This window comes from Cupressus sempervirens, chromosome 5 (genome assembly GCF_028749045.1).
Source record: "Cupressus sempervirens isolate cs-2001-9-10 chromosome 5, ASM2874904v1, whole genome shotgun sequence".
In the NCBI taxonomy this organism is placed as follows: Eukaryota; Viridiplantae; Streptophyta; class Pinopsida; order Cupressales; family Cupressaceae; genus Cupressus; species Cupressus sempervirens.
In genome coordinates, this window is record NC_143122.1 from 683080833 (window position 1) to 683225011 (window position 144179).

Below are 144179 nucleotides of genomic sequence, written 5' to 3' on the forward strand. Positions count from 1 at the left end.
CAGCTACCAAACAGACCCTAAGTGGTGAGAGTAGCTATGATGGATCATTATCTTATTTTCTTTGTTTGTTGTTTGTAGAATGTTTCAATGAAGTTCTAGGACAAGTATGTATGGGGTGTGTGATAATTATATTACCATATCTATCAAATATCTAATTGCAACATATATTGCAACAAATATATTTCATTGTCATATGTTGCACATTGCTTAACCTCAAGCATATGAACCTTAGGAGGAGTTTTACCATTCCTTGTTTTCTATTGGCTTATTTAATCAAAGATCGTAGCAATATCTAGATGGTCAATATTTGCGTACGTACGCGTCTTTCTTTTAAAATAAGGTATGATGATAAAATCAATGGAAAAAAACTAATGACTCATTACATCATCGAAGTTGATAGCATAACTTCATCAATTCTAACTAATCATTACTCCTAATTCATTATTCCTACCAGTCTAGGTTCAAACAAACTAGTCCTAAGTTTTATCCTAATAGTGTTCAAACATGTCACCATAGGTCTTGCATACATTATAAATATATTTGGATAGAAAAATACAAAAAAAAAACATAGGAATGCATACATCACATATAGAAATTATCTCATCAATTGCATATAAGAAACCATCATGAAGTAACATGCATACTTCATCAATGCATAGTAGGAATCACTTCATTTGTGCATAAATCATAATCGTATAAGCAATGCACAAGTCATCAAAGAGTCCCAACAAACATTGAATCACCTATACTCGCCCAAAAATGGTCGTGCTTGGGAGCACACATTAAATCACTAATCATTCATCTATTAATTAAAGGTTCTTCGATTATTCAATTAACCACCTTCATTCTTCCATAATAGCCCAACCCCTTTGATCAATTAATCATCCCTCTCAAATTAGTTAAGTAGATAATATTGCTTAGTTAATTAGTCTTTACTAAATAATTAAGTTCAATTTCTAAAGTCCTATTGTTTGAATTTAACTATTTAAAATATCTTTTAAAATCCTCTAAATTAAATTAATATAATTTTATATCACTTTCCAACTAATTTCATTTTGAACCAATTTCCAGCTGATTTCAATAAATTCTATATTAATTCAGAGCTTATCAAAAAAAATCAATTCTCAAAAATAAAAATAAAATGAGGTAACTATAATTTCTAGAACTCAAAAAATATTGCATATACCAAAAAAAAATATTTTGAAATTCTATAATCCTTCATAATAAAAAATTGAATTCTTTTACCAATTTTACATTTTCAAAACTTAATTCGTGAATCCACAATATCTTCCCAATCTTATCTCATCTTCACTTTTTGAGTTCAAATGGGAAATTAAATTCTCGATTTTAGAAGGTTACCCAAATCCATCCTTCCTCCTAGTTATCTTTTAATTTCATCTTGCTTTTCTCGAATCAATCTCAATTGCTCATCAAGTTTCAGAAATCATAAGCCCTCATTTTCTCTTGTTATTTAATCAATCAATTTCATAGTAGACTTCTGCTATCATTTTGTTTTCAAATTACTCTCACATTTCTCGATGTTTTGAGCCAAGGTGCTACCAAAATCACCTATGAGTGCCAATTAGTGATACCTCAACAAAGTACAGAGATGCAAGAAAAGCTAATGAGCATCAGATGGTTTGCATCTAATAAGTTTATTTGTAATTTGATCATCATACTTAATTTATGTTGTTATATAAGGATCTCAGCTATGTTTGGTAGTTTAGATTGAATTCTTTATTACTAATGCTCTTACTCATAGCTGTGCAGAATCCCCTACAACATCTCTGGGATCCTCCACAGAGTCACTCCCATCATTGCCTTCAACTTTGTCCAAAGCCATCACCACAACTGCCATAGTAATCCTAGATGCAAAGGAAGAAGCAAATCAATAAAGGAATGCAAGCCCTTGCAAGCAACAACCACTATCAACAGAGAATTTGCATGTTTAACCTTGACCGCATCATCTTCTCTATCCTCTAATACACCATCACCATCCTCTAAGTTGTCTCCCTTGCCTATGCCAACTACAGGTTTCACACTCATCCACGAGCTTATCTATGCATAGCATTTTTGTGTGATTGCTTCTTGTATGTTCAAGGCTAAAAATTTTATATTTTTTATAAATTTGTTACTTATGGTGTAAGACAATTTTTTACTTTGGGAGAGCCTGTAAATCTATTCGACAATTTCTACATATCTTTTGGTTGGTATCTCCAATACAAGAATTATCATTTAGCCTTGATCCCTAGGGTGGTTCTTCAAGAGAATGATTTCCCCAAGAAATTTTGATAACGTTTTTTATAATAGCACATTGCTCAATGGGAATGAACTGTAAAACAGAGATAATGTTCTTGATTCTCAAAAAGGAACTTACTTTATTCTTTCAAAGGCTTCGGATGGACTATGCAGAATTTTCATATGCTTTTTTATACAAAAATCATGTAACATATCATGTGATTCAATGGTACAAAATTGCCCAAGACCTCTAGTTTGATGTATGAACGACAAATTACATGGTGTCATTTACTTACCTCAATCTTAAACGGAAAGCAGATTTAAAAGAGTCCAAATAGAACAGAGTTTGCCAAATCATTTGGTCTGCCTTCTCAGAACCACAAAAGCTTGCTTAGGTGGACTCCAACCCTGTGAAAACTAGTTGTTGGCACGTCTTAATGATTGTCATCATCACATGATTTGTACAACATCATTGAGCTTTACAAATACATCTTTTTATTGTTCTTACTTTAAAAAGATATCTAAATTTAGGTTTTAGGGACTAGGAAGTTAAATAAAACAAAAAACTGTTGTTTCAGAAGATATTTTTCGGTTATAGAACACAATAGGAAATTAAATAGAATCTAGCTTGAAATATCCACTAAAATTCATAATCCAATTTGGATAGCTGGGAACATAAGAGTAAGAGTTTTCATGGAAGAGTAAGACTGCTTACCTCCTCACATGATGGTGCCCCCTTGTTGCTCCGCAAATGTCAATGCTTTCAGATATTACAAAAGAAGAGTTGTCCAATTTACCCACTTAATGGTAACCAAAAAATCAGTCTAATTTAGAAAACAATGAAATACAAAATGACTAATACCAAACATTTCCAATGACAATACTGAAGATGTTCCTGAATGGATTTGTAATGATCAGAGTGTTGCCAACGTAGAAGAATGGTTTCATAAGAACTTCATTGATCATCAAGTTGGTTTTACACTTGCTGAGCACTTGAAAATGGTCAAGAATGAGAAGAGTAGTCTTAACTCTATTTCCAAAACTATGTCTTAGACTAGTTTTCGTTGAATGAGAACCAAAATTGGCCATTACAAAGAAGACGATTATTATCAATGTTGCTTCCGATTCTGGTTTTTCATTAAATCTCAGTGGGATCAGAATCAAAAACAGATGAGATTCAAGAACCGTGTCTAAGAACACTTTTTCTTCTCATGCATGTTAATTGAAAATACTGGATGGAGATAAACCAACAAAAAGCACAATTAATAATTAAAGCATTTCAATGATTTTATATTTCTAACTACAACACCATTAAATAACAAGACCAGAAATATTATCTCCAACAATCCTATGTAAAACACGTCCAATTGAAAATGCATAATGCAGAGATTTTAGAACATGATCATTCAAGTTTGTCAACTGGAAGTCACTGTAAAATAACTACCAGATCACTTGATAACATCAAGAGAACATATAAGCTAACCAATAGAGTGACTCTTATATTTGAAATGGCACAAGGAAATTTACATAAGGATACTGTTATATCTGTTGTAAGTTATATCTGTTGTAAAAGGACCAAAAAGAGGGCTCTTCAGGGAAGCGAAAAAACTATTTCCTTCAATAAAAACATGTAGGACAATGTGTAACAACCATTATGCATGACAGTGAATCCTCTCACCCACCTCAAGCCAAAAAAAAGGCCAAGAGACTATCATTAGGCTCACCAGTCATATTGTTGAAAATAAAAAGAAAGGATAGCAGAGTCTCTATTCTGGTATTAATTCAACTACTAGGGAACTGAACAATGATTCAAGAGTAAGAAACAAAATCAGAAAATAATTTATTGTAGACTTTCGTGACAAACTGTGAGCCTGGTCAATGCACAAGCATCTGAACTCCACTCAACATAACAAGAATTACAAAATAATTGGCTGCTGATCTGCACAGGCAGAACATAACGATAAGTATTTCTGATAAACATGCACAATATGCAATAAAAAGAAGTAAAATATCTGAAACTTTTTAACAATTCCAAATTGTAAATACAAGAGATTTTGATTTAAGATATTACAGACCTTCACGGCACATGAATATGTTACACGTGTTCTGCACTCTCCAACTCTGTGATTGTAATTTACACCTATAAAACAAAATCTACAATTGCAAAACAAATGATCATTGGAAGCAATATCAAGTAGATATTGCATAAGTAAGCTCCAATCAGTAATCATCATCATCACTATCCTGCTCTTGTATGGCATATTCTCCATCACTGAGATCAGTGCCTCCTGGCTTGCTTTGTGTAGGATCATGTTCACCAATTTCACTGAAAGGAAATTTTCCCAACAACAATTGCAGGTAATTTCTGGGAATGTTATCCTGGAAATCCATGTCTGGTTTGAGTCAAGGAATTTCAATAAAATATCCGCAAAAAAATAGTTCATGTTAGAGCATCAGCAGGTTATAAGTCCAGATTTATTAAAGTGACCAAATAACCATCCAATCAAGCTGGAAGTCTCTGTTACCCTCCTCGAGCATATTTCGTACAATATCTGTTTCAAACAATTATTACTTTTTGGTTATTTCTTGTTAGGCCTTGGTGCCAAACGATAATTACTACAATTCAAACAATATCTGCTTCAACTACAATGCTCTCAACCCCTTCAATGATAATTTACTGCCAAAACTGTTATTGATTAAATCAGACAGATTCTTAGTGATTATATCAGGTGGACTTTATTTACAAGGATAACTGCATCAGTCTTGTTACAAGAAGTTTTCCTGTAGTTTACTTTGTTCTCACTTTCTTGGTACCGTCTTATCAGCAGTATTTTGTAACACCGCTCTTTTTTCAATTTACTAAACATTAAAAAAAAAATTAATATTGTTTTACAGGAATATATGACATCTCACAAAGCTGCTCAAAGAATAAAGATTTATAATTTAAGGGTTGACTAAATGCGTGTCTATTTAATAGTGGCTTACGAAAGCTAAAAAAAAAGAAATTTTAACAGTATTAGCTAAAAGTTACATCATTTTCCTTTAAAAAAGAGGTGCTAATAATATAGACTTACTTTCACTGAATGAACGAACAGATATCTATAACTCCATTACAATGATAGAACAAGGATACATGAATCTCTGTCTGGAGATGCACTTCCAAATATCTGTGTTGAAAGTTGAAACAAATAAATATACTATGTGTAATGCATTGGGTAAATGCTATACAATCACAAACAACTGTTTTGTTCATACTAAGAAGGAAAGCACCATAATCTTCTAACCTCAGGTGGTGCGTAGTCGTAATCATCCATTTCTTCCTCCTCCTCTTCCTCTTCCTCGCCTTCATCATCATCTCCTTCATCTTTCTCATCTTCATCATCCTCTTTAAATATATCAAATATTTTCCACATCTTAGATACTTTATAATTAATATAAATATATATTTATTTAATCCCTCCTAAAATTCGTTCATCTAGATTCTACACTAGCATCTAGCACAAACCATCTTTTGCATAACATTACATTAGTGTGCTGTCAAATTTTACCATGATGAGGATGTCGCTCATTATTTTCTTTGTGAGCAAGATTTGTCACATCTGCAGAGATTGAACTTCTCTCAACATGTTCTAGCCCATCTGAATCACTTTCATGTCTTGTTTCTTCCAAACCTGCCCTCCGTTTGTATCTTTCCAGGATCCTCGACTCGGAGAGAACTAGTGTCCTTGCAGCATCACTTGGAAGTAAGGATAGAAATCTTACACGAACATGCAAGCGCAATCTGTCAAAGGTACTCCGACTAAACCATCCAGTTGATTGCTTCATTGTATACAAATATGTTAGATTTGAACAATAATTGACATAGATACAAGGAAAAATGATCTATTAGTTTTTATAAAATTCAGACAGATTCAGTCAATCATAAGAAAATGAATGAAAAATGAACTACTAAGTTGCATACACAGTGCTCCCTTAAAGAAATAAAGCATATTAAATTTGATACAGCTTTCCAAGATTATAAAAAATGTAATTGAGTGCACATAAAACATAGATGTTGCCACACGCCATCTTATGGCATGGTAGCCAAAAATGGTGCTTGTGAGAGATGAGCACTTACCAAATGTTATACAGGCTTTGGGATTAAGTAGTTTTGAACTTTTGAGTATCTTCGAAAGAAAAAAAACTCAATGCAAAGACAACATACTGATGTTTTGTCTAGTACAAATTATTGCTAAGCTCATATTATTGCATGCTTTTTCCTTCTCATTCAATAATGATAAGAGAATTACCTTTTTCCATTATAGACTTCACTGCTGTTGATAAGTGTTCTGCAACACTTCTCAACATATAACAACAAACCAAATATTCTATCCTCTTGAAAAAGGAAACCTCAAATATTTAACAATATGATAATGTGTGATCAAATAAGGCAACCCCAAGGTTTACACCACAAACTAGAAACTTTGTATTTGATATAATTTAGTTGAATTTGGTATCATATTGCTAGTAACACAAAAAGGAACATGTGTAGATTTTCCTGGACTTAATCAATTATTTTCCTTCAAAGCATGAATAATCTTGCACAAAGCAACTGGAACTTGAACTAGACTAGTTTGAACTTCAAATAAAGATAAAAAGGTAAAATTAGAGAATCCTACGCTACTTCCGATGGACAATGTTTGGATATTAGAATTCCTTAAACCAAGTTTTGCTTCCTATTGATGTGAATTTTGTTCCACTTCAACATACCAAATTTCCAACTCTCTCTTGAATGAGGATGCTCATATGCTAAAAATGTAAATGAATCGTGTGATCAAATGAGAAAACCCCAAGGTTCTTTATTATCGTGGACTTTCACTTAGTTATAATAATGTGATATGTTGGTTATCACAAAGGGACTTACGCTATTTATTCAATGGATATCAACTTGACTTTAACTTCAACTACTTCCAATCAAATAAGTTGCAAAGAAAAGAGTTAAGAAATTCTAACTCTAAGAATGTAAGACAATGTTGATGATAGGGTGAGTTTCTAGCCAATCCTTGCTTCTCCATGATGACTAGGAATAGGAGAGTGCTAGCCTCTAAGGATGCAGGATGATTTTCACATTGTCAATATTCATCCAAATACCCTATGAAGGTGCAATCTAAATGAACATCTCTAATCGAAGTTAAACACTTGCACTCCAGGCCCAAATCTAACCATGCACAGTTACTTACGATCATTAAGTACCAAAAGGTACAGACACTAGCTCCACCACTATCACCTGATGGAATTATAAAGTTTCACAGGTATTTGTCATTGTTATCAAAGCTATGTAGTCGAGATTGTTGAAAATAATAACCTTCTGAACAAAAGCATTTATAATGGAGGATAATGCATATATAGTAGAATTGGTTAAGACATCAACCATATAGTTTAATATGAAGACTTGCAATCCTATCAACACACAAATGAAGTCATGATATTGGTAAAAATCAGTTCACATATATAAAGAAGAGTAGAACATTGCTCGAATATTGAAAAGAATATGGCATGTGTGGTGTTATCAAATTATGGCCATGTTACATAATAGGAAGCAACAATGGTCTTGACTATCAGGAAGAGAGAATACCACTACGTTTATAGAATATGAGTCATATATCAAATAATACACACAGTTCATATTAGAAAGTCTTCGGTGACAATATTAAAATAGATGGAAGATATTAATTGGTATTGAGAAAATAATATAAATATATACCGAAAGGTCCCATAAATCATAGTCAAGGAGCCCAATCTCTATTTAGTGTCAAGATAAGAAATTGATAAAGAATTGTCTTTGATAAAAGGATATTGATGAGCATGATAAAAGACAGAATCAGACGAGTTAAGTAAGCATATTGACTGTACAGAACTATGTACACAAAGAGCCTGATAAGTCAATAAAAGACAATGATGGAAGTGAAGTACTGAACAGAGATCTGCACTAAGTAAGATGGAGCCCAAATGAAAGATAGGGTTCAGACTAAGCACAACAACCATTCTTTGAGTACGTAGAAGGAGAAGTTTGAGTCAGCATTAGTAGCATAAATATTTAAAGACATCAATCATAGTTTTGAATGTATCTGCATAAGTAATTAACACAGGAGCAAGTTTGTGTTGATGCGAGTTTTGTATCACTTACATAACATATTAGCAATTGAACATTTGATACGGAGTATCAAACATATAATTCCTCTCTTGAAAAGTTATTACTCATGAAGACATAAGCAATAGCTCCAATGTTCCTTACACCGTTGGATACTCACTCAGTTTTATCGATGTGATTCGCTGATAATCACGTAGGCGGCCTTACGTAAATTGTTGAGGATGACTTGGACTTTGATGGGATGAAGGTAATGGTGGCTCGGTTTGTGAAATGTGCGGAGGCAGATAATGTTGATGGTGGCGATGATGGAGGATGTGTCTGCCAATGGTGATGTTGATGGTAAAGTGATGGTGGTGGAACGTGAGTGGATGTGTTCTGATATTTGACTAACTTCCCTAACTTCCTTCTCTCTAAACTTCAACTAACCAGCGACTCACTATTCTACTCCTACTCCTATGAATGGAAGGTTAGCAAATGGACGGGGATCGAACCTAATGAGAGCTGACCAACGGCCTCACTTCCACAGGTGCAATGATTCGAAGGAATAATAAACTAGCTTACCACACAAAGCTTCCCAACCAGCTGCTAGGATGCTAGTGGCCTAGTATTGATCCCTATCAAACATTTACCAATGCTACCATACAACTATCCATCTACTTTAACTTCATTTAAACAACTTCAAATGCAATTTGCTTCAACAACTTGAAAGAAATCTAACTATGTGGAAGTAGAAAACATGCAATAACACCCAATGTTCTTAATCCAATCGCAACAATGAAAAAGGGAGCAATTTTGGTATTATCTTCGCAACAATTTCTCCAACACTTTACAAATGAGAGCAAATGGCCTTTTATAGGGGCCAGAAATACAACGGACGGTAGAGATCAAAAGAAGATCAACGATCCAGATTGGATCCTCAAAACCCTAATTAGGGTTGTGTTGTGAGGTTTTCACACATCGCCCCAAAATCTTGGGGACCCCCTTTTTAATCGCCTTTAGGGCCAGTGGAGAAGGTTAGATGTATTTTTCACCCGGTTTCAACTTGATTTTCCAGAGCTATCAGTTCTATCCTTAGGCCGAATAAGTTCAAAATTGATTTCAACTTGGCAGGATAAGATTGTGAATTTTGTACTTAGACGATTTCTTTTGAAAATTTGGATTTAATTGTAAATTTGAATGATTTTCAAATAAGGAAATTTTTCGTTAGACTTAGGTTCTTGGAAAATCTTTTTTTTTTTTGGTGAAATAGAATTTAATTTTGTAAGATGAAGTTAAATTGCAAAATCGATTTTTACTCTAGAGGCAATTTTATTTTTTGTCATAAAATTTTAATTATTTAGCAAAATCGATTTAGAGGAAAATTGCAAAAATTGGCTTTAATAGATTAAATTTGCCTTGAAAGCTTTTGGTATTTAATGAAATTGGTAAATTAATATTAAGAAATGGCTTTTGGTTAGCCAAAATTCAACTTCAAGGATGTATTAATTAGCAAACCCTCATTAAATAGAAATTTTTAGCATCCCCAAGGCACCATTCAATTTCGTTTTGCAATTTGTGGTTAATTAGTAAATTAAAAGTGCAATTTTCATTTTAGAAAATTAAAATTTTGGCAAAGTATTTAAAGTGGACCACTAACTTAGCTTTAATTTTGGTTTTTTTTTCCTCTATAGGACCAAGTCGGCCAGCCTAGGAGGAAGGTGAAAGCTGCTATAAAGGGAGTCCCCTCCCATTTCATTTTCATCAATTCATTTGCTCCTCATGCTTGGGCGAATTTGAAGCAAGGGCAGATTTCCAGACTTGGGCGAAATTGGTGGAAGGCAGTTTTTTGGCGATTTTTGGGCAATTTCTCCATTGCCATTGTTGGGCGATTTGTCTAAGGGCCAAATTTTTTGCGGTTTTTGGGAATTTTTGCTCCACTTTGTGGGCTGCGATTTGTGCCCTAGGTGGCAGATTTTACAGATTTTGCTCCTTCTTTGCTTGGGCGAATTTTGTGGAAGGGCAGATTTTTTTTTCATGCTTAACCGAATTTTGTGGGAGCCGAATTTTGTGGGGGCCGAAATTTGTGGAAGACAAAATTCTGATTTTCTAGAGGGGCTGCAATTTTTTATATCAGATTTGGGCAATTTTGTTGGGAGAAGAGATACATATGAAAGTTTGATTTTTGCATAGAAGGCAAGTGTTGGATAAGCTTAGAGGCTTTGTTTTCTAATTTGCAAAGGGATTTGTAATTCTTTGATGTCATATCCCGGGTTCCGAAAAGTTGCTGTAAGATTATTAGTTAAGGTGAAAGTCATCATCTAGAGTTGCAAGGAGTGCTTAAGCTGACATCCATTCTTTCGCTCTTTTCTAAGAATTGCACTACTTGGTTCTTCTTGCCTTTTGGTCCACCACTCTACCATCCCGTAATAGGGCGACGAGCATGGAGGATGATAGTGCAAGTAAGAATCCCAAGCGGGCAAACGCTAAGAAAGACAAAGAGGATATGACGCCCAAAACTTCCTTCTTCTCGAAAATGAAGAAAATAACCGATACTAATATCGCTACAGTGGACATGATACGGATGAGGGACAAACTAAAGGAAGGACAATCCCCCTTGGCAAAGAGGATATACAAGAGCGGAATTGTACATGCAGCAGCTTTTCCTCCTACTTTGCCTTGTCCGGAATTGATTATGGAGTGTGCATCCAGATTTGATCTAGACAGTAAATCCATCATTTTTGGCGAAGGGAAGAGAGTGTTGGCCAACATTGGCGAACAAGCAATTGAAGAGACATTTAATATTCCTCAGAGCAAGGGCATGACAATTGTAATGGTGGATCAGGCAGCCAAATCATTTCAAGGTAACCAAGAGGCCTACTTCTCACATCTAAAGCGGAATTGGATACACGAAGGAAGGAAAGGAGTTAACAAATCAACGAGGCTTACAGTGGCAGATTTCAAGCCGGAATATGGCGATCTCATTGTTCTTCTCAGCCGGATCGTGGGCCTAGCTCAAGCTATGCAATTCGAAAACTGGATGTACTTCTTCATTGATGAAATTGAAAAGGGAAAAGGAAAATTTGATTGGGCTAGGATCATAAGTGAAAATTTAGAGTTGCAACTTAGAACAGTTCAAAACCAAAAGCAATTCTACATGGGATCCTATCTGTTTTACTTAATTGCTAGATTGTATGAGAGTCCGGGACTTAGGGCCTTAGGAGAGATTGGTAATGGGCCGGGGCAATATTTGGTGCATGAATGCTATCCGCAGCTTCATTTGCACAATAACAAGGATTACAAGATGTTTTGTGATGCATTCGCCATGAAGACAGTAAGGGTATTACAAGGGGCGCCTGCTAAGAGACTTTCATCGGAAGCAGAAGCAAGGATTAAGAAGTTTGGGAGTTGGTTCATCCAATTCCCGCAATTCACATACATTAGAGTGGCAGGAAGTACAGTTTGTCCCAAGAGGCTTCCAAGATACCCGCCCGACAAGGTAGTTTTGATGGAATTGGCTAGGCAGCTTGAGCACTATGATAGAGTAATGAGGAATGAGGGGAAAACAGGCGTTTCCTTCTCAATTATAATTGGCAATGATAGTTGCCCAAATCGGGCCGCCTTTGAGGCTGCGGAAAAGGAATTGGAGTGGTATCATCTAGGATGGTACAGAGCAAGGCAAGGATTCGACCCTGTTGGTCTTATCAAGGCATCTCATGGAAGCGAATTTAAGCATGTTCCCACTATAGAGGACTTTTGGGCCAATGCAAAGGATGATTTTCATGTGAGAAAGCTAGCTTTCTCGAGATTGTCGGTGAACATGATGAGAGATATCAGATGGAGAGGCCTTGATATTCCCGATCAATTGGAGGATGATCGTAGTGTGTTGAGAGAAGACTATGAGACAGTAGTTGGAACAGAGTTGAATCCAGTGGATTGGGACGATCATCAGGATCCTTCCTTGGAGGCAGTCACAAGGACAGTAGATTTGCATACCGAGTCGTGGTATAATGCCAAGTTGAGAAAGCTACAAAGACAAAAGGTTCTCCTTACTTATGAGATGATGAAACCGAAGGAAGGTCTAGTAGAATCAATCGGACAGAAGGGTGAAGGAAGTGGCCGGCAATCGGAGACAGTTAGAAATAGCAAGAAGAGGGCTTTGGAGGTAGAGAAAAGCCAAGAACGTTCGGAACCTCCAGCCAAGAGACAGCGGGCAGTGCCGGCAAGGGAGAGTATAACTAAGGCTAGAAGCCAAGAGGTCAATTCGAGTGATAAAGGGGCCGCAGTGGAGGTGAGCTCTGATTCGGAATCAAGTGGCTACAGTGAAAGTACGGAGTACTCCCCTCTCTCGGAGAACCAGCAAGGAAATATGGCAGAAACTAGTAAAGAAGAAGATGGGCCAATTGATATTGAAGAGATAAGTCAGGCGTCTAAGGCCGTTGGTGATGCTTTGTTGGTCGAACCGAATCCGGATTTGGGGAGATGCACTGCACCACTATGGTTAAGGCAAATGCTTATGCCGAGAGGCGAGGTGGTAATGGCTCACACAGTTGATGATATCCAAGGACTAATAGAAAAGGATGATAGCGAGAACCAAAAACAGATGGCAAATACGGTGGCAAGGGTAATCAGAAGCGACAGTGATGGTCACCGAAGGGTTCAGATTGCTATACCAACAGTCAATAAGGCAGCGGATGAGATTGCAGCCCAGGAGTACGAAATAGTAGAACATAATTTGGGAAGAAATACAGATGATATGGAATGTGAGGAGGTTCAGGAAGGCATAGCATCAATCAGAGAAAGATTGAGGAAGGCAAACGAAAGGATAGTAAAGTTGGAGGCCGAAAACAAATATTGGAGAGATTGCCAGCCAATCCAACAGCTGCATCAGGCAGCCCTTCCTCAAGACAGCGGGAGCAATTCAGAAGAGGTATCAGCTCAGTTACATGAAGTAAGGGGTTGGATCTATGATACAATCCAAGATGGGCGAAATTTCTTGCCCTCCTTCATCTCAACATTCCAGTCATTGGTGACTGTTAGAAACAAATTCAAATTATTTGAAGAGGAATGGAAGAATTTTCTTCCCACCAAGGATTTGGTTATTCCTAGGCTGCAGGCGTTCATTAGGCTACTGGAGGCATATTTGGAAAGAGCCCGGTTGGTTGATGAGAGAGGATTGAGCATAGTTGAATCTTGGTATGTCGCATTGACTACCAGATTCAGAACACTTGAAGAAATTCATGATGAGATTGCACAACACGGCCCAAGCGTCGACACTTCCATTTCGACCATGATGAGCGACGTTGGGGTGGCGCTTGATTTTGAGGGTATTAGAGAGGAGGATGTCAGTGAGACAGGATTTGAATCGAGATTGGATGAGTTAGGAAAGGCTGCCGTCAAAAGGAAACATCTGAACACCCTTTCCTCACTCAATGCTTTTATTGGGTTTGCAAAGGAATATGAGAAGGATCACGAAAGGATACTACAAGCAGCAAACAGCGTGGCAAAGTCAGCAGAACTCCGAGCGAAGCACACACCTTGTCCTCCTATGGAAGAAGTTAACGAAAGGCTAGCTAAGTTCATTGCCTTAGCTAAAAGAACAAAAGAAAAAGGAAGAATTATATTAGAAGATCATCTTATGTTAGCCCAAGTGGCAACTTTCTCTTTCTTCTAGAATAGGACAAGTGTTTGTTTCTGATTGGCCACCATTTTGGTGCCTTCTCATTGGTTGCCACTTTTGCACTTTTTTCATTGGTCCATTGATGAGGTGGCATCTTCTCATTGGCCGATGGGGTGGCAACCCTAATTAGGGTTTTTGGATCCAATCTGGATCGTCGATCTTGTTTTGATCTCTACCGTCCATTGTATTTTGGACCTCTATATAAGGCCATTGGCTCTCATTTGTAAAGGGGAGGGGTTGGAGAAATTGTTGCGAAAATAATACCAAAGTGCTCTCTTTTTCATTTCATGTTGACTAAGAACATTGGGTGTTATTGCATGTTTTCTACTTCCACATAGTTAAATTCTCTTTTCAAGATGAAGCAATTTCATTTCAAGTTGTTAAGAGTAAGAGTAAAATAAAATGGATTGTTGCATGGTAGCTTTGGTAGATGTTTGATAGGGGTCAACACTAGGCCACTAGCATCCTAGCGGCTGGTTGGGAGGCTTTGTGTGGTGATCTAGTTTACTTTCCTTTGAAGCGTTGCATCTATGGAGGTAGGGCCGCTGGTTAGCCTTCATTAGATTCGATCCCCGTCCATCTGCTAACCTTCCATTCTTAGGAGTAGGAGTAGTTGAGCAGCCAAATTTCATGCTTAGAAGAGGTTAGAGAAGTAAACCAAAATATCGGCATTCTCACCTTCCATCGCCATTCACCCTACATTGCCATCATCGCGCCATCAACATCATCTAGCATTCACACCGAACCACCATCTCCATTTTCTCACCAAGATCCAAATTTTTCTCAAACAAGAAAACGTAAGGCCGCCTACGTGATTACCAGCAAATCACATTGATAAAACTGAGCGAGTATCCAACGGTGTAAGGAACATTGGAGTTATACTCATGTCCCATGAGAGATAACTTTTCAAGAGAGGAATTGTGTATTTGATATTCTGTATCAAGCATCCAATTACTAATATGTTATGTAGTGACACAAAACTCACATCAACAGGTTGCCACCCCATCGGCCAATGAGAAGCTGCCACCTCATCAATGGACCAATGAAAAAAGTGTCAAAAGTGGCAACTAATGAGAAGGCACCAAAATGGTGGCCAATCAGAAATAGACACTTGTCCTATTCTAGAAGAAAGGGAAATTGCCACTTTGGCTTACATCAAATGATCTTCTAATATAAATCTTCCCTTTTCCTTCATCTTCTTAGCTAAGACAATGAACTTAGCTAGCCTTTCGTTAACTTCTTCCATAGGAGGACAAGGTGTGTGCTTCGCCTTGAGTTCCGCTGACTTCGCCACGTTGTTCGCTACTTGTAGTATCTTTTCGTGATCCTTCTCATATTCCTTTGCAAATCCAATAAAAGCGCTAAGAGAGGAAAGGGTGCCCAAATGTTTTTTCTTAATAGCAACCTTTCCTAACTCATCTACTCTTGATCCAAAATCTGTCTCATTGATATCTTCTTCTCTAATATCCTCAAAATCAAGTGCCACCCCAACGTCGCTCATCATGGTTGAAATAGAAGTGTCGACGCTTGGACTGTGTCGTGCAATCTCATTATGTATCTCTTCAAGTGTTCTAAATCTGGTAGTCAATGCAACAAACCAAGATTCAACTATACTCAATCCTCTCTCATCAACCAATCTGGCCCTTTGCAAATATGCCTCTGGTAGCCCAATGAACGCTTGTAGCCTAGGAATAGTCAAATCTTTGATGGGAAGGAAACCTTTCCACTCTTCTTCGAATAACCTGAATTTGTCTCTAATGGCCATTAATGACTGGAATGTCGAGATGAAGGCAAGAAATTTCGCCCATCTTGGATTGTATCATGGATCCAATCCCTGACTTCATGTAGCTGAGCTGATATCTCTCCTGAATTGCTCCAACTGTCTTGAGGAAGGGCTACCTGGTGCAGCTGTTGGATGGGCTGGCTATCTCTCCAATATTTGTTCTCAGCCTCCAACTTTACTATCCTTTCGTTTGCCTCCTTAACCTTTCTCTGATTGATGTTATACCTTCCTGGATCTCCTCACACTCCATATCATCTGTATTCCTTCCCAAGTTATGTTCTACTATCTCGTATTCTTGGGCCACAATCTCATTCACTGCCTTGTTGACTATTGGAATAGCAATCTGAACCTTTCGGTGATCATCATTATCGCTCTTGATTACCCTTGCCACTGTTTTTGCCATTTGTTTTTGGTTCCCGCTATCACCCTTTTCCATTAACCCTTGGATGTCTTCAGCTGTATGGGCCGTTACCACCACACCTCTTGGCATAAGCATTTGTCTTAACCATAGTGGTGCAGTGCATCTCCCCAAATCTAGATTTGGTTCGACTAACAAAGCATCACCAACGGCTTCGGGTTCCTGACTTATTGCCTCGATGTCGATTGGTCCATCTTCTTCTCTACTAGTTTCTTCCATATCATTTCCTTGCTGGTTCTTCGAGAGAGGGGAGTATTCGGTGCTTTCACTATAGCCACTTGATTCCGAATCAGAGCTCAACTCCACCGCGGCCCCTTTATCATTTGAATTGACCTCTTGGCTTCTAGCCTCAACTATACTCTCTCTTCATGGCGCTGCATGCTGTCTCTTGGCTGGAGGCTCTGGATGTTCTTTGCCCTTCTCTACCTCCAAAACTTTCTTCTTGCTATTTCTAATTATTTCCTGTTGCCGACTATTTCCTTCATTCCTTTGTCGGACTGATTCTGCTCGTCTCTCTTTTGGTTTCATCATCTCATAGGTAAGGGGAATCCTTTGTCTTTGTAGCTTCCTTAGTCCTTCATTATACCACGACTCGATATGTAAATCCACTACCCTTGTGATCGCTTCCAAGGAAGGATCTTGATGGTCATCTTAATCCACTGGATTCAATTCTGTTCCTTCTACTGTATCATAGTCTTCTCTCAACATATTTCCATCATCCTCCAGTTGATCCGGAATATCGAAGCCTCTCCATCTAATAGCCCTCATCATGTTCACCGTCAACCTTGAGAACGCTAGCTTTCTCACATGAAAGTCATCTTTGGCGTTGGCCCAAAAGTCTTCTATGGTGGGAACATGCCCAAATTGTTACAAATGTAAATGGCGAAAAATTTGAATGAATTAATCAGAGATCAAACTGATCTATATATACAAAGAGGAGAGTCGAATAGAATAGAAACATTCTATTCTAGACTATACTAAATATTAGAAACATTCTAATATTTACAGAGATATAATAAGATACAATAGTGAGCATTAAAAGGAAACATGAAGGTTATTTTAATACCCCCCCCTTAATGCTCAATCTATTTACTACACCAATAGATCCCCTGAATTTAACAAACTTGTCAGGACCAAGGGGTTTAGTGAAAATATCTGTTGATTGCTCTGAGGTAGGAACATAGCGTAACTGAATAGATCCATCTTCTACTAATTGTCGGATGTAATGGCAATGAAGCTCGATGTGCTTGGTTCGTTCATGAAACACTGGGTTCTTGGCAAGTTTGAGTACGCCCTGATTGTCTGAAAACAAAGAAGTCGGACCTACTTGAGGAATATGCATATCTGCAAGCATCTGCCAGAGCCAAACTGCTTCACAAGCTGCCTTGACAGCTCCTCTATATTCTACTTCTGTAGAGGAGAGTGCATGTGCCTGTTGCTTCTTACTGGTCCAAGTAACTGCTGCAAATCCGATACTAAACACATAGCCAGAAGTAGATTTCCTATCATCAACTGAGTCGGCCCAATCGGAATCAGTGAATCCACTGAGCTGAGGAGTAGTACTCCTTGTGTAAAGAAGACCATAATCTGAAGTACCATGTACATAGCGTAACACACGTTTCGCTGCAATCCAATGATCAGTCTTGGGGTTTGTCATGAACCGTGAGATGTAGCTGACTGCAAAACTGAGATCAGGTCTAGTAGTAGTAAGGTAGATGAGACTACCTACTAGCTGCCTGAAGAGTGTTTCATCTACAGGAGGAGAAACAGATTGTGCGGACAATTTCAGACCAGTCTCCATAGGAGTGGAGGCAGATTTGCAATCCTGCATTCGAAACCTATCAAGCAAACTTCTGGCATACTTGGACTGAGACAAAAAAATGCTGTTGTCAGTCTGCCAAACCTCAATACCTAAACAATAATGAAGCAATCCGAGATCTGTCATATCAAAAGTTCTGCATAGATCCTGTTTGATTTCTGAAGTCAAATGTTCTGAATTTCCAGTAATGATCAAATCATCCACATAGACAACAAGAAAAAGAATATCATTACCAGAGTGTTTAATATACAGATTACTGTCTGACAGACTACGCTGAAATCCTTGAGTAACCAAGTAATGATCAATCTTTATGTACCAAGCCCTAGGGGCCTGTTTAAGACCATAGAGGGCCTTCTGGAGTCTACATACTTTGTGTTTTGAACCAGCAACCTTAAAACCTGGGGGCTGCGTCATGTAGACTTCTTCCTGTAATTCACCATTGAGAAAGGCGCTCTTCACATCCATCTGATGAACTTTCCAACCATACTGAGCTGCAATTGCAAGAAGAATGCGAATAGTGCTCATTTTGGCTGTCGGTGCAAATGTCTCCTCATAATCAATGCCTTTGCGCTGGGTGAATCCTCGAGCAACAAGTCTAGCTTTGTATTTGTCCAAGGTACCATCTGCATGGTACTTGACCTTATAGACCCATTTACAGCTAATGGGTTTCTTCCCAGGAGGAAGATCTGAAAGAACCCAAGTGTGGTTCTTTTGAAGACTCTGAAGCTCAGAATCCATTGCTTGTTCCCATTCTGGAATTCCTTTGGCCTCTGCATATATCTGGGGCTCAGGGATATTGTGGATGTTGGCCATAAGAGCTATATTAACTGTGTTGTGCTGAAGACTCTTATTTCTGGAGGTTCTACCCTCAATGAGTTCATCAGGACGAAGATCACTAAGCGTTTGAGCCCACCATTTTGGCTAAAGAGTCAAGGAGCTAATATCAGATGTTGTCGGAATAGCTGGAGGAGAAGCAGGAGCAGGAGTTGTATTATCTGGAAGTGACTGAGGTGGTGTATCAGTAGCATCAGATGACTCATATAAAATAGAAGAACCTAAGTCAGAGATTGTTGAAGACTGAATCTCGGAATGTGGTGGGGAGTCAGAGAGCGGAAATGGTCCAAATTCCTCATCAAACACAACATCACGACTGAAGATTAAACGATCAGTATTTACATCAATCAGTCTGTAGGCCTTATGTGTGTGACTGTATCCTGTAAACATAAGTTTCTGGCTTTTGGAATCCAACTTAGTGCGTTTGGCATCAGGAATCCATACATATGCCAGAGAGCCAAAAACTTTCAAATGGTTGATCCTAGGTTTGCGACCAGACCAGGCTTCCTCAGGAGTCTTATGATTAACTGCAAGGGTGGGTGACCGGTTAAGAAGGTAGACAGCTGTGGATACTGCTTCTGCCCAATATTTTCTGGGAACATTTCTATGTTCTAGCATAGCCCTAGCCATTTCTGTGATGGTACGGTTTCGACGCTCTACAACACCATTTTGCTGAGGGGTGTGAGGTGTGGTGAACTGACGTCTAATGCCATGAGTAGTACAGAAGGCAGAGAAAGCAGAAGAACAGAATTCCCCCCCATTATCAGTCCTAAGAGTACGGATGGAGGAACTAGACTCTTTTTCTACTAGAGCTTTAAACTGCTGAAATACAAGAAAGGCATCTGATTTTTGCTTAAGAAAATATACCCACATTTTGCGACTGAAATCATCCACAAAGAGTAAAAAATACCTGTTCTCAGTAATAGAAGGAGTATTCATAGGACCACATACATCAGCATGGACTAGCTGGAGTACTCTGTATGCCCGCCATGTTTCACCATTCTTAAATGGTGTCCTATGTTGCTTCCCTACTTGGCAAGCTCCGCAAACGCAATGGTTCTGGGTCTGAATATTAGGTAGGCCATGGACTAAATTATCTCGAGCAAGTTGTGCTAGATATTGAATGTTTAGATGACCGTATCGTTGATGCCAGAGACTGCTGAGAGCGGATGATTCGGCGATGAAGGCATGCTTAAGGGAATTGCCTGAATCTACAAGCCTATAAATACCATGATCCTCAAGACCGGAAGCAAGGGTAGTGCGAGAAGCACGATCAATAATCGAACACTTATTTCCACTGAAAACGACATCCAACTGAGGAGAGTGCTTTATAATCTGACTAACAGACAGAAGATAATGTTTCATGCCAGGAACATAACATACATTGAGACACATGAGTTTTCTTCCTCCAGTCTGAATCTGAACATTGCCCTTGTCGACAATATTGTATTCTTCACCGCCTCCAAAGATTACTGAGTCAGAATAGGGAGTGAATTCAACAAACCAATCACGCCTATGAGTGAAATGTCGGGAGGCACCAGAATCGATGTACCAGGCAGAAGATTTCACATGATTTGCAGGTATGCTAGCCATAAAGGCATGGTAGATAGATTCTTTCTGCTCTGAGTGTTGGGTAGCATTGGCGTACTGTTTAATTGAGTCCGACTTCTGATGCTGTTGATACAAATGCTTATAATATGTGAATATTTCAAATGGCACAAACTTCGAGGTGAGAAAATGAAAGACCCAGAAAAATTGGAGTACCCAGAAAAGAGCTCAAAAAACCCAAAAATAAAGTGTTGTCGGAATTCGGATCCGCTGGCTCGAAAATTGAGGCACAAAAAACGAGGCACCCACAAAAATCTGATGAAGACCCATTTGAGATTTCAAAAAACCCACCAAGAATATGTGATCAAAAAATTTTTGGAGGTCAAAAAACTAGGGTTTCGAGCAAAAAACCTAGTCGGCAGCTTCGAAGGTCAGATTTGCAGGAAAAATGGCAGATATAGGCAGATTTTGGAACAAGCGGATTTGAGATAGACGGATCCAGGCAGATAAGGGCGGATTGAACACGTTTTCACTCACACAAAATGCCGAGTTGCAAAAAAACGGCAAGTTGCAGAAAAACGACGGTAGAAACCCGCGATTTGTAGAAGATCAGACGTGAGCCAAAGAAACCTGCGATTTAAAAAACGTGAACTCGGGATTTGCAGAATGAATTTCAGATTTCTCAGAATAGAAACCCTAGACGGGTTGTAGAGAAAATGGCAGAAATAATTTCGAAATTTAGAGCAGATAATTTTGAAAGAAATTATAAACTATTCAAAACCATTTGAAGCAATAGCTCTGATACCATGTTACAAATGTAAATGGCCGAAAAATTTGAATGAATTAATCAAAGATCAAACTGATCTATATATACAAAGAGGAGAGTCGAATAGAATAGAAACATTCTATTCTAGACTATACTAAATATTAGAAACATTCTAATATTTACAGAGATATAATAAGATACAATAGTGAGCATTAAAAGGAAACATGAAGGTTATTTTAATACAAATTCGTTTCCATGAGATGCCTTGATAAGACCATTAGGGTCAAACCCTTGCCTTGCTCTATACCATCCTAGATGATACCATTCCAATTCCTTTTCTGCGGCTTCAAAGGAGGCTCGATTTGGGCAACTATCATTGCCAATTATGATTGAGAATGAAATGCCTATTTTCTCTTCATTTCTCATTATTCTATCATAGTGCTCAAGTTGCCTAGCCAATTCTAACAAAACTACCTTGTCGGGTGGGTACCTTGGAAGCCTCTTGGGACAAATTGTACTTCCTACCACTCTAATATATATAAACTGCGGAAATTGGATGAACCAACTCCCAACTTCTTAATTCTTGCTTCTGCTTCCGATGAAAGTCTCTTAGCAAGTGTCCCTTGTAATACCCTTACGGTCTTCATGGCGAAGGCGTCGCAAAATATCTTGTAATCTTTGTTATTGTGCAAATGGAGCTGCGGATAGCATTCATGTACCAAATATTGTCCCGGTCCGCTACCAACTTCTCCTAAGGCCTTAAGTCCCGGACTCTTGTACAATCTAGCAATTAGGTAGAACAGATAGGAGTCCATGTAGAATTGCCTTTGGTTTTGCACAGTTCTGAGTTGCAATTCTAAGTTCTCGCTTATGATCTTGGCCCGATCAAACCTTCTTTTCCCTCTCTCAATCTCATCAATGAAGAAGTACATCCAGTTTTCAAATCTCATCACTTGAGCTAGGCCCATGATTCGACTAAGTAGAACAACGAGATCACCATATTCTGGTTTGAAATCTGCCATTGTGAGCCTCGATGATCTGTTAACTCCTTTCCTTCCCTCGCGTATCCAATTCTGCTTTAGATGCGTGTAATAGGCCTCTTGGTTATCTTGAAATGACTTAGTTGCTTGATCCATCATCACAATCGTCATGCCCTTGTACTAGGGAATGTTGAATGTTTCTTCGATTGCTTGTTCGCCAATGCTGGCCAACACTCTCTTCCCTTCATCAAAAATGATGGAATTACTGTTTAGATCAAATCTAGATGTACATTCCATAATCAATTCTGGACAGGGCAATGTGGAAGGAAAAGCCGCTGCGTGTACAATTCCACTCTTGTAAATCCTTTTTGCCAAGGGGGATTGTCCTTCCTTCAGTCTATCCCTCATCCGTATCATGTCCACTGTATCAATATTGGTGTCGTTTATTCTCTTCATTTTCGAGAAGAAGAAATTTTTGGGCGTCATATCCTCTTTGTCTTTCTTAGTGTTCGCCCGCTTGGGATTCTTACTTGCACTATCATCCTCCATGCTCGTCGCCCTATTACAGGATGGTAGAGTGGTGGACCAAAAGGCAAGAAGAACCAAGTGGAGCAATCCTTAGACTAGAACGAAAGATGGATGTCAGCTTAAGCACCCCTTGCAACTCTAGATGATGAAAATTCACCTTAACCAATAATCTTACAGCGACTTTTCGGAACCTAGGATATGACTTTCAAGAAGTTCAAATCCCTTTGCAAAATAGAAATTTACACTTCTAAAACTATCCAACACTTGCCTTCTATGCAAAAATCAAACCTTCATATGTATCTCTTCTCCCAACAAAATTGCCAAAATCTGGTATAAACATGCAGTCCTAAATAGGAAAAAAAATCAGACCTTCACCATGAATTGCCCAAAAATCAGAATCGGATCTGCCTCAATAAAATGCCAAGAATGGAAAATTTTGCCTTTGTCTCAAATTCGCCCAAGCATGAAGTCTGAAATCTGCCCAAAATGCCACCTAGGGCACAAATCGCAGCCCACAAATGGAGGAGAAAACCACCAAAATCTGCAAAAGGTCTGCCCCTTGAGAAATCACCAAGCATGAAAATGGAGAAATGCAAGCAAAAATCGCCCAAGCATGCAAAAAAATGCCTTCCACAAAGTCGCCTAAGTCTGGAAAAATCTGCCTTCAACGAAATTCGCCCAACATGGAGAGGAGAAAAATGATCTGTGAAAATGAAATGGGGAGGAGACTCCCTTTATAGCCAATTCCCTTCTCCTCAAAGCTGGTCGACCTGGTCTAGGAGAAAACAAAAAACAAAAATTAAATCCAAGTTAAGGCCCTCAATTAAATACTTAGCTCAAAAAAATTAATTTTGCCAAAAGAAAATTGCACTTTTAAATTTGCCAATTAGCTCCAAATTACAAAACGAAATTAAATAACCTTGAAGGTGTTAAATATTTCCATTTAATGAGGGTTTAATAATTAATACGTCATTAAATTTGGATTTTGGCTAACCAAAAGCCATTTTTTCAATATTAAATTACTAAATTTATTAAAAACTTAAAGTTTTCAAGGCAAATTAATCTAATTAAAGTCAATTTTTTGCAATTTTCTACCAAATTGATTTTGCCAAGCTAAATTTAAAAAAAAAAAATTAAAATTACATCTAGAACCAAAAATCAATTTTTTGCAATTTTCCTCATTTCGACAAAATTAAAATTTTCACCAGAGAAAAATTTGAGATTTTCCAAAGACTCAAGTCTAATTAAAATTTCCCTTTTGAAAATCATCCAAATTTACAAAATTAAAACCAAATTTTCAAAAAAAAACGTCTAAGTACAAAATTCACAATTTTATCCTGCCAAGTTGAAATTAACTTAGAAAATTATTCGGCCTAGGGATAAAATTGATAGCTCTGGAAAATCAAGTTGAAATGGGGTGAAAATAAGCTAAGCCTCCCCATATTTGTCCTGAAGGTGCCAAAGCGTGAAATTTTCTAAACTCAAAAATTTTGGGCAATCCAAAAATTTGCCAAGGCGATTAAAAAGAGGGGGGTCCCCAAGATTTGGGGCAATGTGTGAAAACCTCACAAGAGTTTGTAGAGTAATCAATATCATTCTTGAAAGCTCAATAAAAAGAACAAGGCGGGAATGGGTATAGAAAAAAACTCTAAAGCCCGGTAAGTATGAGAAAACTGAACAGTCAATATGGAGTCATTGGCGGCAACCATATGCATTTTGTCTCATTTGTTAAATTAACGAAGAAGACAGTGTATAAGTTTTGGCAGTGATACCGAAGAATAGAAAATGCAAAATCTGTAGTAGCAGTGATCATTTAATGAATACAATTCTTCTGATTCAAAACATGATTGCACAACCTAACAAATGGTATGCATAACGTGATGCCAAGAGCAAGGATGTGCACATACACATTCATATGCCAATTAAATACACAGGCCATTAAATATCAAAGACAACTCAGGAAACAAATACATCCAACGGGGATTGGTGAAGGCTCAGTTTGCAAGTTTAGACGACAACTGGAATGAACAACAAACTTTGATCTCAGACAGAATATAGGTTGTTAACAGGATGATAATATTGGTAGAAGATTAATAATGGTAGTCATCTGTCGATAACTAAAAGACTACATCCTTGACATCCGAGTCAATATCCCACTCTGCAAAATAAGACAAATCTAGTAATGAAGTGTTCAAAGACTGTAAACAAACACAGCACCGACAAGAAGCATAGACGGCATAAAGACAGTAATAATATTTTTGGAGGATTGATAAAATAAATATAAAAACAAAGTTTGATGTCTTTATTATGTAGCCCGATAAAGACAGAAGTCCAACAGCAGTGATCTGGAAGAACAGTGACAAGACAGTATATGGTAAGATAGTGAACACATATCATAGCGGTTCCAGTTATGAATGTAATATGTTGAGGCAGGGATATGATGTCAAAGACAACAACCTGCCATGATGATGAATGTGTGGCATCTAGTCAGCAACGAAAGTCAGCGATTGAATTGGAGTATGACCAAGACTCTCACGGGGATTACAGTCAAAGAAACGACAACATACATGTGCATCGAGAGTTCCAAGTCAGCGGCTTTGTTGGCTTTGCTAAGTCATATATTATGCAAAAACCATTTTAATATCCAAGTTAGTATGAGTCGAAGGCAACCACAGGAAGAATATTTATTTTTATGGGCAATCATAAGTAGCAGAAGATTTTACATATATCATACAGTGACTTCTAATATGTTAAGGCCCGAAAAAATAAGGAAAAGAATATAAAAACAATGGTGCAAGTAGAAGCCAAAAAGAACATATCAAAAGTGATGGTAATTTGATTGAATTAAACAAACCAAAAATAATGTAAATATAAGAAGGTGTACTTAAAAAAGGGAGGAGATGTATCTTCTTAAAAAGACGTGGCTGCTTTGAAGGATGTCTCTAATATATATGTGTATGAGAAAAAAATAGAGAGGAGCGAAAGATAAAAAGTATATGCAAGAAAAAAGAGTGGATCTGATGATAAAATCAAATATAAATAAAGTATAAAAAGCTGTTCTTATTTTACCCGAAGGTGTATTTCTCCTGAGATTAAGGGAAAAATAGGTGATCTATATTTTAAGAACTATCATCCCAATCAAAAAAATATTATAATAATAGGTCCTATTCCTAGTGAAAAATATAGTGAAATTGTGTTTCCCATCCTTTCACCAAATCCCACTACTACTAAAACAGCCCCTACAGACCCTTCGAGCTAAAATTGATTATTGTTATTATGCGGGGGGCTTTACTGGTGAAGACCAATGTAGAGGAGTTTGTGGATGGAGCCCATATCCATACTATCCTTTTATGCGGGAGGAGAAGGGCATATAAGGCGGGTGGGTCCCTTACAAAACAGATCTGTATAGGCAACCGAGAATGGAACTAATCCGAAAGAAAGATGAGTCTATAGAAGTAGAAGGGATATATATAATCAGTTTGAATATCTGATTTATATGAATATGGGTACGTGCAAATCAATATATATATACAAATCAAAAGCTGACTTCACGAAGAGAGAGAAGTCTATATATTCATATAGATAAGAAGAGAAAAGAAAAGCAATAAAAGTATCCATCGTTAGTTGAGAAAGCAACAGTATTAAGGAGGAAGAGAAATTTGTGTACAGTGGGTTGGTGCTCAGGAAGACAAATGCAGGAGTCGGTGCTTCCAATAGGTCAAACCCTGCGAAGTGCAGGAGTTGGAGCTTCCAGTGAGTCAATGCTCATAAAACAAGGGTTGGTGCCTCAAGTAGGTCATAGCCTACAAAACATTGTAAAAGATCAGTTTATATAAAAAGTAATTATTCTGTCATGGTTTTCTCCCGCGTTGAGTTTCCACGTGAAAATTGTGTTATTGTGTTCATGTGCATAATTGTTCATTTCACCATTTGAAGTTAATTATTTGGATAAAAGTTTTAAATTGGAAAAGTTGTTATTATCCCCACAAACCCTAATTAAAATTGCCACACTATCACCTTATTACATGAAGGCACCACCTAGTAAGCCAATAAGAAAATTGCAATGCTTTTGATAGCTAGTGAGAAACTATACACTAGGCATAATATGACTGAAGCATGTGTAACTGGAATTTTCTGATTGGCAGAAGACAAGTGGGCACCACCTCAGCTTCCTTACCTCATAGACTTGATCAATTCTTTGGTGATCAAAAAATATCTCTTGATACTCAACATTATCAAGCCTTCAATTGTGATGGCATATTCTCAAATTGCTTCATCTTCTCAAATTTTTTCCATCTTTGCAAATTTTCTCATTGCTGTGATTTTGAACTTGCTTGTACTTGAACCTTGAATATCTTGAAGTAATGGTATCTTCATACACTTGGGTCCTCCAAAATGAATATCGATTTCCAAAGGAAATTCAAGATGATAAAAATTCTCTAATTTTTTGTTCTCCTTGTTCTTTACTTTTTTGAACTCCATCTTTGTAATAACCTCTGCTAGTTCTGAACAATAAATTCAAGTCCGTACTTCAAGGTATATTGTCAAACAGTAGTCATGAAATCACAGTCCCTCAGCATTATTCACCTTATACTCATCGTACAACTTATTTACTGAGATAATGGCAATGGATTAATCATAGAAAAACACAACCACTCGAAAATATACTGAAATCAAAACTTAATAATTAGGACCATAAATTTATGACAGTATATCAATGGAACTTAAACCTTGCACAGAAAACAATATGACAGAATCTTCCATGTTAGCAATGTTCAGTAAGATTGACGCAAGGGAAGTGTGTGATGGACAGACCGTAACAATGGAGAATACCACTGCAGGAGATTGTGGACACTCCAAGTACTCAGCCGGTCACACTACCTGGTACCTGTCCAACTTGCCAACTGTCACTGTGTCTTCCTCTATCACTCGTACAGAGGGAAAGTTGCCAGCTCAACCCATGGAGGAAGTGAAAGACAATGCCGCTGCCAACTACAACTCCTGTGAAACACCCAGGCTCCCTTCCACATCACCATCCACTGTTATTCATGTATTCTGCCAGAGTCACATGTTACAGTTCGGATCCCCTTCTCAGCCCACGGTTAGACTATGTTACTCACGCATTAAGGGATTCCATATGGCCACGTTTTACCCATAACCTTGCAAATGTGGAGTGGGGAAGCTGTCCATGCTGAAAGAAAGGCTCTCGTCTGCAGCAACAATCCTCAGACTCAAGGCCCAAGGAAACTTATACGTTCAACTGGAAAGAAACCATCCATATCCCTGTCCTCTGATATTAAACTGATGTATGCTACTCAGCCGGCTACACACTAACCACCGTCATCTCCACAGTATACCAGATAAACTATATATTTCATATAAAAACTAAATGCACTTACTGTCAAACTGCCTGAACTGGAGCACTTGCCGATTTCTGCCTGAACTGGAGTTAACTTCTAAAGAGGAGATTGGGGTTACGTCCAACTTCCTCGGAAAGAACCAAACTCGAGGGATTTCATCCTCAGAGTTCTAACCAGTCACATTAAAGAAACCAGGATATGACAATGTATTGGATTCATAAATTCTTGTGTCTAAATCCCAAAGCAAGGTCCCTTATTTATAACCTCGAAGTGAGGGAAAGACATTGAAATAAGGGATGTGGGATAAAACAACAATTTTGTCCTGCAGTCACTTAAGTCACTTTATAAAGTAAATGAGTTTATAACATTAAGTAACTTTATCCACACACTTTAATATAATAATTGAAGTACTTAGGACAAAATTTCCGATGTGACTGGTAGGCATCCTGATAGTTAATGCCATTAATCTATCCAGATGTGGAGATAGATTAACCTGGCACCATAACACTAGTGCGGAGAAGGGGACATGACAATCTTGATCTCAATCTTGAATTAGCACTTTGAAGATCTTATTCTGAACCTCCTTTCCATTTGAAGTTTTTGAGCTTCCTCTTGCTTGAAGATTTGAGCTTGACCATCCATCATCTCCTTGCTCTCCCAGCTTCCCCCTTTTCAAAGTTTACCTTCCAAAATAAAGAAATTATTCTACTAAGCCCACAAAATTGATAGCAAGTAAACAAAACAAAGGAAGTATGAAATGAAATTGCATTTAAATCCCACCTTCTCCATCAAAACGAAAGGCATTTGCCAAAATTTCTCTCTAGTTTAAAAGAAAGCTTCTCTTTCTTCTTGCAAATTTTAAATGATATCATATCTGGAAAACAGAGAAGCTTTGTAATATAGTATACACAGAATTTATTATCTCACCACATTTTAATCTCAGATTTTTACTTTTATTTCGGAATAAGTCTACTCTTTGTTGTCTAGAATCACTGCTCTCTCAAGAAAGTTTATCTCTTCTTCGGATATTTTAGTCCCCCTTATGACAGATAGCTGTCTTCCCAAGAGAATTTTTCTACATTAGATGAAGAAAAAACATCGCTAAAAGGCAGAGGTAAGTTTGTTTTGAAAGATACTGAAATGGACTCACCTCTCCTCCCTCTCTTCGCAATTTTCAGGTTTTGATCACCATTTTGGGAAGCAAAATACCTCTTACCACTTTGCACAATTTAATTCATTATCTCAACCTTCTTTATAGAGGAGTGGAATTTAAACATGTGAGAAAAAATGGATTTCTCTAAGGGTGGCAGAATCCACCACACTTAGAGGTATTTTCCTCTTGTTTCCATTGTTCTTTCAATCTTCCAAGACATCTCAAAATCTCACTTCCATGTAAGTTAATCTTCATTTAATCCTCTTTTCTTCTTGTCCTATTACCCATCCTTTTGCAACCTTGAAGATGAAGGTTCAGATTTCAATAATAGTAATGTAGGACGGAAATTAACCCTATTAGAGGAATTTAACTTCCTCTAGTAGTTGCGGAATCAGCCACTTCTAGAGAACTTCCCTCTTCTCTTTGGTTATTGCCCAAACTCAATGTTTCATCAAATTCAACCACTAACCATCAATCTTTGGAGGCCCCAAATCATGTTTTCATGCGATAAAGGAAAGGAGGAAACCATGATGCTAAGAGGAATTTGGATTCCTCGCCTTGACTTAATCTCCTCTTCAAAAAACTTTGCTCAAATGTTATCGTTTCTTCTCTTCTAATCAGGTTGCCTTTAAATTATGCTTTGCTCAAGTCCAAGGGCCTCAAAAATCCAGTTTCTTCACTTCATATAGGGGTGGAATTTGAGCCCTAGAGAGGAATTTGGATTCCTCTAAGGTTGGCAGAATTAACAATTGCGTTTTGGTTTCAGCTTGTTACCTTTGATTTCAACTCTTGAATTCTTCATTCATTTATTGTTTCCCTTTGCAATGCAGTTTTAAGGAAATTGGTTGAGTATCACTGTGTTTCATGCAAGGTGGAAATGGGGGCATGGAGAGGAATTTTGAATCCTTTCACTTCAAATTTCTAAAATTTTGTAATGTCCCCTTGTATAGTTTCTTAAAGTTTGGATAAAATTCTTATAAATCAAATAAAAAGACACATTGTTCTATATAAGTTGTATACAACTCCTTTATTTTGAGTGTATTGAATGTAATCAAATATAGAAGTTTATATCAACCCAATTCGATATGTTTGTAAATTGAAATAAGTGTAACTAGAATCACTGAGATATCAATCTACAAGGTATAATGGTCACTGATCCTTGACCCTTGTTGGTCCAACCAATGTAATGTATTGCAGTTCTTGTTATCTGATTTATAAAATGTTCTGAGATGGTATTTTCTCACCAGAGATTCCAGATTATAAATATGAAATGTTGTTGTAGTAACTCCAGCTGGGTATAGCTTAATCAATCATCACTTCCTTTCACAATTCAATGGTTTGACATTTCGTCAAACACTTGATATGGTTTCCCATGCCAGCTAGTTCTACTGAATATATAAGTTAGTCACCAATAGTAATCAAATCATTTTCAATTAATTCCAATGCCTTTGCAAAAATCTGCTTGCTAAGTAGTAAGTTACGATACCAGTCTAGTGATGAACAACAAAACAACTTTTTCTACTATTCATTGTTTGCTCAAAAGCAATTACAAGTTACATTCCATTCATTAAAATAGAGAACATGGAACCTAGGAAATGATTTGCACAATAAACATTCAGCTTCACCAGAGCTCACAGCCCAGGAATGATATGCTACAGCAGTCAAGCATGGCACTTGTTTATAATGTTGAGATTGCAACACAAGAAGTGCACCTATAGCTTCACCTCATTCTTTCATCATACTCGGTAATACATTTTTTTTCACATACACACTTAAAAACATGTTTTAGGTGGTGCATCTTTCCAGTGCTTTCAAACAGAATACACTTCGCATGGTTCTTCCCTTAGCAACGTGTGTGTTTGCAAGGTAGGTACCCAGTTACAAATACTGCTTCATGCTTCACTCAGAATTTGTCTTCCATGAAGTGTGCACCTAAACACCTGCAAACAATACTTCATGTTCTCTTTATGAGGCATTTCCCTAACACTTACACATGCACTTTTGACAACAATATAGCCTTTAGTTTTGGGCCTTCTAACCTAGTGCACCCCTGATAGTGTAGTAGTCTAGACCTTGTTTTGAAAACAGTTTTCTTTTTATGAGACATGCCCATGGAACATACAAATGCACTCTTTGCCCACAGCTTAGGTTTGGACTTGCACCTATGATAAAATTTGCCCCTTATCACTAGGTACACTCATTTGTGTTGAGTTTTAAATAATTCTATTCTTAAGTCTCCATTTCAAGTTTTTTAAAGTAGTTATACATTGTTGGGAGATTGTTCCTAAAAAATAGGTTTCATTGTTTCATTTTTTGGCTCATATAATAAGCCATTCTACAATGTAATATTCATCGCCTCAAGATTGTAATAATAATAATAGTAATTCAAATGAACTGTGTCTCATATTAGACATGAATAGGGATTAAGGGAACATTTCATTGGAAATCAAAGAGAATGGCGGATGAATAACATGTTATGATACCAATATAAGGCTCAGGAATGTAAATGAAAAGATGAACAGGAATTAGACAAGAAGCAGGGTATTCAAAGAAATCCTTACCCTTCATCCCTTCATCAAAATGCGATGTACATATTTATAAATTTGAACATATATCAAGAACTATTTTCCAATTCAGGTCAATTTATGATCAGATATGATAGGTGAGTGAGAGGGCACCAATCGGAATCCATATAGAAACTGGCAAAACTTCAAAAGTGACAAGCAAATAAGAAATGTAGAGCTGATGAAACACAATATATACCTGATAGAATTATTATGAAAAACAGTAAGAAAACAAATAAACTTTTTAAATTTCGAAGTCCTCACTTATATTTTTGAATGCCAAAGTATATTCAATTCTTTATCTTTGTGTGTGTGTGTGCGTGCACACCTGCACCTGTGCACGCATGTGCATTTGTGTGTGCATGTGTGTATGGGTGTGGGTGTGAGTCTCTGTGTGTACGTGCCTCTGTGTGTGTGTGTGTGTGTGTGTGCTTGTGTGCGTGCGTGTGTGTGTGTATGTCCATTAATCAAAATGTGATATACATTTTGATCAATATGAAAATATATCAAAAGCTATTTTCCAATTCAGAGCAATTTGTGATCAGATATGATAGGTGAGTGAGAGATCAGAATCCATATAGAAACTGGCAAAACTTCAAAAGTGACATGCAAATAAGAAATGTAGAGCTAATGAAACACAATATATACCTGATAGAGTTATCGTGAAAAATAGTTAAAAAAATAAATAAACTTTTTAAATTTTAAATCCTTCTTACGTGTTTGAATGCCAAAGTAAATTTAATTCTTCATCTGTATGTTTCTTTAATGCAAATGTTTTAACAGTTAAAAATCTATGATTATTTACAAACGAGCCTCTATATGTGTGTGTGTGTGTGTGTGTGTGTGTGTATGCATGTGCATGTGTGTGGGTGTGTATTTCTTTCGTTTATTTCAAATTTGATCCAGTCAGAAATTTACTCTGCAAGTTGTCCGTTCCGGAGGCTTCCTAATTTGTTCTTGAATATAATCATCTTGCAAGTCATGAAGCTGAAGAGAAGAGAACTTTTTATGGGGAACAACTCTGAAGGCACAGATATCTTTCCATAAAACCTTTTCCCTATCATCCAGAACAAGTTTGAACCATCACTTATGCTCTTGACAAAGTATAAGCCAAATTTGACTTTAAATACTGTTTTATTTGGAAAGAGACTTCAGAAAAGAAAACTGGTGTTTAATTAATGAAAAAAATTCATGCACCCATTTGCCCTTATTCTAGAAACTACAAGAGATTAAAAATTGTTAGTTACAGAGATGTACAAAAATGATGCAGAGTCAAGAAGTACAAAGCCCAATGGAGCTTACCCATCTTTTGAATTTGCATTTATAGAGTCCCTTAAGGGCTTTGGGATACGAAAATCAATCCTCTGATATCTGCACAAGAATTCAGACAAATCAATCATATGAAACTAGCAGAAAATTGAATTCAATCAAAAGCTAGTGAGCGTAGAAACTATAGACCTTTAAAGCCTGATCTTCGTTCAAATTACCCCAATATATTATGGGCATTCAACATTAAAAAACTAAGATAGTAATAAACAAGCATGATTCCCAGCAAACAAGCTGCACAAAATTACTATTTAAGGCAAAACTGAAAAGCAACCAAAGTGTTGTAGCTCAACTGGTTGTGCACAATTGGTGAGAATGATGTTATGTTTCTTGACTAAGCCATCCACCAAGAAACAAATACCAAGCATTGTGACTGCTACAGGGTTCACACCTAGCTGACATTGACAGTCTAGATTCCCCTACTCATGGCAGCTTAGCTTAAGGATGACTTATACTTTAAATGCTTGCTTACTCTTCAAATTATCATCCTCTTAAGAAAGAGAAGACATACAAATATCTACAAAATGTTGCATTTCAACCCAAACAAATTTGAAAAGCGTACCCACTACATCACTGCTTTTACAGTTTGATTATCCATAAAGGAAAAAAATCCTTGTACAGGATTTTCACTTCTGTCATAAGACTTTGTGACCACAAGTATCCATTAAATCAGACTGCAAATATAACATATCATTAGTATTCTATAAATCAGTATGCATGTACATCATCTTTTCCACCAATAATCAATTACTTCACATGGCCAAATGAATGTAATGCTCTAACTTATTTTTCATTCAAAAAAATTGTTGGAAGTTATCATTGATGTCACAGCTGAAGTTGAAGTTGCCATCAATGTCGAAGTAATTTGTTTGTAGAAATGTTGTCATTGATGTCAACGGTATATGAAAACAATTGATAATGGCCAAAGGCCACTAATTGCAGTCCAAAGGCTAATCCAAATCAGTTTTAGATCTCATTCGATGCATGTTTATTAATGTCCCATTGGCATGGCTTTTAATTTTATGAAAAATGGCCAACCACCTTATGTTTTGCATAGAATCACCCAAGAAAAGATTAAAATTATTGCCCAAGTTACATAAGCGATATAGAGGAGGTAGAATCTAATTAATGGAGCACTTGTTAACTTTAAAGGCAGAAAATAGAATATCAAATTGAAAAAGAAGGCACAGATTAGTTAACAAAGGATGTCTCCCTTGAAGAATTGCATATTTACATGAATGGGACACCTCACTTGTAATTGTTTAAAAAGAAGGTGAACAAAAAACAAAAGATGTAAGTTTTGGAAAGAACATTATTTGAATTTAAGAAGATATAAAATCAGATTGATTTGAAGATATATGCAAGCATTTTTATAACACTCAAATATTTAACCAATCACATTGAATAAGATTCATCTTTATAAATTATAAAAAATTAAATTTGACAGATTGACTTTATAAAATTGGATTCTTTTTAAAACAAACCCAATTAATTGTGTAAATAAAGTCACCGCTTGTTTTATAAAATTGTAATTATTTGTTATGAATTGAGAGGTAGATTAAGTAGTTATATTAATTAATGCTGTTAAAATATGATAGTTACTTGATTGTTGCCTTTTTAAGAATCTAGTCCCTTTTATTAAATAATATTGCAATTTGGAGGAAAAACAGTGCTACAACTTTCAAAGTTAACAATTGCAGTTTGGAGTTATTTTTACTCAATTGCGTTTGTCAAAAAGCCCAAAAGAACTTAAAGAGCCCTCATTTCTAGGACAAATTAGATACTTAGGATGTTTTCATTTAAATTTTAAAATTTTGATTTTTTTTCACTTTTATTTGCAAGGCCCATGAGGCTACCTAGGTTTTCCCAAGCTCCAGCTTCGACACCATAAGTTTCCTATTGTTCATTCAGCTCTGAACAGGGAATGGAACTGGACCCATACAAGCAAACAGAAGAGCTCAGCAAAACTTGGCAACATAGATATATATACTTATGTATATGTTCAAAGTAAGTTGTACTTGATTAGTTTTTTCTGTCTTCAAAGATGATTTAGGGAGTAATGTCTAGATAAACCTTTGATTCATTAGAAATTCACCATATCTAACTACTTTTTATAACTGCCAAGTCAGATTTCAAGTTCACAACCAACCTGCCATGTATGTGCTGAGTCTGAATGTAGTAACTACGATAATATCTATCCTCATCACAAATCAACCCCTGATCACAGTACTATCCCCAAAAATCAAAAATTAATTTTTGTATGCCTTGGTGAGGTTCTTTTAGTTATAGAATTTGTGCTATTTATTTACGTTACCAAAACTGCCACTTATTTTGATTATATAACTAGAAATTGTTTTTTGAATGCCTTGGTGAGGCTATTTTAATTGTAGACTTTATATTGTTTCTTCTATATTAAAAGTCACCAATTATTTTGATTATTTCATTTTTATGTTATTACTTTTATATCTCGAGGTTCAATATCTTTACAACAAATAATGATACATTTATGGTATATCCCATTTTTTGGCTCAATTTAAAAATGTTCATATAGCCATTGAGGTTTCATGTGAAGTCAGTTGACAGGTAAAATTAGTTATGATCATGTGAAATGGTAGGGTGATTAATCGTTATAATTTCATATTAAGATGAACATGTTAGTTAATCGTTATGATGTTATTATATTGTTATCTCGATAACTTGGGAAATTTTATCCATCATAAATTCATAGGAAGTGAAATGGTGGTGAGTCGTTACAATGGTTTATGAATAATAATGTGTTGTGGTAAATGTGACTATATTGAGGAATTTGATATTATCGTGGAGAATTTCTTTTTCTTGCAGATGCACGTCAAAGGAGGGGGGTGGGCATTGCCAAAAAGGAATTGGGCACGGAGGCACAACCTATCACTAGGCAAATAGGTACGAGTCTTAACTACCATGGCCAAGGGTAAACAGCTAGACAAGCAAGAGTGTATGTTGGAGGACCATGAGCTAACCAGTTAAATTATATAACACTTAATAGTAAAAGAAATCACTAAGCATAAATTGAAATATGAACAAGTTGTTACCTTTATTTTAATTATTTGGTTGGAGCCTCCTGTTGTTTAAGGCATGTCCTAAACATATCGACACCATGATACCTAAATATCTATACATGAACATTCATGTATATATGTATATATGCAAACCAATTAAGATATATAAAAACGTATACGCATAATTGATATTTGACGTATACTTAAGAAATATAAGGTTGGGGTTTACGCATGTACATACATATATAGGTATTCATAGATACCATGGTGTTGTATATTAAGACTATATTTCTATTTCTTTCATCCTTGGCCAAAGTCTTATTTATTTTTAAAAAATCATGAGTGGCCACTTTGTTAATTATCTCATCGGGACTTTCATCAATGCAGTGGCCAAATTAAATATTATATGTTTACCACTTAAGCTGATGGCTCTTTATTTCCTTTGAAACTCTCTCCGCCACCTTTTTCTTGTTCTTGCCATAATCGAGCATGGGGAAGAAGCAAACGTATATGCGGTGAGTTCATTACCCAAGACACCCCTAATAACATATTTTCTTTACCAGGTATTGAAGCTCTTATTCTGCCATCATTTCCAGCCACAATAACTGTTATTTGCATTTAATCTCCAGCCACAATAATCTCTGTCATTGCATCCACATTCTAGCCACGATAGCTTCGTGATCTGCATAGTTATTGTGTGCAAGAACCTCTGATATTAGAAGCATAGTTACTACCTGCAAGTGTTGTAGGTCTCCAATGCTTGGAGTTCAAAGTCTGCAAGTGAAAGGGACTCTCTTGAAGGTGGTGATCATTGCCAGGCTGTGCATTAGCGTAAGTCTCAAAGATCAAGTACAGCCCGAATGAGTATGTTATACTTAAACTTTGATTTCATAATTGAATATTGATAACATATCAGACTGCTAATTCATAGCAGAATATCGATTGTTTATCAGAATGTTGAAGCCATAACAGATCATGGAAATCATAATAGAATACTGTTTTCATAGCAGAACGCTAATCTCATGTCTGAAGTATTAAATCTTATCATAATATAGACTTTATAACACAACTCTGTTTATAGGAATTCCATTCCAGTGCTAGCTTATACAGGAACATCCCTTCTCTGAGATAAGGGTAGCCCCCTCAAAGAGGATCAGTAGTTAAGATGCAAATAGCGTGAATCTTTTTGTTAAGCCTTAAGCCAAATTCGGCAGATGTAAATGGCTGTGGTAAACCAATGTTTAGAACTTCACCCCAGAGATTCATCCAGGATGACCAGTAAGGTCGAGATGAAGGGAGTGAATTGGTAATCACTAAAAGTGGGTCAACTCAGCAGGATAAAGAGAATGAAATCAGTAAACAATAAATGAATGTAATCAAACTAGATTAACTAAGTCAGCTTATGGTAGACAAATGTTTAGATCTTGTAGTCTAGTCAAGCGATTGATTGGTACTCTATCACTAGGTTGCCCAATAGCTGGATAGTGGTGTCCCGTACTTAATCCCAAGGTAGGGAACCTTTCTCAATTGAGATTTTGTGGGGATACTTAAGGGTCCGCAGTTGGGAGGTTAAGACCCTTACAATGCTTCTCCTCTCCACCAGGTACCAAGAGTTGCACAAGATAACAGTTAAGATCTACATCCACTATCTCCCAGTAATGGGTATTTTACTTTTATGAATTTGGAATTTCAAGAGTTAAAGGTATGTTGGATGGTTAATATCGTTTAATTAGTTATTCCCTTCAATTCTTAAAAATTGGTTTTCCTTTTCAATATATTAGGAAATTAGTTGATTTTTCAATTGAACATGAAATGCAACTACATGCATGAGATAGGCTTACTTGATGATTGTTATAACTGTCCTTCATTCATGTGAATATACATATGAACGTATCTTTATTTACAATTAATTGTCATAATTTGCAATGGGAAAAGGGGGATGTTACAGTGGTTTTGTTGCCTTGAATGGTATTGGTTATTACAATACAATGGTATAACTTTTTGTGCCCTAAGCAGCATATGTGGACTAACCTGCGTTTTGCAAATGTTGCCCTAGGCAGATTCCAGTTTCAGAATTTAGGGTATTGCAAACTTAAAATCCTCAATTTCGTTTTATTTGATTTTTCTTTAATTGTAATCAGGATTATTATTTAGTTATAAGGATCAAACTAAATTTTAAATAGCAATATGTTCATAGACATGGCAATATAATTACATAATGAAGATCTTGTTTACTTAAATTGATTATCAATGTTTAACCACTCGTTCTGATTGAATACTCCTTTAGTTGTTAGTTGCATAGTTCCGAGAATCACCATGAAATCGCCTGAACCGCCAGTTTGGCAATTCGATTCAAGTTGGGCGATTTTTTTGGAGTTGTGAATCAGCTCAGGCGATTTTTTGCCATGAATCACTTGAATCACCGATTCATGCAATTCATGGAAAAAATAGCCTAAATCGGCTCCATGAATCGGCTGCATGGCAGGCCATAAAGTGGACTTAATTTTTTAATAAAACAACTTCTTTTTTTTTTTTCTTTTTTGCCTTTCCTCTTTGTGTTAATCCTAAAGGGCCTTCTAATTGTTAAGCAAGAGTAGAAGAGAGGAAAAGTGAGAGAGAAGAAGAGAAAAGAAAAACCACAGGTTTCCAACCAGCAAGAAGGAAGAGCACCAAAGAGATCAAAAGTCCATCTGGGGAGGCCATAAATTGCATTGGGAGCATTAAGGACTCAATAGCAACACTCCTCAACTCATTTGCAAGAGGTTAAGTGCTGATTTTTTTTTTTTGCATGTTAGTGCATTATGCATTTTTTGTTAAAATTTTTTAGATTTCATTTGCAAATCTTGAATGTTTTTTTAATTTTACTAAACTGCAAACTAGGGTTTGTTGCTTTGTAGCTTTTGTTTATTAGTTTCAAACTTTGATATTTTATTTGAATTTTCTTATTGCAGCAGCCCTTTGCTTTCATTTTCCACAATGGGTAAAAAAGATGAATGTTGGAAATATACCGAAGAGTTTCCTAGAAAAAACAAATTTCAAAAGAAAATTATGTTTTGTAAAGAAATAAATTCTGGTGCTATTTATAGATTCAAATACAACATTGCTGCTATACCTGGACATGATATTACAATTTGCACTAAACAAACTGTTGAGGCAAAACGCACTTGTTTAGTGGCATTAAAAAAATATGAATAAGAGAAATTGAATAAGAAAATGCAACTTGAAGGGTTAAGGGCTATTGGCTCCCATGCTCCCGTAGCCACATCTGCATCTGCATCAGCTTCTGCATCTGTAGGTTGTGTTGGAGAGGGTTCTTCCAGGCCTCCATTTCTTCCTAATTCTAGTGCTCATGTGAGTGCTAGTGCTAGTAGGTCTTATACTGAAATTGAGTCCAACTCCAACCTATTGTGGCCTAAAGTGTGGAAAAACAGAATGGATAGTTACTTTGTGCCCCGCACTACTTTTGGCTCACAACCCACACTCGAGGGCATAGGTTTGAACAAGGAGATTCATGATGCTGTCAGAAAAAAGATTTGCAAATTTTGGTACTTTTGCAACATTCCATTTGTTGCAGCCAAGTAATTGATTCTTTTTTCTTTGTTTTCTTTAAGGTTAAACTTAAAAGTAAAACTTTAATTATATCTACTTGTTTTATGATTCATTGATTAATCATAAATTTTCTTTACAAGCTTACATAATGATTTGACATCTAAATTTCTAATCATATCTATTTGTGATAGGGCTCGTTATTGGCAAAACATGATAGATGCGGTTGTTATTTGTGGTCCGGGGTTTAAAACCCCAACTGAGGCTGAGTTGAGTGGATACCTCTTGGATGAAATGGTAGAGGATATGAAGGTTGAGCTTGAGGAGCACCGAAAGGAGTGGATCGAAAAGGGTTGCACCATCATGACTGATGGTTGGACAATGTTGGTACACATATGGACCTAGATTTTAAATTTTCAATTTTAGGTCTTGAACCTCTTCGAACTACTTCGAACTTGGTTCAAATTGGTTCAAAGCAGTTCAACAATTCAGAGTTCAGAATTCAGGTTCAAAATGGTTCGATGGTTCAAAAGGGTTCGAAATGCAGATTGGTTAGTTCAAGAAAGTTCAGAATTCTGTCTCAATTCATAATTCAAGTTCAAATTTTGTTAGTCCAATGATTTAATTCAGTAGTGCAGAGTATGATGGCATGCAAGCTTCATTTATAAGAATGTGGACATTGAGTCAGGAAACACAATGACAAGGCATCAGGCATCTGAAGGATGCAAAATCGGACACACACCAAATGTTTTCATTTGTCATAACCCATGCATATCAAACATAGAGTATGTTTGATAAAGGGCCCGCATACATAGGTAGAAGAGTGATGTGATGAGCATAGGTATTCCATTTCACTTGTCTCGTTCCTCACCTCTCATTGATTGCAAATCAAATGTTCAGCAAGGTTCTTAAGCTCTAATGGTCAATGGCTGGGAATTTTACTTCAGCAAATTGGATTTTCTGACAGTCATATAGACCCTCAAACAGTGACCTGTAACTTTTGACTCAAACATTATTTTTAAAATTGCTTCGTTGAGAATGTGAAGAACTAGGATTCTAATAACATATCCAAAATTCAGCAAGATCCAACGGTGGGATAATTAGTTATGCCTCCCGTACCGAGACCTATTTTTGCTGACAGAGTTATTTTAAATCCGCCCAACATCAAGAGTATTCTTATATTGGAATAATGTAATAATGTGCCACTTGTCCAAGTCTCATTTAATATGTCAAATTATTCTTATAAAAGATTTACATCAATGTTTGATAAGGTTATCAAAATATAAATGAGAGAACAAAAGAAGGAAGAGGGGAAGTCATAAGGCTTTTCAAGATTCAATTAGGGAAACTGAAAAGGTTTTTCACAGGAAATGAGAAGATAATAAAGAGGCCAGCAAAAGACAAAGAAGGGGTTCTAGTTTCTCTTCTGGGCTGAAGACTTTGAGCGGCAGAACAGAGGAGTTTTATCTGAACTTTTATTTTGTATTTGCTAAGAGAGAAAGGGCAGAGTTTTGTTTTGTTTTCCGAATTGTGTGTTGGAAAACAGGGGTTATTTTGAGTTTGAATGTATGCAGGGGGAGGGAATTCAAGTTTCCTTTTTAGTTAGTGATTTAGATGCAAAATGTAATGAGATCTTTGTTGTTTCTACATTTTTAGAGGAGGGAGACTCGGGAGATAGTTGCATACCAGAGCTTTGACTCTGAGTAATTTTCTTTCCACTGATCGTTATCTTTGTATGGCTTTCAATTTTCTCTAAATGCAATTATGTCATGACTTTCCGAATATATTTGATTTCAAAGTGTCCTTAAAGCTCTGATTCTTTGCTTTCTTAGACTTTATTCTCTTTGTAACACTGCATGCAAATGAACTTTGTGTCATTTGTTACCTATTTTCTTGTAGTCATTTAGCTTTCCACGTCTATTCTGTGTTTACGGATAGATGCTTGTAATCCTTTTGTGCTCTCTGGTTAAAAGCATCCACAATTAATTCATTGTATATCTTACACGGGGAGCTGTACCCGACAAATTCAAAGGAAGGTTATCAATCCAATGATAGCCTGTCCAACTGTTGGTGCCGATTAGTCCTTTCACTCGAGCATTCAGAGTTATATTTGCACACATTTTCTTGGAGGACAATCTGTTCACTAACAGACAGATAGGAGGAATAGAACACTCCCCAATTTTCTTGTATCCTGTGGAGGTGATTGATCATTCTACTTTCCTACATACATAATTGTGAATCGTGATTGAATATTTCAATTTTTGATTTGTTGATTGGTAATTTGTTGAAGATCCATTATAATTCATTGTTTTGTAGGATATACCATGTTCCTCAAATCCATTGATGCTTCCACTCATATAAAAAACGCAACAATCTTATGTGAGATTATTGATGAAGTCATAGCAGAGGTGGGGGAGCAACATGTGGTGCAGGTGGTGATAGATAATGCAGCAAGTTATGTTCCTGCAGGTAAACTTTTAACTTTTCAAGTTTTGAAAATAAATTTATTTGAATTTTGAACTTTTTTTAATTCTAAGTTTCCTAAGTTCTAACACGTTTGAATTTTTTATTCACTTACAATTGTTGTATATAAACTTTTGATGGAGAGGCACCCCACCATATTTTGGTCCCCTTGTGTGGCACATTGAATTGACCTCATGTTGGAGGAAATTGGCAAGCTTGAGTTGGTCAAATCATGTGATGAAAGGGCAAAAAATATATGCAAGTTTATTTATAATCATTCATTTGTCCTTAGCACAATCAGAAAGTACACTAAAGGCAAAAAGTTAGCTTGTCCAGGCATCACGAGGTTTGCCTCGAATTTCATCACACTGCACTCTTTGTTGACATCAAAGGACAATTTGAGGAGCATGTTTGTTGGGCAGGAGTGGATTTCATCTTCCTATGCTACGACCATTGCAAGGGTAGATGTGGTGAATTGCATATTTGATGATGATGGCTTTTGGAAACCTGCTAAAAAAATCCTTAAGGTAAATTTATTGCAATTTAACATTTAGTATTTTACAGTTTACTATTTCGTATTTAATATTTAATATTTAATTGTTTAATGATTAAGTTTTACTTTAAGTTATATTATTTTATATTTAGGTTTTGACTCAAATTTTCGTTTTACTTTATATGCAAGTCACTAAGCCCCTTGTATCTCTTCTACGAACTGCTGATGGGGAGAAGCCCTCTATGGGCTACATAAATGAGGGCATGGATAGGGCCAAGGAGACCATGAGAGCCCAATATGTAGGAGTGCAGGAGTGCAGGAGAAGTATGCCCCTATTTAGGATATCATTGATAGGAGATGGCAGAATCAGCTCCACCGACCCACCCATGCAGCAACTTACTTATTGAATCCGGCATTTCGTTCCCATCCTGACTTCAAGGCGCATGAGGAGGTTCTTACCGGCTTATATACAGTGACCCAGAGGTTGTGTAGTGGTGAGAATAGCGTAGATGCAATCATTGAGCTCGACAAGTTCAATAATAAAGAAGGGTCACTTTTCTCTGGCAGGATGGCCATAGATGCTCGGACAACAATACAGCCAGGTAAAAATTAAATAACATATTCATGAATCTAAAGTTTATAAGTTGTACATTTTAAATTTTAATTGTTGATTATGTAGTTTTAAAGTTGTAAATGAGACTAATTGTTTTTGTTTTCCCTTATTTCAGATAGATGGTAGCAAATGTTTGGGCCCACAACCCCAAAACTTCAAAAATTTGCCATCTGTATTCTGAGTCAGCCAAGCAGTGCTTCTGGATGTGAGCACAGTTGGTCCATGTTCGAGCACATGTGCAGATCACTGAGCCCCTTGTATCTCTCCTACGAACTGTTGATGGGGAGAAGCCCTCTATGGGCTACATATATGAGGGCATGGATAGGGCCAAGGAGACCATTAGAGCCCAGTATGCAAGAGTGCAGGTGAAGTATGCCCTTATTTGGGATATCATTGATAGGAGATGGCAGAATTAGCTCCACCGACCCATTCATACAACAGCTTACTTTTTGAATTCGGCATTTTGTTTCCATCCTGACTTCAAGGTGGATGAGGAGGTTCTCACCGGCTTATATACAGTGATCCAGAGATTGAGTAGTGATGAGGATAGCGCAGTTGCAATCAATGAGTTCGACAAGTTCAATAATAAAAAAAGGGCCACTTTTTTGTGATAGGATAGCCATAGATGCTCAAACAACAATACAGCAAAGTAAAAATTAAATAATATATTCATGAATCTAAAGTATATAACTTATAAGTTGTGCATTTTAAATTTTAATTGTTGAATATGTAATTTTAAAGTTGTAAATGAGACTAATTGTTTTTGTTTTCCCTTATTTCAGATAGATGGTGGCAAATGTTTGGGCCCACAACCCCAAAACTACAAAAAATTACCATTTGTATTCTAAGTCAGCCAAGCAACGCTTCTGGATGTGAGTGCAATTGGTCCATATTCGAGCACATCCACTCGAAGAGGAGAAATAAGTTGATTGTGTTGAGGTTGAATGATCTTGTCTTTGTTCATTACAACCTCCGTCTTAGGATCAGACAGATTTTGGGTGCTGACTCCTCTCCGATCATTCTGGAGGAGATTAATCCAAAATTAGAGTGGCTCATTGAGGCTATGGATCCAGTCTTCACTGAGGAAGACCATGAGTAGGTTGACCAAGTGCATATGGAGGCTAAGGTTGTGGCCATGGCAGAGGAGGCAACTAGAGCACGTTCGGGCACTGGTAGATGCACACGCGCACGCACAAACACAGGTCTTCGTGATGTTGTTCATGAGCCCATCTTACATGCGAGGGATATGGCTCGGCAGTTCTCTAGGACCTACCTTAGACCCCTTTCTAGTAGGCAGATTGGATACTCAGAGGCTAAGGCTAAGGCTAAGGCTGCGACTGAGCTTGAGGATGATGATGAGGCTTGAGCTGGAGCCTTGTTTTTTCATTTTGTTTACAAATATTGATACTGATAGACATACATTTCATGGATCTTCATCTTAGATCCTTACATACATTTATGATGTGATGTCTTATGGATCTTTATCTTACATACATTCTATATTTTGAACATTATGATCATATGATTTCTATTTACTTCAGTTAGCCTACAATTTACACTTTACATGTAACATAGTTACGTATGTGATGGATTTATCATTTATGTTCCATGTTTATGTATGTTAAGTTTTAACTTCTACTTGATGATGTTATAGTGTGTCTAAGTTATATTCAATAAAGGGTGCATGAAATAAGTTTTAAATTGTTAAAATCTTTAAATTTAAAGGGTTTTTTTAAATTTGCCGCTTCATAGTCGATTCATGGCCGATTCATGGCCGATTCACAATTCGATTCGACCTTGCTGATTCCGATTCTCATTACTTTGGTTAGTTGTGATATTTCAGTTAAACTGATTTTAACCGTTAATCTCTTTCATATGAACATGTAAGATAACTGTTTTTACTGCTTTCTCATGCTCATGAATATGGAAAAATAACTATATTTATTGATATAATAGTTGTTAGCTAAGACCCGGAAAAAGGGGTTGTTACAGTTTAGTAAAGGGAAACGATTCATCCATGACAGATGGGATATTGAGGAACCTAAATGGTTGCAGAAGATATTCCACTAAAACTGCAAGGCTAAGTTGTGTGATACAAAGTCTCCAAAAAATATTCTCTCAATTTCTTCTTATTCCATATCCTAGTTGATTGGACATACCAGATGCTTTCTGAAATATATTTTGTTAATGAGAAATCAAGGCTTTATCATTTCTACTTCCTAAATTTGTTTAACAAGATTGCTGAATAAAATCAGCAATTAGGAAAGAGCAATGGAGGCCATTACATGCGTGACTCTGGATCCTTTCTAGCATCATAACCATTCCTAATCCACAAAGTACGATATGGACCACACCCAAAGTAATATGCTGTTCTAAAAAGAAGCCTGCATGCAAAGAAAATATTGTGAGACCTCTGGAAGTATGAGTCCAAACAGAATGTAAAGCCACAAACCAAAATGGTGAGAAAATATTTTTTTTTAAATAAACATTAAATTGCCTCATATGTGAAAATGAATCAAATGATTTCTTTTCAAGTTCTGATTTATACATCAAGAGTATAAAGTATAAAAGATGAGCAATCAAATGCCTAATGCAAGATGCAAATGGAAGACCTTTTCAGATGATCATATGTAATCTTTAGTCCATCATCTGCCAAACGTTCCTGCAAGGTACGTTTTGGCCAAATTGGTCGCTCCTCAAAGAGCTTAGAAACAGCAGTTTGCAAAATCCAGTCATTTGAACCCTTCACTATTTTGTCCTCCCAGTTTATCTTTTGTGGAATTTGTGTGATTGTCAAATCAAACAACAAATTGAACTACAGCCTTGAGTTATTTTGTTAGCAAAAAAAAAATCTTGCATATTTGGGGAGTTTCACAGCAGAAAAATAAATAAATTTAAAATTTGAGCAGTCTTTTGGTATTCGTGCATCTGCATCCTATGCATTAACGTAAGCACCAATTCAATCACCTAGATAATTTTACCAGAAATGTAAGAAAACAAAAAAGGAAGTGAATAACAGTATCTTGGATATCTTCTATCTTGAAGTCAAGCCCAAAGCATGGAGTTATATCCATCTGCATAAGCAAGGTAAACAGAAATGGCTAATAAATTTCAAACAGATTTTGAGCTAATCAATTAGCAAAACATATTTCTGTTAGTATGCCTCTAACAATCATTCACTAATAAGATCCATGCATTCTACTATCAAACAATAAGTGAAACACAATTCTCTTCCATGAATTCAATTAAACAATTAAACTGTAAATAAATCGCAGCAGCAGCAATAAAAAACTTCAAGTGTGAAAACTCTTCCAACTTTCAAACTTCAAACCAATAGCATTTAAACCTGGTTGTCTACACTTTGGACTACACACAAAATATTGTTCAATATACAATAATGGAGCTCTATGTGGAGAAAAACTGTTCAATCATATAAGTTACAAGAACCCACACATGTCAATAGTGGCATGTTTTGTTGGTCAAGTTGTTGTGTTGCTGTTCTCACCATCAAGGTTCAAATCCCATCAATGGTGAGGTCCCCCATTTGTGGTCTCACCAGTTCATAGCTCCGGGTCAAAGCATTTACCCCTTTCAAAAAAACCAAAAGAAGCCAAACTTACACAGGGATTGCAAACACTAATAACTATTGATTGGATCCATGGAGTGGATTAGGTGGTCATATGCAGGTTTATACACAGTGATTCTTCATCAACCATCTACAGCTCCAGTCCATGTATTAGTTTGTATACAGTGAGTGATGGTTAGCTCTGTAAGTTTTTAACAAACCCTGCATTTTATAATGCTTTTGTCTATTTCTTAAGCTAGTACATACATTTTGTGTGCCTGGATTACCATATTTTTGTTGATTAATAAAGAAAATTGAAGAGCATTTGCAGATGTTAATATGGCGATTGTATTCCAATTCATAACTGTGCATTGATCTAACTAGCAGACCTCTCTGAGGAATGATAAAATGATATTAGACAGTGAACTTGTCGTCGGTAGAAATTGTGTCAGCCGACAGGACCCTTCGGAAGTTTTTGTATCAGCCGACGGGTACCTTCGGAAAGGTTTTGTTATGTAGCGGACATAATGTATCTGGCCGACGGATACCTTCGGGAAGGATCTTCGGAAAGTATTTATAACCCCTTCGGGAAGCATTGTATGCATCTTATCATCATATCTTACCATCGAAGTATAATGTACTGTGGGCATATGCGAATAATAATAAGAATTCTGCTGGTTGCTGTTCATGTTTGTATTCTTTGTCTGTGTGCATTTCTTAATTAATCCATACGGTAAACAGAACTATATCTATTTTTCTAGTATTGTTGCCAGTACATATATATCAACCTGCATATAGCAATTTTAAATTTAGCCCGTGACATCACAGTTAACAGTCCATGGATAAGTCACATATGCTGTAATAACTTGAATTTTTTTCAAGTCATGGTTTTTAGCAAAATCCATTTCAACTTGTGTTGTTTGAATCCATCGTTTGAAGTTAGGCATTTTGATTGATACGGGTTTGCAAATTGTATTGTTGTTGATCAGCCTTAGTTTCAGTACGGTATGGTACCTACATTTAAAATTGATTCACTATTTCAACTTGCAAATGTTTGAAATTTCATCTATTTCGTAAGGCTATCCATTTGTGGTCATCACAAATTGACTATCCACTAGTTCAGTTATGAATATATTACAATACATAGGTGGCTGACAGCAACAGCCACAGCCAATCTTTGAAACAAAAATGCATCATTTAGAAGAGTTTGGATAACTTATTTTTTGTGACAAATAACCCATATGCTCACAGGTGATAATTAACTTGAAAACTTTTTATTAGATTATAATAAATAATCTCATTTGTAAATTTTACAGGCTTAAATGTTAACATTGACTTTCAAGCTTCAACCAAAGAAAACAGTAGGCAGCACAAAAAGTGGCTTTTTATGCCAAAGGAAAACACTTGAGGATAATTTAAAAAGTTGAAAATGATTAATATTACAGTTATATGCACTCTAAGTGGCAATTTTCTTGTGCATTTAATTTTAGTCTGTTTAAATTTAAATTCAAAACCTACAATGTGTAGTTTTATGGGTTCAATGTATGCCCTAAGAGTGGTGAATACATGTTATGTCCAAAAGCTATTAACGGAATAAAAGCATACTGGTAAAGTACAAGAGAACATCAAACAACTGAACTTACCTCCCACTGTTGTTGCATAATTTTCTCTTGTTTCTGCTTTGCTTTTACAATGTTAGAAGGCTTTAGCCTGAAAAAGAATGAAAATTTCACCATTACCAATCAAGTAGCAGGAAAGAAATTTAACAAGTATTAAAAACAAATAACAAATCTTCTTGAGAGAATATATGCTTCTTCAAAAATTTACCTAACATCTCCCACTTTTTGTTTAATAAAGAAGAATGGTTACCGTATATCAAACTCAAAAAATGATCAAATCATGCTGCTAAGTTGCCGAATTCAGTAGGGGTATGTGGAATCAATATACCAGTATGGCAGTTATTTGGGTGGTTTGGTGATGCTTTCGGGACATTTATTAAAAAATAAAGTAACAAATATATCAAAAAACAGCAAATCCTTGTCACATGTTGCCTGGACTTCTAAAGGGGCCAAAAGAATTAAATTTTAAGTTTTTGCTTTCTTGAGCATGAAAATATATTAAAATCCTAACTTCCACACTCTCCAAGTCCCGAACCTCAACTTTCACGTGTTTGGAGTCTCAAACCTTAACTTTTTCCCATTCTTTAACTCCAAACACTAACTGTTACATGTTTTTTACCTCAAAACACAACTTTTGCGAGAATCTTTCTAAATAATTATCTTTTCCCCTATTCTAACCCCAAACTTCAACTCTTGCATTTTTTTGTTCAAAACTTTATCTTTCACGCAAGAACGGTCAAATCCTTAACTTTTTGCATTGTCTAACCCCAAATGTTAACACATGAAAGAGATAAATAACCATCTGGCAGTTTGAGATGATGTCGGCAAGTGTGCAAAACAGAGTTCATGGGGAGAAGATTATTAGATATTACAGCCAGAAACTTCATTCAACATTACACATGTAAAATTGCAGAGCAAAGCACATTAATTTTTGTTTGAATGCCTCAAAGACACAGTCCCTTGAAGCTCAATAATTGCAAGCATTGCATGAAAACAAAATTTCATTAAATGATTTTAGAAATTTTCCAGCAAATGAAATTGTAGATGTGAAACCAAATCCTGCAAATTTTATCAACAAACTCCCTAATCATTCTCTTGCAATGATGGCTCAATCTTCCCAAGAAGCCATAAGCATATGAGTGTTCACATTGACCCACATGTTTGATGTAGAAACAGAGGAAATAGATTTCAGATGATTTTGGTGAGATCAGAATTCGTCCTTTCTTCATCAACAAGAGTATTTAAAAATAGATAAATTTCTGAATCATTCAACGCCAACATCTGAACCCTTGCTGAAGCTGATGCATCGTTTTTATGGACAACGCTGAATGGATTTGTTTGATCAATGCAATCTTTGGTATCTGTCTTATGTTTAGGCTTTGAGAGATCATTTGATGTAATGCAGTTTCTGCTGAATGGAAGATCTTTATGTACACAATGTGACCCATCTTCACAAAAAGAGTTCGAAGATAACTTGCATCCAAGAAACGTTACCTCTCTCTCATCAAGAATCTGATTAGATAGTACATTAAGAAAGTTTTCAGAACTTACCTCCAATATGCTCTCTGATTTTGTGTATTCTTCACATGTTTGAAACAATTGCTGCTCATGGGATGACCTGAAAGATCTCACCTTTTGAATGCACAAGTTTTATCAACTTCAAATTTTGGCCTGTTTTCTTCGTCATTTTGCTGATGGATTTGATTGCACTGGAAGTCTTCTTCAAAAAATGGATTTGAGAATATAGTGAATTCAGATGTATCTTCTATCACTTCTTCGAACAATGGGTTGAAGAATATAGAAAATTGAGGCATACTATCATGAGAGCTCTCATTTGGATCATCAAGTGTGTCATCAACAAGACTAATGTCTTCATCAACATTATCTTCTAAAACTTCCCCATGTTCATACATCATATGATGTTCTCCTTCAACCTCACTATATGATTCCTTAGAATGATCATCTCTTTCATCCAATACCTCTTGAGAATGCACTGATCCATCACCTTGCTCACCATGGTGATTTGGGAAAAATTTTGAACGATTTCTTTCAATATGTTTCTGATATTTCAGATCTAACAAGGCTGAAATTTCTTCCACGCTTAGACAATCCTATTCCTCCTTTTCACATTCACTGTCATTTGAAGGCATATAAGTATCATCATAATTAGATTCCTCCTCAGACTATCCACACATTTCTTCCCCATGCAAGTCTAAAACATTATTTGATTCATATGTTACTTCAGTCCTACATTCATTTTCCTTTGCAACTAGTTCATTATCCATAAGTTTGAGAAAGTTAAGAAATTGATAATCATATAAGAGGCCTAATTCCCGCATCCTATTGAGAAGATCAGATGATGGAGGTTTGTATTCCAAAGGTATTTCTTGATAGGCATTTAACATCTTTATGAAGAATTGTGTTGTAGATTCACCTTCTTGCTTTTCTAAGATCAAAAATGCATCCAAAGGAGATATATAACTGGGACTTTCATCCAATATTTGGAAGAGAAGTATCAAATCAGGATCTTTTGGCGAGATTCCCAACTCACGAAACTTTCTTATCAATTCCTTGCATGGAGGCATGATGTCTGAGGGTACCTCCTGAAAAATATTCAAGATCCTTCTAAACAAATGTGTTGATGTCTCGCCTTCATATCTTTCTAGATTGAAAAAGGCATCAAGTGGGTGTATGTGTACTTCCTCCATGGTGTAACATAGATCCACTTCCTAATCATAGTACATATTCTCCATGTTAGATAATCAAATCACTTCCTTCTGAGTCCTTTCCTTCAGCAGCGCTACCAACTGAAACATTATTGAATAGAGTCGCCACCTCTTTTGAGGAATGTATTGATTTTTTATCTTCCTGGGTTTTTACTTCCAACAGAGTACACTTCCAAACAAAACTAATACAACTACTTTTCAATTATGGTCTACGAAATTTGAAACTCTGGGTAACTTCACAATATTTTTGTGAGCAACTCTCCACAGCAGAGTCACCAATCTGTTGGTTCCCAAAACCGCAGATTGGAAATCCAAGAGCTTGCCACTTCTCTAATAGGACTTCTCAAACAATTCTAGCCAACGAATGAGAATACTTATCGATTCCCCTGCACTTTAGGCTCTGCTACACCTAGGTGGGTAGACCTTCTCCTCGAACCTGATCACCTAATTCAGAGCTTTTCTAAAGTGAATTGAAGCTTTGGAGTTCTCCGACTGGCAAGGTTCTTGAACTCGATGAAACTGAAACTGGACGCTGAGTATAAATTGAATGAATTGTATAGAGTTTTAGTAATAGATCTGATGCTTGTAGAAGGAATATATAGATTTTCTGACTTCAATAATAGAAAGACCAGTGCCTTTGCTCATCCGAGCAATAGAGTCAACTTCAGTGAATTTTCACGTACAACTTTATAATGTTCCACGCGCTTATACTGTCAATAGTTAAATAATCAAGCTGCGACTGACCAAATAGTATGCAATCTTAAATTAGTCCAGATTGACTTTTAACTCCTCTGGTAGGGAGACAAACTAAACACAGATACGGAAACAATTTAATATTTCACACTATCTGTGATGATCGAATTTAAATGCTAAATGACCTTGTCCACTTATCTAACATTTAAATTGTATATAGAATTCCAAATAATAATTACAAAGGACGATTCATCTACAGTTTAAATCTCCACACCTTTAAAAATAAACAAAACACATTTTATTTTATTATAAAATAAAATACTAGAATTTACATTAGAAAAGCCATATTAAGCTCCTTATCCCTCCATACAAAATAATATAAATATTTCTTATTGAATATGGATGTGAATGTCCGAATATTGAATATGTTATATTTCCAAATATTAGACCCTTATTTATACTCTTATGCAAATAGGGGATTTGACTTCTCAAAAAGTCATATTTATTTAATAAAATATATTATCACCCTCTCTGATTAAAACCACACCACTTCATTACTAATAACTAATTGATACTTTCCCTTTATACATTATGTTTATTATTTTAGAACATTAAATTCCAATGGTAGCCGAGTATGAATTGGTTTATTACGATAAAGGGACATCTGGTCTATTCTTGTATCCATTCCTTCGAACTTCACTTTCAAAGTAGTCAAGCTGGCACACGGATTCTTCATGAATATCAAACTCCGAAGATACTCTTGATGTTGTATCATCATTGTGAACGTGTCTTTCACGGAGGCTCACCTTTTAGCTGCTTCGCTGATACAATACATGGTACGATTGTTGTCATGTAATTGTGATTTATTGTCTTAACTGTCACAACTTGTAATGAACATCGTTGTGTATTTGTATATTGTCTCCACGATAACATGGCAATGGCGTTTTAGTATTAACAGGGTCCATTTACGACATGCAATATATGTTCTATTTCGGGTCTTCAATATATTATATTCATTCTAACATCTTCCTTTGATACCATTTGTAATCGATGCTTCAAAAGTGGTTGTTGAAACATATATCTTGTGCCGTCGTCACCCATATGTTATGTACTTTTGTTGGATAATGGTCTCCTACCACACGCTTATTGTTATAGTGATCTCCAAAGCTTTGAGGCATATGAATGTTTGTATCCATAGTTTCCCATGTATTGTTGTCATGACACATTCTAACTTCAATTTTGATCCCCTGTAGTTCCGCATCTTTTCCATATTTCTTCTCGCTAGAACCATCACTCTTCTTTAGTTTCAAAACATCTGAAGATTCCTCAAAAAAGATTGGCTTCATTAAACTATTGTAGTTCACCTATCACTGATGATCATCATTTCATCTTTATATCCTTCTGCAGATACATACTGGTGAAGAAGACATCTATATATTCTGGTAAAAATTTGTCACTTATCCTCCTCAGTTCCTCCTGACATTGATGTCTCAACAGCATAGGGAAAAGATGGTATAATAGAATCATTCACATAAGCACCTTCCTAATGATTGCATGGCTCCACACAAATATGAGATCCCGGTGAATTGGAATGATTGTATTCTTGATGGTATTATGCTTCAAAATGTATATACTTCTGTTGCGATTTTTATATCTACCACTATTGCACTCCTGGTGTAGTCAATTACGTATAAATGTAGCAATCCCTCATATGCTACCCCTGATTAGTACCTCCACTCAGTTCATAAGACATCGATTGTCTTTGCATATGGTATTCCTGAGGAAGGTTACTATAGATATCTGAACTATCCATTCTTGCTGATGCTAATTAGTAAGTTCTCTTGTTTTTATTGTTGTTAATTTTTCTCAGATTTATATTTGTTTCTGGATTAGGAGAAACATCCTGTAAGTAGCAGAGATATGTGCTGCTATATAACTGTCAGCTATGGATGTTAAGAGATCATTCATGCCACTTCTATTTAATTTTTCTGAATAAGGAGTCTCTGGTTGTGGAGAACTGAATTGTTCTTGACAACACAAAAAGTTCCCATTTTGCAGAGCAAGAAGTTTGTTTACGAAACTGATCAAAGGTGCTTTAACAGCTTTCCACATTTGCAACAATATGGTGAATTTATTGGATCAGGGCTATTTGAGAATTCACATGTTCTTGATCAGCATCAACATCAACTCCCAAATTTTATTGCCCAAGCTTATTAAACTTATTGAAACTCCCTTTTATTGAGAATATATCAGTCTGTAGAAAATTTGCATATCTCTGAATCTTTATGCTGAACAAAATGTTCTGCCATTTGATTACCACAAACATAATTGCCTCTGGAATCCTTAGTACAAGACAAAGATGAACAAGCATTAATCCTTTCCTTTGTTTGCACTAATATGATTGTGATTACTGATGATAATGAAGGTAATACAAACTCTCGAAGGAAATTGGCATCCAAGCCAAGTAATTATATTTATTTGCAGATAAGAAATGTTATCACTTTTGATTACAAGAGTGTCAGACAAGAGTCCAATGATTACAAATTTATCTCCCAATGAAGGTGAACAAATCGGTGCACAATGTGAAATATCCGAGTGATACCTCCAACGGCAGGCTAGGGTGGCACGAAACCACTTAAATTGCAATAGGCAGAATAGGGAGGATCCTCCACCTCTGAAACTGCAGACAACAATCCCTCAGCCTTCAGCCTCCTAAAACATAAAGACGAATCAAATCCAAATCATGATGCATACAATGCCCAGTCATCTCCTTATAAAGGCCTCCAAGAAGCATATAGAGTTTTATAATAGGCTGACAATATTTATTATTTTTATTATTTTATTAATTTGGCACCATATAATTAATTAATTATATGTCCTTTATTATTTTATTTTATTCCTTAGACAAATTTATTAATTAATTATTAGATTAAAATTGGGGACATCACAACTAATTTGCATTAAGAGAATAATTTTAAGGGAGACACAAGATTGAGGGGGGTCTATTTCCCACAATGTTAGTATTGATGCTTGTCCACCTCTCGTCTCAACTATTCATAAGGACAACATTTTCTTCTTTTTAATTGTTAGTTATTTTTGCTAGCCCATTTTCAATATCTTGTACATGAGAGTAGGTTTGTTATTCTCTTTGTATTAGGGATCTTTTTTTTCCTATACATATTGTATTTAAGCCTGCTTGGGTGATTAGGAGGTAAATATGAGGATGTGTCAAAAAACTTAAGCTACATGCGTCACTCACTCCCACACAAAGATGATGAGTTACACTCCACTTTTTGGCTGCTTGTGCCACCTCTTATAGCCACTATATTGCCATTTCTTAAATGGGTTATATGTTAGTTGGGTTTCTCAATCTCTGTTGATTTCATTTGCCACCTTTCATGAATCCTTTTATATCTAGTAAGGAGGTCATGCCAAATGTTTTGACACTAACCGAGTAGGTTAAAACGCCCCACATTTATGGGGAATGTGAGTTAATGCACCTCTTGGATGTATATGCACCTTATTTATTGTATAATTAGCACTCTACTCTAACCTTCAAAAGTGATAGCTCAATGAAAGCATTGAGTCTTCTCAAAATTCTCTTTCTTATCTTTATTTTTTCTCACATAGATTTCCTGCAATCAGTTGCATTGATCCTTGATCCTTTTGTTGCTTGGAGTTGCATGTGATCTACAACCAACATCAAATACTGGCTCAGATCTCACTTATTGCAAATACTTCAGGCATTTGGAGAAATTTTGAACAAGGGAGCTTCTTTGCAGAAGGTTTCTTTAATGCTTATGCCAAGTCTTTCACAATACCATTAACAATGATAGTACCAATATCATTCAAGATTTATCATTATGCTTCTTTTAATTCCTATTCTAAGTGCTGGAGAAAAAAGGCTTTATTTTACTATGCTGGGAGGAATGATGATAAAACATTCCTCGCTAATATTTTATTTGATATGAGAATTATGTTGAAAAGTGTTAAATTTAAGGATCATTTTTCTGTAAGTGTAATAACACTACCATTTATTTCTATGTTTTCCAAATACAGATTTGAATGTCATATAACTATGAGAAGAGAAGACATGTCTCATGAAGAGACATGTCTCTATATGGTAAATTATAAGCTAATCATCATTAGACAATATGTTAACAATAATATATAAAATAATTAAATGTAACATATATATAGGAGAGTTTGACTAATTGATGATTAACCAATGACCATAGAAGGATTATCTCTAGGTCCATTCAATCCGACTGAAGCTACAACATTAACACTCCCTCTTAGCTAGGGAGGATTGTTATAGAAGACATTATTCTCTCAAGCACATAGAGAGATCATCTCAATATGATATTCTCGAAATGGCATATTTAAGGATATCAACATATATCCATCAACTTAGATGTTATCTTTCGATATCATCCGAACTATGATTCAACAAGAAATATCAATCACACATGTTCTCTTGGTATGTGCACTAGCATCGTGTTCATGATGCCTACCAAAAGAATATGTTATATCCTAGAAGGATACGAAATATCTGATTTTTGGCACAGTCTGGGACAGCAACTGAATGTAGTCTATCAGATAACAAGTAATCAAAATGTCATGTTCTCCATCATGATAAGTATCATGATCTTCGGCACTCCGGACAACAACTTAATGCAATCTACTATGATACATCCGTTATCATGATATTTGACACTCTGGGACAGCAACTTAATGTAGTCAATCAAGATAACAGGTCAAGCCATTGTTACGATTGTCACCTTATAATAGCAACCTTACAAATACGTCAATGAAAGATCGTCACCTTTCATGACATAATTCGCATATGAAAAATAGTAACTCTCGTGATATCCATCAGGAACCAAGTCAAAGGGTAGATCCACCATGGTTTCTCCTAGAGAGTGGTGTTGAAGTAACTGAGATCGTTTCTGCAAATGTACTTTCATTGCCATTGTAATTGATGATTTCCAAATGCAGATTTGGATCTCATATATGTATAATATGAGAGGAGGAGACATGTCTCTACAGTTAATCACCATTTAGTTTATAAATAACTATATGCATAACTCATCTTATATATATAATATTAATATATTAACCATATATGTAATATAAGATTATATTATTATATAATAATATATAATGCATAATATATATGATACATATTATATTACATATGTCATATATATATAAATGAGATATATAATGCATAATATATAATATATATTATATTACATATATAATATATATTATATATATAAGAATCACCAATAACAATTTATCTGAAAAACATAAACACAGATTAATATATCAAATAATCAATGTTTTACTTCTACTGACGCTAAAACATTAACACTCCCTCTTTAGCAGGGGAGAAGTAAAACATCATTAGATTAGAATCAGAATCATTATGTAATCAAACACAATGTATATTAAAATCTCTTAGCAACATAAAGTATTTCCTATGATCTCTAGTTGCACTTAAGCAATGTCTAGAGATGTCCATAGTGATTAAAATTTTCATGGTCTCTACTTGCACCTAAGCAATGTCTAGAGATGTTCATGACACACTCATGATCTCTACTTGCACTTAAGCAATGTCTAGAGATGCCATAACACATTCATGATCTCTACTTGCACTTAAGCAATGTCTAGAGATGTTCATGATACACATATGATCTCTACTTGCACTTAAGCAATGTCTAGAGATGCCCATAACACTCATGATCTCTACTTGCACTTGAACAATGTCTAGAGATGTCCATTATGACATAATAGATTTGTTACCCATGATCTCTAATTGTCCGAAAACAATATCTAGAGATGTCCATGATAACAGGACTATCATTTGTAAGATCGTCACCTTACAAAGATTACCTTTTGTTTGTTATCATGGTGTCTGGCAGATTCCGGCCCCAGGAACCATGATAACAGGCCTATCATATGTAAGATCATCACCTTACAATGATTACCTTCTATTTATATATGCCAATGAAAGATCGTCACCTTTCATTACATATCTGAAACAACAATTATATAACCAGATATAGATTGAAATCAACATATCAATTTTTTACCTTTGAAATATTTCAATTTAACATTTCCCTTAGAACTTCTCCTCATAGAGAAGATATCATCCATAAGGGATTGCATCTCAAAATTTCTCCCTCTGAATATTGATCATGGGATGTCAAGTCCTCTTGTTACTTCCTCAGAAACTCTCTTTTCCCAAGGATGCTTGTCAAACTCATCACTCCCTCATGATATACATAGGAGTAGGCCCATCAACATCGTGTAGTCACCCACATGGATTTCTAGACTCCCTCTGAGTATCAATCTTCTAAGCTCCAACATTGCCTTTGGAGAAGTGTCATACTTCCTCTTAATGTAGAAGAATCTCATAATCTCAATCATCAAAGATACTTGCATCAAGATCCATCTTGATCATCAGGGTCTTTGGAACTACTATCATTAGATTTAGTCTGCACAATATTTGGTAGCACATTTCAAGTACCAACCTTCTTTTATTGTAAGAATATCCTAAAACATAAAGGAAAAGATTAAAGCAAATAACCCTTAATAACTGAATAGATAAATGTAAAAGATACAAGTACTTATCTGCCCCAAGAGGGTCATGGAATATCTCCTTTTCTAAGGATGGTTCAAGTGGGAATGTAACATTGAATATTATTCCCCCCACAATGTAAAATTCACACTCATTCTTATATTGTTTTGTATCCAATATGATAACTTCTTTCTAAGTTCGAACTTGCTCTTTTTATCCAATGAAAATCCAAACATTCATTTAGAAGCAAACAAAAACTCATCCATAATACGCCAATATCTTGATTGAGTATGACTGTGCCACTTGAATGACTCTATAACTCATACATCAAGTATCATTTATCGTAGATGGTTCAAATTAAGTCACCACTTCCATATGATGTACACAAGGGTAGACCCATTAAGATAACAAGGTTGCATAAATTATAGTCCTCTTCACTGTTACAATTTATTGATCATTCAAGATTCTATCACAACATGGTTTACTCCCTCTAAATCAATATGATCGAGATCACTGAAGATTGATTGAATCACATCCCCTATCTACTCTCTCTCTTTTAAGGTTGTCTCTAATGAAATGTCAGACTCTATCATAATCTAATATCAATTCCCCTTTCCTGCAAGAACATACTCAAAGGAAAAGAAAAAGCCCTTATAATAAAAATACAATTAAGAGAGATTTACATCTTTAGGAATATAGTACTTAGAAATTTTGCTTTAAAAAATACTTATGTAGTCAAATGTTGATGCCCTTTAAACAATACATGATCCACTTTGACACTGCTAATAGATTAATGCTCTCGTAGATACTTGATTAATTACATTCCTTGTATCTTCCTTATCAAGAATGTCCAATAGAAATTATATTATCTAATTCTTCCATTTATACATATTTCATTATCAAAACAACTATGATATTGAAAGACATATATGTCCATTACTAGAGATCACATATTTAGGTTTATATTATCTCACCATACTATACAAATTAAAATGAATGATCATAATGATAATAATCAAAATTAATGTTATTATTCCAATAACAATTATATGTCCCTTTAACTAATCACATATATATAATTCTTCATCATATATATTCATAAAGGAATATGATAATGCTATGTTTCTAAATTAAATTAAATTAATATGATGATATATACCAAACAAGTATAATGATACCTGATTTTACCTCTCCATCCACGATGACGAAAATGGAACTAATTATATTTCTCCATATGTGGGTGTTTCAGAAGAAAACCCTTCACCATATTCTGTAGCATGTGTGATGACTAATTCTCTTAGAACTCAATGAAGATCATTTATTACGTTCTATCACACTACTCCCCTTCACAATTTCTCCTTGCTCTACAAGAGCCTCAAATGAAATGTCAAGCTCCCTCTCAATGTGATATCTATCTTGCTTTTCCTTCAATAGCATTCTCAGAGGAAAAAGATCAAGGCACATATCTCTTATAGTACATATTGAAATAAAAAAAATAAGAAGGAAACTACTATAATAATAAAAAACAATAATAACAATAGTATAGGGAATAATCAAGTATTTGTAATAATCATAGTAGTTTAAATATTATTCCTTTAGAATAAAACAATTCACTCTATGATATTATTATTCATTAATAATTATTTTCCTTGATTATAATATTATTTCATATTTCATTCAAAATAATAATATTAGTAACTCACAACAATAATACCAACAAGTCACTAATTATTAGCCACTCCCATCTAAATCATATATTATTTAATGATAGATGTTACTAATTATTTTATATATATATATATATATATATATATATATATATATATATTCATTTCTACGTACCTCCAATACTCTACCTACCTTGTGGGTATCGAAGTCCATATGGTCAATTGTTTGACTTGCACATGGTCCTTCCTTGGTATTTGCCTTGAAAGAGCCCTCCGCTTGAATTCTCCATGGTACCACCTTTCTTATTTGTTTCCAAGGTTAAGAGGCAAAGTTTGCATAAATCACGTCATTTCCCACTTGGAGGTATCCCTACGGTGCACACCTTGCAAGTGTATAACATCATCCTAAGCTCTTAATACTCGGTCCATGTCACTATTGTTTTCCCTCCTTATCACTCCTTCCACATCAGCTCCTTTAAAACACTTGTAATGTCCACACATGACTGTTATTATAGGCAACAAGGGTTCAATTTTGTGACTAATTTACCTTGTACTGTCCTCTCTCATTGGCCTTCCACCATGGACAATGTGTGTGGTATTGAACCTCAAGACTACATCAACTATATCTAGTCTCTGTGTATTTACATAGAAGAACAAATTTCTCGACTCCCCATTGCGTCATCTATGTACAACATGCTCAACGTTGCGTACAAGTTGGTTGTGTGAGACCCTTCTGGAGTGAAAATAAGCATTGAGCCTTGTCTAATGTTGTTCAAGATATTGAAACAACAGTTCAAGTATAATGTGACATTTGAAAATGTAGCACCTGAAACAGATTATAAACAAATACGTGGATAAATATTGATTCCTTCGAATGTCTGAAGATTATGTCATCATTTTAATGCATATAAATAGTAAGTTACAGCGATGGACCGCAGGCAACTTATAGATTAAGCAGTTGTCCTTTCCTTGTTTAAATCTCCCCTCACAAAGATTATTTCCTGTTAATAGCTATGAACTCCCTTATGTGGCGCTATTCACCACTCGGTATTATTTATCAGTGACCACATTGCGGGTTTGCTATGACATATTATCAAATACTCATTGGTTCCTATCCATGGATTGCATGCGCTCGATTTCACCATCAGTGTGTCATGCTTGATGAATTTGTTTCAATGCTGATCTCCACCAACGTTCAATCCTTGCGTAACCAAGACTCTGAGCTTCACCATTTTCTTCAAACACATATTATTTGATTCCTGTACACTTTGCACTAGGCAGGTGGTGATTTGATTCATGTTGTGCCAAAACAATTCTTATACTTTTCTATGATATTCCCATAAGACATTGTTAAAAACGATCCCCATGAGCTTTCATGCTTACCGAACCAAGATTCTCATCATTCAGCAAGTTCATAGGTTATCAACATTACAAAGCGCACAATCATGTTTCAAAATCTAACAAGACTAATGAATTCAGATTCGTTCCTTCCACGGGGATTTCGTCAAACATATCAGGTTACTTTTCATAAAATTGTATTCTCTACAACGATATTCCTTATGATACGTGAATCTTAAATAATTATCTTCCTCAAGCACCACACTTCACTCCTATGATATTGTACCGGTTTGAAAACAGTAGTTTATAATAGAGAATGATATTGTTCTATAAATCTTATGGCACTTCTTTCTCCCTATCTCTTATTTATTAGTGCATTTGCAGTTGGCTCTGATACCATGTTGAAGTAACTGAGATCATTTCAGCAAATGTACTTTCATTGCCATTGTAATTGATGATTTCCAAATGCACATTTGGATCTCATATACGTATAATATGAGAGGAGGAGACATGTCTCTTCAAGAGGCATGAAGAGACATGTCTCTACAGTTAATCACCATTTAGTTTATAAATAACTATATGCATAACTCATCTTCTATATATAATATTAATATATTAACCATATATGTAATATAAGATTATATTATTATATTATTATATAATAATATATAATGCATAATATATATAATACATATTATATTACATATATCATATATATATATATATATATATATAAGAATCACCAATAACAATTTATCTGAAAAACATAAACACAGATTAATATATCAAATAATCAATGTTTTACTTCTACTGACGCTAAAACATTAACAAGTGGAATAAGGGTTTTCACCTCAAGCTTTTGATTTGTTGACCTTTTTCAGTTCAAGGTTGGTTTTGATTGGAATATCAAACTCCCTTTAAATCTGATATCAACCTTCTAACCTCCTCTTACAAGGTTGCCTCTAATGAAGTGTTAGACTCCCTCTTTATATGGAAGCATACTCATAGTCTTAATCATCAAGGATAGTCACTTCAAGAGCCCCACTTTATCCAGATTGATCATCAAACGACTAATGAATTGTAGATCATAGCTTCTTTAGAGCTACTTTCATAAGATTGAGTTTGCATAATATTTGGTAGCATCTGTAAAGTACAAACCCTCTTTTCCTATAAAAACATCCTCAGACATAAAGCAAATGATCAAAGAAAATAACTCTTATAGTATGTATAGGATTACAAATAGGAGAGAGACTACAATGAGTAGATAAATGTAAGAGATAAAATTACTTATCTGCACATGAGGGTCAATAGACATTTGTGAATGGAACATCTCTTTCCTAAAGAAGGTTGACGTGAGAATTGAACATTTGTTATTATTCCCACTTATTCCATTGTTTAGAATTTCCAATCACTCACTCCTCTTCCCCTTTACTTATATTCTATGGTATTCCGTATGGGCTTGTAGATTCATCTAATATTATTTCCACTTAACACCATTGTTGATTGTCCAACTCTATCAGAGGTATGTTCAACTCTATTGTTGATGCCTACTTGTCAAAGAATAAACTAATGAGTCTATTCAGGATAATGCTAACCGCATGAGTCATTCTTGTTTTACTGCACATTTCTCAAATAAGGTGAATCCAATATGTCACTATGCAATATGTTTGAATATATTAGCTCATGTCTTTGTTCAATAGTTGTCTCCTATATTTAAATCCCATGGATGAGATCACTCCATATACAACATGGGTTTTATGAGCGATACTATATATACAAGAATTATGTCTTGTTGATCCTATCTCTTGTATTGCTAATACTTGTATGTGTCGACTTTAATGAATTGCATTCTAGTATTTGGATGTATATTTTGTATTCATTTGAGATTGTCCAATGTTGCTCCCAAGAGTCGAGCTTTTAGTTCCTTCTGTAATAATTACTTCCCTTTCAATGTATTCTACCATATTGCTCAACTTCTCTTTTATTTGATACCACTATAATGTAGCCTTCTCATTGGTGGCCTTGAAGGTTGTTATTTTAATTCTGGAACAATCGTATTTTCACTTCCATTGTACTATCAAAACTAGACAATCATCCACATGCGTGATGCCACAACAAACTACATGAAAATATGTTACATCCCAAATTTTGCCCTAATTTTTAATTTGATCATAATTGTTGGTTTAACGAATCATTTCTTTTCCTAATCATGTGAAATAAGTTGGTTATTTATATATGTTGTGTCAACTGTTAACAGATTATTTCTCTTCTTGATCATGTGAAAACGAGTTAGTTATTTATATACGTTGTACCAACTGATAACGAATTATTTCCTTTCATGATCATGTGAATTGAGTTAGTTAATATAGACGTTGATAAAATAACCAGTAACCTATAACTGTTATTAGATGATTAGCAGTTGTTGGATTTGAATTAACGAACAATATATTTTTGTATTAATGTGTTGGCGAGAATGTTTTGATTGGGTGATTGCAGGAGAACATCGAAGAGAGGGGAAGCATTGCTAAACAGTATCATCGGAATGGGATGGTCGTTTGGTTCAGTCATCAGGATCGGCAAGTATGAGCTAAGACTCCCTTGGAAAGGATACAAAGACTTGACCACAGGTTACATTATGGGACCGCATGAGCTATTAGGAAAACAATATAATAAAAGCATAAAATAATTTAAATTAAAATATAATTCATACCTTTAGAGATTTACTATTGAATTTTCTTATTTTATTATTATAATAAACACTTTAATACAAACACAAATATAAAAATGAAATGGCACCAATAAATTATAATAATATAATCTAATGATGTCACCTCATCAATATACATACGTGAACGTATATAAGAGCATAATATAATAATAAAATAAAGTTTATAACCCTTCAACTTCTTATTTCTTTTCCCTCCTTATTCCTCCTCTTTTCAAATCGAATTAAGTGTTCAATTCGATGGATTATCTTGGAAACCGATAGAAGCCGAAGAGTCTCAGCTGGCCTTTAATACAAGCCGTGAGCCAACCAAGACGGCATCACTCTCTCCTTGACTGATACATTTTCCTTCAAGCCGTGTATTCGTTTTCAGCCAAACCATTCATCCCGTCTGCACAACCAAAAGTATATTGTTCTTCCTTTACTCTACCAGCATTTTGCAATCTATGAATCAAGTCTCAAACCAGCAAGTGAGACAATTAGCCGACAGGAGTTGCGGCCAAGAACGAGAGAAGCCATATCCCAACAGATATCCGGCAAAATCATAGGTCATGTTTAAATGTTGCATTCCATATTATTGTGCCATTGTCCTTGAACATTAGACCGACTGTAGTCAGCATATGCAATGTTATGTGTGTGAAAGAAATCGATCATTGTCTTCTTTACTGGAGTGAAACTGTTCATATATCATTGGGACTGTGAAGAGAACCTTCATGTAATTTGTTTTCATAAGTTTATCTTCATTAAGTAATAAACCAAATGCACCAACATATAATCTACCCTGTCGGTGGTCTTTTGCAAGTCCTTGAATTTACTAAGATCATTAATTCTATCTCTATATTTTTGTAGTATTTTTTTTTAAATCGAATTCTAACTGTAAAGAATGTTGGAAACAGTTTCTCATAAACATGTTGTCATAATGATCAGAATCCTCATGGATTCAGAACACTAAGGAATTCACCAACAAGAAGCCATGAAATGGTGAAGAGGTGTATCAATAATATCATAATGATTATAATCTTCCGACACCTAGGATTCACTAGGCATAGAGGCCATAGAATGGTGAAGAGGTGGAATTTAACCTGCCAAACAAACAATAATGTAATTAGAATCAAATAATGAATAATAGCTCATGCATGCCCCAATAATGGAATCTGTTGACAAATTAAGTGGTGTCGATCGGGTTCACGAACCCAACTGAAATCCTTGGCCAAGGTAGTTATAGGCACATGTGCCAATCTTCAGATCATTTGTTTGTCCATAGACGTCAGTTATATAGGTATAACTGATGGGGCACTCAAACCACTGGGTAGCTTGGATGGCTGGACTAAAGAACATCCCAAGCCTGATCCCAAGGTAAGGAGGGTCGTTCTATTAAGTTAGGATGTGTGGGGATAAGTATGGTCTAAGGTTGGGAGGTTAAGCCTATGTCAATGCTTCTCCTCTCAACAAAGCTGAGGCTTGAACAACAAGATAAAGAGATTCCTCTACTATTTTTGTATGTTTCTTTTGCACTTTTACCTTTAATCCTTAGAAGAATAATTGGATATTTTAGTTTTCCAATAGCATAATTTGAATGAATATATTAGTTGATAACTTGATTTAGAAGTTAGTCGATAACTTGATATAGAAGTTAGTCGATAACTTGATTTTCAGCTGAATATGTTATCAGTTAGAAATGGTTAAAATGTTAGCAATGTATTTATTTATCTATCTCGTTATATCAGCTGCACATGAAATACAGTTAGAATAGAAAAACGATTATTTTATCATTGTTATATTTAGTTGATGGAAGTTTTTGTCATGTGAACTGGAATCAGTTACTTATTAAATCAGATTATTAGGTGTTTTAAATTGGTTATAAAAATTCGTTTGTTACAAAATATCTAATTGAGACTTTGTCTCTGTTCACTTTTCTTCTTCAATGCCCGTAGCTCCTCAGAACTTTCCTCATCTTCAACCAACATTGGATTGTGTATTCATGTTGGGGACAAACCCTACTCTTAATCCCTATGTCATAATGTTGCAGTTACATACTCCTGTTCAACCTTTCCCACTTGTGCCCTATTTTGCAAAGTGCTCATACCCAAAGAAATGACTCATCAATACATGTTATCATACCAACACTTGAGCCCATCTTCACTGTCATTGTTTCACAGTGCACATCTCCATGTGCAACCCAGAAAATATAACATGCTCCATTCTATTTCCTTACCGACCCCCGATCAATGTCAATCGTCCAATCTAGCCAATCCTTGATAATCCTCATGCATTCTATAGCATTCACGAAGCCTCATTAATATGAGCAGAGCCTGATCAATTTCAGGTCTCCATTTATTCTCACAGAGATCGATCGCAATGATACTTCATGATTCCTTCTTGTTCTTTATTTACAGGTCGCCTGCAACTTCAAGGATGATAGTTTCCCCAATGTTCTGTCCATTTCGAGGCCTTGACTGTCATGACACATTCTTAACAACTCCATATATTTAAAACCCAAAATCTTGGCAATCTACAAAGTTTGATTAGATCTTGATCTAAATGAAATGAAACCGAAAAGTACAAGAGCCGAGCACTATATCTACTCATGCCATATCAATAATTCTTTAAAACAACTCCTATATTTACTGAAACAATGAATCAATGTCATGACAGTCGGAGCACTTATACAAAAATGTTATTTCTATTGACATCGAAGTTCCATACATTCTAATCTCATCGTAATAATAACATTATAAAGACATCAGCTTGATAATTATTTTACGCACCCGATTTTCCCTATTGCCTGATCGCTGTTGTGCTGGAAGATTGTCCAATGACATTGTCACATTTACAAAACTTCTTTTGTGCTTCTGCCGATGTCTGCGGTCCCTTGTATTCTGGCAGACCCAACCTCCAAAATATGGGCATTTGTTCAAACTGACCCGTATTCATTCCAATGCCATCTGAAGCGGATTCCATTCAGTCAATCAATCCAAATAATTATATATTTTCTCTGAACCAGCACCCAATTGCATGATGTGTTGTTTGTTGAACTATATATGTGTGTATTTGTCGTCTTAACCTCTGATTCAACATCTTGTTATATGATGCATCCATCTGGGATATAACGTCTTCTACAATAATCATCTAGTGTGCTTCCTATCTCCGAACTTTCCTTATCAACGATGCCTTATAGAATTCTTCTTAACAATTATCTGGGTGCCCGTAACTTTATTGTTTTCTCAAGTATAGTTGCCACAATGTCCACTATTCTGTGACTAGCTTACCCATGATTGGCAGCATCTGTTATTTTCATCCCCTCCTTTGATTCTATTCTTACACTTGCAGTCTAGCTCTAATACCGTGTTAAATTTAAGGATCATTTTTCTGCAAGAGTAATAACACAACCATTTATTTCTATGCTTCCCAAATACAGATTTGAATGTCATATAAATATAAGAAGAGGAGATGTGTCTCGTGAAGAAACATGTCTCTATATGGTATATTATAAGTTAATCAGCATTAGAAAATGTCTTAACAATAATATATAAACATAATTAAATGTAACATATATATATATAGGAGAGTTTGACTAATTGATGATTAACCAATGACCATAGAAGGATTATCTCTAGGTCCATTCAATCCGACTGAAGCTACAACATTAACAAAAAGTTGGTGTTGCTAACCCTTCTAGCAGAGAAGTCATCAACATGATAGGCCTACAATTAACTTCCAAGGCTCCAAGTATTCATTATAAGTATTCATCAATCGTTTATGAAATAACAAGCTTTAATTTCTTCTCGTCCTTTTTTCATTTCATCATTCTTATTCTTGCACCTCTGCAAGCAAATACATTATACACATAAGTTAGTGTTTGACAAAAGCAATCATGTAATACAGATAAAGATGTTGAAATGGGTAACAAAATAGTTTGTAAGTTTCACCTAAGCAAGCAAATGCCTATCCTTAATACCAATCAAAATTTACAATGCAAATACATTCAATACCACAGCGAAAGCTGAGAATCTTTAAACTTACACTAGTTGTTCAGGCATGTCCTTCAACGAAAAAAGTGGTGGTACAAGCATCATCAGGTCATCTTGCTCCATGTCCATAAGAGTGCCTTTCTCTAAGACAGACAAATTAGCAAACTAAGCAACACAGTTGAACTAGTCGCCATATCACAACACTAGCGTTTGTGCTATTTCTATAAATGACTCATTCAATGTGTATATCTAGTGGTCTGAACTAAACTATCTGCATAAATAGAATTAAATTTGTAATATTAATCTTTGAGTTAATCTTAAGCCAATAACAAATCTAGAAACCTTACCAAAAACTGGATCAATAAGCCCTTTTTTCTTGTTTCTAGATGACTCGGCATGAACAGCCAGTACATATTGATAGTCTACCATGCCTGCCCAGGAAATGCAAACCATGAAATTAAGTTATTTTCCATACTTTCATCTAGAGCTGCTACAAATGACTACATAGCAAACCAGTTATCCATGAACAGAATGCAGAAATTTTAAATAAGTCTTTTAACTCCATTTTTCATGTAAACACACAAATGGGATATGACAGATACAAAATGTTATTTTAAAAAACTCTGTACTATCACAATCAAAACTATATATGCATCATCAACTCTTTGAACGAGCTATGAAAGAGAAAAGATAAAATTTGTTAATTAAGAAACACTGTACTCTCACCATCAAAACTATACGCATGATCTACTCTGGAAACTATATCAGCTCTTAGCTCTTCTTTTGTTTGGTCCTGTCCTTGTGAAGTATCAATATCATCATTATCTGAGGTATCCAGTTCATTTGAACTCCCTAGAACAAAATTTTCTGATCCAGGGATCTGGATATCATGATCTATACCAATAGACTGTAAAGAATTTTCATTCATTTCAGGTGGGAAGGTGGCTTGAGAAACAGAACTCTGTTCATCATGCATAGTTTTTCTTGTAATACGCAGCAAAAGACCATTACTTTGTCGGAGCTCCCCAAATGCAGGATGAGAATTTGGATCTTCTGGACGGAACCTAAGCTCGATGTAGTTGGTATCTGAAGATCTTGCCTGCATTTCAGGAGCCTTCAAAAGGTCAAAAGCACCATAATGCAGCTCAAGGGGAAAACAAATCATCAAGAACTAAGCAATAATATTCTAACCAGATATCATGTACAAGCCTGATAACATAGACAATCATTGAGAAATTTATTGTTGACATGCTAAATAAAGAAATGAATTTCAAACTTCAAGTAAATGAGATTTCAAATACAAGCAACTAAATATAGCTTCCTCAATCACACCATATGTTATAGGCAATTTATGCAGAATCGTCAAGCTAACAAGAAATCTTGCATCACCAAAAGAAATGATTTCCTTTTTATGTTCAACCTTTTCATTTTTGGTATAGTTTGGAGCTTCAAGGGCACATTTTCAAGTGTTAAACTTGAAAGATAAAATATTAATTTTATCAAACTTGGCTTCCATTTCAAAAATCAGAGTTAAACAAAGGTGATTAATGTGATTTTAAGAGCATTTGGTCAATTTTATAGTTTAAAGGGTTGAGAAGATCCACTCAAATATTATATAATTTAAAATTAATTATTATCTCAATTTTGAAGCCAACATAAACTTGTGTAATGTCGTAACTTTGCACCCCTATGTAGTTTACCATTACACCATACCTTTTAATGTTGTTCACTCCTGGAGGCCCCTTTTACTTTGATTGTGCTTGTAAACAAGTGGTTATCTATCATGCACCTTCTTTTATGTGTTGACTTATTCTTCTATTTGTCATAATTTGGTTTTTGACGTTTAAGGACAATGTTGAGGATTGGGAACATTTAGGCTACCCTTCCATTTTGACCCAAATTTTTATTTTTATTTGTCTTTGTGTGTTATTCTTCATATCCGAGCCATGATTGGCACTGACGAAATATCCCCTAGGACGATGTATATCACTCTTTTAGGTTCTGATGCCAATCCACCAGACCCCTCGTCTCTACTTGAATGTTGTGGAAACCATGTGTCACCTGTCAAGAAGTAGCATTTCATGGAAACATCTTATATGTTAGCATGCCACAATGTCTCTTCTAGTTCTCTCCTTAGAACGTCCCATGCTCCCCTTTGAGGAGAATAGTCCATAATTTGGGGGGGGGGGGGGCGGGTTGGGGGGTATTATCTAATTGTCTTTTTTCCTAAAAATCATGTTGTCTCTACATCATAGGTTTTCCTTGCAAAATTCAAAAACATTAATCTTTATGTCTACCAATCCACTATCTCATCAAATCTCTCCCTATTGTACATCTTTCTAGCTTTTGCTATGCATATCCCTAACACGTGCTTGTCTAGCTTTCACTAGGCATGTCTAAGCTGCCTTATCACATGCTTATCTAGTTTTTGCTACGCATGTTTGTGCATCGTCTAAAGTTGCCTTGTCATGTGACAATAAAGTTTTTGCTACTCGCATTTGTGCATTATCAAAATCACCCTATCGTATGGCTGTATGGCATAGCATAACTTGCCACCGATATTGATGTATCATCATGGTCTTTGTCTACAAGTTGTCTTTGTCATCTAGCTTGCTCATATGCAGCTTACATGATGGATGCAACTCAACAACAATTCAGAGCTTTCTAGCTAGGGGCAAACCTATATGAATGAAATCTCATTGGTAAGTTGAGTAAATTCTCTTTAGTTTACCTCGCATTTCTCTATCATGATATGTTTGTTAAAGTGGGGGCTAAATGTAATGTTGTAAATTCGTACCCCTATGTAATTTACCTTTAAGTCATGCCTCTATCTTGGCCTAAATAACACATAATACCTCTGCATCCATTCATCCCACTTTGTCACTACAACTTAAAATCCTAGCCACGTGGTATGTGTAATATCCCTTTCTACTAAAACCCTCGATAAAAACTTACAAATTTTAAATCCGAACAGTAAACCAGTATTTGATACAAATTTCAGAACTTCAATCAATTTGTAACCAGCAAATTTGTATACGAGAGAACTCAGAAAAGATTGTTTATTCCTCCAATATTCAGAAGTACAATACATAATCAGCAGATTACTACAAATAACTACCCAGTAACGTTACTATATTATACAACAGCAATACAATAACATGCTACAATCCCAATAATCCAATCTTATAAACATAAAAGACAGTCAGATTGGAAATAAAATTGACCCTGTTAGAAGGCTAGGTTTGCGTCCAACCTTCAAACGCTTCTCCAAGGGTTTGCGTCCTAGAAGAAGAAACAAGCAACTGTTTCCAGTTCCCAGATTAATATTCGCTTGAATACTATAATCTTCATATCCTCATGTGTGGAGCTTGTTGTCCTTTTATAACTTTTCCCAAAGTGATGCACGCGCTTTCAAGAAATGTGGGATAAAGCCCCTTTTTCGTCCTTTAGTCACTTAAGTGAACATAGTAACTTTTTAAAATAAAGTGACAATTAAATGACTTTAATAGTCACTTACTCAAGAAACCATATAATCATCAGGCATTAAAATAGCTAACCAAAAAAACTCAGATAATCACATGCAAGAGCTCGTTGGAAAGCTCTCGACGAGACGCTTCCAAACCAACACTAAGGTACTGAAAAATACTGCGCTCTGATTACTTACTAAAATAGTAAGTTTTCAGACAACTTGCCAAACTGCTCCGATGGGTCTAAAACTGGAAATGCCTAGGCCAAACCTCGAACTGAAACCTACAAAGAACCTTTTCGCCCCTGAAACCTAGGTGAAGCGAGCCAGCGCACAGAATTCTAATGTCCCAAAAAAAGGGGACATTACAAAGTGTCCCCTCTCAAAGATTGCTTGCCCTCAAGCAATCCGCTCATACCTACAAAAAACCAAATACCAGGATCCCATACTTGTCTTGAGAAAGAGATTATACTCCTTAGTCGATGTAGCCCGGCATGCATCATCCCAAATCCCGAATGGCTAAGCAGTACAATAGGAATCAATGTGCCAAATAACTGAATGCTAGGATCCCAAATCTCACCATCAGGGTACACCAACTACCATGTTCTGCTGCTCTGAGTGCCAAAATCCTCAGTTAGCATAAGGGCCTCACTCCATGAGTGACTCTACAAGTCTCGACTGTCAAGTGAAGATGGGAGCTCAACAATATACCAATATTTACCCCAAGATGATAACAACCAAACTCTCCTCCTAGCTCCTCGATGAAAAGCAATACCTAGGGGTACTCCATCTGGATCCCAAGTGAGCACTCGTGCGCTATCTGAGATACCACTGACCAGTTCCTGAAATATTTGTACCACTATATCCCTGTACCACTCCTGTAATATCTGTTCTGATGTCAACGATAGATCCGGCCAATTCGACTCCACCGCCATATCACTCTAGTGAAAGAGGAGTAGTCCTAATCTCTGGAACTTTGATATGTTAGAAAGCTGAAACACACAGATCATAATCATGTGTCTATGTAGCAACACAGCATAATCCGCTAGATGTGAGATACTAATAACACCTAGATCCCTGATCAACCAATACATCGTGTCAAACCTGTCACCACCTGAATCCCAAAACAATCGAACCCCACATCCATTCGCTATATAGAGGTAAAAATACCTAGTAGCATCTACAACAGAACATCTCTCTACAGCTCCCACTAAACTCCCATGGATGTGATAACTAACCAAACCATCATGCCAACTGACGCCATAGTCATCCTATAACCATGTACCCATAAGAGAACTCTGTGACATAGAAGTAGCAAACCATGTTGGATACATATCAGCATGATGTATAACCAACAGCTTTCCCTGCAAGTAATCCCCCACAAACAGCTGAGTTGGATGCTTACATCTACTAATCCCACCTTCTGAAGATGGCGAATACCCATCCCACAAAGGATGATATAATTCTGGAACCAACCCACACCGATGCATCATCAAGTCCTTCGTGCGTGGGTCAAAAGAAAAATGATGAGCACTCCTCATTGTGTCTTCGCAATAAAATGCTTCAACCTCTATCAATGGCTCATTACTAAAAACACTTGAATCAAGCAATTGATCCCTCTGACTATAAATCAGCAGGCCGACATCCAAAATCAGCTGCATGGAATGAAGTGACAGATTTGCTTCCAAAAGATGGAAACAAATCAACATGAGAGCTATACTCCCAACCGGATGACACTCTGCGAATGCGTTGTGTAGATGACGGAGTAACGTAGTGTACTACCACACAACTCTTAGGAGAATCCACCACTGTGAGACAAGAGCTACCAGTAAAGTGTCCTGTATCAACTGTCACGGCACTAACCCCAGGAGAACTCGATACAACTAGTGGTTCTCTACTGTTCTCCACCAAGGTACTCATCCCAGCTGAAATATCTGTGATAGATGTAACCACATTCCCCCTATACCCTGTGGATATAAGATCCTCATCAACTGCCTCTGTATGTAACTGTACTATATCTGCAGCTGGTGGAGACTGTGCCAAACTCAACTCCTTTGTAAGCTTCTCAATCTGTAATTGTGACTCTTGAAGGGCCAACTGGGCACTCTACAACGAGTCCAATGTCACATCAAGCTCATGAGTGAGCTTACCAATCTTCTCCTCATTTCCCTGCAATGCAACATAACATATGCAATCCCATTCGAGAAGAAAATTTCTATCTGCAAGTAGTTGTAGGTAATTTTGTTTCATCATTATAATCACTTCTCGAATTGCATGTATTTCTGCAAGGGAAAAAACACTATCATCCTGCTCATCTGCCAAAGGAGTACTCCAACCATAGGTGGCCAACATTTGAGGAGCAACATCAAAATGCTTAACAGTTGTGGCAACTATCCTATCATTAACCTTCAATTGGCTTGCTAAATGATGATCCCCTTGTGATGAAACATTTCCACACAAATCTTCCCATTTGTCCTCCACACTGTGATATGAAGTTGAATCAAAGTCACTCACCATATGATAAGCGGCGTGTATGCTATCATCTAGGCACACCTCAACATCTAGGGTTATGTTGCCATGCACCTTATAGGATGGCTCAACTGGCGAGGTAGACACTGCTGATATAACAGTACCTTCATGCACTTCTACTTCCAAGGTGACTGCGTGTCCATCCACATCATGATCTTGGAATTCATTGTCATCAAATGAATTTTTTGATTCGTTTTCCAAGATTTGATTTTTGCTCTCCATAAGGTCAGCTGTATGATGGTCACTAACTGCTGGGAATTCATCATAGAAGCTTCTAGATACTATAGGGACCTCTTGTTCCTCTTTCTCTTCGTTCTGTAATGGAGTCCTCTTAACAATGGAAACCATTCCTCGTGCGACTTTATCTAGTTTTGCAAGGTCTGAAATCAATTCATCCATCCTTTTCTGATTCTCGTCCAACTTTTATAAACTTTGTTTAAGCTTCTCCATACTCTTGTTCCACTGCTTCTAGTTACTTGTGGTAAACATGATTAATTAACTGATTCAAACGCTGCAATGATCTCCGACTGTTCTGAGTTTTAAATTCTAACACTATTGTAGGAAGAAGACGGCTTAAAAATGATCCTAGCCCTTTTCATGTGTCTGCAAAGTTCTACTACTGGAGTTTGAAACAACAGTGAACTGGTCCAATGCCGAACTTTCTCTCATACCACTGTACAATTCTGCATTTAATTTCTCTCAGAATTGCTGTAGGTATTAATTAAAAACAGCCTGTAAATAATGTGTTATAACCCCACTGAACTTCTGAATGCAAACTACTAATTTAGAAGTAATTTAGTCAAACAGTTCACTGCAGGAATAAATGATATTACACGGGTATCCTTGTGATGAGTTCCAGAATTTAACCAAATGGAAGAATGCCGGAATTTCATCAAACAGCTCATGAACAATCTGAACATATCACTGTTTACAGCATTAAGGAGATTACACCAGCCCAATCCACAGATTCAGAATTGTATTGATTCAGACTGATAGTACGTCTTCCCAGATAAGAGTTCTTTGTGGGCACATATTTTCCAGCACAACCTTAAACCTGATTCATTCTTTTTTCCCAACCCTCTCGAATAATTCTGGGCTTCGATTAACTCGTTGCAGGTGCAGGATCATCCACATGCTGTACATAGCTGCATATTCTTTCTGTTTGATGACATCTTCAAAAGTAGTGTCAGATTTATTTATCTTGCAAACCTCTATGCTATGTTGAATGCCTTCAACAATGTGCCTTACTGAACTGTCCCAGCACTCGCCCATAACCTGCATTCAATCTTAGAAAATGACCATAATTGCCTTATGCACCATGCACCATCGATAACTGTAATAATCTCTGCTATTTCTTAACAACAAATCCCAAACTGACCATGAAGTATTTGGTCAAACAGTTGATGTGAAAACTCAGTTCTCAGCATATAGTTCTGAATTTAATAGCAGAGTTCTGAGTTCTTGACTGAGTAATTTTATCAAACAGTTGTTAAGGAATCCAACTTGATACAAATGCTGAATCTTACTGTGAAAATTACTAGCAGAAACTGATGTACTTAGAATTGTTAATATCCAGAACATAGAATCTTCAAACCAGGTATCTAAATAGTTTTCAATACATTAAATTTTTACAACATCAGTAACTAAGTGACCACAGTTAACTAAATAATAACTTCTCGAGAGCAGTATCAACAATGTTAAATAATTCGGCTGGGTGTACATACAGTCAAGCTGATGAAGTTTCCGACTGGTGGCTTGGCCTATCTTATGTTCTTCATCTACTCTGACCCATCACCTATGACGACTCCAGTAATACCCGACTGTGCAATAACCGCCGAATAGGTTGTACCAAACTGCTTGTACTTTGTCGTGGCCCTTTAATCCCGTGTTGTGTAAACCAGTGTCTTCCACATGTTCAGAATATGAAACATTCATAGGCATCGATTTGTAAACTGGAATTCCATGAGTATAACATTAAAATTTTAAGAGAATATCTCCATGTATAGCAACTGGTATTTCACATTTACTTCCTCACATACGACAGTAGTTTTTTTTTTTATATAACTCCAAGCTTACAGCATTGTTAAGTCCGCATTCCCTCTACTTGACTGGGAATGTTCTCCTGCCATGGGTTTGTAAATATCCAAACTGAGATGTGCAAGTTCGATGACCTTCAGACTGGTGCTTCACGTTTCCCACTGTGAACTTCCTTCCTTTTCCCGCGCATCTGGAAATAACTCGGGTTTACCCGCAGCTATCCCTACTGCCGTCGCGTGTGAATCCCGTGCTTGTAACTCTTCCAAAAAAAATGGCGTTTATTGTGCTCGCGCCACTGGTCTTTGGAATTAAATGTTGCCTATTCCCATTCACTCGGTCCTTATTAAAAAAAACTCTTCGTGACTGTTATAAATCTGGCCCTAAGCTCGCGCTTTCAGTCCGCCATTAACCTCCCTTCCAAAGGTAGATTTCGTTTTACTACCAGCACCTTAGGTTTGCATTTTGACTTTCTACCATACTTGCGACCTTTCATGGAGTTAGCCGCTTTCCATCTCTCCCATCTTCATTTGATTTCTCCTGGATTTTTCTTACTCTTCACGTGAATACTGAAACCCGACTACAGGAAAAAAACCCAGCACTTAGGTATACTGCAAAACGTTCCCAGTAATCACTGTATTTGCCTTATCAGGCCCAGCGTCAAGATTCTCAGCTAAAACAATTCCAACGACTGGGCACTAACTGCAAATTAAATATGAGGAAAAATGTCCAACTAAAATAACTGATGAGATTGAGATTTTACCATTAATCTAATGTCTCCAATCACCTCTGATAACACGAGTTTAAACTTTAATTGAGACGACTGGGCTACGTCCAGCTTCTATCTCCCAAGGGTGTTTGTCCTTGAGATAACTCATTCACAATTAAGCAACCAGTATTCCAGATATTAAGTTCATAAAATTCTTGTGTTGCATGATTCCACAGGATGGCAAGATTCTTGGCTTTGATACCACTGTAATATCCCTTTCCGGATATTTACTAAAACCCTCGATATACTTACAAATTTTAAATCTGAACAATAAACCAATATTTGATACAGATTTCAGAACTTCAATCAATTTGTAACCAGCAAATTTGTATACAAGAGAACTCAGAAAAGATTGTTTATTCCTCCAATATTCAGAAGTACAATACATAATCAGCAGATTACTACAAATAATTACCCAGTAACTTTACTGTATTATACAACAGCAATACAATAACATGTTACAATCCCAATAATCCAATCTTATAAACATAAAAGACAGTCAGATTGGAAATAAAATTGACCCTGTTAGAAGGCTAGGTTTGCGTCCAACCTTCAAATGCTTCTCCAAGGGTTTGCGTCCTAGAAGAAGAAACCAGCAACTATTTCCAGTTCCCATATTAATATTCACTTGAATATTATAATCTTCATATCCTCATGTGTGGAGCTTGTTGTCCCTTTATAACTTTTCCCAAAGTGATGCACACTCTTTCAAGCAATGTGGGATAAAGTACCTTTTTCGTCCTTTAGTCACTTAAGTGAACATAGTAACTTTTTTAAATAAAGTGACAATTAAATGACTTTAATAGTCACTTAGTCAAGAAACCATATAATCATCAGGCATTAAAATAGCTGACCAAAAGAACTCAAATAATCACATGCAATAGCTCGTTGGAAAGCTCTCGGCGAGACGCTTCCAAACCAACACTGAGATACCGAAAAATACTGTGCTTTGATTACTTACTAAAATAGTAAGTATCCGAACAACCTACCAAACTGCTCCGATGGGTCTGAAACTGGAAATGCCTAGGCCAAACCTCGAACTAAAACCTGCAAAGAACCTTTCCGCCCCTGAAACCTAGGCGAAGTGAGCCAGCGCACAGAATTATAGTGTCCCAGAAAAAGGGGACATTACAGTATGGATGGCCCAAGACATGTACACACCGCAAAGTCGTCCACATGGCGCACACTCATTCATAAATTTCTAGATGTGCAAAGTGTCATTGAGGTGTTACACACTAGCAACCTACAGTGTAACACTCAATTCCTCTGTACGCCAACACTCAAATTCAATTCTCAAACATTATATTTCCATTTTTAACCTCATTTCGCTGTCCAAATTCTTCTTCATCCTCTCCACAATTTTGCATACCCTTCTTGATCTTCCTTCACCATTTACAACTTGTCTATTGCATCTTTAAGCTCCATACTGCAAGGAAGAGATTATTTTGTGATCTTTTGGCCATCCTTGTTTCCACTTCTTTGAGCCTTGACTTCGTTGCAATGGAGGTAAGTCTCTAACTCAATTCCATATTGTGTTTTGTTAGCATATCGCTACTCTTGATCTTTTATTGTATTATTATTGTCTTTATCCTTTATCCATCTTTACAGTTATCTATCAATGTTATTATTGGGTCTATATCAACTACTGTGGATCTAACTTAGGCGGGTCTCCAAATATCCACCCAACCTTTTCCTTTCCTTTTCGTGTATGCAAGTTTGTGAAAGAACAAGGGTGACCTATTAGATCCACCAATTTGAGGTTATAGAGGTAAGATCATCCTTTTTCTTCCTTGTGTTTTCATAGTATAATCGTGCTTTTTTTGCAATATGTTGTCATTCTTATTTTCCTGTCATTAGCCTAGTTTCATTTTATTTGTTTAAAATAGTTTCTCTAGTTTTCAGTCACTATTTCCATACTCTGCCTCTACGAGACAAATGCGTGCCACATCAGTGTTGTCATCCTTAACCCACGCAAGTATCTAAGGCAATGAGTTGACAGAGAAAGCCAAATTACTATGTTAATTTGCATTTCTAGTTTTTGTAATCAAAACATCATAAGTTATTGCTTGTTTTTAGTTATCTAAGTTTCTTTGCATTTAACACCTTAATTGTCTTAATCGTTTTTAGTCTATTATCACTTAGGTTGTCTTGAACCCCTAGTTCACCAAAGCATTCGTCAAGTGAAGTGGTGCAAGGGATGGTTCATCCTTCAAGACTTTAATCGGTCTTGAGGTCGGTGAACTTTTCCTTCTCCACAATTTGTCTAAGACAAATCGCTTTTAGCATTTTGTTCTTGTGTTATTCTTTCAATTTGGGTGCATTATATATGCTTTTGTTTTTGGGGCATCAATTTGGCTAAAGGAGTATTATATTAAGATTGTCGGCATTTTCATATTCTATTGAAGAAAGACCATCTGCATGAGTTTTTACAATTCTTGATATTGAGTACTATTACATCCCATATTTTTGTTTTAAATTTAAAACATTCTATATGGCCGTTGAGATTTCATGTGAATTGGAAATTGTTGGTTAATTTAATTATTCGTTATAATTTCTAGTGAATTGAAAATGGTTGGTTAAATTGGTTATTTGTTATGAGTTTGTTAGAATTGGAAATATTGGTTATTCGTTATGAATTCCTAACAATGGAAATGGTTGATTAATATGGTTATTGATATGATTACATTTGAATGATTTGGAAGTGTACTTTCACTCTGTTATTTCTCCTTGCAGGCGCGTAGCAAAGGGGAGGAAGCATTGACAAAGAGCGAATAGGGCATGAGCACCAACTTGCCACCGAGTTATCAAGTATTTGTCTAAACCACTTTGGCTATGAAAATGTAGACTGGGATAGACTAAATAATACCAAGTGTCCACTTATGAGCTGATTGGGTCAACTAATCAAAAGATAGACACACATGTATACATATATATATATATATGAACAATAAAAGAAATAAAATTGATACCTTTAAATTTAAACGTAGGTCTTTTGCACCATCTGATGTCAGATATGTTATATTATAAATAATACCCATGGTACCTAGGTATATTTGTATGTATTTCATATATATATATACACACACATATATATACACATGTACATATATGTATATATTCATACAAAGTTATAAACAATAAGACAAATAAAATTATTACCTTTAAATTTAAACCTGGGTGTTTTGCACCATCTAATGTCGGATATGTTATATTATAAATGTTACCCATGGTACCTAGGTGTATTTGTGTATATATATATATATATATCTGTGTGTGTGTGTGTATAGATGTATCTTGAAATAACCCATATGTATATAAATATGTATATGTATACTTAAATGTAACACATATGTAAATCCTCAAGGAGATATGACGGAGTGGGAGCGGCAGCGGCAGCGGCAGCGGCAGCGGCAGCAGCAGCGAGTTTTTGATCAGGCAAACCTACATAGGCAACATTGCTTTAGATGGCTCGAGGATTTAGCTTACAATGGGAAATCAGGCATGCAATAGCCCTTTAACAAGCGGAGGTTTTTTAGGCGCGTAGCGGGGCAGATAGAAGCACTTTCAGGAATGTCGACCCTATTGGACACGGCAAAAGGATTATAGTGGAATGAGAGTGGGGTTGGGTTTCAATTTTAAAAAGATCAACCAAAACTTTTAGAGGCTGAAAGCCACCTAACAAAATTGCCAGCCCAAGCCCATTGGTAAGCCTTGGCTACAACCATTTGTCGATTACTGTTTTAGGCATTGAGTCTATAGAATGAATGTAGTCAATCAGATTCCTCAAAGATTGCACATTTATAATTAAATGGGGTAGGCTATGGCTGGCATACCCTACACTTAAAAATGATGGTGTGAGAAAACCCTTGGCCAAGAATGCCAACTTAAAACTTTGGCGAATAGCTTTCACCTAATTACTTGTGGGGCACCTTAAAGTCATCCCTTCTTTGTTGATGGAGGTGGGATTAGCGTTCTAGACTGGAGTCCAAATTTTAACCCATTAACGGCTAAGCTGAAAGAATCTCCTCCTTGGTTCAAACACCTCAATTTACTGCAGGAATATTTAAACTCTGAAACCCTCAAAAGTTTAGGGGATAAATTGGGTGGTTATATGCACCACGAGGAGATTGTCAATCAAAATGATCTATCAATATTTATTAAAATGCTGATCAAATACCCATGTTTACACCCAGTCCCTAACTTTAAACAATCAGAACAGCTAAAGGCATTTGGAGACAACCCCTCAAGGTGGATGTGCACCAGCGAACCTTGAACCTGGAGTTGAGGGTGGATGACTGAGATAAATGTTAAGGGTCTGAAGCAAAATGCTTTAGTTGATCTGATTCTCAAGGTTTCCTCTCAAATCTTAAAAGGCCATACTGAAGATCCCTCATTGGGTCTTTTGATGTTTAAGCGTGAACCCAATATGGAGCAAGATGACAGTAGCCAGATCTGGTGCAAATTAGTTCAAGATGAAATTGTGAGGTTGTTTAGCTGCGGTGACACTGTTGCAACTAATGGAGATTCGGGGAGAAACACAGTTACAATCACAGATATGGGAATGGAAGGTAATGGGAAAGTGGTAAGTGACCAGAATATAACAGCAGTAAGGTGTGATATTGAACCTCAACTTAATTATTTGAATCTTGAATGACCAAAGCTCATCCCACATCAGTTCAGCTGAAGATGGAAGTTGTTCAAAAGATGGCAAACAGAGCAGCTACCCCAATAGCTGAGAAGGAGTTTCTAGATGGAGAAGCTGTAATTGGAGAGAAAAGCATAGGAGCAGTAGATTTTGTCGAAGTGATGGAGAAGGGTTATCAGTGTTTTAAGGACATTCCTTTCTCTCCAATTAGGAACTTGGAAACCTCTTTTGAATGAGTTTTAAGGACGGCAATGGACAATTAGATTCCGACTCGGGGGACATTTTCATAGAGGAAAATGATGACCAGGACTTCCTTAGGTCTGATGGATATCCCTGACATTTTGGAAGAAAGGACAGTTGAACAAACTCCGGCCAACATTACCAAACCAAATGTAAGAGAGAGAAAAAAGGGACGACCTAAATCAACACAAGTTAAACTGGCAATGGCAGGCAGTGTTGCGAATCAAGCCAAACTATTGAGATCAAGAAAGGGGTAAGCCCTTTCCTGGGAGCAATGAGGATCCTATCATGAAATGTCAGGGGCTGCAATGCCCCTGACACGGTCCATTTTCTCAAAAGTGTTTGGATCAAGCAAGACCAGACATTTTATTTCTGCAAGAAACTAAGTTAAAGAAGGAGGACATGAATAGTTTTGCCCGTAGATTTCCAAAATGGAGATGTAGCTTTGCTAAAGTGGTGAGGGCTGCAGGGGGTTTAGGAGTGATGTGGAATGAGAATTCAATAATAGTTAAGTTAAAGAGTAAGGACAGTTATTGGCAATGGATGCAACTTGATTCTAAACAATTACTCTCTAGAATCAAAATTGTTAACGTTTATGGACCAACAAATTCAGGTCTTAAAAGGTTGGTGTAGCAAGCCTTGTCTAATATTCTGTCAATCATGAGGAATTGTTTATTCTAGGGGTGGCTTTTAATGCTTTATTATGTCCAGCGAATAAGAAATGAGGAAAAGGTTGGGCTGGGCAGATACAACAAGATTTTGCTAACTTTTGTATGAATAATGGCCTCATTGAACCAATATTGAAAAATGGTCAGTTTACATGGACGAAAAGGAGGCAAGGTTTCCACACTATAGCAGAGAAGTTAGTTAGATTATTTTTGGCAGGAAATTGGAGCGCACAGGACTGGCTTTGTCAGGTTGAAATTCTTCCTATCTCTGGGCTGGATCACTACCCGATCAGCTTAAATATTTAAGAAGATTCAGCTCCAGAAAGGACCCACTTCAAGTTTGAAACCATGTGACTGATGAAGACCACGAAGGCTTGATTAACTATGGGTAAGACGGCAAAAATCAAACCAGGTAACAAAGCTTTCATCTTTTTTAAGAAATTACAATTTATCAAGGATTGGCTGAAAATTTTGAACAGAGAAACCTTTCCAAATATCTTTACTGAGAAATTCAAACTAGAACAAGAGTTAGCAGATTTACACTCCTCATTTGTAGCAGCCAAGATGCGGGAACAAGAGTTCCAACTTGAAAAATCGTTAAACAAAACGTACTGGGAAATTTTGGCAAGGGAGGAAATATATTGGCAACAGAAATCTAGAGAGACTTGGTCGGCAGCTGGAGATAGAAATACAAAGTTTTTTCATAGTTCGGTCTGTAAAGTTCTGCAAATTCTTTGTTCTTGAATCAGACTTATAGTTCAGATTCGAATGGCTGAGAATGATCCTTTGATAATATGTATATTCAGATTGTTTGAAGCAGATATCACTAATCTTTTAATTCAGGTCCAGTCCTCTATATTCGATCTTGAATGATTAAGAATATCTGTTATGTAACTCATAGGAAGTAGAACACTTGGAAGAGCAGACTGCTGTGTGTGTTGTGTGTCTTCCAAACTGCATTCACAACCCGTACATATATCCTAACTAGAGGGTATGTCCCTCAAGGAACATAACCCTTGGCATTAACAAACTAACTGTTATTCCTAAGCCAGCGATCTTTAGTAAACAGTTTAGTTATGACAAACTAAATTAACCAAGAATAAAATAAGGTATTGTCTAGAAATCGCCGGCACCTCTAGGAACAATATATATTTAAATTGAATGCCAATCATTAGGAATATATGTATGAAAGAGCAGGTATGGTCTGTACCATCAGACCTGTAGGTTTATCTAGGCTCTATTCTTAACATGGTCAAGGTCAAACAGTCTTTCAATAAGATTTTCTCTGTAAACAATGCTGATGGAATTAGAATAACTGATCCAGCTGAAATTAACCAAACAGCAGTAAGACACTTTTACAACATTTATAATGATAACCAGTCTGAAAATGAGGTTGTTCCTTCAATTCTGGAGGTTAATCCTAGTCTTATAACAAAATTTCAAAATCAAATGCTTTATGCAACTATTGATGGTGAAGAGGTTAGGCAAGCAGTTTTTAGTGGGGAGTGAGGCTTCAGGCCATGATTTTCCAGCTATCTTTTTTCAGAAGTTTTAGCACATTCTTGGTAATACATTGTGGGAGATGGCTGAGGAATTGAGATCAGGGGAACTAATGCTCAAATATTTTAATAATACCTCCATTGCTCTTATACCAAAAAAGGAGGAAAGATTATCACTGAATGACTACAGGCCAATTTCTCTCTGTAATATCATTTATAAAGTTATATCTAAGGTCATTGCAAACCAGTTGAAGAAGACCCTCAGTGTTATTATTTCACTTGAGCAAAGTGGATTCTCTCCTAATAGATCCATTTATGAAGGGGTCATCCTAGCACATGAAACCATTCATTCGATGAAAACAGCTAAACTGGAGAAAATGACGGTGAAGTTGGACATCAGGAAAGCTTATGATGAGGTGAACTGTGGCTTCCTCCTCAAGGTTCTGCAAAGCTTTGATTTTTGCTCGGAGTGAATCAAGTGAGTGGAGAGATGTGTTTCTTCTCCTCGTTTTTCGGTAAAGTAAATGGGAGCCCTCATGGTTTCTTCAAAAGATTTAAGACAAGGTGATCCTCTTTCACCTTTTCTTCTTCATTATCATGGCAGAAGTTATTAGCAGACTAATTTCGACACATAGGGCTGATAGGCAATGGAAAGGCATTAAAATTGCTGATGGTGTAGATCCCCCTCACTCATTTACAATTTATTGACAACACTTATTAGCCGTTGAAGACTCGATTAATGAAGCTAGATTGATGAAGTTTGTGTTAAATAAGTATAGTGAGGCATCCAGACAAAGGATACATTGGCACAAATCTGAAGTTTATTTCTTTAAATACTTGCTTGGCATTCCACTCTTTGAAAGTGCTTCCTATTACGATAATAGATAATCGTCTATTATTAGTTAATGGTAATCTATTGTAATTATCTAGTTAGCTGTAGCTTTTTTAGCTTTCTTAGTTTTCAGTCGCTATTTCCACACTCTGCCTCTATGAGACAAATGCGTGCCACATCAGTCTTGTCATCCTTGACCCACACGGGTATCTAAGGCAGTGAGTTGACAGAGAAAGCCAATTAACTGTGTTAATTTGCATTTCTAGTTTTTGTAATCAAAACATCATAAGTTATTACTTATTTTCAGTTATCTAAGTTTCTTTGCATTTAATACCTTAATTGTCTTAATTGTTTTTAGTCTATTATCACTTAGGTTATCTTGAACCCCTAGCTCACCAAAGCACTAGTCAAGTGAAGTGGTGCAAGGGATGGTTCATCCTTCAAGACTTTAATCGGTCTTGAGGTCGGTGAACTTTTCCTTCTCCACAATTTGTCTAAGACAAATTGCTTTTAGCATTTTGTTCTTGTGTTATTCTTTCAATTTGGGTGCATTATATATGCTTTTGAGACAAATCTAAAGTTTATTTCTTTAAAACTAATGTGTAATTACAATTCAGGATTACCCAAATATTGGCAATGAATATTGGTCATCATCTGCCAAGCAAGTATTTAGGCATTCCACTCTTTGAAGGTCCTTCCTATTACGATATTAGATAATCGTCTATTATTAGTTAAAAGTAATCTATTGTAAATATCTAGTTAGCTTTAGTTACCTGTAGCTTTTTTAGCTTTCTCAATTAGAATAGAATGTTTCTATTCTTTACAATTGTTTCCTAAGTAAACATCATTTTATACTTTTGCATATAATGACCTTTCGGTCTCTGTTAATAACAAGCAAGTAATTTACCAATTACTTTGTAATATGGTATCAAAGCCAATACTTCAAATTTTTTGAAAAAATTATAATTTTTTTTTAAATTATTTGTTAAAAAAAAAATGAAATTATTTCAAAGATTTTTTCACATAAACCCCGCTAGGGTTTCCATTTTTTGGTTCCAAGCTTTATTTTTTTCAGCAAATCCGAGCTTTCATGGCTGCCAACTATTTTTTTCAAAACCCTAATTTTTAACCTTAAAAAAAAATTGATCACAAATTCTTGATGGGTTCTTCGAGAGCTCAACTGGGTTGTCTATTTTTTCTGGGTTCCTCCTTTTTTGTGTCTCGATTTTCGAGCCAGCAGATCTAGAAAACATATCCTTTTGGGTTTTTAGAGCTCCCTTTTGGGTCACTCTCCGAATTTTCTAAGTCTTCCATTTTTTTTTCTCAAAGAACGTAAATTCACAAATTTTTCACATTTTTCATTGAAAAACGTGCCATGGCATCTCTGACAAACATTTTGCTCGAGCACAACTCCAAATTCAATGGTCAAAATTATGGCACTTGGAAGCAACGGATCATTGCAATTTTTGAATATCAGAACACCGATCAACTTGTACTAAGTGTTACGAAACATCCAACTACTCCTAGTCCTAGTCAAGATACACAAGATCTAAATAATCGGAAGGTAGTGATGCTACTCAAATTAACCGTGGTTGATGATCAGCTTTCTCAAATTCCATCTGGCAAGACAACTACCAAGATCTAGACACATCTCAAAGGTCTTCATGAGACTTCTAACAAAAGAAGAGCTTTCTTTCTGAAGAACACTCTGTTTTCTAATGTCATGGATGAGCGCACCTCACTCCAAGCACACCTAAATCGGATTCAAGAAATCCGTGATCATTTACTTGCCATCGGTTGCAAGAGCAGGAAGAGGATATTGTGGTTATCACTCTTCGGAGTTTACCAAAGTCTTGTGAGCATTTTATCGAGACTCTCAACATCACGTCTTCTAGTGTTGATTTGAAGTTCATTAATCTCTGCACACTTCTACCTTAGCAAGATCGATGGAAACAACAATACGGTAGTAGCTCCACCTCCACCTCCATAGAGCAAGCTTCGCTACGAAATTCTTTCAAAAGGATAAAGGCAAGTTTTAGTAGCCATCTCAACAAAAGTCTTATGCTCCAGCATCAGATGGTTCCCAAAAGAAGAACATTCAATGCAACTATTGCGACAAGTTTGGACACATGAAGGTTGAATGTCACAAACGCTTAGCTGCACAATCTTAAGCAATCAGGTTTGCAACCCAAAGCAAACAGTGTAGAGCACACTGAGCAAACGGAGTTTGCCTTTTACGCCTTCATGGCTAAAAGACCTACAGATCATGTGAAGTTGTCTGCCTGGTACATTGATTCAGGTACTCTCATCACTTCACTCACCGCAGAGACTGGTTTACTAACTACCAGCCTTATTTAGACTCTTATTTTTGGCGGCGGAGAAGAGTACACAGTTGTCGGCAAAGGCAACATTCAGATTCAGTTTGCTAAGAGGAATCTCATATTCCTGGATGTGTACTACGTTTCAGGGATAGAACTAAATCTACTCTCAGTCAATCAGCTGCTGCAACATTCTCCACACTTGAATGTCACCTTCAATTCACATCAGTGGAACTAAATCTACTCTTAATGAATCAATTGCTGCGAGATTCTCCACACTTGGATGTCACCTTTAGTTCACATCAATGCACCATCACTGATCGGGCGACTTAGTCTACTACTGCAGCGGATCTTGAGGACCACTATCTTTTCAGACTTATTGATTCTAGTGATTCTCGAGCCTTAGCTATGGCTGCTCGGCGGTCTTCTGTTAGCACACTTTGGCATCAACGATACGGGCACTTAAATGTGCATTATCCCTCACAGCTTGCTCAGGATGAGCTTGTTCTTGGATTGCTAGAGATTCAGACTCAACAGTTTGGAGTTTGTGATGCATGCCAAGCTAGGAAGCAACATTGCACACCTTTCCTTGGTGTCAATTCATGGCAAGCTTCTCAGGTACTTCAACTTGTTCATGTCAATATCTGCGGCCCTACGGCCACTCTATTTGTTCTTGGGTCCAAGTATTTTCTATTGTTTGTTGATGATTTTAGTAGAAAAATGTGGGTGTATCTCCTTAAAAAGAAATCAGATGCACTTCCAGTATTTCAAAAGTTTAAACCTTTAGTTGAAAAAGACTCTGGAAAATCTATTATTACTCTTAGATCAAACAATAGGGGGAATTTTGTTTTAATGTTTTCTCTAGTTTCTTGGATACACGTGGCATCAAACACCAGTTAACCACACCCCACACAACACAACAAAACAGTGTAGTTGAATGTCGGAACTGGACAATCACCGAGATGGCTCAATCCATGCTCGAACACAGACATGTTCTAAAGAAGTTTTGGGCAAAAACATTTAACACTGTAGTTTATCTGTTGAGCCGGTCACCCACAGTGGCCGTGAAGGGTAAAACTTTGGAAGAGGCCTAGTCAGGTCACAAGCCCAGAATCAGTCACCTGAAGGTTTTTGGCTCCCTTGCTTTTGTTTGGATCCCGAAGAGCGTCACGCACCAAGTTGGATGCTAAGAGTCAAAAACTCATACTTGTTGGATACAGCAATCTTCACAAAGCCTACCACCTGATTGATGTTGAGACATCTCGTCTCATCTACAGTCATGATGTAGTCTTTGATAAGCAGCAAGAATTATTCATGCTTGTTTCTCCTATTCCTGATCCAACAGACCAGTCTATGAAGGCTCATGATTTGGGAGTTCGGCTTACATTAGGTCCACTTGATGGGAGGGCTCCAATAGCTCCTGCAGCTCCAGTTATACTAGTGATACTTGTACAAACACCTCCAACTTCTCCTGCAACATTACCTCAATTTATAGATGCCTCACCTGAGTTTGATCCAAATTCTTCTAATCAGGAACCTAATCGCCAAGCATCTCCTAATTCTAATGTTGGTCATTCTCCTCTCCGACCTAAGTGGTGGGCTAAGACACTTGCTGATCTTCATGATGATTAGCTTATTGATGGGAGAACTGCTCAAAAAAAGAGCAAACCTACAGAGTTTGTTAACTTTGCTTTCATGGGCAACATTCACAGTGTGTTTGAACCTCAAATGTATTCTGAGGCTAAAGGAATTCCAGAGTGGGAACAGGCTATGACATCTGAACACTTAAGCCTGTCGAAGCACAACACCTCGGTCCTTTATAATCTTCCACCAGGGAAGAAACCCATTGGCTGCAAATGGGTTTACAAAATCAAATACAAATTGGATGGTACTTTGGATAAGTACAAAGCTCGTTTTAGTTGCGAAGGGCTTTTCTCAATGTCAGGGCATTGATTATGAGGAGAACTTTGCTCCTACTGCAAAGATGAGCACCATCAAATTAGTCCTAGCCATGACAGCACAATTTAGCTGCAAGATCCATCAAAATGGATGTCAAGAGTGCTCTCCTGAATGGTGATCTCCATGAAGAGGTCTACATAACGCAACCTCCTGGTTTCAAGGTTGTTGGTAAAGACCATCAAGTTCTCAAATTGGTAAAAGCTCTCTATGGCTTGACACAGGCCCCTCAGCCATGGAACATTGAAGTGACCCGTACCAGTACTGTAATAAATCCAACCAGCACTGTACTGTCCTAAACCTGACTTTTCCGTTCCTTTTTAAATGTAACACTTAGAATACGAATTCACTTAACAAATAACCAGCAATATGAATAACAGGTGATATTCCAAATAGGTATTTGCTCAAATTCATTCACAAATAACATATTCGGACATACAACACTATGCAAATGAAAATATGAACAGCAAGTAAAATCCGAACTTCCCAATAAATCTGTCTTTTCAAAATGTCATTAAAGACTCAAACATATGAACAGAGTAGTACAAATCAAAACACTAAAACCACCATCCTTTCAACCATCCAGAAGCATGTTGTTATCGTATACATCAGCAAATATGATAACCAGCAACTTCCGAATAACTTTTAAATGTTATTGTACCATACAACAGCAATACAATAACCTTCCAACCACCAAAATCCAATCTTATACACAGATATTACAGTCAGATTGGAGAACAAGATAAGAACCTATAAGCTCAATGAGACACCTGCGATGATATCTCCACGGGCAATGGGTTTTCGTCCACTGCTTGCCTGCACGAGGGGCTACGTCCTCACACGGGCTGAAAGCTGAAGCTTTCTGAAAATCTCCAAGAGAGAAAACTGAACTGAATAGTAAATCAAGCATAACAAAGGATAGAGCCTCATCTCCTTTTATTCTCGCAACGATGACCCTTCGACTTCTTTCTTGGGTTTTGTCTTATCTTTTCCACCTCCTCTTTTGTCCACTTGGAATATTAATTTGACTTTTAATTAATGGCGTTTCAGCTCTCATAGTCAATTTAATACTATAGTGATGACCCCCCTTAATATATCTAATGTCGCCAGGAAAGGGACATTACAAGTCTCCCCTCCTTGAGATTGCTTGCCCTCAAGCAATTGATACCAGGATCCCATATGAATCTGCAGTTGACCCTATAACCTGAACTGAAAACAAATCCGACCAAACTGTGAAGCAAGGTGTCATGCTATAAACCACCTGTCAACCGGGTTCCTGGATCCCATATTACTCTCTAGAAGAACTCGGCACCTGTATCTGTAAACTGATCAGCATGGATCAGCACCATGACCACAATAAAATCCTCGTCTGACCATAGATACAATCTGCCAACCCCTGGATCCCAAACTCTGTTATGTCGTTCCACTGCTATGATGAGGTAGAAGCATATCAAGGGTCCATGTGTAACCTAGTAGAGTGTGAAAACCTGCCCAAAATGGATGATGTAGGAAATGAGCTGCTCATAAGCTAAAACCACTATCTCAAGGACATCAAAACCAATACTATTGTCATCGACCTGGAGAACTCCCAAGTACATAGGTGCCATGAAATTGAAAGATGCTGGAATAATAAAAACATTCCTCACATAGCTACTCCACCAAGAATTACTTAGCAGTTGATGAAGGAAAATCACCCAACTCTTGAGAGGGTTGAAATCGGAATATATGTTGGGGTTGATCAACTGATAAGCAATAGAAGTTGATTCGCCATTCCCAAACTAAGTCCCTGAATCACTGTTAGGGTCTGAATCAGCATTCCAGGGTCTGAAATCAATCTCTTCCTCCTCAAGGCAAACAAGAGAAACTCCCTCATCTATCATAAAAGGTTGGTTATCGGATGTCCAATCAGCAGCCATCTCAAACAAGGGGTTATCTATCAACTGAAAGTGATCTGAAGTTTTGCTACTTAATCGTTTTGGGCAGCTATCCAAGTCATAAGTTTGTTGAATGCTCTCAAGTTCATCGATGACTTCTAGGAAAAATTCCTGTCTCATTCTATCCTCATGTTCCCAAGATTGGTTCATGACCCTGATCTGATTTTCTGCTCTTTGAAGAGAGAATCGAGCCTCATCCAATGTCTCACGAACATGCTTCAACACTCTATAAAGTTCGTCAATCTCATCCTTCCCTCTATTTGACTGTTTAGCATAAAACTCAGCAATCTTAAGGATATAATCCCTATCGGTCAGCAAATACAAGTAATCTGATTTCATAGTTTCGAGGGCTTTCTTGACCTCCTGCAAGTCATCAACATTCCATTCTCTTCCTGCTTCTCTTGGAATCCTCCTGTAGAGCTCCTCAACCAACTCATGGGTCTTGTCATAATGTACTAAAGATGCCACAACCATATCTTCACTAACCCTCAATTGATTCCTTAAGGTATGCATTTCGTTATCTCCTTGCTGAAACTGTTCATTGTCTTGCAGTGTCATCCCTGGTTGTTCCTCATAATTCATGTTCTGAGTATCATGAATATAGGGTTCATGATGCCAAGGTCCCAAACTACTATTAATTTGAGTGCAATTTGCTTCATTATTTTGCTTGACAAGACTCACCTCCAAGTCACCAACAAGGAAAACTGAGCCTTGTGTAACATCTACTATGTGATCTTGAGAAGGCTGCCCATCTCTGGTGGGTGTCTGCTTTTCTATTTCAGGATAATTTTGATCTGTCGAAATTTCTTCGTACACTCTTGTGTGTTGTTCCCTTGTAAAAAGATCTTGGGCCAACTCTTGGTACTTTCATTTAGCCATATCAGTCTTATTCAGTTGCTCAAGATAAAAATCCATATAATCATTGAATGATAGATCATTTTGAATTCTGTTAGGGAGTCTTTGATAACCCATGTAAATATTGAGTATTTCAGTTTTTATAACGGAATCTGAATTCCGGACTAACTACGCTTGCGGCCTCATAGTCCCTTTTCTGTCTTTATCCAAGGTTTTTCCCATTGCTGAAAGTTGTTACCCTAATACTGAGAGTCTGACCAACAATTATACTGTCCCAGAATTGCCTTGTAGTCCCTTACCACTCTAATATTCTTTGCTGGAATTGGTAAAATTTATGGTTTTTGGACCAAAGGAATTTTGCCGAATAGTTGGCAAGGAGTACGCTCTTGAGCAATCACCACAAGGTTTCCACTCTACTGTCTCAGTATGCAGATGTGAATTAAAGATATTAATCAATGAGGACTTGATCCTCAAAGGAATGCAATAACACTTGTTACTTAGAACAGAAAACTGATACAGTATCCTTGGGCAAGGACAAATAACTATGCATCAACCTTCAACAAGTTAACTAACAAAAATCTGGGTGAGTTTTGAACTATGGTTTGACCAAGCAAGGAGTTTCTTTGCAGTCAAACTGCTAGACGGACTCGCTAATCTTCTCCAAAAGACTTTGTACTCCACCTCTTCCACACAAGCTCCTTCTGAATCTTCAAGCACTTGGATCAACCTCCTGGCCCCCTTGAACAAGGTTGCCTGTACTTCTTGCTTTAGAGAAATAGTGTTCAACGTACACCTCCCAAAATTATTAACATACTCGAATCTGGAACCATCTTCCTTGATCTTGTTACAGATTACCCTATTCTGGAGTTACCAATTTTAAATTCAGATTGACTATGTATGTTTGCTATCTGCCACGGAAGGGTCTTCCTCCAAATTTCATTTCTTTCCCTTCGAAGAAATTAAATGTAAACTTACTCAGTCTCGGTTGAGATTACTTTAGGCAACTTAGATCTTCCTAACGTAAAACAGGTTAACCACTTGCTTCAACAACTCTCTTCTCATCAAAATATAGGATCATCACGAACCTTTATGGTTACCAGAAGATCCCTTGACTAATCACCTTCAAATTTGGGAACTGCTTCCATAGAAAAGGAAATGACGTAATTTGTGCTGGAAAACTTAAGGGGAAATTCATGGCCAGTGTAATATATCTGATCGGACTGGGTAACAAGTCTTGTAAGCACACACTCTAGACGAGATACGCAACTTCAGAAATGCTAGATTGTCCTCCTTGCTCTGACACAGTGAGAATAAGCTTGCGGAAAAGTCCAATGTATACTTTTCAAAACAAAGTCCAAAGTATTTCCAGCCCAGGGAGAGGTCAAAATTACAACTATCTCCAACAATAACAAAGCCTTCAGTATAGGAACTGTCAAATCTGGATGTTGATGTCGTGAAAGTATCTCAAGCTCTAATGAAATAGAACGCACTGACTCCTCTAGTAATGGTAAAATAAATTCGAATTTCACCACAAAAATAAGCTGTGCAACAGAGCAGATGATAGATTCTGACACCGTCCAACTTCAATGTGATCTTTTACTTCAACCCGTGAATAAAATAATATATCTCAATCTACCCTGGCTCGATACTTCAATTCAAACATCTGGATCTTGACTCCAGTCAATACATCCCTGATATGCGACAACAGTTTGATGTAAACTTTTTAAAATTCCCTTCGGTTCCTCAAGCTCTTCCCGTATCTTTGACTGCTTCGTTCTTTTAACTCCACGAAATATTTCAAACTACTGGGCAAAGTAACGCTTCTTTTGAACTGTTTCTGCTATTAAAACGACAAATGTCCCAACAGATGCAGAATTTGTCGATTTCTGATATACTGCGGCCAATACGTGTTATTGGTTTGTGCTGAATCCGTCCGCCCTTACTGATGCGCTGTGCACTCCACCTGAAAGTTCAACTTCCCCTTTTTGTCGTTATCTTGCGGTGAATTCTTTCCCTTGACACTCACCAAGTTTTCTTGGCGTTAGCTGGCAAGTCTTCAACATACCTCGAATAACATGCGTTACAATTGTGCCTTGAATTTTGCGGTTCTAAAATTCCCACCAGCGACTAACCAGCCTGTCTAAAGACACGTCTGCCTTCACCACCTCAAGGTGCTTCTGAAACGACTCAAACACCCTTCAGACATGTCATTCCACTTGCTTTGATTTTGGCATTCCCTACTCCAGTCTTGTGATGCTGCTCGACAACAATACGTATAAATAATCCTTCCCTGGTCATTACTAGTTGATAGGAAACACGAGTTGGGCAAAGAGGATTTTCATAACGTAATTTCTTTCCTGCAATTGGCGTTATACGTTGATGCCAGAGAGATGTTTCTTTCTGACGACTTTGTGTATTGCAAACACCTAGCCAACCCGATACCCACACACAACAAACTTTTTAAACACAATTAGCTCGTCAACTGACGGTCCATCAATCGACGAAAAACATATTCTCCTTGCTGCTTGTATTCATTGCAATACGTATTTGTTTCCTTTCACCAAGCAGATGCTTCCTTCAATATCCTCGTATTGTTTTTCCACGATATTGAATGCAGAGAGTGGGTGTTACTGTTCCAGATTTGTAACCGCATTTTTACAGATGCCGAAATGAATGTCGTTACTGGCACCCGCAGGGACTAACCCTTGATACTTCTGCACCTTTTAATGTATGTAAGGACGCCTATAGCTCTCGTTGGCAATAAACCTCTGCCTGAACAATTACCGCCTCTCAACCCTACAACCCGATTCTCCACCAGTCGTGTATGACTGTAAGCTACTCACGTTTCGAAGGCCACCACTGATTAACACCGTGCGTGGAGTGTTGGAGTGTTCACGCGAATGCAAGCAGAAAATTTAATTATTACTGAAACGGCACACACCCATTGCAACTACCATCAGATTTTTGGGATTCTAGAATAAGCCTCCACCAATGTGCTGACTATACCAATGTCTATCCAAACCGTTTACAAACCCAGACGACCCGAGATAAGCTGATAATTTTAAGATTTATAAATTCCTTTCAGAAGCTTTATCACAATAGGCATGTCCACAGGACGATCATTCACATAGAAGAATCGCCTATCACCAGAAACCCGTCCACTTCCAGATCCAGGCTTAGATACAAAACCTTCAATATAATATCCACCTCACATGCAAATGGGAAAACAATTTTCAACTATAACAGTAGTACCAATCTAGCGTGCTATATTGTTTTGGGAAATTATCAGATTTGAATGATTGAACACCGAGTACCCACAGATTCAATCTAAGTTCTTGTTTAAACTGTCACATTTTCCAAGGCCAAGGTGAACTTAATGCCTCCCCATGGAATTAAAAAAACTCGATGATTGATGGTCAGAAAAGTCTGAAATTTGGGAAGCGTAACACTTGAGGGTTGCACTCTGTAAACTGATATTCCAGGATGTTGTACTCTAAAAAATTTCCTTTTTGGCTAATCAAAATCTTTACTGTAGATCAACCCTTTCTAATATACGTTTCAGATAAAGAGAATCTCTCCTATATATTTTAATTAAATCCCATAGGATGGCAGGACCATTAGCTCTGATACCACTGAAGTGACCCATACCAGTACTGTAATAAATCCAACCAGCACTGTATTGTCCTGAACCTGACTTTTCCGTTCCTTTTTAAATGTAACACTTAGAATACGAATTCACTTAACAAATAACCAGCAATATGAATAACAGGTGATATTCCAAATAGGTATTTGCTCAAATTCATTCACAAATAACATATTCGGACATACAACACTATGCAGATGAAAATATGAACAGCAAGTAAAATCCAAACTTCCCAATAAATCTGTCTTTTCAAAATGTCATTAAAGACTCAAACATATGAACAGAGTAGTACAAATCAAAACACTAAAACCACCATCCTTTCAACCATCCAGAAGCATGTTGTTATCGTATACATCAGCAAATATGATAACCAACAACTTTCGAATAACTTTTAAATGTTATTGTACCATACAACAGCAATACAATAACCTTCCAACCACCAAAATCCAATCTTATACACAAATATTATAGTCGGATTGGAGAACAAGATAAGAACCTGTAAGCTCAATGAGACACCTGCGATGATATCTCCACGGGCAATGGGTTTTCGTCCACTGCTTGTCTGCACGAGGGGCTACGTCCTCACACGGGCTGAACGCTGAAGCTTTCTGAAAATCTCCAAGAGAGAAAACTGAATTGAATAGTAAATCAAGCATAACAAAGGATAGAGCCTCATCTCCTTTTATTCTCGCAACGATGACCCTTCGACTTCTTTCTTGGGTTTTGTCTTATCTTTTCCACCTCCTCTTTTGTCCACTTGGAATATTAATTTGACTTTTAATTAATGACGTTTCAGCTCTCATAGTATGTGGGCGAACATCCAGTGGCAACGGTATATCGATGGTAATTGTTTAAAATCGACAAAAAGACTTATTTATCATTGACAAGATTTGTTATGCATTGATAAAGCTATTTTATAAAGTTAAATTTAAATATTTAATTTTATTAATGCATAGACTATAGTTTGTGGGAAATATTTAAATTAAAAGTCCCCTTTATTTTATAACACATTGGAGACATAAGTTACATAAAGGGAGTTATGTTTTATCCCACATTGAGAAAACGAAGGATGGAGCCCTTGTGAGAACACTATAAAAGAAATGGAAGAGCTTCCTTTAGGCATGGTTGGAAATATCAAAAAAATTGGAAAATTTTCTGGAGGTTATGTCTCAATAGTTTGAAAGACAAAATCCCTTCAAGCTGAAAATCTTGACGCCATTGAAAGATATGGTCTTCAGATTCAACAGGGTAGCAATCCAAAAAAGCAGAAATGAAAAAGCAGTCCGAAAAAGCGGAACCGAAAAAACAGGCGGAAAAAGCGGAATCGAAAAAGCAAGCGGAAAAAGCGGAATCGAAAAAGCAAGCGGAAAAAGCGAAACCGTAAAAGCAGGCCGAAAAAGAAGTTCGAAAAAGTAAAGCAGAAGGGGCAGCATTGAAGGAAAATTATTACAGCCATCTACAACCAGGTTCCTTTGTTAGTATTGTTTTTTTTAGGGTATTATAAGTTTCAGCTATAAGTGTGCATTATACCAGCATTGTCATTTTGTAATCCATGTAAATGCCAAAGTCTTGGCCATATTTCATGAGCATTGTATTAGAAATTTGATTGCAATCAAAAAGATAATAGTTGCTGGTGTCATTTAAGTAATTCAATCTCATTATTTATCAGCTAGATAGTTTGCATACCAACTGTTTGCAAAAATGCCAGTTGGCTGTAGGTGTTATTTTCTCATGCTTAGATCATAATATATGCACTGAATATTGTCAAAATTAGGAGCACACTCATGTTAGGTCATTGTGTAGTCCATTTTGAGTCTTCTAGCACAAGTTTCTCATTGATGTAAATTGAAAATAAGTCATTTAAAGCAAGCTGAAATACGATATCAGTCATATGTCTCTTGCATGTGAATTGTTTGACAAAATTCTTTGAGCCTTCAATCAACATCTTTGAGAGCAGATTTGAGGAAGGTTATTACAGTGGTATCAGAGCTTGCTTGCAAAGTGTTTGACGAAATGTCAAACAACTGAAGTATAAAGATTTTTGGTGTTTGAAGAAATTATAACCTATTGGGGTTATTACACGTTATGTGAAGGGCACTTCCGATTATGGACTTTTGTGCTCTCAAAGTTCTAATCCTAAACTCAATGGATTCCCAAATTCAAATTGGGCGAGCTCTATTGATGATAAAAAGTCAACTTCTGGATGTGTTCAATTTGGGATCCAGTGTAGTCACATGGACCAATAAGAAGCAGCAAATAATTTCTCTTTGCTCTACAAAGGCCAAATACAAAGGGACTATCAAGGCAGGATGTGAAGTTGTTTGGCTTTGTCGGATGCTTGGGGATATGCAAATGTTACTAGCAGGACCGACTATTCTATTTGTTGATAACGAAGGCGTTATCAAGTTGGCACAAAATCCAATCTTCCATGACCAAACCAAGCATGTGGATGTTCACTGTCATTACATACAACAGTTGGTTGAAGACGGGACTATAGATTTGTAGTATGTTCCTACCACAGACCAGACTGTAGACATTCTCACCAAGCCTCTTGGTCCTGATAAGTTTGTCAAATTCAAAGGACAACTTGGTGTTATAGATAGATTAATCATTAAGGGAGGGTATTACGATAATAGATTATCTTCTATTATTAGTTAATAATAATCTATTGTAAATATCTGGTTAGCTTTAGTTAGCTGTAGCGTTTTTAGCTTTCTCAGTTAGAATAGAATGTTTCTATTCTTTACAATCGTTTCCTAAGGAAACATCGTTTTATTCTTTTGTATATAATGACCTCTCGGTCTCTGTTAATAACAAGCAAGTATTTTATCAATTACTCCATAATATTTCCAAGGCAGAGTGTAGGAAATCTTCCATAGATGGCTGTGTGAAAAGATTTGAGGGCTGGAAAAGCATACGGTTGACATCAGCAGGTCGAATCATGTTTCTGAAATTTGTTATCACAGCCATTCCAGTTTTTTATATGATGTGCCTAAAAGTTCCAGAGAAAATTATTAGAACCATTGAGCAGTGAATGTGGAAATTTTTTTGGACTAACGGAAGTGAGGAAGACAATAAACCACTAGTGGCCTGGGAGAAAGTTTGCAAGTTGAAAAAAGTGGGGTCTGGGGTTACGGTGTTGGGATTTAATGAATGAAGCCTTAGGGGCTAAGTTAGTTTGGCTTGTGTATTCTAACTGAGATCTACTATGGGTAAAGGTTTTACGAGCAAAATATCTGGGCAATCAAGATGACAGCAGAATTTTAACTATCCAGGACCCACCGAGAGGTGCAGCGATATAGAACTTTATTCTTGATTGCAGATGTGATTGTGAAACATTTGTCCTGGCAGATTGGTGATGGGAAGTCGGCCAAATTCTGGGATGATTGCTGGAGTGGTTCCAATGCATTAGGAAATAGGGATGAATTGAGCTGTTTTGGAGCAGCAATGAGGAGAAAGAGTCGGAGACTATTTAGAGAAAAAGGTAACATCTCTTGGAGTTGAATGGAGTTGGAAACCTTTGGAGGATCTTAATATAGCTGAGAAGTTGAAGAACCGGTTCTCAGACATTTTAAAGGACAGAAATATATTGATAACAGAAAAAGAAAAGGATAAACTTGTGTGGTGTGCTGCTAAAAGTGGAACCTCCTCAGTCAAGATTGGCTACCAGCTGCTATCTAATGAAGTGAAAGAAGAATTATGGCCTACCAAGCTGTTCTGGGAAAACAATTGCCTGCCTAAGGCTGGATCCTTTGCCTGGTTAGCCACAAAAGGGAGGCTTTTTACTGATGACTGAAGGCGTAAGTTTGGATTTCATGGACCATCAAGATGTTGTCTTTGCGAAGCTAGTCAAGAGGAAGCAAACCATCCACTTACGAACTGCACAGTAGCTATGGAGATGTGGAAAATGCTCCAAGAAAAGTTAGGATTAGGATGGCAGGGCCTGTTGCCTGTTAACCTTAGAGATTTATTTTTTTGTTGGCCTTGTAAACAGCCCCGGTCTGTCTACTCCAGTCTTTGGAAATTATGCCCCTCATAGAACGATCAAAGTTCAGACTAAATCTTGCCTGATGGAAGTGTGGAAAGAGTGAAATAGATGGATCTTCTAGAATAAATACGAGTCCATAGAGCGATTGAAGTTCAGATCAAATCTTGCCATCGAAGAAACTATCTGTACAGTTGCATTCAAAACTCAGGTGGGGGGGACCCATTTACAAAATGGGATCAACAATGTCAACAGGAATGGCCAGGTCTACAGTTTAGATATGATAGCATTTGTAAGCAAGGGTTGAAAAAGGTAGATTGGGCGATGGTTATATGAATCCCACCAGAGGAAGGCTGGATTAAAGTGAGTTTTAATGGTGCAACTTCAAGGATGGATGGGACATCTAGGAATGGAGTTATAGTTAGAAATCATGTGGGTGAGTCACTTGTAGGTGCTACGAAACTGCTGTGTGGAACTAACAATACTGCAGAAGAGAGAGCTGCTCTTGAAGATTTAAAACTGGATGATGCCTTGGGCTACAAGTCAATTCATCTGGAGGAGGACTCATTGATAATTAAGAGGGTGATTGATGCTGGGAAAATTTTAGCTTGGCAACTCCAGCCCATTCTTATGGCAATACTGAAAAGTTTAAAAAGTTTGAAGATTTTAAAATTACCCACATTTGCAGAGAGGGTAATCAGGAGGCTAATAAATTATCTAAATGGGCGTTACCTTTTGATAAAGTGGGTGAATTTAAAAGGGAAGATTTTAGAGATAATCTCACTGTCAAATGGTGAAGAAATCATGAGGACAAATGAACATGGTGTCTGGCTTGTAAATGATGTGAAGGTATTAATTTCGAGGATGCATAGATTATCTTCAATATATGGAAACTTCCCTAAATACATTGGTGAGGAGTTATGTTGGCTTTTTAAAAGAATGAATGAGGTGCAGTTTAGTGCAGATAATTGTTGAATGTTTTGACAATGATCAAGATGCCAAAGAATATGTCATCATCCCTTTTATTTGGTGGACGGGCAAAATGAATTGTTATCTTCCTTGGACGAAGGGTGGAAGGCTCTTGGTCGAAATTGTGGATAGAATTCCAGAAGCTTAAAATAAGCATTGCTGATGACCTTATTCTGCTCATCCCTCATGGAGCCCGATCAAGGCTTTGGGCTCGCCAGGTGCCTGGGATTTATCGCCTTCATGCAGAAATCTTCTTTGGAATGGCAGATTTTTGGTCTACTGCTATGCCCACCGGTGTGGAAATCTTTGTAATTTAATGTAAGTCTGTGGGTCGAGTCGCAAGGTAGAAAGGCTAGTGAGATTCTTTGTTTTTAGCTGTAAATCAGGGGTGTTGGAATAAAGCTCGAATCGAAATGGAGCATTTGGGTAGAAGTCTGTAAGGATGGGGTTTATTGGTGTGATGTATGTTAGGCTTATTTCAGAAAAGGCAGACTTGCTATGGACGAATGTTATGTCCATAAATGTACCTGATTTTTTAATATACTAAAATATCAATTTACCAAACCAAAAGAAGTGTAACACATATGTATATATGTGTATAAACAACACGTATAGGTACACTTCAATAATATGAGTACTATCATAATAGTATGGGAGAAGACCAAATACCAAAACAAATTAATTTATCTCATAGTCTAGTAGCCTCTTATGTTCCATTTAATATTTCGGCCTTCTATATTATTCATATTTTTACCAAGATTGCAAGTGCATGCCTTGCCACCTTGCATTTTCATGCGCGTAACTCCTTGTGCCCATTCATTCTTGTGATAACCGAGCCTTTTTCAATATAGTTGGAAATAGATGTCATTCAGCAGCTTGCTCTCAATTCATCCATTTACTGTTACCAATCTGCAGTGATTGATCAAAAATATTTACATGCCAATTTATTTTTGCTCTGCTTACATTGAACAGTGCTATCCGACTGAGACTCTTTGGAGTTCGTAGCTTGGGCGATAAGAAGCAATTGATATCTACATCGCAGCCTCTTGTCAAGTCAGACCCTAATCTTTTAAGAATGGTCCAGTCAGACCCTAATCTACTACTGTTCACTACTCTTTTAAGAATGGTCCAGTCGGACCCTGTAGTATTATTTGCAAGCAAGTTCAAACTAGTGAGGGAGTGTCACAACAATCATGCAAGGAGTCATGGGCTTATAATCTGTCTATGTTTGTTTTTTATATATTTCCTCTCTATGGCTTACATATTGTAATGAGAAGAATATTATGTATATGTCATGAGCTTCCAAAAATAGTGGCATCAATCTCATGTGTCTGAGATTATGGAAGCATATCACTTGCTGAAGGGTGTCTAATTACTTAGAAATCATTACTCTTTCTTGTCCTCATTCAGAAAACTCTTGAAAGGCAAAAGATATTTCTTAATATCATTTAAAAAACATAATGTAACCTGGAAAGTTATACCAAAGATCATCAAGGATGGCCAAGAATGGTCGAGATGAGTGGTGTAGTCCATGTAAATTGGACAGTATGAACAATCTGCAGAAAATAGAAAGATGTATCAGAATTAAGGTGAAATTACAATCTGAAATTAGTAATCTAGTCAGTGTGTGGTGCGAATTGGATATTGTTTTTGTGTATCAAGTCGAGCGGTGGTTGATTCAAGCACATAGTGTCCTTGGAAATCCCTAGCCAATGTAGGTTTCGTGGCAAATGATGCTGCCATGATCACTAGAAATTAGGATAACTCATAGTCGGATGGATAGTCTATTAGGAGGGTTCCGTAGTCTAGATGGCTATGTAGTTGACAACTCTAACACCAGGATGCTCAAGCGACCGGACAAGATGGTGTATACATGCCTTATCCCATGCAAGGTAGGGCCGTCTCAATTGAGAATGAGTGGGGGTTACACTAGGTCTTGGAAGGTTAAGCCTTTGTCTATGCTTTTCCTCTCCTCCAAATGCCTAGACTTCCACAAAACAGATTGGAATCTACTTCACTTGACATGGTGTGATCTGAACCTTGCTAGTATTTCATTGTTCTCTTTTTTATTTTAAAATTTGCAATTATATTTCAGTTTCAGCTATATAACTTTTCTAGTTGCATTATCTTGAAATATTCATTGTTCTTGTTGACAAAGAGTAGTTAATCTTCAGCTGTTAGTTAAGGCCTTGTTATGAGAATGAAAATAATCAGTTATTTTTGTTATTTCTCTTTCATATGAATAAGTAGCTGGTTTATATTTATTTGTTAAAGATAGATAGTAATTCTAAGGCTTTGGAAATTTTTGATGTTACAAGTACATTGTGTCTGTCAATGCTCAATGGTTTTTATATTCAGTATATTGGCTTTGTCAATATTCGTCAGTTTGGTGTTCAGTTATTCTCAAAGGGACATTATATTTATGTATTGCATCTTCATGTTTAGATAGATAAGTATTTCTACATTATCATTGATCTTCATATGATCATCATGCTTTTGTACTGAGAACTTGTAATGTTGTTTTGAAGAGTTCCAAAAAAGAGACTATTTGCAGAGGGCTGGGTTCTTTCCCTTGGTGTGGAGGGCTTTTCCCAAGGTAATTTCAGGTGGTTCTTGCTTGTATTGGTTTTTCTGTAGCTTCTTTCTTATTCTGGTTCAAATTTAACAGAAGGGACATTTCGCTTTAGAGTACAAGGTTACACAAGTGGGTGATTTGTTCTTCAAAGAGACTTTGACTCCATGGACACAAAGGAACCTCGTATGTGACAGGGGTGGTTACCTTATCACCTTCTTTTGGCAAGAACTCTTGTTTTTTACCACTGCATAGTTGAGCACTAGCTACCATCTAAAACTAGTAGCAAATAGAAATTGTAAACAAATGGACAGAAGGGTACTTGAAGAACTATATTACAGGGCAGCAAACAGCTTGAGATAAGTGGATACACCTTGTGGAGTATTGATACAACTCTTCTCATCACATGTCTATAGGTATGACTCCTTTCAAGGCCCCCTGTACTTATGATGCTATTTCTTTCATGGATTTGATTCACACATATAGGGTTAAAGATAACAGATATTATAACTGTACTCAAAGAAAACCTACAACAGTCCCAAAACCAGAAAAATGTGTATGTCGGTTGACACCTGATAAAGAGCTTTCAACTAGCAGACATGGTCTTCTTGAGGCTGCAGCCCTATAAACAATATTCCTTCAAGGGAAGTGGTGGGAAGAAACTCAAGCACGGTTTTATGGACCCTTTGAAGTCATAAGGAGGATTGCTGAAATTGCATATAACTTCCAAAAAATTGCACAATTCACAATGCTTTTACATGCATTTGAAGAAGGTCCTCCTGGAGCTGCCCTCGCATGATGATGGAGGTATGTATTTTTTTGGAGCCTAAAGCCATCATTGACATGAGGAAAAGAAAATTGAGAGACAAGGCAATTTCAAAAATATATATGGTGAAATGGAACTTGAGAACACTACATGGGAAGGAATCAAGAATTTTACCACCTAGACTTCTAAATTTCTCATGGGCATACAATTAGAAGAAGGGTCGTCATGTCTCCCGTTAAAGATGATTAAATTTATTTCAGATTAGAATTATGAGTCTTTTCAATTTTCAGAATATTATTATTACTACTTTATTTGCAGGTGTAATCAGAATATTGATAATCTTGATCTGTGTGTATGTGATGCCAAACAATATTGAAAAATACTGAATATAATTTTGCAAGTCTAAATCTGATATTGGTGATACCCGATCTCCAAGACGGAGAACATTAATTGATTTTGATGTCTCCTTTTGTGGATCGGATCTGCGTTAAGTATACATGGAAGACACAATCCCATGAGCGGACATGTCTCCACAAAGTGAAAGCATGTCTGTTCATGGGATACCTCATGAATGTGCCTTTTCATCTCAATTAAACACCCAACCTTTAATCGTGATTTATTACTTAACAAACACAAGTGTTTATCAAGTTTGATCTGAATTGATCTTGGACAAATAAATAAATATCCAATCTGAAAATGATCACTGATAATAATGCTCAATCGGGATCTTACATGGAACATGAAATGGCAATAATCTGCAAGTAATAATCTCTAAATGCGGATTGATAATATACTTGAAATCATATGATGTTACGATCTGATATATAGATGATAACTGTTTTCATTAAGATTAATATTATTTCAAGTAATATGAATATGCGTGTATGTAAACAATGTATACTGATATATATATACATGCATATATATCATGCTATTGATTGTTATATATCTGACCTAAGCTATCATTTTCAATACTCCCTCTCAGCTAGACAAGATAAAACTAACCAAATATACAGTGATATCACCTTACTCCTGATATTAGAAGATATAGTATGCTACTTAAGAAGATCAAGTCACATGACATTCTTCATAACACATCTTCATTATGGCATGTGCACCGTCATCAAGTCTCATGATGTCTACCATAATCAATCATGGCATATCCATGGAGACACTTATCCACCATGATTATCTCATAAGGACCATAATGATCTTCACTTGATATCAACCCTCATGATATCCATTAGAACATCCAAGAGATGCTAACTATCATGACATGTCCACCAATATCAAGTCACATGATAGTCATCATGATAGTGAGGCTGATCATCGTAAAGTCATCATCTTACATTGTCAAATACAAGTGTACATTATCCAAAAGATTGTCACCTATCAACAATGTGCACAGGGGGCCAATAAAGTCATGGAGTCACCCACAAGAAAAAAGAGTTTACACTTTACGCATTAAACATCTTTTATATATGTGCATGAAAGATTTGAGCAATATAGATCCACAAAGCCCGAAGAATACCTGCATGAAAAAACGTATCACAGAGAAGAAAAAGACAAGAGGAGGCAAGGGTTTTGCTCTGAAAATATGCAAATTGTATTCTCAGAAATGAAAAAGATGTAAGATAATTACAAACAATCTATCCTTATAGAAAGAGATTAAAACCCGAAAAGGGTAACCTAAAAGGTAAATGCTAATTAATAATTACTAATTAATTATTAAATGAGAATGCAAAAAGTGCATAAAGTGAAATCTTAAGAAGGGAGTAAAGCGCATTTAATAAATGAAATTAAATTAACGCTTTACTCTAACTCTCTGTGTGTATATGTATATTAGTACAAATAAACAATTTGAGACTCAACCTTAAAAATAATTTACATTTCAACCATACCAAGTTTCTTCCTAAAGTGTTCAACGTTCACTCTAGAGAGAGGCTTGGTGAGAATGTTTGTTATTTGGTCTCTTGTACTAATACACTCCAACAGGATCAAATTATTTTCTACCATGTCTCATGCAACACTAGATTTACTAAAGGCTAAATACAACTCAGATTGTCACAGTGGAAAATAGTAGGATTCAAGGGCTCACCAAATAATCCCCCATGCAATTTCTGGTGCAATACTGCTTCTCATGCACCCATGGACGCTGCAATGTACTTGGCATCTGTTGGGCTTTGTGCCATTAAAGATTGAAGCTTGGTGAGAATGCTTGTTGTTTGATCGCTTGTACTAATACACTCCAAGGGGATAAAATTCCTTTCTACCATGTCTCATGGAACACTAGATTCACTAAACGTTAAATACAACTCAGAGTGTCACGGTGAAAAATAGTAGGATTCAAGGGCTCACCAAATAATTCCCCAAGCAATTTCTGGCGCAATGCTACTTCTCTTGCACCCATGGAGGTTGCATTGTACTTGGCATCTGTTGAGCTTTGTGCCATAGAAGATTGTTTCCTATTGACCCAATAAATCATAGCCAACCCTAAACTGAATCAACAACTGGATGTGCTTTTCTAATCGGTTACACTTCCAGCCCAATTTGAATCAAGGTATCCACGTAGATCTAGGTCTACAGTTTTGTATGTGAGACCATATCCAGTGGTACCTTGAAGGTATCTCAATATATGCTTCGCAGCAACAAGATGTATCTCCTTTGGTTGGCACATAAATTGGCTTAAAGCATTCACTGCATAACAAATATTTAGTCTTATGTTAACCAAGTATTGGGTGGAAATTTTGCAACCGACGATTTGTTAAAATTCAATCGCAAAATATGTAGACCAGCCACAGCATATGAGACAAAGTCTCTCCTACATTAAAGGGAAGGCTCCCCCTTCCCACCGTTCCTTGGATTAACTCAAGGTAAGCAAGACATTGAGAGATTTGTAAGGGGTGTTACCAATATCCTTTCCTCTTAGCTTTCAAGAAAAAATCCACTTACTTGTAGAGCAAGTAATGGGCAAGATGAAAACTACACTTCTATCTAATAGCTAAAAAAGATGATACTGATAAACCAACACCAACTCAAAGGCTGATTGAAGGCGTACTGGTTTGACTCTAGGTCCTGTTTTAATCTATTCTATAAGAATAACCTCTACCATTGGGGCGCAAAGACTTCCAAAAGTAGGGAATTCTAACGATTTTTCGTGAATTTGAGATGGTAATACAAGCTACAATCAAAACTTCTAGTTTATATATCACCACTATCATTCCCAGTCAAAGCTTCAGCTCTGATTGCAACTTAACTCACTATGTCTATTATTGAACACACAATAATAACATGAATCAAAGACAATAGGCACAAATTATAGTCAAAGCTTTTGATTTGCTCTATCACATTTGCTTCCAGTCAAAGCTTCGAATCAAATTGCTTCTTTTATTCACTTTTCTCCCAAATTGGTACTACACAATCAAAGTTATGCTTGCACAAGTTTGGTAGAGCTTTCTTGCATACAACAAAAGATGATTTTTACAATGAGGGGGCACTCCTTCATATAGGCAAACAAGTTGAGAAAAAGGAGGAAAAAAAAGGGAGCAACTCAACCAACTTTGACCTTTTCAAACTAAACAAGAAAAATTATTGGATTACATGTCATAAGGACATGCAAATCGAATTACATGTAATTACACAATTTCATTCAATATATCCTCTACAATCTACAAACATTGTAAATAAAGAAAGATGACACAAAAAGTTCAAACAGTTGATTCTAATAAAATCAATCATTTAGACTATTAGCAAAAGCCTTGTACTTCGTGATGATTGGGGGATCAGGAATTCCTGTATTCTGCACCACCGCATTCTCTTTGGAGTTTCTATTTGTCATTTTGAAAACTTGATTTGATCAAGTTTTTCCTCATTCGATAATAGTCGAGAATTCTCCTTTGCAGATTGGCACATTCTGGAGTCTCTGACACTTTGAACACCTTCTCTATGATGTCTGAATGTAAACCTAGAATAACATTTCCCACCAGCATCTGCAACTTCTTTTTTCTTTTTTGAAGCAAAGTGCATTTCCACACGAACTCATGTTCTCGAGCATCCATGGCAAAATGGAGACCAAATGAATTACTGCTTCCTAAGGATCAAAGCTTATCTTCTCAACGAGATACTTTTTCTTTGAAGAAGTTCTAACATATCTTGAAGAGTGCTCCGCAACATGATAAAAACATCTTCCAATGAGATTGGATCCATGAAAACTTTGGGATTTGAGTTACAATGACAAATCCATGAGGGATGAGTATTTAAAGTATGGATTAGACACTTATGGAACACATATGATGGCTGGAAATGAACTGGAGAGCATACGCATTTGGGTGAAAAGGATCAAAATTGAACTCTAAAGGGTGGATTGCATGTGGGCAAAGATAGGCTATTGTGGATATGACCAAGAATGCAAGTTGGGATGGATATGGATGTGTGCAAATGGTGACTTGATGTTTAAAGATGACCTACCAAAGTCAGATTCTACGAATGCAATTACATGTAAAGTGATTTACATGTAATCATGCAATTAGGTTCGAAGGATGAGATTACGTTCGAACACATATGAAGGATGGAATTATAGGTAATTGCACATGGAGAGTGAGATTACATGTAAAAGTGAATGGAAGATGGAATTTCATGTAATTGCTCTTGGAATGTAATTACATATGAAAGAAATGGAAGCAATGTGCTTTGACATGTGTTGGTGAAATGGTGTGATGCACTTGCATGTAAAGTTGGAAAGTGGAAAGTGAAAAATGATTGTGGATTCTTGGGAAAGAACCTTAAGCCTTTCAAAAAACAAAACAGCAATAAAGTTATAAACAACAAACAAAAACAAGCACAAAACAAAAACATACCTTCGGTTTTTTACTCAAACACGGCAAATACCAAGCTACTTTTCTATACAAATTCGAAATTGGAATTTGGGGAAATTCCAAGCACTTGAAAATAAATGTTTTCATCTTATTTAAAGAGGATTTGCAGTTTACATGGCATATATTTGGACAAATGTGCAATAACAAGCCATAATATGCAACAAGATAAGCATGAATTGATAAGCAAAGTTGAAAATGTCTACTTACTTGGAGATCAAAGAGTCAAATGTGGAGGATTAATAGGCTTGAAGAAAAGTCCTCAAAATTCGAACCCACAACAACTTCTTGACTCTTCTAATCTTGCAAGTGATGGATATTGATAAGCATTGAATGGACATTTTGGCATGGAAATGCCAAAAACGTGGTCTTTAAACTTCGATGCACAAACCGTTTTTATCAAAAACTCCAAGTAGAACCCGTTTTTATCAAAAATGCGGTCTTAGAAAGCCATTACACAAGTCATTTTTGCCATGGAGAAGCACAGATGTGTTTATTGAAGGCAAATACTAGGGCCAAAACAGCAAAACGACTTGCATTGGAGTAAAAACATGACCAAAAAGCCCCTAATCTGGACATTTTTCTTCAAAAAGTAACTCCAAAAGATCATAAAATGCAACATTTTTTGCATGGATTTGGACCAAATGCATGGGAATGCCCAAGGAGGTAAAAACAACCCTAGATAGAGAGATTCTAGGCCATAACATGAATGGATCTAGAGTTTCTAAGGAGAAACGTGTTCTTGGGGACCAAAAGCATGGACGTTTTTGCTCTTGGAAGCAAAAATGTGGTTTCAAGATGCAAATGCATGTATTGGGAGTCCAAACGCACTCTTGGAGAGGCATGGCATGTTTTAAAATGCATCTATGTTGGTCTTTTATGCAAAACGTAATCTTCAAGTGCCTTCACATATTTTAAATAACATGTAAGAGGCAAAACGAACTCTCCAAGCCTCATCACATATTTTAAATCTTGCTTTTTGGAGTCTAGATGCAAAACGCACTCTTTGAGTGCCTTTACATGTTTTAAAATTTGTCAAAATGATGCAAGTAGTGCAAAAATGCATTTTCCAAGGCTCTTTGTATATTTTAAAACTTGCACGTAAATGTCAATCCTTCATATACGCACTCCTGGGAAGGCATTACATAATTTAAAAATATGCAATATGTAATATGTTTTTGACAATTTTGACTTTGGAAAGCCAAAATGCGGACTCAAGATGCAATTACATGTAAAGTGGATTACATTTAAAGAAGGTTTTTATGCAAAATGGACTCTAGGAAGTCCACTACATATATTTTTAGTGCAAAACAGTCTCTTGGAGGTCCATTACATATTTGCATGTAAATGGGTTAAAAGTTGCCTTTACATAACTTCAATGATCAGTTAAGTACATGTTTAATTGATTTTTTGAGGAAATATCACTTAATGGGGTCAAAATAACATTTACACTATTTAGTTCAATTACTATGTGGAAATATCATTCAAAAAGTAATATTTACTTAGATGTTTTAAATTAAAACATAGAGCAACTCAAAAATAAAACCAAACTATACAGTTAATAAAGTCACTTAAGTGAAAAAATTAAAAAGCAACTCAACATGAAAATATAACATAAAGTGCACTAGTCACTAAGTGATAGATTTAAGCAATAAAGTAACTTAAAAACATAAAATAAAGTGAATTTATGTTATATTTTTCAAAAAGTGAATGCCAATGTTAAAATATAACATGATATTTTACATATGCAATTGCATCTCAAGGTAACACTTTTTGGGCACCTAAACTGTCATACATTTTCACTGTCAAGCCTGATTAAGCCCTACGACATACCAAATCAAAGGGAAAACCGAAAACAACAGTTTAAACAAAACTAAAAGACCAAAAGCATTAAAACACACACTCAAAAACGCAAAAAAGGGCGTTGAAGGCTTCAAAACTCAAGCATAGGCTCAAAAAACTAAAAAACTAAAAGGACTTGACAAAAACCTTTACTAAAAGGATTCATTATACCAATTGGGGTCAATTGATTGTTCAATACTAAGCAATTGAATAATGAATCAACGCGAAGAAAGGAGAAACTAAGTTGAAAAAGTTTCATACTGTTATCTACATTTTTGTGGTGACAAAATGCAGAACAACACTAATTACATTAATGATCTAATTATATATCTATAGAAAGTAGTATCTACATATTTTGATTTTGTTGCCACTTCCTTCAATTTATGTAAGTTTTCATAGGTATAGACATGGGTCTACAGTCCAACATCCCAAATCTCTTCAGAATATCAATAGTGTACTTTCCTTGACTGAGAGTGATATCATTTGATTTCTACTAGACTTCAAGCCCAAAGGTAAAAAGCCCAAGTCCTTCATATCAAATTCTAAGGCCTTCTTACATTCAATAATAAGGTGATCCTCTCTTATGATTAGCAGGTCATCAACATATAAAATAAGTATTGTCATATCATCATTAGTTACATTAAAATAAAGATTTTTATCTACATCATTTTGTGAAAATCCTAATACAATAAGATAGCTATCAATCCTGTCATACCAAGCTCTAGGGGACTATTTAAGTCCATATAGGGCTTTCTTCAATTTGCATACATGTGAACCTGCATAATGTATCACAAAGCCTTCAAGTCGCTCTAAATAGACTTCTTCTTCAATGGTCTTGTTGGCCATTTTTGCCCCCATTCAACCTATCATTGATAACCGATCTAAGAGATCTTCAAAGGGTTGGATTCTTTGCAATGGGTTGACACACTAAAGTTGGTGGCTAACATTTTGTGTTGGCTCGGGTTCCTTCTTTTGTCGAGTTAGCTCAGGTTGTTCTTTAAGCGAGTTGACTCAGTTTACTCTTCTCCCGAGTGGCTCAGTTACTGAGTTGATTTGTTCTTTAACCGAGTAAACTCAGTTTCTTCTTTTGCCGAGTTGCGTGTAATCTAACGGCCTTTCCATTTTTGCAAAACCTCTTCTTTGCCTTTGCAAAGATGCGACAGTCGTTGGATTTAATCTCATATTGGGGATTTCTTTGTTACATCTCAAGTGTCCATTAGAAATGAAGATATCTAAATCGACGGTTGTGTTTTAAATTTTAATCATTCATTGGGGAGATTTTTGCAACATCTGGATCATCCATTTCAAATGGAAGATCTTAATCAAGTGTCCACCCTTCTCCTGGGCAAATCAGATCTTTTCCACATGGGTCAACTATACAGGAATATGTGGGTGGGTTAACCCTACATGTTATCCCATCACGCATTTTTCTACAACAGTACAAACTGGTCTATTGCAGCCATGACACGTTACAAGGACTGTTTCTTTAATGCAAAGTGACATTTTGGGCCTTGTTTGCACGATGCCATTGCACTCCATGCCTCTTTAATGCATATAACGATCACATCTTTTGAACTTGATCCCTCTTATGGCTGAGCGTATTATTTTGGTCTCTTCCTATAACTTCTACGACAAGTTGCACTTCACCATTTATTACTTTCTCTGCAACCTCAACTCCAATCTTGATGGGATTTGAACTCAATGTAAACATCTGAGTTATGCCTGATCTATAAAGGCAAGTTGTAAATATTTTCTCGAGGCTCTTCTTGGCTTGTATTTTGCAGCAGTGTTATGCTCTACAACTTTTGCCCTTCATTAATGAAACTTCTCATTTTCTTACCTATTCTAGCCACTTTGTTGTCTAGTGCATGTATTTGCCTTATAGTGAATGTTTCTTTTTTGTTTTTCTTGATTCATATATTGTGTTAAGTCTACTAGCAATTGTTGTGTAGTGAAATATCTTTTCCTTTCAGCACTTCAATCAGTTCCAAACTTGCATGTGGTTCCCTAGGAAATAGAATAGAGTGAAGCTAAGTGTATTTTGAGTGTTTCATCGATGTTTTGTGCAGCCATAGGTAGAGTTGTAACCGTAGTTTCTATCTTAGTGCATCACCGCATTTACTTTCATCATTTTAATTTCAGTTCTCTTTCTCCCTTTTCCTTCTAAGTCTTAGTTTAGGTGCACCTTGATAGTGAGGAAGTCGGCCTTCTCCGGAGATTCAATTTCTGATTTCAAGTCCCACACTTTTTGAGATTGTTTCCATGTTACACAAGGTCGCCCGAGGATAACACGTCAGGCAGGGGTGTAGACTTTTGTGTCAATAGGTCCCATTCAAGAATGCAGTTTTCACATCCATTTGATGGATCTTCTAGCCTTTAGCTTCTGCAATAGCTATTACTGCTCTAACAAAGGTGTACCGACCAACAAGTGCAAACATTTCTTCATAATCAATACCTTCCTTTTCCTTTTGTGAGAAACCTCTGGCAACAAAAAGAGCTTTGTGTTTCTCTATACTAAAATCTGCAACATGTTTGATTTTGAGGAGCCATTTGGACAAGACAACAAATTTCTTTTTTTGTCTAGGTATTGTATCCCATATATCATTTTTTACAATGGACTAATACTCTTCAATCATAGCATCTTTTCATACTCGATATTTGGAAGCTTCTATAACATTGGATGGTTCTAAATTAATGATTTCACTCATCAAGGCAACATAGCTGAAATTTTGTGGGGTCTCTTACTTGCTCTAAAAGTCCCTTGGGTGCTCCATAATTTTCAACTTCCTCGATCATCTTTTTGGCCCAAAGTGGTCTCTTTTTGTTGTTGATGAGATCTTCTATTGGAGCACATTGATTTTCATTTATGGTTTCTTCAAGAAACTCCCTCTAAATCTCAGGAGCAAGATCCTCCTCTGTCTTTAGGGGAATCTTGAATTTCTATCTCATGAGAGCTCTTAGATCTTTTGAAAGCAACATCTTCCACAAAGACGACATCTCTACTAACTTCAATTTGATTCTGTTTAGGTATGTATATTCTATAGGATTTTGATATTGCACTATAGCCAACAAATATCCCTTTCTTTCCAGTGGGTTCTAATTTAGACCTCTTTTCTTTAGGCGTATGGATGTAGACAAGGCAGCCAAAAATCCTCTTACACCGGTAAATGCTTCTTCAAGAGTTTTTTTATCTAGATGTGAGTGAGGACATCTATATTGAATGTAGACAATTTGCCTAGAGGCTTATGCCCAAATGAAGTTTCTATGTTTTGGTCGTACAACATTGCTCTAGCAGCTTCTACAATAGTTCTCTTCTTTCTCTCAGCAACACTATTTTGTTGTGGATTGTAGGGTACAATAAACTCCCTCTTAATAAAAGCATTTACACAAAATTCTTTAAAAAATTTTGAGATGTATTCCTTCCCATTTTCTATTCTCAATACTTTGATTTTCTTCCCACTCGAATTTTGTGTAAGAGTTTTAAACTCCTTAAATCTTTTAAGGCTTTATTCCAACTCTTACACTTACGAATATATATTCAGGTCTTTCTAGAAAAATCATCTACAAATATCACATAATATAAGAAACCTCCCATAGAGGGTACAGACATGAGTCCACATAAGTCAGAGTGAACTAATTCTAATACATTTTTGGTTTTACTAAAACTATTTCAGAAGGTCCCCTTTGTATTCTTTCTTAGGGCACAACTTTGCATACTCCTCCATTAATTTGTTTTAGTTTGGGCAACCCTATCACCATTTTTTCTACTGAAGGTAGGGCGCGGAAATGAATGTCCTAATCTTAGATGCCAAATTTCATTGAAGTCAGAGGTCTCGTGAATAAGCGCTCCATTTATGTCTGTGCAAAGTATGTAAAGATGTCCTTGTCTTATACCTATAATTTGTGCTTTCTTTAAGGTAGAGTTCTTTGGCCATGCCAAAAAAATTTCATAAATAAAGGTAATCCTATGTATGTTGTCTTCAAGAGCAGAAGTGGATACTACGTTCCTCTTTATTCTCGGTACAAACAATACTCCAATGAGTTATAGAGGGATGTCAGACTTCATGTTTATAGTGCAAGTTCCGACCCCTTTATTGGATGTCCAGAATCATCCCCAATAGTTACTTCTTTGTCAATTTCTTCTACCATAGTATCTAGGTGTTCTCTGAATCCTGTGATGTGTCTTGATGAACCACTATCAATCACCCAGGTATTGAATTTATTAAATACTTTGCTTGATAATGCTGAGTAGAAGATAAAATTCTCAAGATTACATTCTATATTTGTCTTTCCAACTTTAGCAAAGGATACTTGTTTTGTTCTATCAGGGTACTTGATAGCATAGTGTCCATACCGATCACATCCAAAACATTGTATTTAGAAAATGTTTCCTCTTCTTGGATGATCCCTTTCCATAAGTAATCTTCTTTCTTTTGAAATTTTTCTTCTTACTTTTCTTATGAAAATTTGTGTTTAATATGTGAATATCCTCATCTATGGGTTTATGATAGTTTCCACTGGTCATCGATCTAGATTCTTCTTGTAAACAATTTGTTCTCAATCTATCAAATTTAGGGAATTTTGACATTGCACTTATTCCTTGAATAAATGACTCCCATGAAGTTGGTAGGCCACCTAGAGCTATTAATGTTAACTCTTTCCCATCAATTTGATTTCCAACTATTGAGAATTGATATCTTAGTTCTGTGATTCTCATGAGATATGCAGTGATTGGTTCTCCCTTGTTCATTTTTACATGATTAAGTTGCCTCTTTAGAGCAAGGATTCTACTAGTGTCTTTTATTTCAAATGTGCTTTCAAGGGATTTAAGAATTAGATATGCAGTATCTTGTTTTGATAAGATAGTACTATATGATCCCTAACTGCATCTACTGTAAGTTTCATAGCCTTTTTGTTGTTTTCGATCCATTGAGTTTTTTCAGGATCATTTTCTGGTTCTAATTTGTTTTCTTCCACAAATGAGTCTAATTTATTTTATTTCAATATCATCATGATTCTAAATTTCGATGATGTAAAATTGGTTGCACCTTCAAGACAATCCTCAAATCTGATTACGCTCTACATTATGAAGAATGGAATGTGATTTCAATTTCAAGAGGGAAAATATTTGAGTTTTAAATTATCTGAACTCTCAAATTTAATTGGATCTTCCTTAGCAAAGTTCTGATACCATGTTAAAGATGATTGAATTTATTTCAGATTAGAACTATGGACGTCTTTTCATTTTTCAGAATATGATTATTACTAATCTCTCTACTTTCTTTGTAGGTTGGAATCAGAATGTTGATAATCTTGATCTATGTATGTGATGCCAAACAATATTGAAAAATACTGAATATAATTTGTGAGTCTGAATCTGACATTGGTGATACCCAATCTCCAAGAGGAAGACCATTAATTGATTTCGTAGGCTCCTTTTGTGGATTGGATCAACATTAAGTATACATGGAAGAGACACTTCCCATGAGCGAACATGTCTCCATAAATCCACAAAGTGGGGGCATGTCTGTTCATGGGATGCCTCATGAATTGCCTTTTCATCTCAATTAAACACCCAATCTCTAATCGGGATTTATTGCTTGAGAAACACAAGTGTTTATCAAGTTCGATCTGAATTGATCTTGCACAAATAAATAAATATCCAATCTGAAAATGATCCCCATAATAATGCTCAATCGAGATCTTCTCTGCAACATGAAATGCCAATAATCTGCAAGTATTAATCTCTAAATACAGATTGATAATATATTTCGAATCATATAATGTTACAATCTGATGTATAGATGATATTGTTTTCAATAAGATTAATATTATTTCAAGTAATATGAATATGTATGTATATATATCAGTATACACAAGGTACACTGATATATACACATGCATATATATGATGTTATTGATTGTTATATATCTGACCGAAGCTATCATTTTCAACATACCCTCCTAATTAGATCAGCCAGCTCGTAGCACATTAAAAGCATTTTAGCACCACTTAAAAACATTACTTTAAACATATTTTATAAAATTATAATAAAAAGTAAATTATAATATAAATAAATAATTTTTAAAAATAAAAATAAAAAGTAAATATTTTGAAATTTGAAATAAGGCAGCGCCTTTGGACCCTAGCACCCTCATCCCAAACAGCCATCTATATTGATTTTAATGCAAAGCACCATTAAATGAAGAATTGATAAGAGTTTGGGGAGTAATTTCCCAAAGTTGTGATTGCCAAAATGGAATCCCTAACAGCCACTAAGGTCTGAAAGAAATTCCTGACCACATACTGTCAATTTTCTTTCTATTTGTATGCTTGGAACTGAGATTCCTGTTATTAACCTGGCGCAGGTATTGATTTTCAGGTTGGTAGCCAGTCTTCGTAGGCTAAAGAAAACATTCATAGCACTACAAGCCGCTAGACCACTCAAACTATCATTCTAGAGCCCATTACACCCTGCAACAGTCAGAGCAGAATCAGCAACCATTTTGCAATCAGATCTTAGCTGCTCCACCAGTGAACCCTAGCAAACACAAAGAGACTAAACAAGAGTGACTCGGAGAAACAGCATTTTCCAGTCATCTACCCAAAATCTGGGAGAGACTTGCGAAAACCCAGATCTGCAGCTGAGTGGTATACCTAGAGGAACCCTAATCAGCAAGGAGCAGCGATCATTTAAAAGGATCTGGGTCAACAGAATTTCTAGAGCTGGTCACCATAATAATTGCCTCATTTTTACCCTAGCGACCAGGCAGCAAGAGCGTTCAAGGTCTGATCTGAAAATTTCCTACAAAGAAAGAGACACAAAAGCAGGGTTATGTCAAGACCAGGATAAGTCTCAAGTTTGTATTTTCATCTTGTAACTCATTTATAATAAACCAGAGCTGGAAATTAATTGTAGTATATTTATTTTACTTTTGGAAAAGTTTGCACAGTCGTCTAAGGCCCCAACTGATTAACTACATTAACAAAATTCAGACCTTGTTGATTGTGTTGAAATGCAATACAGATTGATAAACGTTCATTTACAAAGGGTAGAATTAAGACTTCTGTTTAGGGTAAAAACTAGTCAACAAGAAGGCGGTTTTGGCTTCATCAAATTATGTTCTGGTGCTTAATATGAGTCAGGGTTCATTTATTGGGCCCGCTTTCTTCCAGGCAGATCATCTCAGGCCCTGTGATTGGCAATTAGCGGCCCAGAAGCTCTAACAGTAGGGCAGAGATTATCCTTGCTCCATCCACTTCTATTGCCATAAAAATTACATTTAACCTAGTTATTGACTTTTACCACCATACCGTAATATATAACTTCCATGTGTAATCTACTCCAATTAAAATATTTGTTCTCGGTTAAAGCTATCCTTCTTCAGTTTCAGAACCTTTGTATTACAAGTCGCGGAAAGAGACATTTATGCCAGTCTGTTGTATGACCAAGTTTTATCTAGTATATCCCCACAGTGCACAAGTGGTTGTCATGCGATGCTGTTGAATAACACTCGTACTAGCGAGGCCGAGATTCAAATCCGTCGTACTGTAACAAATCAGCTCATAACCCCCGCGACATGTGAGAAGATTGAGGACTTACAAAGATAAGGAACATTTGAATCTGAACTAGTTTTAAAATCTCACCAAACAGGCTCAAGCCAACCCCGTACAAAGGATGGTCCATAAATTCATCCAGGTATTATTAAATAACAATTTTATTTTGAAGTGCTTTGGAGCTAATCGGTGTCCATTGTGGAGGCAATGTCGAATTTGCTCCCCTTCTTAGGCAAGATTATTTTCTTTCGTCGACTTTTGTTATAATTACCACCATTTTGAATTCTTTTCAAATTTAAGAATCAACAGAATGTAGAAATCTCTGTGTCCTCAAAACCCTCAAAATAAAATTATACGACAACCCTGTGTAAATTTGCTCTCTGTGGGACATGTCTGAAATACGATTAATACCAAGATTTTAACTCGGATAGATTGCTCGAGCCACGTGGAAGTTCAAAAACAATAGAAAAAAGCCAGTCGATTTAATTAACACACTTACCTTAGCAATGCCATCTATACCTCCAAGGGTTTCAATTGCTCGAGGAATGGAGGAAGGATAACCAGGATAGTTGACGGCAAAATGATTAACGTCGGGCAGCACACCTGACACGCTTCCATCTTTAATTATTCCCATATCCTCTGCGTGTAATCGCAACAGAATACAGTCGTCAAAAACTTCTCACGCCCTCTTCGATCATTTTCGCCAATTTTGTTGTGATTAAAGAAAACGACTTGTACTCTGGTTTGTGATATTAAGATTTCATATTTCGATGTTCTGATTGTACCTGGAATTTTTTTTTAACTGGAAAACGTTTAAATTTCTTTCGTACGGCCAAATTCCGCACTCCCTCATTTATGATGAACAAAATAATTATTATTATTAGATCATTGAAAATTAGAATATGATTTATTTATTTTTTTAATTTGGTATAAAATTGGAACGGAGGATAGGAATATGTATTCTTATTTTAGTCTGAAAATGAACTTTTGTCCATTACAAAAATATATATATATGTTATTCGAATTGGTCATTTCTATTCTCATTCTCATTTTGCCAAAATTAATAAAATTGTTGGGTTTGTGGTTATGTGTGGGTATGCTTTCGGTCAAAGAAGAACTCTTGCTCATATTGGGTGCAGTGTTTTACATGAGCATTTTTCAACTATTCTGGTGAGCAACGACATCGTTTTAGAGGAGCATTTTTCAACTAGTTTGGTGAGCAGTAATAGTGTTTGATAGGTTATTTTCAATATTTTCCCTATTCAACTTTGGTCATTTCCAACTGTTGAAAAGAAGCAATTTATATCTCTTCCCTCTTCAATCTTTGGTCATTTTCAATGTCTTCCCTATTCATATTGCCATGTTATATCTTGTCCAACTACAGGATTATTTTTGGGTTGAATCTCGTGGGATTTCTCTTCTTCTATTTGGTGATCGTTTAAAGGTATGTCAAAAGGTTCTTCTGTGACCTCAGTGAAACGAATGTTGTAACGTACCTGTGTTCTCTTTCTATTTTTTCTAGTTTTGACGGTCCTATTTCCATTGTTTTCACTAGCGTTTTAAATAAAATCAATTTTATTTTTTAATGTTGTTTCCCTTTTTGATAATTCTCTTTTTATTGTTTGCAGTTCAATGGTGGGTAGTCTTTAAGCATGCCAAGACCATTTGATGCCCCATCCTCTCAATTTGAGATTCTGCTATGTTCAAGTATTTTTTGCCTAACATGGAGAGAAATGCTCAATTTGTACTGTGGTGGTTTCATATGATCAGAGAATAAATCTTTGATTGGATCAACGAATATTAAGATGTTTTTTCTTTTATCACTTTTCCTTTGCAAAACCCCAATCTATGCCCAAAAACTTCAATTATTTTTTCTCGTGGAGGATGTATCTGTAGGCACCTAAATCTGATTACATCACTAGGTAATCGTATTTAGTTATCTCCTAGGACATTATTGATTAAATATTTATTATTTAATTAATTAATCGTCATCCCCTAGTTGATTGATTAATTTAATTAACTATAGTCTAATTGATAAAATCAGATAATAACCCAAAATCAATTTATCAATAATCCCTATTCCTCTATTAAATTAAATAAATTCTCAAAATCTATTTAATTTAATCCCATATCCCTATTTTATTAAATAAATCATTTAATAAAATATTTAAACCCCCAAAACATCCCTAAACCCAACCTTTACTCCTAATCCAACCCATTCACCCATACTAACCTCACTTAGCCACCTAACAAACACATCCCATCAAAGCTAGACCACTTGCCCCCTAATCCCCTTTCTAAACTAAGCCTAATCCCCCTCCTAAACATGTGCACAACTTTAAGCAAGGGTTAAGACTTGCTAACCCAAGCTAAAGTCAACAAACTCATCCTCACTCTCACCCTCCAACATTTATGACTCTTACATCCCCCTTTATGACTCTTACATCCCTCTTACATACTCAACCTCCCTCATTACTCCCTTGACCAACCCTTATCCTATCCTCTCACACTCATCCTCCTTGTGACAAGTGTCACTTTCCTATTGGCTTTAAACAAGCACAATCCATGTGCTCCCCTTTGAGTGCATCTTGACCCTCCCCGACTATTTTGTCATTCTTGAATCTTGACCATCCATCTTTCTACCCCTTGGCCTATAAATGAAGCCCTCTCCCTTCACAAAGATCATCCACCTTTCATGCAAAGTTATAATGTTATTTTGAGAGCCTAAAAACTACCAAAATACTATCATACTATTGAAATCCCTCCATACCTCCATTATTGAGACCCTCATCCATACACACACTTGGTAAAAACTCCCATCCTTTGGAAGCTTGAGCACGTGAGCATACATCCCCTCCCATCAGGGACATATCCATTTCATCATGGGTTATACCATAAGGAACCTACCGTTCTTGGTTTGCTTCCTTTTGTGGTGATAACCTTGGTCCTATCTTAAGTGTTAACTATTTAGTTTTGTACATGCTTTCATTTAATAGTTAGTATTCATTTTACACTACTAGATTAGGTGATACATTTTGGTACGCCTAGTGGGACCCCGCATTTGGGTCACTATAATCATGTTTTTTGTATTTTTTATGCTAAACTAACCAAAATGACATTTTGTGCTTGTGGGTGTGTGCAGGTGATTTGCTAATATTTTTGCAGATACACAGGTCTCTCATTGGAAATTGCACTCCCAACCATATAATCAGTTTTCATTTTCAAACACTTCCAAACACATATTGCTCACAATCTCGCCACCCCAGGAACGTGATCCCGCGACTGTGAGATTGCAGCCATAAACCAATGGGATCATTGTTTGCCTAACCATAGTTACCATGTGTCGTCAAAAACAACCCCTGCATTCTTGTTGACACGATTCCCTCAGGAATGTCAGTTTTTCACTGGAAAGATTGCTAAAAAAACCTGCGAGAACACTATTACCCAATTGGTCAACCCCTAAACCCTCAGTTTCTCCTTCCTTAGGCGAACTCGTTGACCCATCTATTTGTGGGAACGCTCCCCCAAGAACCTGAGGGATCATTGTTTGGTGAGATTGCTCTGTAACTTTTTAACTTGTGGCCCATTTTTTCTACACTTTTTCACTAGTTCTCTATACTACAATCCCACAGTCTCTCACCTGCGTTCCTGCATCGCGGGATTGCTATTTTACCTCGCAGGATCGTTGTTATTTTTTTTAAGAGTATAAATCAAATTTTGGTGGTTATGTAGAATAGGGATAATTCTAAGCATTTTTACACCTACAAAAATGAACAAAAAATTATTTTTTTTAATTTCTCATTGTTAAGCTTTGCTTTTGGGGATTTTTGAGTGACTAATCAAATTGATTTTTTGTAGCATTGCAGGTTGGAGCATCTTAAAAACCTAACCATGTTTTTTGCAGGTTTTTCTTAGAATGAACTTGCATGTTTAAATATATCTCCCATTGAATAAATGTTGCTAAAATCAATCTTGAATGCCATGGACTAAAATCAAATTTTTCATTGGAACGCATGCTTAAAACAATAAACACAATCTTGAATGTCAAGGATCAAATAATCATTACTATCCTTCACACTTCAACTTTGAGGCTTTAAAAGAAATCACTCAATCTTGAATGCATAAATAAATTGACTCGTTAACTTGCTCCTTATTGAATTTCTCATGTTGACGACACTCGATTTACTTATGTTGACAAACTCTTGATCTTTCTTATGTTGATGACGCTATCAAGTTGGAATGAACATTTATGCCATAAACATGTGTGTCTTCAATTGTAGATTACAAAATCTAAATCATCAATTGGAATGAACAAGTGTCTTTTAAACCCAAGATCACTTATTTAGTCTTGTTTTACACTTTTTAGGAGGCCTGCTTAGGGATTTCATCACCCCTTGGGACGACCTCAACTCTAGTGCTCTAGCGAAGTATAAATATCAGGAGGTGAATCGAAAGACACCTCTCTTGGAAGCATAATCTTGTCACTCTTGGCTAAGCCCCAAAGAACTTTATACCTTTAGGAAGTGAAGGTGGAGATTTGGGTTACTGTCTCCTCCTGGCTGTGTGACATTGTTTTCTTTCATCTACAAATTTAGGCCTCACATACCTTGCGTATATCAAGGACACCCCTAGCTAAGCTTGTATATCCTAGCAAACATCTTATAGGGCTATTGGTGTGTTTTATGTGCTTGAGTGTTCAAAACCCTCCCCATGTTTCAAAAAATATCAAATCTGTTTGCTAAAGAGATCACTTGTCTATCCTTTGAAACAGTTGTTAGCAAGTCCTTTCACAACAACCCAGCCATTGGTCAATCATTCAACCCAAATGAAAGGCATACTTAGCGTAGTCACTGCCTCATTCGAGATTCATCCAAGCTTCCAAGCTTTCCTCTAGTAACATCATTCCTAAGGTCTTCCATAAAGTCTTCCTTTTCTCTTCATGTCTTAACTATGTAACATTTCATGCCTACCCAACTCATCATCCAAATCCAAATCTAAGCTTAACAACTTATCCTAATTTGCATTTTTGTATTCATCCTTCATCCCCAAAAGATCATGTCACAATCCTATTATGATGAGTTTGGTCATCCCCACTTTTCTCCCACTCCATCGTATTCCAATGATGATGAAGATTTGGTTGACTATGATGGGTGTATTGAAAGCCTTAGAGATATTGTTCCCAACACCCTCCACAATCCAAACATTCCTCCAAACTACTCCATCCTTCCTCCATGCATACGCGCTAGTACTCCCTACCATACCTTTGACAAGGGAAATCCATTATTGTCCTCATCCTTACCTCTTCCTTATATTGTGCCGACATATTCATCTTATACATCAGTCATAGCTCCATCTTCCTCTACCTTCATCTCCCAGTCTCCACCATTCTGAAACAATTCTAGTAGCCACATCCCTAGTCCAAATACACCATCCCAATCTCCTCCAAACCACTTTCCAAATCCTCCAACCAATCCTAGTCATACAACACATCACCCCAATCCCCGTACTCCTCCCAGTCCAACACACCTGTCTCCAAGGAATTTCATAAGGAAACCCAAAGCAAATCCATCTCCCACCCCCATCACTCCTCTTACATCGTCTTATCGCTACCATCCCTATCTCGTCCACCCCACTTATCAAACCTCTTCCATCTCCTACCTTTCACCCATTGAATCCCTCCAAATCCCATCTACGTCTCCTCCTCCTAACATTACCCAAATCCCATGTAATAAACCTAATGAGTCCCTCCTCCATTAGCTCATTTCCATTACAGAACCTCCTACCCATCCATCTACCTCACTTAAAGAAACCATTCATACTTCTCCTATCATACCATCCACTCCCATCCATTCCTATCAAGATCTTGTCCAAAAGCATGTTGGAATATCCCATGACACAAAAGAAGATCCCACCATCCCACTTATTCCCTTACATGATCCACTTTCACTATTCACTCCATCTAAAGAGCAGTCACTATCCCCTCCATATCTCAATCCTACCATAATACGTACTCCATCTCAAGATACATTTCCATCAACCCATCCAAATTAAGATCCTAATCTTCCATCCCTTCTACTTCATGATCATACATCTCCTATAATCCACGATGATAGATCCATGGAAGAAGCCCTAACTCAAATATCCAAAGCTTCAACTCTTTCAAATAATAATGACCTCACATCTTGTGTTCCAAATCACGAACGTCATATTGAACAAAGAAATAAAAGTGTATCTCTAGATTTTGATATCCCACCTACCCCTTCATGGTTACAAGTCCTTCCGCCTTTACCCCAAAGTTCTCCTCCATCTTGTTCTACATCTGTTTTGGGTCTTTATCCTACTACTTCTCTCCATCCCTCTATTTTGGGTCCATATATCCCTTATCCAAATTCCCCATCCTTTCCATCCATTTTGGGTCCTTATATACCCAACATGAATCCATTATCTCCTCCATCTATTTTGGGACCTACTCCTTCCTACTTCTTCCTCGTTTCCATCTGTTTTAGGTCCATATCCTTCATTCCCTCCATCCATTTTGAACATTTATATGCATCCATATCCTATATTCCAATCCATCATTTCATCCCTTCAAATCCACAAGCTAGATCATCAAAGGCACTCATCCTTGAATCCCTTCCAACCTTCAAACCATATCACTCCATCCATAATCCCTCCATATCATTTTTGTTCTTGTTACCACACCATGGCTATTAAAAGCATATTGGATGCCAAAATAAAAAAGCATAAATCCACAAATCCACAAAAATCCAAGTTTCGACATGTCCCTTCTAAAAAAACATGTTCCAAAAGTGAAACATTTAATCCCAATCAAAGAAAAAGTTAGGAGGCCACGAAGGCCCAAGCTGCAAAAGTTAAAAACCATGTGGATACCCAGGATGCTAATAAAAGAAATGCATCTCAAAGAAAAATCTCAATTGGCATCCATTCATGCTACTCAAAAAGTTTCATCTATTCATACTCTATCGAAATCTCCATATATACATCCTTCATCCCCCCAACCCACTCTTAGTCCATATGCTTCTTATCCTAAAATTCTCATCCTCCATCTTCCAACTTTATTGTTAGTCCTTATATTTCTCTTCCTCCATTTTCTCCTTAACCTCCTTCAACACCATCTTTCCTGCTATTTCATCACCTTTCAAGGTGTGTGCCAATGATGATCTTTCCATTTTCCTCATTCATTTAGCCACAAACCTCTTGTCTTTCCCATCCCTTACCTACCAACTCTCACCCATCGTTTTGCTTGTATAATCCAATCCTTTTCAACTCCCTCCCTTCCTACCAACATCCATGAGTAAAAATGCATTGAAAAAGTCAATAAATAAATAAAGCATCCACTGGTGAAAACTTGGCAATTAAAGTGCCATGGATAAGTACCATGATGAAAACTTGGCAAACAAGCGTCATATGTCATCCCTCCATTCAAATGCTCTGTACACTGGGGGCACTTTCAATCACCCACCATACCCATCTCATCCCACCATACCAACCACATCCCATCCATTTCAACCACCATCCTCCTTTGGATCTTGATAAAAATAAAGTCCACCACCAGATACATGCTTTTGGTCATCCTTCTGACATCCATTTTTCAATCAAATTTTGTATCCACATATCCTTTATCCACCCACCCTTCCATCCACATAAGCCCTCCATCATCCTCATCTGCCAAATATTATTATCCCCTATCTTCCCTGCTCATTCACATTTCCTATCCTAGCTTCCCTCTACCTCATTATCCACTTATCCTCCAACCCTCTATCCTATCCCACCTCCTCTTGAATAACATATAATTGGGGCCACTATATTGCTTGGAGACCATGTCATGTCCATTCTCCTCCCCCCCCCCATCCTAGCCCTATTTTCATCTAGTCATCCCCAAACTGGTCATACCTTTTTCTCCTATCCTTGCACTTCTCACCATCTCTCCATCTTTCCATCACCTAGTACATCCCTTGTCATTGGTTTCTAACACTAGGATATCCACATATCCCCCAATGTCCTCCATTCATATCCTAATGCCCCTAGACATCTCTTATCCACTGAACCATTCCATTACACATCTTTTTAATTCATCCAATCACCTTCTTAATCACTTGCTCATCCTTGTTGCAAGCCTTGGTCACACCCCAATCATCATCATTGGGATCCATCCTTCCCATTCCCTATCTTTAGGTATCTCTCCTCATATTGAGCTTCTTCCCCGCTATCTCCTCATCCTGAGCTTTTTGCTCACTATCTCCTCATCTTGAGCCTTTTTTTACTTCTGCTATCTTAAGCTTTTCACAAACTATCTTCTCATCTTGAGCTTTTTCCTCCCCTTTATCTCTTCATCCCGAGGTTTTCCTCTATCTCCTTATCCCACACTTTCCCTTTATCTTCTCATCTCGAGCTTTTTATCCCCTAATCTCCTCATCCCAAGTCTTTCATCCACTATCTCTTCATCTTATCTTTCTCGCCACTATCCTGTCATGCTAAGCTTTTGTCCGGTAATCCCTTATACATACTTTGGTCTGTCAGCTATATATTCCTTGTATGTTAGTCCTTAGCTTGGTCCCATTATATATCTCTCATCTCTTTGTGTTAGTTCATGCTTGATCACATATTGCAATCATCTTGGTTAGGTGCTTTAGCAAATCCTCGTACGAGATCCCTTCTCATCAAAATGTTGTCCTAAAGAGTTCTAATTGCTTGACTCATCCTAGTCCTTGATATTATCAATAGATCCTTGCAAGATGCATCCTTCCTCTCGTCTAATCTTGGTCAATCAGTATCCAGTCCTACCAATCTCTTTGGAAAAAGGCTACTCTTTATATATATATTATGGATTTACATTTTCTTTTGATTTATTTGCTTTTCAGGATTTTAGGTTTGGTTCTTAAAATATCTCTTCCAAGCCATTTGGGTTGTTCCCTCCTCCTAGTCACCATTATCTTTTATATCATGGTGCGCTATGAATGGGGCAATTCAAGAACAAGGTCTTGATCAGGTCTTTTTCATCTTCTTTTCTACTTATGAGATAGTTGGATATGACCCTTGCATATTACAAACATGTGATCACTTGTGGTTACATGGTGCACTTGGGAAATATCCTTTGCTTGTGGGTTACCCAATATCATTTCCACTCTAATTCTTTTGGGATTCATGTGTGATGTTGGGGCAATCCTTGTGTGTTTGTTTTGCATCATTCTTATGTAATATCGGTACAAAGGCCTTGATATTCTTAGTAACCTTGGCATATCCCCAATATTCCTATATCAAAATAAGTGCTCACCTACATGGTGGCGCTCCCCTTTGGAACACCCCCATGCTCAAACTTTAATGGATTACTTCACACTTCCATCCTATCCAAGTATCACATCCTATCCAACCATCCCAAACATCCCCTCCTATCCAAGGATCCCATCCTATCAAAGCATCCCATCCTATCCAAGCATCCCATCCAATCCAACCATCCCAAACATCCCCTCCTATCCAAGCATCCCATCCTATACATGCATCCCAAACATCCCATCCTATCAAAGCATCATATCTTATCCAAGCATCCCAAACATCCTCTCCTCTCCAAGCATCCCATCCTATCCAAGCATCTCAAACATCCCATCCAAGCATCCCATCCTATCCAAGCATCCCATCCAATCCAACCATCCCAAACATCCAGTCCTATCCAAGAATCCCAACCATCCCATCATATCCAAGAATCCTAAACATCCCATCTTATCCAAGAATTCCATTCTCTCAAAACATCTCATCCTATCCAAGAATTCCATCCTATCAAAACATCCCATCCTATCAAAGCATCCCATCGAATTAATTGTGCCATCATGATTCAACCAATCTATCAATCCCATAGTATCCAAATCTTGTATCAAATCATAATCATAGCTCATGCATCAATCATAATCATAGCTCCTACATCAATCATAATCATAGCTTATACATCAAATCATAGTCTTAGCCATCACCAATCCTAATCCTAGAATCATAATCTCCCCAACCCTACCATCTTCCCAATCACTTCCCTTGGCTCAATTTCAAAAAAACCAATCACCCTCCCCCCTCCCCCTATAACTAGTTTTCTTACCTATCGCTTATCCGTGTGCACAAGGTTTTCCTTTGTATCATTCTCTTGTAGTGAGAGTATGAGCTTCCTTAAAACCTCTCTCTTAGCCACTCTCTATCCTCCTGCTCGCCCTTGATTCTTGTACTTTTCAAGAAGTTGTCAAGCCTCACCTTCTCTCTCCACCACCTTCTTGAGGGGGCATCGTGCAGTTCATTCTCTCCTCTTCTATTAAAAAATGGGGCAACCATGTTGCTTTCAAAGTCTTCTTCATGTCGTTTATATGCGAACTTCTTTGAAATAGTGTTGTCCCAACACTATGTCAAAAAGGGGCAAAATGTAGACACCTAAATCTGATTACATCATTAGGTAATCATATTTAGTTATCTCCTAGGACATTATTGATTAAATATTTATTATTTAATTAATTAATTGTCATCTCCTAGTTGATTAATTAATTTAATTAACTATAGTCCAATTGATAAAATCAAATAATAACCCAAAATCAATTTATCAATTAAATCCTTATTCCTCTATTAAATTAAATAAATTCTCAAAATCTATTTAATTTAATCCCATATCCCCATTTTATTAAATAAATCATTTAATAAAATTTCTAAACCCCTAAAACATCCCTAAACCCAACCTTTACTCCTAATCCAACCCATTCACCCATACTAACCTCACTTAGCCACCTAACTAACCCATCCCATCAAAGCTAGACCACTTGCCCCCTAATCCCCTTTCTAAACTAAGCCTAATCCCCCTCCTAAACATGTGCACAACTTTAAGCAAGGTTAAGACTTGCTAACCTAAGCTAAAGTCAACAAACTCATCCTCACCCTCACCCTCCAACATTTATGACTCTTACATCCCCCTTTATGACTCTTACATCCCTCTTACATACTCAACCTCCCTCATTACTCCCTTGATCAACCCTTATCCTATCCTCTCACACTCATCCTCCTTGTGACAAGTGTCACTTCCCTATTGACTTTAAACAAGCATAATCCATGTGCTCCTCTTTGAGTGCATCTTGACCCTACCTCACTATTTTGTCATCCTTGCATCTTGACCATCCATCTTTCTACCCCTTGGCCTATAAATGATGCCCTCTCCCTTCACAAAGATCATCCACCTTTCATGCAAAGTTATAATGTTATTTTGAGAGCCTAAAAACTACCAAAATACCATCATAATGTTGAAATCCCTCCATACCTCCATTGTTGAAACCCTCATCCATACACACACTTGATAAAAACCCCTATCCTTTGGAAGCTTGAGCACGTGAGCATACATCCCCCCCCATCAGGGACATATACGTTTCATCATGGGTTATACCATAAGGAGCCTACCATTCTTGGTTTGCTTCCTTTTGTGGTGATAACCTTGGTCCTATCTTAAGTGTTAACTATTTAGTTTTGTACATGGTTTTGTTTAATAGTTAGTATTCATTTTACACTACTAGATTAGGCGATACAATATCAACTAAGTGTCAAGATCATAGATAATGTATTTGCAAGCCAATCTTGGTTTTGGAAAATATATGTGCCTTCAAGGAGTAAATCCCTTGACTAGTTCACATCACTCAAAATTTTGCACCAGTTTTTTATATCACTTCATTATTCAGTCAAACAAATTTCAGTAGTTTCATCTTATATTTCAGAATTAGCAACACCAAACACCCAAAATGTAAAATCAAGTGACTGAAATGATTATTTCACACAATAGAAAGTAATAATATTTCTATAGGTACCTTGAGTGGTCCTTTAAATACGTTCTTCCTAGTAGAATCCATCTAATTTGGGTGAACCAATCTATGTTCCTCCATTCATCACAACTCTTTTCTACTAAATTTCAATTTAATTGAATCACCAAAATAATTTTACTGATATTGCCTTTAGAAGCCATCTAAAAATACAAAATGTAGAATATGTTAAGTAGAATGAACATGGAATTCTATGATAACCTTAAATCCCTCAATTAACTGGGCATTTGATTTGAATCATGATCTCATATGCAAGCAAAAAAGAGCTTCATTTGAGAGAAAAAAAACTTCAAAATTAGAAAAAAAATCATCCTCTAGATGTTATTTGTTTCAAAGCTCCTATTGACAGTGTCGACATCACTTTATTGTCAAGTTTGTTGGATTCTAGATCTATCACAAGATGAGGAAGAACCCATGGATGAATCTTGTTTAGTCAGATTATGGATAATGGTAGACATGTTTTTTCTTCTAGCATTTCTCACAAACACTCGAGTTTCATCTGAAGGCAACATTTTCTCCACTGAACTCATCTCTCCTACAAAATACTCTAGCTCCATATTAACACGTAGTTCAGAGATAGGCTTCCAAAATTGTGTAGAAGCTTGATGGGGGGGGGGGATTCAAACTTGTGCAAACTGATGGCTTTAACACACCATCATTTTCACACTCCACTTCAGCTAGGGCTTCGTTAATGGCATTTTCCTCAACAGAATTAAAAACCTCCTTGTTTTGTTTATTTTTAGAATAATGATACATCACAAGCCCAATTACCAAAACTACGACAAATGCACACCCAATTGCGCAATGGACATTGTCTCTGTCATCTCACAAACCTATTTATGATCACTATGGATCAAGTCATAATGATTTTTGTTACCAATCCAATATCTAGAAGACTGATTCTTGGAAAGTTAATTCAATTCTAAATCTAAATAATCATTAAGCGGATGGGTTTGAAGGCCAAAATTCTACATCTGAAGAAGATATAATAGGCCAAACTTTGTTTGGTACAATAGCAAACTGAAAGTGGTTACTCATAGTCAATCATCACATATTCTTCAAGGTTAATAACAATATTGCAAGAAACATAATGAAAATCGACATTACTGAAATATTTCCAAATATCAAAGTAGTAGTGAGCTCAAGATGTCAACATAATGTAACTTCAATTATGAGACTATGACTAAAAAACAAATATGTCCAATGAATTTACTTACAAATGAGTCTTATATTATATATGGAAATAATTGTTTAAGCAAACACACTATAAAATTGAAACTTGCTTTACATAAAGATAGTTGGACCTATACTTTTTGTAGTGAAGGCAAAGTGTTCAACTAAATGAACTACCAATAGTACTATTAATCATATGGTATATGCGTACATTCTCATCAATTTTGGTATATGTACATGTTCTCATTAAAATTATCTCTCATATGAATCCTAGCTAGCTAAAGGCTTTATCTTCTGATTCTTAGCAAGATATCTCAATCCACCAAAATCATCCCTTGGAGCCTCTTTAACTTTCGGACATAGTGTAATGTAGGAGATGCCCTAGCCCCTAGCAAATAACCACAGAGCAAAAAAAAAAAAACAAAGCAACAATATTGCAAGATCTGATACCAAACAACAACTTCTTTACTCATAAAATAACTACTTACATGCAATATACCTGATTGTAAGGCCTTCCAAGTTAGGGCCGAAAATAATAGCAATTAAAAAAACAATTCTGCAAGATCCCTCATGATTCAAGTCAAATCCTAGCTAGTCTAGATCCACACTTTGGTATAAACCTCCAAGGAAGATCTAAACTTGTGCTTGCAAGCCCACCAAGCAATCTCCTAGTTCCCCAAGCCTTAGCTACTAGCTCTGCTCACAAACTTGCAACTCCACCATAATCTTGCTGTAAACTACCTCACATTTGGCACTCTATCCATGGACTTGGGAATAACACTTGCTCTTCGACTACTCTCTAGACTCACTCCTCTGAATAAATGAATGCCTAAAGACTCCACAAGACCCCTTACTTATACCCAACTAAGCCACAAGTCAGCCTAGTAACTACAAACTAAAATAAATCCCTTACATTAAATATATGTTAAGCCACAAGTTGGCTACAACACAAATTAAATACCCCTACATAAATTAAATGTGAAGGTCAGCTCACACACAACTCAACACCAATAGGAACCAAGAACAAGCTGAGTGCTAGAGAAACCAAGCCGAGCATCAGTAAAACCAAAGTAATGTCGAGCTCCCAAACCATGTCAAACTCTAAGACCATGTTGTGCACACATTCTCATCAATTTTGGTATATATGCATGTTCTCATTAAAATTATCTCCCATATGAATCCTAACTAGCTAAAAGCTTTATCTTGCATATTCTCAGCAAGATATCTCAATCCACCAAAATCATCTGTTGGAGCCTCTTTAACTTTCTGACACAATATAAGGCAAGAGAATCCCCAAAGGAGATGTCCTAGTCCCCACCAAATAACCACACAACAAAGCAACAATATTGCAAGATCTGATACCAAACAACAACTTCTTTACTCATAACATAACTATTTGCATGCAATATGCCCAGTTGTAAGGCCTTCTAGGTTAGGGCCAAATACAATAGCAATTACAAAAATAGTTTTGCAACATCCCTCAAGATCCAACTCAAACCATAGCTAGTACAAATCTACACTCTGGTGGAAATCTCGAAGGAAGATCTAAACTTGTGCTTGTAAGCCCACCAATAAATCTCTTAGTTTCCCAAGCCTTAGCTACTAGCTCTACTCACAAACTCGCAACTCCATCACAATCCTGTTGTAAACTACCTCACATTCGACACTCTATCCATGGACTCAAGAAAAAACTCACTCTTTAGCTACTCTTCAGACTCACTCCTTTGAATGAATGAATGCCTAAAGACTCCACAAGACCCCTTATATATACCCAATTAAGCCACAAGTTAGCCTAGCAATTACAAACTAAAATAAATCCCTTACATTAAATATATGTTAAGGCACAAGTCGGCTACAACACAAGTTAAATGCCAAGGTTGGCTTACAAACAACTTGACACAAACAAGAACCAAGATCAAACCAAGTGCTAGAGAAACCAAGCCAAGCATCAGCAAAACCACAAGTAATGTCGAGCTCCCAAACCATGTCAAACTCTAAGACCATGTTGAGCTCCAAGACCATGCCGAGCTCCATATTATATGTCAAGCTCCCTTGAAAGACCAAGCTACTTGACCAACACTAAACCCAAAAGCAATCGAGCACCACTCCTTCAACCAAGTACCAGTCCAAGCACCCTCCAAAGCAACTACTGAGCCTCCTCCCATAAACTCTAAAGTAGTCATCGAAAAAACCCAAGATGCTCCTACATCAGACTCCCCAGGTAAATAGAAAAGTGTGTCCCACACTTTGATGCCCAAAGAAAGATCAACAACCATCTTCATCTTCACCAAAGGCTTTCACTCCAACAGGGACAAGAAAACTAATTTGCACATCATCCACATCTGCATCATTCTATTAAACACTAAAATCTCAACCATCCAATCAACATGCTCACTTCTAGGAACAAACTGACCATAATACTTCATTAGCAAATCCTCATCCATAGCAACAACTAGTTAATCCACACTAGCAACAACAAACTCCACATCAACAACAATATGTAGATCTCCATCAACACATTCCAAACTCACAACACCAGCAATCTCATTACTCACAACAAGATGCCCTCAAACACACAATTTACCACCAACAGTAACTGGATTATCCATGACCAAGTGCTCTGCAATCTCCAGGTCAGTCTCAACCGACTGATCATGAAAACCAATCTCCATCCTAGCATCAACAAGGTTAGGAATATCCTCAGCAACAACCTTAAGTTGCTCTATGGGTTCTATATTAGACCTCACAAACTTATTAACAAAATCATCCCCTTCCTCCTCGACCTTGTTATACCATCTCCTCTCTCAAAAAAGTCTCTTAACTGGTTAGACAACTCTCTTTGTGATCGGTAGACTCCAACTCCACAAACATCTACAAAATGCCTTCCTAACCTTGTCCTTAACTAAATCAGCCAAGCTAGCTTCAAACCAAGCACACATCTCAAACAACCTCCTCTCCACCACATCACGAAGATTTGCAATCATCTAAGGGTCCAATCCTCTTGAAGCCATCTCCCCAGATTTTCACAAACCCTTTGCAACAAATCTTTCCCATGCTCCTTGTGAAAAGCCAAATTGCTTGCAAGTCAGATTGCAATCTGTCATGTCACATGAATAATCAGGAACCAAATCACAAGTCTATGAACATAGTTCTGTAGTATACAAACTCTTTATGATCATGTCTCAACAAGATCAATCTTCCATCTTTGCATCCACCAATCCATCTACAAGTCCTTCGCAATTGTAAGTAAGAACCAATATCTTCCACCTTACAACCAATATATCTAGGACTCCAGAAAGAACAATCCACCACCAAATCAAGATCTTCTCAGATCAACTTCTCCAACCCAAGGTCCCGGTCCAAACTACCTCAACTTCGGCTATCTATCTACACGCTCAGGAACAACCTTCACTTTAATACATCTCAACATAGTGAAAGGCAAGAGAATCCCCAAAGAATATGTCCTAGCCCCTAACAAATAATCACATAGCAGAAACAAAGCAATAATATTATAAGATCTGATACCAAACAACAACTTCTTTACTTGTAAAATAACTATTTACATGCAATATGCCTGGTTGTAAGGCCTTCCAAGTTAGGGCCAAATACAACATCAATTACAAAAATAGTTTTGCACTATTCAACTCAAATCCTAGCTAGTCCAGATCCACACTATGGTAGAAACCTCCAAGGAAGACCTAAACTTGTGCTCACAAGCTCACCAAGCAATCTCCTAGTTTCCCAAGCCTCATCTACTAGCTCTACTCACAAACTTACGACTCCACCACAATTCTGTTGTAAACTACCTCACATTCAACACTTTGTCCATAGACTCAAGAAAAAAACTCGCTCTTCAGCTACTCTCTAGACTTACTCCTCTAAATGAATGAATGCATAAAGACTCCACAAGACCCCTTACTTATACCCAACTAAGCCACAAGTTGACGTAGCAATTACAAGCCAAAATAAATCCCTTACATTAAGTATATGTTAAGCCGCAAGTTGGTTACAATAAAAATTAAATACCCCTACATAAATTAAATGCCAAGGTCAGCTCATAGACAACTTGGTACCAACAGGAACCAAGACCAAGCCGAGTGCCAGAGAAACCAAGTCAAGCATCAACAAAACCACAAGCAATGCTGAGCTCCTAGAGCATGTCGAGCTCTAAGCCCATGTCGAGCTCCTAGACCATGTCAAGCTCTAAGACCACGTCGAGCTCTAAGACCATGCCAAGCTCCATAGTGTATGTCGAGCTCCCTTCAAAGACCAAGCTACTCGGCCAACACTAAACCCAAAAGTGACTAAGCACCACTCCTTTAATTGAGTACCAGTCCAAGCACCTTCCAAAGTAACTATTGAGCCTCCTCCCATGAACTCCAAAGTAGTCACCGAGAAAACCCAAGATTCTCCTGCATCACTTTCTAATATATTTGATAAAAAAGGAATATGGATCTTTGATATTTTTATATCAAGCCTTATTCAAGCTCATGTATTGCATCTTCAATGATTGAATGATTGGATTGAAACTCATATTAGTGTAATGTCCCCTTTGTAATTCCCCACCAAGGGATCCAAAAGAATTAACCTAAATTTTTACCAAGTTTGCCAAACATATTTTTTTCTTTAAAAGAATAAGATACACACCAATCATAAAGTAGTGGAAGCAATAACATACAATCATACACAAGCAAACATAACAGATTACATTCCTTAAGGATCCCAAGACATTGAGTCACATTTAAATTTAAATAATACTAAGTCAAATAAATAACACATTCATCAGAAAGTATAACTACAAGTCCATACCACTTAAATAATATATATTTGTTTCGAATGTCACTTGACAATAAAATTTGGAATGCACAATCATCCACTGTACATGTCACAGGGTATCAAAGGTTGAAAGAATATATGTTTATAAAAATAGATTACATCATCCCATTCAGATCCATGAAATAAAGTACAATACAATGAGTGAGATCATCCATCATAAAGATATAATCATGCATCATAATACACAAAGATAGAATGAAAAGAAATGCAGACAAAGAACTCTAGCCACGACATCAACAGATAGATCTCAATGGTAAGAGTAAAAAACACTACCACCCGACCTCATGGTAACCCAAAAAAGGTCCATTCCCACCATGTTGAGGAGATAGTCTCAAGTCCCAAACATGATATCAATCCTAAAATCAAAAGTAATCTTTATGTCAAGGAAACTATAAAAGTAATCTAACTCAAAGGTTCCACGATAAATCAACATCTAGACCAAAGAGGCAAACAAAGACACGTAGGGAATCTACTATGTAAGGGGGCAAGTGTCATCGCATGAATCAATGCTAGAGTTATCCTAGCAGTCTAACTTGACCCCGGCCCCCTAGTGACTCTATGCGGCACTAGTATGCTTTCGTACTAACAAAGCATATTAATGATGCATGGTCACAACCAAGTGTTCTCTCTACTCCCATCCTAGTCTGTACTAGCACTTGAGGCATGGGCGAGAACATACAAAGACTCTTATTAGGTTCATTTTATTCTCATTTAGCATAGTGTTTTCACTTATTAAACAACCTACAATGGGTTACCCTGGTAGCCACTTTGGGATTCGGCCTCCACTGCAAGCCACTTCCTGACATTACATATAGATAACCTACTCTAAGCTCATAAAATCACAAATCAAATAATCATAGTATTTCACCTTAGTCCTATACAAGTGACTAGAAAGCATCAAAAGATAATTTACAATAACCCATCAATTCTTTACAAGTAACTGGAAAGCATCCCAAAAATACTAATTGAAGACTCAAAGGTCAAGACAAATATGTCATATCATTTATCTCATAATCATACAAGGACACTGAAGGCAATAACAAACAATACAACCAAACTCATCATAGAGCATACCAACACATTACCATGGTTGAGTTTATAAGATCAAGATCAAATCATCATAACACCACAAACACGGAACTCCCAAGCCTTTGGTAGACATTCTAAAACTGGTCAACACTCTAGTCAACCCAAACCCAAAACATAAACATACATATAACAGAGTAGTCTCATAGTTTGGTTTGATATGAAAACACATAGTTGAGTTAACAATAAGGTCAAGTTTTCGTTTCAATGTATGTTTCAAGTAGATAAGATTCACAGTTTACCCTTACAAATTAACCCATTTCATATATTTGAATAAAATGTGCAATTACCCTTATTTGATTATAAGTCGAATATTATGAAATACTTTAAAAGTAATTATTTATTAAATTATTAAAATAATAATTATTGATTTTCAAATAAAATAATTACAATTTAATTAAAATTAATATCATTAATAATAATGAAATAAATCTAAAACCTCATTAAATAATTTCCAATATTAATTAAACTTAATTACGCTTAATTTAATTAAAATAATTATATAAAAATAACTATACTAACATTCATTAACTATTTATAAAATTAATAAATATTAATAAAAATTAATAATAAATAATAATTTAAATTTAATATGATTAAAATTTAATAAAAATAAATAAAAATAATAAATAAAATAAAGGTCTTTTTCTTTCTTACCCCCGATGGCATTGTTGTTGACCGTAATGTACTATGACAACAACAGTACATTGTACTACTGTGGCCGCACAACCTTAAAGATGTAACTCCTCACTAAGGGATCCAAAAGAATTGACCCAAAGTTTTACTAAGTTTGCCAAACATTTTTTTGATATATATAAACATTTTATATTAAATAAAATAACCCCCTCCCAAATCCAGTTTATATATATATATATATATATTACAGAATTTCTATGAATACTCTGATAGGAAAAATAAGATGAACTAATCAAATTTTTAATTTTTAATTTTCATTTCTTTCAAAACTCTTCTTGGTTTAATTTGCAACTTTGAATCTAAAGAACGAGGGTTGTACTGATATTTTAAATCCTCACATATATAAGAGAAATCAACATGCATACTATTAATTTCAAAATAAAATATGAAAGATTGGTCACAATGAAATTCAGATAAACAATTCACAGTCATGAAAAAGATAGGAATATTTAAATAACGCAGTTAACTGGGTGAACAAAACAAAAGAATCTACCTGGTTCTGATGCTAAATTCACAAACACCCAAAGATTGTGAGAGAAATCTCTTCTCTAAAAACCTTCTCTTTGAAAATTCCCTTCTCCAAAATTCTCAGTCCTTGGAAAATAGATCCTCAAATGTTGATAAGGAGTTCTCTCCTAAATTCGGGGCATTGATTGTGTGATCACCCGAGAGAACTCCTTGATCACAACTTTTTAACTCTCTTTTTCGAAACTTCATGCATACTTTATGCAATTTTTAAATATCTTTAATAAATTAATTTCTTTTTCACTCTTTAATTTATTTTCAAAGCGTTAATTGATAAAAATATTTATTAACTTAAGTAATAATAATATTTAGCATTTATTTAAAAATGATCTCCTAAATATATTATTATCAAATTAAATAAATATTATTACACTCTAAAATTATACTATAAATTTCTTGTTAAATTTAATTCTTTTATTTAATTAATTTTTAATTAATTAAATATAATTAAATATTGAAAATATCATAATAATTTCCATTAAATTAAATCATAAATTAAATCTTTTAATTTGACTTAATTAATAGAAAAATCACCAAAGACCTATAAGACAAAATACGAAAACCCATCATAAAATACCACACACAAGATCAAACTTAAGGGTTATAATCACAAATTTACGTCATACGATGCATTTAGAAGGGTAATCATCTCATATACTTGTCCTAATTTTTTAGGACAAATGGGTTTAAAGGTTAGGATTTGGACTCAAGATTTTATCTCCCCTCTCTTACCATTGAGATATTGCAATAAGGTATGCTCATCCTAGCAATTCAGGGAAGTCGATACCCGATATCTACAATCTGCATAAAATCTACACATGTACAAACACATATATACTAAACTAAACAGGCAATGGCAAGAAGTGGTGCATTGTATAGAACCCAACTAGTAGGTGACTACGACTCCCTTCCTTAAACACATAAAAAAATGTCATACATAAAGAAAATATACACACACACCATACACATGCAATATGGGGTAAGTATCCATAAGAAAACATGTATAATAATTCATCTAACTAATCATCACCAAATAACTGAAATCACTGTAATAATCATCATCAAGGTATAATCATGCATACATGAAGTAAATAGTACCAAGTAGTCTCATCACAAAGTCAACCAAGTGTGAAACAATATCTGATAATCTGAAAGATAATGCTATTAATCATCAAGCATAAACTGGCCTAAAAGAGCTCAACAATAATAACAAAATGTAAACTAGGGGCAGACACTACACCCTTAGCGATCTCTATTCAATTGTAGTCTTTTGTTACAAACTCTATTAAGGTTCATTACTTTAAGTGAATTGAAATGAATCTACTATTATTGGTCACCATAATAGAGAAATGTTTAAGAGAAAAAGTTTATCATAGACAACAACTTATATTCCTATAGCAGCTTATATTCCTAGGACTAAAATTTGCATAAGTCAGTCTCTTGAGTAATCATAGATAGGGGACTTTTGGGTCAATAACATATTCAACAGAAACAACAATAGTCAATGAAGCCCCCTTTTTTACTGACTTTGTTTGGATTGATGTAGTTTTTTGATGCATCATGAATAGAGGCAACTATTATCAATATTTCCCTATTTAGAAAGTGTTTAGTTTGATTCTTATAGCTCATATAGTTCACCTTATTGTGATGTCTAAGGTTATTTTATTGTGTCCAATTAATATGATTGGAATTTATTAAAAAAAGGACCACTTAAAAAAGTTTTGTAGAGCAAACCTGATTAGCACTCCCCAAGAGTTATTTAACCATTGACGCTCCTCTCTTAGGAATTTGATAGAGCAGACATTTGGTATTTTCAAGCAATGTTTTTCTATCCTAAGGCATGTGAAATCCTATTATATATTTAGCCAAACAAAGATTGTTTTGGCATGTGGAATACTACACAACTTCATTACAATGGAGGATGGTCTTCCATCTGAAGTGAAAATTGAAGAGGATGATGATTGTGCTGGGATAAATGTGCCAATTCTTGAGACTTATGGGATGAATCAACAAGATAGAGATGACTGGGGGAGATTTTGAGATGAAATAGCCTAAAGGATGTAGGAAGACTACAACTCTCAAACTTAATTGTACCACAAAATATGAACATTGATTCACACTATGTTGTAAATAGGAATTGCACTTTGTAGTATATGGGTATTGCACTCTTGAGAGAGTTTTTGTTGTGCCAATATTAGTTTTCATAGTGAAGTATTTCTATGAATATGGCTTTGTAGCTTTAGTACATGTCTCCTACTTGTATGAATAAAGTTTCCAAACTATGCTATGTGATTTGTAGCTCATGAGTGCTTATCTATATTGCTTCCTTATATGTTCTACAACTTGGGCTTATAAATTTTTTGATGCTTCCTTGGTATGCAACCTCAGATAGATAAATTAGGAAGTTTCACATCCTACTTACACTTTCCTAGATTCATTTCAAACTCCATGTTAGCCTTGACAATGGAGAGAACCAATTAGATTATGATACCATAAGACTATATTTACTAATATATCACACCTCTTTTTTTACACCTACTCATAACCAGTAAGGTTGAAGGACATGGCAAGATCTTGGATGACATCCATTATAAAAAATTAGATGAACATGGACAAAGAATTTATAGTTATAGTTGAAAATACACTTGGTTATTTGATTTACTCTATTTTATTCTCACCGTTGTCAGGCTTGCATATGGAGGTCTTCCCTCAGCCATAATAAGCTCATGAATTCCATTACTTTATGTTGTCTTCAATACCATTACAAAACAATGATAACACGACTTAGGTTATATACAACAAAGATTAACTAGTTCTAGCATACTTAGTTTGTAGTAACATACTAGTCATCTTAAAATGTTACAACTGTCATGCATGTCAAGGACACACATTAGAACATATTAAAAGGATTAAGAAAATAGTGACTTATACTTTCCAAAATTGTAAACATCATTGAAGACATATGTGCCTTCTTACAACAACACATATAGGCAAAATTCTTGTCCTCTTGGACTTGTTGAGAAACCTGAATAAATAATGATTGCGTCTCATAATACTGTATAAGGCAAGTAAATATTTTATCTTATTGTAAAATTCCAACCTACTTACAAAGACTCAACTTTATTTTTCGAATTCTACAAGAAACACATTAATAAGGTTTTGAAATTTTCCCTATTGAAAGGAATTTCTAAACTTAGATCTTTGATAATAGATTGACACCCAAATATTATGGTCCAAGGTTTGTAATAGAGTTTTGAAGTGCATCGACACATTAGATTTCCCTATGTCAATCATTATATTGTTCATGACTAAAAGACCTTTAATGGATGTGATTGTTGCTAAAAAACTAAGAAAAACAACTTATGCTATGATGCCTTCATGAGATGCTGATTATTTTTTGGGAGTTTTGCAGTTAGCATTATATTGTTGAATATGTCCTTCACTCATATCTTAACAAGTATGGAAGAGGAAGTTCATGTTACTACAGTTGCTTCTTTTGCTAAAATCTCCAAAGTTGTGTGGATAAGAGAGATGGAGCAAAAACTGATAGATTTGCTCCTTGAGCAAATTCAGCTAGGAAGAAAAGTTGAAGGGGGGTTTAAAAAACTAGCTTGGAATGTAGTAGAAAATAAGCTCAATGAAGAGATGAATTTGAATCTTATAAGGGATAACTTTAAGAACAAATAAAAAACATGGAAACAAAGTTATAGAATGATGAAAGAGTTGAGAAACATGAGCGAGTTTGCATGGAATGAAAGTATGTGTGGATGTTAATGACAACGTCTTGGATGAGATGTTGAAGGTGATGTTCTATAGATAATTTTTTTTATGTAAGTAATATATTACTTAATCAATCGTAATGAAATACATATTTAATTATTTAGTTTTTCCATCATGTAGAGAAAGGATTTCAAATATGCTAGAGTATACAACAGGCAACCATTCACCTATTTTAATGAGTTAGCAATCATTGTTAGGAACAACATGGCTAAAGGAAATGTAGTTGTAATGGTTCCATAGACTGAAGAGCATCTACTTGATGAGGTCATTGATCTTGACAATGATGGGGGCTTCAATATGCTTATGGATAGTACTCCAAACTTTGATGAAGATTTCCTTCAGTCAAATAGTTATACTCCATCCATTAGACAAAATCCATCTATGCCATCAACAAGGAGGCCAAAGAGGAGGAAGCCAAGCATGGATACTTGTTTAGATGTCATATGTGAAAGTATTCAAAACATAGATGAGGGCATGAGTAAGGCTCACACTAGCAGTGTCGACAAAAGGGAAATTAAGCGTGATATATCAAGTGCATATGCTACCCTCAAAGCCATGCCCGAACTTAGTCAATAGAATTTGTCTGTGGCATATATAACTATTTTACTTTTGAGTCTAAAAAAGCATGGGGGTTCGTAGAGATGAGTGAAGAGGAGAGGAAAAAGTATGTTAGATTTAAGTTTGGAGGAGTTATATGATTTCCCAGGACTTTAGTTAGAGAAGGTTGTGTTTATTGTAAAAAAAAAACGTATACATATACATTAGAAATATTTGTTATCAAATATTGGGTCATTGAGGAGATCCTAATTTTTTAGACTATTGATGAGCTTACAATCTTTTTGAAGCAATGGAAATTTATCAATGTTATCATGTTTTGCAAATCCTTGTTGCTAATCTTTACTGATAAGTTTAAATATGTTACCATAAATGTATAAAAGCTTGGATATTCATTTAGCACTTTCATTTTCTTACCAAATTTGGCTAGAGAATCTCCAATAAATTCTAAAGGAACAAATTTTGGGCATTTTTAATATATTTTCTAGTATAGTTATCTTGCCCATTACCAGTATGTTATCTTATTAGCTTTAAGGGTTGAACCTTATGTAGCATATTTAAACATGAAAGAGTATAGTTTTAATTATGATGAAATAACTAGATGAATGATTATTTTCTAATGAAAACTTTGTAAAGATGATTTTTTTAAATACTATAATTGTTACATTAATCAAATTTGTTAAGAATACTAGATATAATATTTCAATTTACTTCATTGGTAATCACACAAGTTATTTTTCATGATTCCTAGCCATGGGAAAATGTGTTTTTCCATAAAGTATCTTCTAATGAATAGTTTTGTGTCCACATACATTGGTCAATCACTTTAACTTTGATCACATTGCTGGAGTCTGTGATAGTTGTAGTTGTTTGATGTCTATGGTGGGTTTGATGTTTGGAGTGATTCATGGATGTTATGAATTATTTTCTAGTTGAGTTACATTATGCTTTGAAAAGATCAGCCCACTATATCATTATGGTTTTTGCATACAATCATCTTTGTGACTATTGCAAGTTGAAAGTAAGTCCATTTTGTTGCACTCTCTATTTGTAACACTTCCAACCAAGTCTTTATAAACTATATTTGTTTGTTGTACATAGACATGAAATTTTCTTTATTTGATATTTTGATGCCTTTAATAAATAAAATCTATTACCCTATTTGATTATTCTTTATAATTAAATCACTTTTCATTGTTTTCTCCATTTCCTTGAACAATTTTTTGTTTATACATTGTATCATTTATGTATTATTACATGAAAAAATTCTTTTACATGTGTGCTTGTTGTAGCTTTATTTCTTGAATATGAATGAACTTCGTATTTCCACCTATCCTCTTGTTGAGCTAGTGTATTAGAAATTAATATACTGCTGATATGATTTATGTTGAAAGCCTTCTTATGTGCATTATAACTTTTCTATAACATATGCATTCTTTGCTATAGAAAATTCATTTTTGTCATTAAAAAAATTAGTATTATCTGTAAGTTCATCGTATTACTTGACAACTAATTAGTACAATGTGTGCTTGCTATAGCATATGCATTTTATTTACTTGATAACTAATTACAATGTGTGCTTCCT

General features: G+C 36.2%; 1 protein-coding gene across 2 annotated transcripts; it reads right to left on the reverse strand.

The window, feature by feature from the left end:
• Positions 1-3712: 3712 nt before the first annotated feature.
• Positions 3713-118945, reverse strand: LOC149557781 (uncharacterized). 2 transcript variants are annotated; one of them, XM_089832279.1, is made up of 15 exons: positions 118594-118945; positions 68870-69242; positions 68491-68574; positions 68196-68286; positions 48462-48528; positions 46284-46327; positions 45866-46036; positions 45539-45637; positions 33080-33148; positions 32696-32834; positions 5787-6057; positions 5523-5623; positions 5372-5405; positions 4314-4631; positions 3713-4177 (listed from the first exon to the last, which is right to left on the reverse strand). In XM_089832279.1, exons 1-14 carry the CDS (start codon positions 118726-118728, stop codon positions 4459-4461), a joined length of 1851 nt encoding a protein of 616 aa, XP_089688405.1. In that variant the 5' UTR covers positions 118729-118945; the 3' UTR covers positions 3713-4177; positions 4314-4458. The 2 variants fall into 2 exon arrangements, with proteins under 2 accessions (XP_089688405.1, XP_089688406.1); XM_089832280.1 differs by having other exon boundaries at positions 4314-4790; positions 5313-5405.
• Positions 118946-144179: the final 25234 nt, after the last annotated feature.

Coding starts and splice junctions, on each gene's coding strand:
- LOC149557781 (XM_089832279.1), bottom strand. CDS start 118,728: ATGGGAATAATTAAAGATGGAAGCGTGTCAGGTGTGCTGCCCGACGTT. Junction 46,328..48,461: donor TTATGCAACAACAGTGGGAG/GTAAGTTCAGTT, acceptor TTGCTTATGCAG/ATGGATATAACTCCATGCTT. Junction 5,406..5,522: donor ACGACTACGCACCACCTGAG/GTTAGAAGATTA, acceptor CTTTCAACACAG/ATATTTGGAAGTGCATCTCC.